The sequence below is a fragment of the Tetrao urogallus genome (genome assembly GCF_951394365.1).
Source record: "Tetrao urogallus genome assembly, chromosome: 4".
Classification (NCBI taxonomy): Eukaryota; Metazoa; Chordata; class Aves; order Galliformes; family Phasianidae; genus Tetrao; species Tetrao urogallus.
Genome location: NC_136817.1, coordinates 56010671 through 56154849, shown reverse-complemented (window position 1 = coordinate 56154849; position 144179 = coordinate 56010671). Strand labels below are relative to the sequence as shown.

Sequence of the window (144179 nt, the reverse complement as noted above, 5' to 3'; positions counted from 1 at the left end):
TGAACAGGTTATTCTTTCAGCTCATCTAAATAAAATCTTTTCCCTTTCACAAAACAATGAATCTGCCAACCTCCGCAAATGCACCACTTGCGCTGGTTGAATTGCTTGTCACACCTGAAAACCCTCCCTAAAACTGTTCATATTTTTAACACCATAGCACAATCACAAAACACTGAACGTACAGATCAAATGTGCACATCCATGGAACTAATAAGATCCAAAAAATATTTCAAGGCTATTACCTGCATGCAGTTGCAAAATGTTTTTGTCTCTTAAGGCACTGAAGAAGTAAAATCAGACTGTTTCTGAATGCCAGATGACTTCACGCATAACAGCACTGTCTAGAAAACTCTCTAGAGAATTGGATTTCTGATAGTTTCGTCACTGTGCAATCATCATTATACGAGATAATCCCCTTACACCAAAAAGCTGTGGTCAGAATAGACAAGACAAAAGGGAAAAAAGAGAAAGAAGAACAAAAAGAAAATGGAATGCCCAGAGTTAGACAGGACAGGGTATTTCAAATTCTATTCTATCCAATATCCAGATAACACAACACACATAAATAGCGTGTGAACACACATTGTTACTGATTCTTGTTTAAGGACCATCTTCCCCCTTTCAAGCAACAACACTTAGGAATATCTGATTTAAAAGTCCAAAAATACAGAAGACAATTTTCTCTGTAAATTCAGACCTTTTGTTCTAAAAAACCAAAACTGACAAGTGGGAAAAATATTAGGTTCCAAATTCTCTCTCAGATTCATACCCCGTCCAGACAGCAGTCCTCTAGTATGTGAGGCACTGCAGAAGGTATCTGCTGTGACCAAAATAACTAAAAAGCAACTACTGAAATCTATAGAGGAAAAGAAGACAGAATAACCTGAAACAGATTACAGATCTGTGATCCAATACCAATAAAAATGAAGGATGAAATCCTTACATGTACTTTGCAATATATTTCTGATGAAAAACTAGACGTCTTTTTTTTTCACAAGAAAATAGGTGTAGATTTGCTTGCATACTAGAAAAGTCTATAATCTTGTAAAATTATCTTCCTTCCATGTTGCATGGCACTAGGATAATGAAGAGCTCTTAATTTGCCTTTAGAGAGAGGGGAATTTCTGTTAAACCCCTCCCGCATCGGTAGCAACATCATGTCACTTCCCACCTTCTTTTTTTCCATTCTCCACTTGCCCCAGCCCAGCAATCACTGACAACCTGTCTTCAGCTGTCAACTCCTTTCTCCTCAGTGCCCTAGAGCCTCATAGAAAATAGGCCTAGAAACACCTGGCAATGTGGTAAACAAGTTAGCAAGTCCAAACACATGGATATGGTTGCTTTGATATTTTCTGAGGAAAGATTTTTCACCAAGATTTTTCTGAAAGCAACAGCAACACAGCTGACAGCAGTGTCTTCTTGCTCATACAGCTCCTGAAATATTTCTTTTGAGCAGTAAATCATAAATGAAATGGATGATTCATTACTGCTTTTTTAATTATTATTATTTAATGCTCTCATCTCCACCAGAATTTGTGCATGGGATCACTATGTAGCTTTGGAGACTGCTATGCAGTTAAGAAAAAAAGAAATGCAATATTTGACAATTAACTGCTGCACTCAGTGAGAGATCATTTTTACTACAGTCCTCTGCCCCATCAAATCCACAGTTCTCTTCCTTCAGGTGCTGACCATCCTGCAGATATTCAACGCTTGGCAACAAATCTCATTCCCAGAGTTTGCTTTTATGCTCAGAATCACTAGAACATCCACTTTAAAATAAACGTCGTCCTTGTTTATGATGGAATAGAGTTAATTTTCTTCCTAGTAGCTGGCATGGTGCTGTATTTTGGAATTTAAAATAAATTTAAAATAAATAGTGGTGGCAACGTGCTGACGCTTTGTTTGGTGCAAAGCAGCGCTTACACAGAGCCAGAGATGTTTCACATCCTCATGCTGCCCTGCCAGCGAGGAGTTGGTTGCACAAAGAGCTGGGAGGGGACAGAGCCAGGACAGCCGACCTTAAGTGGCCAAAGGGATGTCCCATAGCATAACGTGTCGTAAACCTGGGGGAGGGGGCTCAGGGTGCCACTTCTCAGCGACTGGATGGGTCAGCAGGTGGTGAGCAACTGCATCATGCATCACTTGTTTTGTGTATATTCTTTTATCATTTTTATTAATTTCCCTTCCTTTTCTGTTCCTATATCTATCTAGCCCTAAGGAAACAATGTCATTTTTGTGGAGAAAGAATGAAATACAGACAAAGATCAGAAGTATGTCTTATCCTCATCAGCTTTATACTTTTACTGTTTGAATTTTACCAGAAACGGATACTGATTTTTTTTTTTTTTTTTGGTTCTTGTTCCTGAAACCATAAGGTACACTTGAGGCAACCTTTCTGCTGCAGTAACGAGAAAGCAACAACAACAAGATCCATGATTCCAGGAATTTGAGATTCATGTGTGGAAGGTGCTATAACTGACAAAAATGGAAGACTAAACCTAACAATTTGGGGAGATGTCCACTCAAGAGCGAATATAATTTATGTGGGTTCAAAGTTCTAAGAAAACAAGCAACAATCAGTTTAGTTTTTTTTTTAAATAAATCAAAACAAGATGGTAAAGAGAAATTTTCTATTTCATCATGTTTATCCATAAATATTAGTAGCCTGATTGCAGGCTACAAATAAATAATGTATTTCTTTAGCAAGCCACTTAAAGGTAAGATTTAGTACCACCTCTCTTTCATACACTTATTTCATTCCTTCTTTCACTTTTAAATTGTTATTTTTGGGTAGAAGAGGTTTGTGTTGTGTTCAAAAAAAGAAAGCCTCAAAATATAAAAATTACTTTTACTAGAAAGCTAATGACTGCACTATAACTCAGATTTCCTTTGGCTGTCACATTAGGGAGAAAGAGTTATGAAACTTCATGCTTTTATACATTTTGTTGAGTTTGCAATCTTGGTTAAAGGACAGAGCAAATTCTCAGGTGCTAAACATCAGACTGCTTATTGGAACAGCTGCTGCACTGAGCTGAGTAAGCAGGACATGCAAGGAGGGACATTGGCTAGGCTGGTTTTTGACCAGCTTCAGTGCTAACACTTACAAATTAAAAAGAAATATCTTACCATTAGAATATTATTGCTGTTTTCCTTCTACTAAAAGCATAGACACAAGTGTTATTTTTGTATCTCTTACACTTGGTTACACTGTTTTTATCTCATGCCGGTTAGGCTCGGCTGTGTGTATTTTATGTCTTATTCTCCAAGCTGTAAACCCTACTTCAAGCTAGGGAGTGGAAATGCAAATCTTTTTTCTTTTGAGGACCAGGGAAATACACTGGGGTAAAGCTGTGTTCTCCTCTTCCAGAAGAAAAAAATATAACACCACTAGGTCAGGAAATCCTCCAAAGTACAGATTTTCATCTTTGAATACAAGATGGAAAAAAAGAAAAATCCCTCATTTTATGGGGAGTGGGCCGAGAACGTTAAGTACCGTGAACTAATGCTGATTAAAATTTAGATTACTCAAGATTCAGACTTTTTAACTTCCAAAAATGGATCTAGGTTTCTCTGGTTGACTTTGATGTTGAATTGAATAACTTTCTAGGGAATAGGCTAGGCTGATCAACAATTAGGTGCCCTGTGATGGAAACAAGATTAATATTATGGCAAACAATGGATTTTGGCTGCCAACGGAGAAGAAGGGCAGTGCATCTTTCACTGCAGACCCTCTCTATGCTGGCAAGCTCTGCAAGCAGGCAGGAATTCCTGAAGTAAGAAAGCATGATTCTGCAGAGAAGGCTCCATTAGATCCTTCATAAATACCCTTTCCCACTCCCTTTCTCACCTTCTCATTTTCAGGCTGTATTTCCTTAACCTTTGATTTCACTCTCACTTTTTGTACATTTTTCTTAACTTGTTTCTTTTTCTTTCTTTTTTTCTTTCTTTTTTCTTTTTCTTTTCTTTTTTTTCCCCTCTACTGAAGCAGGGGTTCAGTTCCTTAATAAAAGGTGCCACTCCCGAGATCCACTAATTTTGAACAATGATTTACTGAGAAAGTCAGCTTCTGTTTCCAGCAGGTTCCAATTCAAGTTAGAAGCCTGGAGGAAACAGGCACATTGCAGCATCTGATTAAAGTCTTTCATTACTTAGATTCATGCATGGTCAGCTGGTGAAAAACCTTTAATAGAAAGTAAGCTGAAACAAAACTAAGAAGTTTATTTACTAACAACTCAAGCACAAAAACAAACATTCAAATTCTGTAACAGGAATTCTAACAATCCTATGGATAAGTTGAAAACTCTCCTAACATGTATTTTTCTCCCCAACAGTAAAAAAGACACGTGGGTGTCTACGTTCTATACAAAAATCTTCGTGTTTCAATAATTAGTGCAAGATAATTATCTGGAGATCAGGAGATACCTCCCATACCTTTCCACCACAATTAACAATAAGCAAGTACAAAAACATTCAAAGCTTGATTTATGAAAGTCCAACAGTGTTCTAATAAACATCCAGGATGTGGTCAAACCATTCCCTATCCACCAGCTGAGGTAGAACTCCTGCATTTTGAGTTACCACTTCTTCTCACTTCTTCATTCAAGAAGGAAACTTGCTAATCAGTGTCTTGATTCATGATACTTCATATAATCTGAGTATATCAATATTCTCCTTCTGCCTCCTAAGCTCTCAGATTTCTTGCCCTTTTAACAACCCACTCAAAGATTTAATCTCCCAGGTGCTTCCTGTTTGCAGATTGTGGAGCAATAAACAGCAACATCAGCAAGTATGCAAGTTAGCATACTAGCAAGTTATGTCGTGCTAGTCAGGAATGTAGACAACAGGTCTGAGAGGAAAAAAAAAGAATGTTATTTATGTACATTGTTCTGAAAACTTTGTAAAGAGTTATGATTATATTTGGCAGTGGTGGAAAATATCTGAACCTAGAGCTAATTCACAAAAAAATACTCAGTAACTGTTCTGACTACTGTTAAGCCACCCTTGGGCCTTTTAGCTTCAGAATGAGTTATGCAGGAAACATAGGACAGTCATATTAAGTGTTTTCTGAGCAGTTTTTAAATAGGTCCATACCCAATATCCCTATGCTTACAAAGTAAGTCTCTTATCAAAGTACGCGTATGCTTACTTTCCCATATAATTAGTTTAGTAAAACACAATTTCAAGATCATACTTTGGTGCCTGCTTTGCAGCTGAAAGATACTTAATATCTAATGCTATTGGAAAGCTGACTGAAATGTTCAGGAACATAGAAACTTTTTGACGTTGATGCCAGGCACCTGGTTTCTCGTAACCTGTGAAAAGCTTAATGCAAGCATCTCCAAATTAACATATTTTCCTCCGTTTGATTTCTATGGCCCTCACTGTGTTTCCTAATGAGACAATCTTGCAAGTCTTGAAAACTCTGAGGGTCTCCAAAGATTCTTTTTTTTGCTATGTTTCATTTTAGAGGCAAGTGTTGGTGTGCAGGAACAGTGGCTCCCTCCAACTTCTTTTCCAGACTGCTTAAGAGCCCTTAGTTCTTATTTTTCTTGTTATTTACTTTCCAAGGTCAGACCACCCACCTCTGTCCTCAATGCTGACTTCTGTTTGAAGAGGTTCACGAACCTAAGTGAATAATGTTGAAATCTGTATGGAGCAAAATGGAACCCCACTGTAATTTCCTACACATTCTATTTTCTTTTTCAAAGCATACCATCCACCAAGACTGTTTAGATTTGTACAGATATAAGGGCCTAAAGCATACCCTTTCCTACAAATCTTTGTTTGGAAAGGTATATACTTTTTTCCTTTTCCTCCCAAGATACCGGAGAGAAATATATGCAAATATGTGAAAAGAAAATAGGGCTGTCTTCCTGAATCTGCCTGCAAGCTGTTGTGACAATGATATGCTGTTATTACTCAGCATATTCCTCCTGGAACGGATTGAATTTCTAAACTGATTAAAGTCTCTGCTATGAAAAGGGCACAGACCCCAGCTTAGAATCCAGCCAGGAATCTTCAGAAATTGTCCCTACAGCAGCTTCATGCAAAAAACAGCAGACTCATGTAGCATAGTTATTTCTAATGGAAAATGTCTCAAAAAGATAGAAATTGACATAACAGTCAAAGGGGTTGGGAGGAGCCTCTCCAGAAGTTCCTGGCAGAGCATAGAAAAGCAAATTTCTCTGCTCCTTCAAAGTGAACGTGGGAGGTGGGGGTGAGAGTCTGAAGCAGACGGTCCACAGGAAGAACTTAGCACAATATAATATATATTCATTCTTTTGGGAGTTTTTCTGAGTGTGACTTTGCACTGTAACAAGATGAACTACTATTGTGGTACAGTTCAAATTTACACAAATCAGTACAGGTGTCAGTAAAGAAATCATAATTCAGTACTTGCCTAGGCTAAAAGGTTGCCAATAGAGCTTGCCCAGATAGGAAATTAATGCTAGGTGAGCTAGGACACAAATTTATACCATACACTTTGTGAAGCTGAAAGGTGAAAGCAGCTTACCTTAAGTGGAAAAGACCTTATGCCCTACTAAAGGTAGAGAAGACTACACTGCACTTGCTCTTCTCAGTAAGTACCTAGATGATTTGGTAGTAAAGAATAGCTCGTATACTGGGAATCCCTAACTAACTTCAGTTATATTCTGTGTAACAGATACCCCGTCTAAACAGAAAATGGAAAAATGAGTAGTAACTTCAGAGTATTCAACCCGATCATACAAAAAAAGCATAAAGTTTAGATTTGTTCAGACTTTATCAGTCCACTTAAACTACTTACTTGCTACATGTCATTTCATTTTTCACTAACAAATCCTGGAGCATAAATTTCAAAGGTCTCCAAGATCTCTCCCCCTCAATTTGTTTGCTGCCGTAGCTTGGCATTATTTAGCACCAATGTGTGCTGGCCCTGTAGCTCTTTTCTTCACCTTTAACATAAATTATCAAAGAAGGTAACAAAATACAAGTTGATCAGTCTCTCTAGTTTAATTTAACAAGGCAGGTCATAAAGGCTTTGTTCCTTGACCAGCCATGCCAAAGTGCTGCTTTCACATATTAATGTGACATAACTTGTACAGTCATAATTACTTTGACAAGATAAAGGGAATTAGTTAAAACTTAATTAAAACTACATGCCTTACAACTTTGACACTGTACGTATTTAGTAACTTTACTTCTTTATTCCTGGTTTATCAAAAGGGGAAGGGGTCCACATGAATCTTCCTGGTATTACAAGTGCATCAATTAAGAAAGAAAATTAAACACTGATCATAAATAACCAGATAAGAAACAAAACTGAAAGGAGACAAGTACTACGATTCACGGCCAGTAATGAGTTTTCCCACTGATACCCACATACTTAAGAAGCAATAAAGCAACTCCTCTTCCAAGGGAAGAAATGATCAGTGCAGTGCCTGTGTTGCATTACTGGGAGACCTTTCAAAATAGGCATTACTAAATGGCACCATGAAAAATAGAAAAAGGGCTTGTATTTTCATGTTACAAATAAGGGGAACCAAAAGGAAACAACAGCATTGTATGGTTTATCATTACACTTGAAAGCTTAGTGGAAAACATAGAGTGATACAATTTGTAAATTTAATCCTATGCTGTATACTGTAACAAGCCAACAACATCTAGTTGCGACTTGCTTTAGCAATCACTCAACTTTTCTATAAAGAATTCAGCTATGCAGATGTTGTTTATTCCCGGCTTCTTTTTCCTGCTAGGCACTTCCCCAGGGGCAGGGCCATTTTCTTGTGCTGCAAGCACTCACCAGTATCAGAACAAAACATTACCCTTTCAGGTTTTGGCTGCAGTATAATCTCTTCTGCTACTGTAGAAGTCACATGCTATTTCTAGCGCAGAGATTCTCAATATGACATGGGCTCCACGTTCTCAGGTTCCCACCAATTGGGCATTATTATCTCAGCAACTTTATGGGATCCTCATTTCAAAATCTTAATAAAGATGTATGTCTCAAAGCATTTATTTACCCTTGTTCGCTAAAAGGAAATGATGACAACTGATGGGAAAGAGGAGAAAGCAAAAGCAGAAAGACTTACTGCCTCAGTGGCATAATGGGATGTTTCTTGATTGAAGTAAAGTTGTGGCTTATCTTTCACCTTGGCACCAGTGGCACCCCATGAGCTCTGTCTCTAAAGAGGTTTTGCAGCTGTTTAAAATCTGTCTCTAGCATGTTTCTGATGAGCAGTGAAACAGTGAACAGCATTGACATTTACAGTATCAGCATTAATACTGCTGAAATGAATGGGCCCATCACATGTATCAGAGCTATTGTTTCAGGTCCCCGCACCCAGTGCCTGTTCTCAAGCCAAACAACCAGAGCTTCATTTCAATACTAGGGCAGAAAACAGACCGGCATGGAGAGGAGGGTGACTGCTCCAAAGAAGCCTCTGTGTTCTGACGTAGATCAGATCAGCGCAATCAGACCTTCACTGCTGTATCCTGAGGCTGGAAGGTGTGTATCCTAGAACAGTGCCAAAACATCTAAAAATCCTGGAATTTAATGGCATTTAAAGGCAAAATTTGTACACCTTTCTGGTTTTCTTTGCAAGGGTGTGCTGCGGAAAGAGACAGTTCGCCCAACTCTCAGACTTACCCCGCAGCCTGACTCGAGCTCTGACTGCTTTGTAGTGACTGCAGCTCATACAAGCAGCCACGAGCAAGATTAAAACTACCTCGTTCAAGTGCCACTGGTTATGTAGATTCAGCAGCAGAACGTGGCATCACTGTCCTCCTCATTTAGCTAGTACTTCAAGGCTGAGCCTTAGTGTGAGCTGCCATGACCATCCAGGTACAGCACCCATACATTTCTACAGAAAGCTAATGCAGACGAGTAGCCCTTCGAAGCAGAGACATAATAATAGTGATCTGTTTCTTCTTCTCACATGACACAAAGTAGTTTCACAAGAATCAGAAAAGCGTGCAGCTTTTTTTTTTTTTTTTTTTTTTTTAATTATCTTTCTACCCAATATTTTGACATTTATTCCAAGATTTTTTGGTCTCCAAGCACACTGTATAAACATTTATTTAAGAGTGTTCCACCTTTTCTGGCTGCAGAAACAGGAGGAATTATGTGAAATAGAGCCCAGAGATTTTAAGACAGAATTAATATCTCACAACTCATAAGACTAAAAATAATTAAAGTGAGAAGTAATCCAATCAATAAAGCATAATCCCTTCTCTCACAACATGGGTGAGCCACAATGCAGCCATTCCAACTAGGTCACGTCTACACATCAGTAAGACTGTATCTATCTAGATACTGCATTCCTGTGATTAAAAAAGTTACGTGTCTGCATACTTTCCAAAGTATATGTTCTATATGAGTGTAATGCCATAGTAGATGTTGAAATATTGACAAGCTAAAGCTTTATACTAATTTAGAAAAGCTTTGTCCTTACAGTAGTTAAGCAAGTAGAAGCAATAAAAATAGTTTTCAGATATAGCAGACTGGCTCTCAGGCAAAGGAAACTGCTCAATGGTACAAGATATTACTGTCTGTACTTGTTTACGTTACCCACCTGCCAGAGGTAACTGTCTGGACAGCAGAGACAACAAAAACAAGCATCTCCAATCTGCAGCTGACTCTATTAACACAGGTCTGTCTTCACTAGCAGTTTAAGTAAATACACCAGAATGTAAACTGGAACACCCATAGCAAAAATGCATGTTACTTTCTGCTGCCTTTGCTCACCTATAGCAATTGGATAGCACAAAACATTAAAGGTAGAAGTACCTTGTCTCATTTCAGAAAAGTCCAGGCATGTGAGCCTGAGTAGAATCAGATAGCAGAACTCAACATACCTGGCTCAGAGCCGTGCCAGCACAAGTCCATCATGTATCATGCACTCAACAAATCTAGAACATTTCTTAGCTAGTTACAACTCAATTAGCACTGGAATTGTTATCCTGCAAGTTGCACATAAACAGATTTTTTTTTTTTTTACATGAAGCACAGTTTACGTTTAGCTCTCCAGGTAGGCATCCCTAGTGACTAACAAAATCATCAACATCTCAATTCAAATGAGAATATTTATATAGACTAAAATACACACTTTTAGGCAATCCTATGGCAACCACTGGGATCTGTACATTTATAAAATAGTGAAAATCTTTTGGCACCACATCATCTGCAAATCTGAAAGATGTGAAAATGTCTTTCATTCCCCAGCAGTAACACGTCAACTGCAACATTGACAAAAATGTTTCAGACAGCAAAATTCTTTGAAAGGTATAAATATCAAGAGCAGGAATAAAATGATAGAAAGGAATGTTTAGGGCTGTAGCAAGGCATGGATACATTGAAGACTGGGACACATAAAAAAAGTCCAAATTAAATTTCGTGTTTTTAATTTATGAAACATCTCCATTTTGAGCTGCTGCACATGGTGTTATTTACTCAATGAAAGCCATAGAAACAAAATAGGCATTCATAACAACACAACACAGAGTTGAAAAAATTCAGAAAATCAAGTATATCTACTAAGCAGTCAAAACCACAGAAGATACAAAATACTTTCTGAATAGAAACACGACATTGTCAGTGGATACATGAGGAATAGAAATATATACATAAGCCACGTAAACAAGGGAAACTTTTTGAGCTTCAATCTTCCAACCCACCAAGTTCAAAGCACTTATTGGAACTACTTCCCCGCCATTTTGTGAACCAAATCACCCTGATCCATGAATCACAACTCCTCTGACTGCTAAGAACCTACCCAAATACTCTGCAGCCTGTGAAGTTCTGCATCCTCCTATGCTTTCATCTAGAGATCTATAGCAAGGCTCTCACATGTTGTTTAGATTGTAACCAGAGTGAAACCTCCAAGAACTGTCAGAGGAATCCTCCCTTGCACCCCTCCAAATAAAGCCCAGTCCAGTTCTCCATCCCCAGCCGTAGTTCCTAGCACAGGAGAGCAGGTCAGCCTGGCCACCACCAGCAACTTTCCCCTCTCACTGGGGATCTCAGAAGTTCAGGTTGAGTATCTTAAAAGTACTTGCTTGCCCACTCTGTCTTTACCACTTGCTTCCGCCCTACTGGCCATGAAGTTCTGCAAGCCCTAAATCCTTACTGTTCCAGAAGATGTTCTTTTGGATTTTCCTTGGCTTTAAATATCTCTTTCTACAGTGTGATAATTTTCCTGGGCCCTCTCTCCACTTTTTCTCCTCTAAGCAGTTCCAGTGCTGCTATACATGCCTTATACCTATTCCTTCCTTTCTGATTGGAATGGTTTAATCTCACAGGCAGCTCAGCCCCACATAGCCTCTCACTCTCTCCTAAATGGGATGGGGAAGAGAATTGGGGAGGTAAAAGTGTGACAGCTCACGGATTGAGATAAAGGCAGTTTACCTAGTAAAGCAAAAGCTGCATATACAAGAAAAGCAAAACAAGAAATTGATTTGTTGCTTCCCATCATGGTTTCTTGGGAAGACAAACACCATCGCTCTGAACACTTCTCCCCTCATTTTTTCTGCAAAGCCGTTATTGCTCAGCATAACAACATAGGGTATGGGCCATCTCTTTGGTTCTGCTGGGGGCAGTTGTCTTGGCTGTGTCTCTTCCCTGCTCCTTGTTCAAGCCCAGCTCCTTATTGGCAGGGCAGCAGGAGGAGCTGACAAAGTCCTTGGCTCTGTGTGAGCACTGATCAGCAGCAAATGAAACATCAATGTGCTATCATCATTATTCTCATCAAAAATCCAAAATACAGCATTAGACAAGCCTATACGAATAAAATTAACTCTGTCCCATCCAAAACTAGGACACCATTTTAATAGTCTTTTTCCTCATTGCACTCTATCTTTTGCATTACTGAGTCCCGGCGGATTAGAGGAACTGCATTTCCTTGTTTAGGAGCTGTTTAATTTTCTCGAAGAAAAGCACTTGTTTAGTTTCTTGTAATCTTCTTCTGCATGTTTTCATTAAAAAAAAAAAAAAAAAGTTTATACTAACATTCTAAAGAGCATTTAATAGACAGAAGGGATAGGGGGTAATAATTTCATAAGCAACACAAATATCTAAGAAATTATCTGCCAATTTGTGACTTAGTTACACTTTCTTTACATAAATGATTTACAGATGAAGAACTAAACAGACCCCATTAAAGGGTTTTTTTCATCTAGCTAGCAACTTGCTGCTAGCTAATCTGGTACAGCAGGAACCATGTCAGAGGGGAATGATCAAAGTATTGAACTAAAAAATGAAGTAAAAAGGATTGGGTGACAACAGTTTGATGTCTCATTTCGAAGAGAGTAAGGCTTGGAAACAACTTGCGACATTTGGTTGTACATTCAAAATTGAATTCCTATGTAGCATACACCAATTAAGGAAGGAAGGGATATTTGCTAATACTATTTAAACTATTGGTTTTTTTCTGGTACTTATTAGCACCTACTTGTCTACACTAACAAGTGAATGTTTGGGATAAATGACATCTTTGTTAAATATTCAACACTTCATTTCTGGTTAGGTACCTCGTGATAAACATAGGCCAAGCATTTAAGACAGGTAAGGAACACAGCACTGCCCAGATTCAGTCTATCCAAGAGTGAAAGGGTATCTCCCTTTGGGCTATTATCCACAAATCGCCCTCTGTTGAATGATTCTGCTGGTAAGTCCGTTCTCATGTGCTGCTAGCTGCAGAATTTGGCACAGCTTGATCAATTTACCCTAAGGATTTCTATCAATGTGTTCTGTAAATCCAAGGTAGACCAAGCACTTCTAACATGAAGACAACCTTTTTTCTCCCTTAAACGACCAGAGGATGGTACCAGAGGCCTATTTTAAGAGGAAAAATAGAGAAAAAGAAAAAGAGAAAAATAGAGAAAGAAGAGGGAGGAAAGGAGAAAAAAGAAAAAGCATGAGAGTTCAGGATTTCCTTAACAGAGCTCAACCTACAAAATCTAGGAATAAATAGGTATAAAAGACAGAAGATTGGCACTTAGTTATCAGGCAATTAAATTTCTATTTAATTTCTACCAAGGTATACATCTGCATAACATATACTCTTTTTCTAGTGTAAACTTTCTAGAAAAGTTCTTCTTTTTTTTGTTTTCCCAGGAATTTCATTCTGTAAACTGCCTCCCAGTGTCAGGATTGCATCTCTGTTTATATTTCTTGTAATAAAATAAAATATTGATAGCAAGGCAGTTTATATTTTATTGCACTTCCACTACGTTTAGGCTAATGCAAGGCGGTAACCATAAGCATTAACCACCTCTCTGGTGTTTCATTAGGTGGGTTCTGTCTTCCAGTTACCGTGCCAACATGACAAGAATCAGAACAGGGCTAACTAACGCTGACAAATCAACACAAGCTAGTTACAGGTACACAACTAATGTTAAGGCTGCTCACTTTTATTTTTTATTTTCTCTCTTCTGCTTTTCCCTATCTTCAAGGAGGAAAAATACAATTCCTGCAAGACGTTTTGTTGTCAACTGCAATACAGCTGAAGTATTAAGTGGTTGGATCTTTGTTTATGTTTTTGAAAAGTGCAAACAGGTTTTGTTACATAGACCAAACTAAAAGAAAAAAAAAATCACCAGGCCAACCTGAAGCCAGAATTGCAGGGATTTTTTTTTTCTTTTTAATTAAGACAATCATTTCAGGTTAAATAAAAACCTTTTATTTTTATTTGATTTTGATCAAAGCTATGTTTGATCAAACACGCTTCTGGGTACACATTGAGAATGTGGAACAAGGAGATCCTATCTTGCTCATGCCTTGGAATCCAGTGTTGAGAGAAATTACTTCATGCTAAATCCTCCAGAAGAATTTGGCCTGGGCACTGCAAAATTTTGCCACCATCTAGAACCAAGTAAAGAAGATTCTGATCTTTAACTTCTTAGTCCCCTGGCAACAGGAACTATCAAGAATCACTTTAACCTTTTCTTAAAGATAAAACAGAAAAACAGTCAAAGCACTGAAACTGTAAAGTTTTAACTCACGCTTTCATATTAACTAACACTTGTTCCTTTGCCCTTTACTTGTAGAGACATTTTTAAAGTGAACCAGTCCTGTTAATCCTTCAGGTGATATCAAAGATGGTAAGAACCATCCTTTTAGCAGCAGTTGGCATGTGTGGGAATTGCTGTTAAAGTTCAGCACTGCTTCCTTAAAAACAAAACAAGACAAACGTACACCAAAAGGTAAGGCAAAAGAAAAGTAAAGAGCAGAGGCTGAAATGCAGTTTTTGTTGACAGCTTCCCTACTGCGAAAGTCAGACGCTGCACAAGGTTTTATCAGGGAGACTTGAGTGACCCGTGCCAACATCAACCTGCTTAAGACATTGCTTTTAGTTACCTTCTAAATTATGACTTCACAGCAGTGTCAGAAAAATTCCTTTTTAGCCACAAATGTCAAAACAGAGGGCAAAGAAAAGAAGAGAGTGGGGTTAAAGGTTAAGAAAAAAAAAAGAAAAAAAAAAAAAACAGCGATAATAGGAGAACTAAATACCATTGCAAAAGTGCTTCTTCTAGCTAAGATCTTTTGTATAGCCACAATGGCTGCTCTTTGGAGCAGTTAGTAATAAGCAAACTCAACAGTAAGGTGCAGTGGTGGTGAGTAAGCCCTCCCAGCTCAGTCTGGCAGTTCTAGCAGTCCTGGTGCTCTCTGCTTGTCTGCATACAGTCATAGGAAAAAAAGAATGTGCCAGGCAGAGCAGTGCTAAGAGAAGGCACAGTTCTGTTTACCAGAAATTTATGCAATGCCGTGTGTAGGCACTGCCAGTAGTACTTTTGGTTTGAGAAAACTCATGCTGTGGTTTCATGAGATAATAAACATAACCTAAGGATTTCTAAGTAACCAAATAAAAATGCTGTATCTACAGCACTTACATAAGAGTTTAAACTCAATCTGACAGGTCATATTTGTTCAAAAACATTCATACTGCCAGACTTGATTCTGGATCAAGTATCTCCTATCTTTCTACAACCAGCATAAAATTAGTGTAAAAGTAAAAATGTTGGTGCAAACTTCATACCATGTTCTGATTAAGTAGACAGAAATACAATTTTGTGCTTGTACCTGAACTGGATCTAATTTGTTTTGCTGCATGACTCCTCAGAACACAGATCTGTTATTAATGATCACACAGCCATAGTCACAAAACTCTTTTTGTTGCCGTGGGTAAAAGCTGAACTGGACTTTTGGTACCTCAGACAATCTCAAGTGTAGGCCTCTACCCAGGAATGACACAGATTCAAATTCTCTCTGATTTAGCATAAAGATTCCTAACAAAATCTCCATGCAGGCTTTACAAGAGAGTTTCTCCATTTCTGTCAGATTGTACCATCTCTGCAAAGGTCCATTTTATTGTGCATTAGAAAAGACCACTCATGTTTCCACGTCATGATCTATGTTGTTACTCATTCTTCTCCTAGAGACTGCATTACCTTTAATTTCTGTGCTTGGCAACAGAATGGAGGCTTGTTGATCTTGTTTCTGTTGTTTGCCCTAGACATTGCAACCATCCATATCATCTTTAGGTCTAAGATTCAGGATTCCATGGGGCCATCTGCCAAGTAGTGTATCCAGCAAGGGTAAAAGGACTCCAATCCTTAATCATTGCATGGTCTACATAGACTACTAAGGATACATTTCTAACATGGAAGTATGGTGAATGCTGGCTTTACTAAAGTCAGTTCACTGAGAAGGGAATTGCAACACCCACCAGCAGTGCTCTTGTGGCCCTGAGATTAGAGTAGCCATATCAATGATGCATCTCACTCATGCTGTGTGTCAGGCTAAATAGATATATGAGAACTTTGGTGTTTCAGCAGAGCCATGCTAGTAAGATCTACAGCATGGTAGGAGCCAATTATCTGGAAAGAACTTGGCTGTAAAGGACAAGGGAGTCCTGGTGACCACTAAGTTGAACATGAGCCAGCAGTGCCCCATACAGCAAAAAAGGCTAGTGGTATCCTCAAATGCATTAGGCAAAGTACTTCCAGCACATGCAGGGAGGTGATCATTCCTTTCTATTCAACACTCGTGAGGCCACACGTAGAGTAATAGGTCCACTTCTGGCTCCATACTGCTAGAGAAACATGGACATGCAATAGAGATTCCAGTGAAGGACCACAAAGGTATTTCAGTATTTGGAGCATTTCTCATAGGAGGAAAGTCTGAGAGAGCTTGCCTTTAAAATAGTCCACCTTTCAGTTGCAGACACCTCTTGGAACAGCCTTTGGCAGAATGTACACTGCAGCCGTTCTGTACTGCTATAACCTTTCCTCCCAGCAGACATCCTAGTGCCAGGCATTTGTGCCAGGATTTATGCCAAAGGAAGCTGGCTGAACGCCAAGTAGTACCTCACCTAATGTTTTAAAGAATCTCAGAGCCAGTTGAAAGAGTTTGTTTTCCACATGCCATCATTTGTTATGGCAGCACATTCCCAGACCCAGACAGGCTCAAAAGTTAATTTTGTGGAGGTAAAATACAGAACACAGTATAGAAGTACAGAATTCTCCCACATCTGAAAATGGCTTGTATTTCTATTGTTGAAAATGAGATATACTCTCTTCTTCACTCTGGCCTATTCTTTCAACTACTGCCTTTGTTATACATCCCATTCCATTAGTGAAAAACCTCACACCGTGCCTGTCCTTCACATTCCATGGATGCTCCTGTCGCCATTCTGCAAAACACAGTTACTACCTGGAGGAGGTTGTTTCTTCTCAGGAATGAAAAAAGCAAACCCTTAGTGACAGTAAAAAATCTGTGAAATCATGCCAGATTTTACCTGAATCAGAAGATCTAGAGTTTCCCAGAAGATAAAACCTTCCAACTTCTCAGATAGGAAAGGACAGAAAGTTAGCAATAGTGCTTACTATGGAATGAATTGCTTTCTCATTCTGCGGAGACAAACTTGATAAGAAGCCTTTTAGAGGCTGAAAGATGAACAGCTGCCTAGGGAAATACAGTGGCCAAAGTTTTGGAATAGATTGGCAGAAGCAGCCAGTATGGAACAGCATGAACTGAAGTCTTTCCTCCTATAGAGCTGCAAAGTCAGAGCTAAGTGCCTGAAGAAACATTTAATAATCCAAAGAACAAAGATGAATGCCTCCTGGTGCTGCCATCTGAAAAAACGTGAAAAAAATCAGGCTCAGAAAAATCTGAGATGAAAATACATATAGCTTATTAGAAATCTAGAACGTCTACATTGCTAAATCCAGGTCCCCAGTATGACAGTTAACCATGCAACAGATCTTTAGTTCAGAAAAATCCATGAATACGTGCATCTTGCCACTAACTGAACTCACAATACTCCCCACCTTCCTCTCTGAAAATTAACAAAAATAATGAAAGTCTCATACAACAATATAATGACGTAGGACATTCAATCTTACAGTCTGTTACAATTGCAAGGAATATCTTCAGTGAAAATGTACAGTATCCTACCTAATTTCCTTGGAGAACGAAGGCAAAACACCCTGCATAGTCCCAAGCCAACCTGCTGTGGGGAGAAGTTATTTAGTAACTGCAAACATGGGATGTTTTTAGTACTTTAAGCTACAACAGTACAACTCATCCAGAGCTATTTGTCTAGCTAATCTAACGTGCTTTTGAGAAAGAAGGTAAAAATTAATTTTATATCAAAAAAGGAAAGGAATAGAAGGGAGAATTCTATTTATTCCCTATGTTCAGCCAGGACTGAAAAATCTGATTTATGTACATACTCATTAAGGTGCAGTAGGGAGTGATGAAGTCTCCTTTTAACCCGCTTTGGGAACACAAGAAAATCAGAGACTCAAAAATCCTACTATGAATCCAAATTTTTAACATGTGGATACATGGTCCACAGAGTTTTGATCTCTCCCAAACCAGCTACTCCAATGTTGACATGTCGACCTGCTACCACTTCTCACAGATTCTAATGAGCAGTGATTTAGCATTCTGCTACAAAAGCTCTTACTAATTGACCCAAGTGAATCAGGCACTGAGAACACAAGAGGTGCTCTCACTTCTGAAGAGTATACAATCCAAAGTAAAGTGTTGGACACTGATGAGCTGATCAGATTGACATCTCAGAACTTTCAAATTAATGGGAAAAAAATAATAATCTGTACTAACATTCTTTCATGCTTTGCAGCATGAAAGTATTTCCGGGCATATAGGAGAAAACCAAGGTGCAGTCACGCACTTCCACAGTTCATCTTGACTATATTGCACCTCTTTTTGTACAGACAGCAATTACCTAGCCTACAGGAATAAACAGATATTATCTTGGTGCCTAGTGGTAGGAGTGCAGTGTGGAGTGAAAAATCTAGGCAAAGTAAAAAAATATAAAGCCATTTAAGCAACAGTTCCTTAAAAGGAGTCTTGCATTGCTTTGACAGCTCTGCCTTTCCCCTCTCTTAAAATCCATGTTTAATTATTTTCCCAGTAGTGTTATTTTTTTAATGAAAATATTTGAAATAATTAATTTAAAAATGCTGCAGTGAGCTTTTCAATTACTATTATCCACTTCCTCTTCTTTCATGCTCAGGGACTGATGACAATCAGAGAGCCCAGATGCCAGCCTGTATTTTACAGTCTCAGCCAGGATATTTGGCTTCTTGGCGAGATTCACAGACAGTTATTCTGGCAGCTCTCAAGTTGTTCCTGCCTAACAAACAATGAAGGCTGTTGACTGACTACTTAGACTATCCCAGTCTGGACATCTGGACTTTTTTCACCCTCCATCTACTTGTAGAGCAGATGTTTTGTACATGTACTGCATTTGTGCAAGTGTGCATTCATTCATTAACAAGGAACCAAGAAAATCATGTTTATTTAGGACCCTCTAAAGTTACAAAACACATGGCTATCCCCTGTGTTAATATGATTTTGCATAAACTAAAGAGAAAGCTTCCAAATAAGTAAACACATACATATGCAGAAAGACCAAATCTGGAAAAAGAGCTATATGCATGTAGGTCTGCAGCAGCAGACACACACTGCCTGTTGGCTTCCCCTTGGATCAGAGGAACACTTGTTTTAACGCGTGCCTAAGAAAGTTGCCAGAGACTCTGTGAGCCCCGAGTCCGACATTCACCACCCCTTTGACTTCCTGCACAGAATTTCCTCTGCTTCAAATAGGCCAGAAACACTCCACACGTGATCGATCTCTCAAAAGCATTGGTCTAAATTTTTTATTATTTCTTGAGTGTCATTAAGGTATCTGAGACTGCGCAATTCTTGAGAAGAGACAAGGTCCCTACCTCGTGAGGCTTACGTTAAAGTGAGACAGAATGCTTAGTGCAGGCATTCAAAGCAATACTACACAGCACAAACAGACAAAGGACCAGGCTCAAAATTTCATTACTCGACCCCACTATTATCTAACATTGTTACTGAACATGTGTGCTTTCAGTAAGGCCAGGTGTGAGCGTAAAGATATTCTTAGCTTACTTACAACAAGAAGGAAAGCGAGAAAAATCATTTGACATAATCATTCTGCCTAAGCTTTAGCACAGGGGAAACAAAATCAACAGCAAAAACATCTCTTTGTGATTTAGCTAATTTTATTTGATGAACAGGTATAGACTAATATAGACAAGGAACTGCTTTGTTTGCATAACCTGTCACTTTCCAAAGGTTTTGCTACCACAACAACGCAGCAAAAAATTCCTAATGTACGTAATACCTAAAACTGCTCTGAACATCATCTACAAATCTGGAAGTAGGGCATAAATATTTTGGAAAAAGCTTGGATGGAATATACATGGAAATTATCATAAGGTTACATATAATGTGATAACTACCCCTCAATAACTACTTCTATGTCTGGTCAGACTCAATAATTTACATGCTTACAAGGGTAAGAGTCTGGGGGGAAAATGACTTATAGCCAGATAAGCAAATGCAGTCAGATAGTTATGGGAGTAGTTGGCACACTTTAGGTTTCCAACTTCATCTATATCATAGCAATTTGTGTATTTACCTACATGCTTTAATAAGTAACTTTACCTCAGCAAATGAACAAGAAGATGATGTGAAAAGAAGTGTGCAGAATTCCAGGCACAGCTGGAATCACTCACAGTTATGACTGCAAGGAAACTGGAACTGAATGTGATATGGGAAAGTCGTTAAAAGTATTCAAAAGCAAAAATACCACAGTTAAAGGGGAAAATGGACTGGGTTAGTGGGACAGAATGAATTGAGAAAGATTAATATATCGATGAGTGAAGTATTCAAGCCAAAAACTATTTATCAGATGTCTTCTGATTGACTAGCTTACTGAGAGGATGCCCCCCCTCAATAGGGCAAATGCCAAGGTACCTGGTTTGGATGTAATCCTGAGGATAGTCTACATAGACATCTTGCTTTTTATGCTTCACGATATTTCAAATCCTGGACTAAATTCCCATAAATGAAGAACAAACATGACTACTGACTGCCTACACATGCCCATCTGTTCAGATGGCACAGCTCCCACTAACAATTTAGTTGGGCAGTTTCACTAAAGCCTAGGTGCCAAACCAGCATACGTTTCACAAAGATAGTCTCTATTACACTACAAGCACCATTTCCTTGATTTCTTGTCTGGGACAAGTTTGAAGACTAGCCTCCTAATATTTTCCCCATCTTCCTGGTTTCATAGGAAACAAGATTAGGCAATCACAGCATGACTCCTCATCTGTCAGTCTGCCCTTTTCTCTCCTACAGAAGTTTGGCAAACCTCAACCTGATCTGACAGAAAGGCAATGGTTTCAAAGTTATTGTTTTCCTATACATTTCATTAAAATAAATGGCAAGATAGAAGAGTGGTTTACTAAGGGAATTTCATCTGTGTGACCTAAACATTTATCAGACAACTGAAAATCTACACAGGTGAGCACTGTGTAGGAAAATTTACTGTCAGAACTTCACTGATAGTAGAAAGCAACTATCAAATCCATAACAAAGAGGATAGTTGCTCATAGAACAGCTTGATTTGCTTGCACTTCTTGTCAACAGATGTGACCAAACCAATTCATAGAATCCTTAGAGTTAGAAGGGACCTTTAAAGATCATCTAGTCCAACTCCCCTGCAATGAACAGGGGCTTGCACAGCTATGTCAGGTCGCCCAGTGCCTTATCCAGCCTCTCCTTGAAAATCTCCATGGACAGGGCATCAATCACATCTCCAGGCAACCTGTTCCAGTGCCTCACCACCTTCATGGTAAAATACTTCATCCTTATATCCTACCTAAATCTGCCATCTTTGAGCTTGAACACATTTCTATACCCGAAAACAAATACTGAAGAATCCCAAAAAGTTTACAAATGTTTCTGGCCACAGCTCAAATTCCCAGTGTGTGTAGCAGAATATATTGGTGGCACACTCTCAGCTGTGGCTCACAGCAAGCACAGTGCCATCCTCCTACACATAGCAAAAGTGCACTGGAATTATCTGTTGGATTTTTCAGATTACATGAGTTCCTCAGTAATTTCCTAATGAATGTTAAAAAAACTTGGAAAATCCATGTAAGTGCTCTCATACTTTCCTGAATGTTCAGTACTGTCCATCAAACACTGGGCTCTGGGAAAAAAAAAGTAATTCAATGAGCAAGTCACTCATGGACTTAGACAAAATGAACAAAAAGCTTGTATGATACAGTTTCTCCTGGCAGGTATGGTTCAGTCTAAATACCTCACGTCACTTCACCAATATGGCTGCTTATCAAATTACACCATTAAGAACATTCAGACAGAGACACATTGTACTATGAAGATCAGTGGTAGCAACATGAGCCGTTTTTCTGACTCAACAAATGCCAGTGCAGAATGGAATGACAAAATACAGGCTGGTTTCCAAACAGGGTGACAGTAAGTCAAAGTGACCATTGCATACTGGTCAGGAGAGAGGACAATGGCTTACCTTTTCAGCTTCACAACAAAACAAAGTCCACAAAACAACAAGCATACACAGACTCTACAAAAGCACTGAGCTGTAGGTAGGGACGGGAGATCTACCATGGTATTGCATAACCACACAACGCCAGGGCCAGCTGTTATGGCTAAGAACACGAAGAGAACTAGATTAGCAGTTTGAGGGAGGTGGCCAGCATTAGCAGCACACAATTAATGTCATCCAGACGGAAAGGAACATCATCCCATTTCATTTCAATTCACTTTTGGCTCACATCCTCCATCTCTACCAGTAAGTTTGTGGTGAAGAACAGAGCTGAATCCGGATACAGGAACCATACCAATATCATTAGTATCAGTATTACCACATTCTAACTTGCCCTAGTGGTGCTGCTGAAACCAAAATGAGGACATTTGTGTGGGAAAAGGCAGAGCATCCTCATAAATTAGAATTCATTAGAAGAAACAAACCTTACTTGAATTTGTTATTTTATGTAGGAAGTATCACATTATATTAGTGAGGGGTTTTTTTGTTTTGTTTTGTTTTTTAATTAGGAGAGGCAACCCTATTACTTTCACCAATATTCTATCTTTAAAAGAGCATTCCCATTTGCAGTTGTGAATTCTGCAGGTATATTAGCTGGCCCTCTTGTTACATTTTTCCATCAAATACGACACGGTTTGTATGTACAAGTGATTATGATCCTATAGAATAGCTAAATCTGTGTGCAGAGCTGACAATAAGAAAGAGGGAACTATAAGAGAGAACAACAAATTATCATTTCCATTTTTTCTTATTGTAGGTTAGACTAAACAAAAACATTATTTTTGTTCCCTGAGAATTTTTTATTATGTTAGGTAAAGTGGCTGAAGACTTCTGAAGGATCTAATTTTACTGGCAGTTCCTCCTCAAACTAAATCAATAATTCTAACAATTTTTAATAGCAGAGCTCTTCCATCTGAGTGGCTGCAGTTCATGTGCATAAACTGCAGGGATGTTTATTGTATACGAGGATGGAAAAGCTAGACTTTAAATTGTGTAACTTTCCATAACACAGTTTTCCTGAGGGCTGTTCAACTCAGCAAGCAAGCCAAAGAAAAGGGAGGATGAATGTAGCAGACCCATTCCTTTCCAGCTTCAGATGCAGATGAGGCCCCACCCAGCAAACCAAACTTGGCATTCATCCACACAATCCACTGGGCTATGGAAAGAGGAACCATGGAACAATATCACAGCACAACCCTCCTCACCCTTGTCATCCTGGTGCCTTATTTCTCACAGAAACAAACCATCCAACTGGTAAACAAGTCTGTCAGATTAATGGTTCTCCACAATTGTAAAGCAGCCATGTAAAGCTTGCTTCTAAAACCCTAGCAGTTACCCAGTTTCAGTGTGGTAAAAGCTACAGATTTTTTCTCCATTCCTCAGTGTGTTGTTTGTCCTGGACACTGGACACAAACAAGGTGGACTCTTCAGCATGGGTCAAAATGTGTTGTCTTTCCAAGCCTAATTATCAGTGAAGCAACAGAAAGACTCGTTCATCTGAAATTTAAGAAATAATCACAATTCCCTCCAAAACACAAGTTTTTTACTGCAAAATCAGTGTGCAAATAATTTGGTAGAACATCACCATCTGGTGGATATACCCACTGACAATTTGGTTTTAAATTTATCTTTAGTTACCACATAGTTTCTCAGCTCACTGAAGAATATTAGATCATAATGTCACAGAATAAACACATTCAAGCTGTTCAACAGTAATACAAATCTTCTTCTCAGGACAAGAGACAAACCTGAATAAATAGGGGGAAAATTCCTATTTTCATTCACCATCATAGGTGGCAAACCTGTTAAACACAGAATTTATTCATCATACTGGACAATATCAATAAGCATTCCAGGCTGCTGTGCAAGGATCCCATCCATTGTGGAATATAACAGATTGGCTCCCTCTGAACAAGGTCAGAGAGAAAATACCGCTCTGCTACCAGATGGTTGATCAGTGTGCCTCACACCAAAGCTGAAACCTCTTTTTCCTTTTACTCTCAGAACTCAGCTATTAGTCTCATTACTGATGGAAACCATTCACCTTGTGCAGTCCCTATTTCCTACCATGTCAGCAAAGTGCAAGATGCCACACTCTCCACAAGTTCTAACTGGACAGTGAAGAACAGGAGGAAAATAAACAGAAAATGTCTACACTTACCATGAAGACTATCTTAGGTCAGCCAGAAGTGAGATTGTCTAATAACACCATTCACTTTCCAACCTTGCATTTCATGCCCTTGAAACAAGGTGTTGAACATGGTATTTTCTGTGTGCTTTCTTTAATTTTTTAAAACCAAGAGCCACACAGAAGTCAGATACATTTCAAGTTTGACCATTTTCTCATAGCATGAAAAAAAAAAAAAAATTTTAACTGTTCCCTATCTGTAGAAACTCTTATTCTATGGTTTCACATAAGCCATGACAATTTACCTTACATGATCATACAAGTTTGTCTGAATGCTCGCTTGCTCCTTTCAACAAAAAAATTGAGGAAGGGTAATGGTCTCTAGGTGGTCCATCTGCAAGTTTCTTACAACCAGGCTAATATATAAAGAACAGAATGAAAATTGTACCATTGAGAAGACAATCTCACATACTGATATACTCACAGACTGCATCAGGTATGGAGCTCAGATGCCCAGAGCAGAAGTGCCCTGGACAGTAAGAACTCTGACAATTCTGGGTACAACTTGTGCTTCTTCAGAGTCACCCATAGCCTACCATTACAGCCTACCCCATCTCCCTTACAGTGTTTGTAACTTACTCCTTTACTCCACAAATCTGTTAGCCCTGCAAACCCAAATGCAATCTTATACTGACAGCTGTAGATATTCAGCAAGGAAAAAGTACAAAGTCAAGCAACTTTCATTGGAACTGGGTCTTGAGAGGTTTGTACCGTAATGCATTGGTGACATTAAAGCACAGTTAGTAGCTGAGAAAAGAGAAGAAAGTATTTTGGGTGAGATTTCAGGTGATAAAATAAAGCCCCATACAGCGCAGCTGCTTCCTACTTTGTTTGTCAGAAGTTTGTATCACAAAGCACCCACAAAAGCAGTGACATGGTGAAGTAAGCCTCTTCAGCTTCATGTTATCCAACATATTTTGAAACAATGACAAACACGTTTAAAAATAATAATTTTAGGCACCATATTAAAATTAAAAAAAAGAAGGATTTTAGCACATACATAAAAACCATTATAAAAAACTAAAAAAGAGATAGAAAGAGATATCTCTAGCAGAAAAATTCAGGAGCTAACAGCAAAACACTGACCCTTATTTGTTAGTGTGGGAGAGGTTCCAGGGCAATGCATGACATGACAGAACGCTGTTTCACCTTTGTGAAGTCTCTAGGACAATCAAAACATCGGAGTGCTGGCTGTATTACCTCAAGATTCTGTTATATATTTTAAACAAAAGATCTTCTAGAGACAAACAAAATAAATACTCAGAAGATAACAGGAAAACAGGATCAAAAGCAGATCAAAGATAAGACACTGTCAATAAAATAAGTGCAATTTGGATTCATTGTTGTGGCAAAAGCCACTCTGAAAAAAAAAAAATGTTTAAAAGCAATTAAGCAATTTTACAGAAATAGTCTGGGATTTTGTGCAAAGGGAGAGACTCCAGGCTTGCCTCATCTCCTAGAAGCATCCCATATTCTTAGATGTGACGTTGCCATGACAACCACAACTTGGTGACCTCGTTATTTCAACCTAATCCTGCTTTGAAATTATAGTTGCTCCACCCTTTTGCCTGGCTAGCCTGATAACATAATCATTGTAAATGAGGATGGAAAAACACAGCAGGATACCATTCCCCCAGTGACATGGGACTAGTCTCACCTTATCAGGGAAATAGACCAACAATTAAACTGCACAAATCTAAAAGACTGAAAGTAGATTTTTTTTTGTTTGTTATTCTGTTTTGCAGAAAATCCAATAGCTTGTCAGTGCAGGGATTCAGTCTGGAAGGGGGGCTTTTGGGGAAATTCCTTTTAATTTAATTTAATGTCTTTATCAGGAAATTAAACAGTAATAAGGGGATAGTTCTCCTTAATTATGTATTTGTTTTGACTAACAGCTAGAGAAAGATTTAGGATGTACACAAAGAGTCAGGACAGAACTTGTTTAGCAAATCTGATAGGGGGGTTTAGGTTTAGGCTCGCCTTGCTTTATTTAAACTGGTTAAAGCAGTGAGCATTCCAAAATCCCAGTTGTAGCCATTGTGAAAATACTTACTATATTTGCTCACATGGAACAGGAACATGACTGTAATTCTGCTCTTATTAAACACATGGACAACAGTACTATTGCTGCCACAGATTTAAAGAAAACATTTTCTTGGCTCCTTGGGGAGGGAATTCAGAGTTTTCTATGTGCATAGGACATGTGAAAGCTAGAGGAGGAAAAAGTGAAGCGAATACATGTAAGAGAACATAACTCTGGAACTATTGGCGTGTGATCTAACCGCAGCTCCACAGACTGCAATTCATAAAATCATTCTGTGACTGTTCTTACACACTTTTGTTTCCCTCCCTTTCTGGCAGATCAGACCAACTTCTTCCCTTCTCAGTACCTGCATGACACAAGGGCAGATGTTACCTTGAAGGTTGTGGCATTACCCGAGAATTCTTGTAGGACCACCACGCAGCGTGGCAGCCACATTTCTAAATACTGTTCATTACTGGGAGAAGGACACAGAGGAAGAAAGCACTGCTACTCTCATAGAGAAATTCAGAGGGCACTTGGTAAGGACACACAACTTCTGGTATGGTTACTTTCAGGAGCCTGACACAAAGATTTCCCTAATGCTCAGCAAAGGGTCTGAGCCATCCTCCTGGGGCACAGGCTCACGAATCTAGAAACTCTGCATTTTAACACTGGAAAAGATGTAGTGCTAAGTCATTCTTCCCAGCTTCCATGTCATAATAGGGAAGTTGGGTGATGTCCTCTATAATAAATCAGCAGAGTCCACACACAGCAAGCAAGCATACCTGTCTGGTGCTCATGGATTTCCTCAGACACAAGCCAGGCAACTTTTTACACAGAAATTGTTATATTAACAGTATAATCACAAGTCTGTTAAGCAGTCGTCAGATGGGTGACAAAGCAGCAGGGCAAACATGGCATTCCTCTTCTGGTAAGATTTTACACAAAACAATCTTGAATACTGCTTCAGAAGTATTTGGGGATAGTTTTCCTAAATAGCAAGGGCGTGGGGGGGAGGGAAAGAAAGAAAGAGAAGCATAATACCTATATACTGAAGGTACAGCACGGTAAGCAGAAAACTGAGCTCTTTCCCATGTTCCATAGAAATACCTTTGTATTCAAAAGCATCTGCAACAGGCAGAGCTAAACCATCACTTGTCTCTGTTTAAATACTTGCTGCTTCTAGGTAGAGAAAATGAAACCTCTGATAGCTCACCCAATCTCCTTGAACTCATCAGCACAAGGTGTCTTGGGCATGTAGATTTTAGCTTTGTTCAAAAAATAATGGGAGAATGACAAAACACATCATTCCCTCCATGAAAGGATCACTTAACATCCCCCCTTGTCTTTCCCTTCAAGTGGGGCATTTTGCTGTCAATTGCTGATCATTAAGTGATTAGAACAGAAAAATGTGAACATAATCATAAGTCATTTATTTCTTGAGGTGTTCAGCAGGTGTTAGAAATCAGTCTGCATTTAAATATTTTTCTTAAGCTCTGTTGAATCCCAAGAGCAGAGAACAGACATGAGTAGGAGATGTTTACACAGCACTGCAGCAAAGGAAGCAGGTTTTCCTTCACTAAAAGGCCAAAGTTCATTTTCTTAGAATAGCAGCATACATTCCAAAATGGTGCCTCACATTTGCTAAGATATCAGTGAACAAGAGATTAAGATTTATATCCAGATTCAAATTTAGTTCTCCAACATGCAATAGGAAAAGGGAATACCATTCAGTACTTGCTCAGATTTTGAGTATGATTTTCCAGCCTTGCTTGAGATCACAATTTATCAGGTGTAGGCTGATTAACCCTTCTAACTACAGACTCTAACACAAGCAGGAACCCAGGAATCCCAGAAGTTCCAAGCAGAATGTTTTCTTTGATGTTTTGTTGTTTGTTTGTTTGTTTTTTTTAACATAGTCTGACTTCTTAATCTGTTCTTGCAACCAAAGGTTTCTTTGCTTGCTCCCCACCCTCATCTCAAAACAATTAAAAAAAGAAACTGAAAAACTTTCTCTTTTGCAGCCACCTTCCTTAATGTGAACAACAGCTAAAATCATTCTGTGCTAGGGGCAGCTAACATACTGAAAATCATGACTAAGTCTCTTTTTTTTCAGTTGAAAGTGACTACTTAGCAGGCTTCTTGCTAAAACCAGAAAACATTGTGCCTCTCTACTGATGGTGATATAGGTTCCTTGACTATCAATTTTTACAGACAATACAAAAGTTCTTATATACAAATGATCTTTCTTTGTACAAATTTGAAACAAAAATGGAAACAAAGCTTTGCTGTTCTCCTAAATCAGTAGTGACACCTAGTGACCAGATATCAAACAACAGCGTTTGGAGAGCCAATTTTTACAATAACGTGCTGGATTTCATTACAAAAAATACTGCCGGCTGCCGGCAAAATCAACACCTCAATAACTCTAGAGTGTGGCACGAAGATATAAATACGAACCGACATTAGCTGTGGGATTGTTTAATCTTACATAGAAGTACTGCATTTGCTTTATAACAATATTACATCGCTGTTCAAAAGAAAGGAAGGGACACTTGCCACTAATAGGGAAGCAGCCATTTGGCCAAGCAGGATGTGTTCACCCAGTGAAATCGGTGAAGGTGCGGGGCAGAACATTCCTACTTGTGAAGAATATCCACAGGACAGGGAACACTCCCTAGCTGTAGTCACAGTTTTTCATCCAAAAAGAGTAACTACCAGAACAGAGTGCAGCCACTCCAGTGCTATGCTTATTCTGGCCCAAGTTCTTGCTGATGTAAGAAAGACTGACTGACATTAGCTATATTAGAATAAGTTATTCTACTTGATCTATGCCAGAGTCATTTTGCATCTGGACTTCAGAATAACCTACTACTTGAGAATAAAAATGACTTGGTTACTGATCAATATCTGAATCAGTGGCTTGCAAACGCAGGGGAATGCTGAAAAGACTGCAGTCTTCTCCTAAAGTTAGCCCAGTGTGCTATGTTTTCTATAGCAAGTGACTAGGAATAAGCTAGACAGGTGCACCAAATATGTAGCCAGCTCCAACCAGTAAACCACCTTCACTTCATAACACAGGAGAAGCCAGGTATGCTGTTGTTGTGCTGGTTATTTATGAAGGCAGGACTTCGGATGGGACTTTCCCTTTTGATAGAGAAAATGTGCTGCTTCCTGAAAATTACTTTTACTTTTCTGTTTTTCACTCAGTTTTAAGATGTGCAAAAATGCTCTGAGAGACAAAGTAAAGATGGAAATTCAAAGAGAAGTTCCAGCAGTATTAGAATTCACAGAGGAAGAGACTAGCTGAAATAGAAACAAGGAAGAAAAATCTGGACAAACTCCACAGATAAAAGAAATGAGGAGATGCACCCTCCAAATCAAAAGACAAATATACAATCCAAAAGCAGAGTCACCAATTCCATCGGTCACATACTTAAGATTTTACTTATAGAAGTGATTCTACATATTAGGGGAACCAGTGGACACTTCCTAGCTTCACTTTATATTCATTTCCCATCAGAGAAAGTGACTCTGGGTCTCTGTGCTATAGAGAACCCAACCTGAAGAAACTGTGCTGATTTTTGCAAGGATAATTGCACAAAATAGTTAAAAGTGCAGATGCATACAGCAGGTGAAAAGGAACACAGAACCTTGCCTGAGTAGAAGGGAAGACCTTCATCAGCAGCAGCAAGAGACCATTAGCCACAGAGTAAAAGAGCTACCTGTGATCCTGGAGGGGACTCAGGACAGGTGCATTAAAAACTTGTTCAGAAATAAGAAAATTTTGGCTCTTTGAATTTCTGTGTTAAGGGACATGAGGACTGATGTCAGAGAAGTACTTTGCCCTAATGAAAAATGCAGCTTTGAGGAAAAAAAAAAAAAAAAAAAAAACATCCAGCACAGTGACCATGTCAGAAATATGTGACTTGTTACACCCAGAAATCCAGCTGTGTTGCCTCTGCCTGCTATAAGCAATTTGTCTCATAACTATCCTGTCAGACTTCACTTGTGCTCCTGTTTGTACCACAACACAGCTGAGGCCCCCTCAAAGAAAAGAAAAGTTTGCAGACTTATTTGATCACCCCAGTGAAATAGCCCTGGAAAAGCCCTCAGTACAAGCTGTACTGCACCAAGATCTTAGAAAGGAAAAGGTCCCATACTGCACCCATTTTTTTCCTGAGTGCCAGGAAGATAACTACTGACAGTAGCCAGCTACCTTCACCTGGTTCGTGCAGGATGTAGGTAACTCTGAGGAGGAAGAAAAGTGTTTGTTGATTCAGTCTGCCAGCAAGATGGTGACTTCTGTCAAAGGGATCATGAGCACAGGCTCCTGAACTTGAGAAAACCAAAGTGCATGGTCTTCAATAAAGGCCAAGATTGAAAACTGCCGAGTCTGTGTAGTATTGCTAAGGAATCCATGGGAAGTGAACTACAGCTATTATTTGATATCTCCAAGAATCTGAATAATTTCAGCAGTCTACAGAAAGGAACAACAAAAACTACTGCCTTAAAATGGTAGGCTCTCAGTGTTGTCCCATCTCCAGTGCAGATTGACTGAGACCTTGGGGAGAGTTTCGACCTGTCTGACACTGACGTAATCAGCTGCAAAATTTTCTCTTGTTCATATCTTAATTTTAATCAAGATCTGTACTCCACCTTTAGTAGAGTAGCTTTCTTTATAAAAGAGTGAAAGAAATGTCAATACCTAGTAAATACATAAATTACGTTGTAAATAATTACTACAGATTACATCTGAAGTGAGGTGATCACACACTTGTTAGCTCTAATTACATCAGAAAAAAAATAATTATTGCTTTATGTTACAGCATAGTTGTAATACCAACTTGGCTGGTATTAAATAGGTGTTTGGCACAGCACTGTACTACTTCTACAGTATCAGTGGAAATATCCTAAATAATTCAAAGATTATGAAAAAAATTGTCTTTGATATTTTGCAGTTATCATCTGAAAAGCTAAACTGAAAAAACACACCAAATCAAGTGCACTTGCATTAGAGAGAGGAGTGAGGTCCTCTAAATATTTAATAAAAATATAGTAAAATAAAATATGCATAATTTAATGTGAAAACCCATCTTCACGTAAAAAATGTTTAACTTTTCCCAAAATTGAGTGGAATGCCTAGAAACATAACAGACCTTTTAAACAGATCAATCATTTATTTGCATTATCCCTTAGTTACCCAGATGGTTTAGCCTAATGGTTGTCTTGCTAACTTCAACAAAATTAAGCTTAATGTACTGAAAAATGCACTTAACTAATGCTGAACTTGTTAACGAGGAGTAAAGGCCTTAAACTAAAAAACTGGCTAAAATGATGAGATCCCTCAATAAAATAATAACTCCTTTAGTTCAACATGTGGCATTGCAAACGTAGAGCATTCATTTCTTTCTGGCTGAAAAGGATCATACTCAGGAATGCATTTCATTAATCATGGTTCAGTCTTTTTTGCCAGTTATCCTTTTTTGTGTCAATTCCTGTTTGTTAATAGTCCCTAGCTATAAAGGTAAACAAAACAAAAAACAACAACAAACAAAAAAAAAAAACATTTCATGGGCTTGTGGAGAATATTACTGGCCTGCTGGGGGCAGAACTCAATATCATTACATTCTTTTTAAAAACATTTTCTTGGAGATACAGTAATGCCAAGGACACCAGTAAAATAGAAGCCATGCTTTGTTTTTGGCAGTTAATCACTTATAGATCTTTTATTTGATGCACTAAAAGCTTAAGTTGCTGCCCAGGTTGGTGTGCAGAACAATGAACAAGGAGTCTTAAAAAAAAAAAAAAAAAAAAAAGATAAGTTGCTTAAAGTCAAAATTCCAAGACTATGCTTCTAAGCAGCAAAAAAAAAAACTAAGCAAATCTGCCTTAACCTTTTATCCCATAACTACCTCAATACTTTATGGGACTAGACTGAGAGCCACATCACAGATTTGGTGATCTGCTCCAATAAACCTGCAAATGGTCACATAAACACTACTGAGGGGACTAAATTTGAGCCAAAATGAGAGAATATTATAATACAGAACAGCTTAAATCAGTATCTAATAGTATTGACAATTATTTTTCATTCCCTAATATTGTCTATGTTTCAAGTGCCACATCAAGTTATATCCACATAGTTTGTGGCAGAGAAAACTCTAAAAACCAATTCAAAGCACTTTACACATTCAAAAAATGTTGAATATTGACAATTCAATAAAAAATTTTTAAGAAAAGTGTAGTGAAGCACTAGACCAGGTTGCCCAAAGAGATGATGGATGCTCCATTCCTGGAGACACAAAAGGTCAGGCTGAACTGGGCTCTGAATGACCTGCTCTAGATGTAGGCATTCCTGTTTATTGCAGGGATGTTGGTCTGGATGGCCTTTATATGGTTTCTTCCAATTCACATGGTTCAATCATTCCATTATTCTATACATTTGGATTATAGCAAAGACATTAATTCTATTTCCATACCCTTTTTCCACACCTGACCCTCATCAGCTCATTTCCAGTTAAACTGGAACCAGTACTGAACAGTTTCCCTCTCAGCCTAAATCATTACACTTGCACTGTCAAAGACTGGTTCTTCACTCAAACCCATCAGCAAAGGTTTGCATGAAAAACCTGCAGAGATAAGTTCTTCTGCACTGCAAACCTTTTGTTGGCAGCCCCTTTCCTTAGCAGCAGCCCTTTCCAGCTCCACTCTAAGCAGATCTCTACTTTTTATGGGTCAATTCTGCCCAGCTTCCATCAGGGACTTTCAAAATGGACATTTGGCTGTCATATCTAGCAAAACCTAAATACTTAGCATTTCCTTAGAGGAAAGCTGAGTACCAAGACCTCTTCATTCAAAGAACTTCAAATCTTCTCCTTGCACTGACACAGTCATTATTTTCAAATAGAGACAAGAGAAATTCTTGGAATTTTCCAGATCTTCAGAATACCTTACCATTTGCTTCAGACACTCCTGGCTAGATGTGAATGCATCAACACTTTTGACTAACCTATGTCAGCAAAACTACTGGAAAGGGTAATGAGGTTTCAAAGTGAACTGCTATCAATATACCAGCAAATGTGTTTTGCACAGATTAAAAGTAAAGCACCTGTGTGGAAGTGGACAGTCACAATGAAATGAAAGATAGCCTTCCAACAAGGGCTAACTTCCTGCTTCTAAAATAATATAATTTGTAAGTAATTCAGGAAATTTCAGGAAGAAACCACAAAGTTGCCCCGTATTTCTAATTATGAAATGCTTCTGTATTTAATATGAATAGATTAACTTGATCAAGGTCTAGTAAGACATTTATCTGTCTACAGATACCTTAAGATGAGTGAGCTTTTTTCCTCCAATGATTGCTTTGAGGGGTCAAGACTTCTCTTTTAAGTTGCAGTTCTGACTTCAGGAATCTGTTCCTTCCTTACAGGAATTACAGATTACAACATGTTGCTCTCATCCACCTGAAGCACCAGCTTCTGCAGATGCTCTCATCATCTTATTCTCACATAAAAGGCATTTGTGCTTTTCACATCTGCTGTAGCCTTGGATTTGTTTGGAAGAATTCTGTGCCAGTAGTTAACAGCTAGCTATACCACTGTAATCCATTCAAATATCTGAGACAAAAGAGTCCTCAGGATTGCAACCCTTAGATTCAAACAGTTTTAGACTGAGGATAAATTTGGATCCCGATTCTGATCTTTGTTCTCCTTTCAAGAGGAAGAAAGTCTCGTGATGTTTAAAATGCATAACTGCATGACTTCTGCATAACTGCTTCTAGCACAGCTCCCAGATGATGTCCAAGTTACTTTGGACAAATCCTAGCTCCTGTAACTTTTGTAATATATAACCATCTGTGAGAGATTATTCTTTTACATAACTGCCTAAAAGCTTGCTGGGGACACAGATGAACACGTCCAAGCAAGTCTGGGCAAGGGTTGAGAAATCCTCTGTCTGAGGGACAAAGATGGACAAGACCAGGGGCAATGAGAGAGAGATAAGCTGTAGCTTAATGGCCACGAAGCAGTCTTTTGTGTGGGCTTATTTCGAGGAAGATGGCCATCTCAGGAGGTGCTGCACATGACTCTTACCCAAGAGCCCAGGAATGCCACACTGGCAGAAGAATAAAAAGGGGACCTACAACCACAGAGTTGAAGTTTTCTGGCAACAGATTCCTCACGAAGAGGAAGAGGTTTCTGCCACGAGAAGCCTCCCAACCTCCCTCTCTCTCTCCTGGACTTGCTCTACGCTCTACCACGACACAAAGGTGTCTGCAGTCAGATTCCTCACTATGGAATTCCTGTGTGCTGATGGACTCTCCTGGGCCTGCTACCTGAGTCCTGCTTCTTCCTCCCAGGTTGGCTCTGCTTCCTCCCACGTTGACTTTTTCCTGCTACCTGCTTGCTGCCCAAGGCCGGCCATGCTGCCGCTCTCCTCCCCCATTGCTTTTGCCTCAGACCTTCAAAACACCGTGCAATGGGACCGCTGCTGGATCCTGGTGCTGTCTATTCCTGCTTCACGCGATTATTGCTTCTTTCCTATCTTTTCTATCGCCCTCCTTCCCTTCCCCATCTCCCTGATTAGGATTTATAATAAACTGCTTGGACTAACCCTTGAACCATTGTTTCTTGATCTCACACCGTGTATACATACATTAAAAGAACCTCATCTCCCTCCTATAAATTGGAGTGAGACACCATCCTAAATACAATTGAGCACAATGAAAAAATTGTGTGATAAAATAAATACAAAAGAGTGAAATAGAAATTGTTACCAAAAGCAAACCTATTCAAAAATTGAAATTAACCCCATACTTATCCATATTTATTCAAAATAATACTATCTTCCATTTATTTATTTTTCTTTTGTATTGCTATTTTTCATTCCAATTTCAAGTAAAAGTATGATGAATATTGATTTGTCCCACAGAGCTGAACCTATAAGAATGTTACTTTATTATTATTATTTTTCTTCTTGCATTCTTTACTCTTATTTTTGATAGCTGGGAAGGGGTGTCAAATGAAACAGGAACCCTTTGTGTTATTTTTACTTTATGGAACTTACGTGCTTCCTAGCACTGCAGCTGTGTGGCCTACAAGCAATGCAATTAGGCAAAGCTCAAAGTGAGTTCAAGGCAAATAGAAGAGGACTAAAGCATTGAAATTTCAGCAACAGAAATTTGATGCTCTGGGATTATGAATACATCTAAGGTTGTTTAACAGCTCTTAGTTCTTTATTATCCAATGCTGAAAGTCAAGACTGATTTATTACAGTGTTAACACCACTGTAGTAAACTGAAGATCTACAATAGGACAAAGAAAAGTTAAACAGCAACAAAAAGCATGACTAAAAAGAACCCTATTTGCAGAGAAAACTCTTGAGATCTTTACATTTCATTCTGATTCTCCAAGTTACAAAAATCTTAATATCTTACTCCACTGATCCATTACCATTGGAAAAACTCCACCGGACTCAGCTGACATTAAAAGCAGGAACAGGTCTGCAATGAAAGCAACTTCTAAATTCAGTCTCAGTACAAAACTTGGCCTCAAAAAGAAATAAACAAGTTATGCTTCCATTTAAATTCAGCTCAGAATACACATATATTTAATCATTAAACAAGCACGTAAAACTTTCTCGTGCTGGGGGCCCCATTTAAATATAACCATGCTTAAAAAACTGGTCACTGAGCTCAGAAATTGAGCACATTCCTAGCTCCATCGGTATCACTTGGGATTTCGCTGTTAATTTCAGTAGAATAGAAAGAAAGAAGAAGAAATTTTAGCTGCCCTACCTATTATAACATGGTTTTACCTTAAAAGTCCAAAAAGCAAGATTACAAAACTTACAGTATTTTCTCTGCTAGCCCTTTTGATTAATGTGTTTATCTACTGTTAAATCAAACAACAGAGAGGAGAGACTTGAAGGCTTGCAGATTGTCCTCTAGTATTTCTGTGATAACAGAATAGAAGCTCAAGTTACATTCACAATAAAAGATGGAAAAAGAAAAAACAAAGAACTTCAGTTCTTGCCAGCATGCTTAGAACAAGGAAATAACTTCCACTACAAGCAGTAGCATGGAGCTGTGTCATGGAAGTGTCAAGGTTGGGTATCAGGAAATGATTCTTTAGAGGCATTTCAGAATAGGCTCCCCAGGGCAGAGGGCACAAGACCAAGCTGACAGCTAAAGAATTATTTGGGCACTGCTCTCAGAAGCACAATTTGACTTTTGGGTTGTCCTGTCCTTACAGACAGGAGTTGAACTAAATTAACTTTATGAGCCTCGTTCCAACTTAGGATATTCTCTGATTCTATTATTAATATTTGCCTATGTTACTTAGTGTTAAATAGAAGTTACCTCCATGTTTATTGCAGTAGCAGTAGAAATTCTGTAGAAAACTGAATAACTGAAATAACTGTATGCTGCATATACTGTTCCCTAAATAAGAGAGGAGAGAATCAAAGTAGAGCTGAAAAGTCCAATTTCAGTAGAGAAAGCATAGCTCAAATATTGAACAAAACAAATTCTCGGTCAGTCACAACTACACAAATATCATAGAATGCAACTATTAGCACAACTGTTACTCATGCAAGATAGAGGCAAGGACAACAAATCATCAACAGGTAACAGTGCCCTTGAATTTTCTTTGCCTTAGCTTACAGGAATGCTTATCATAAAAGGATTAGACGAGAAACTCTGTGAGAACAGAGATGTTTACAGCTAGATTTTGTAAGATATAGGGCCAATTATGTTACTGATGTCACAGAAAGAGCCAGCCATTTCTTCTTAAGTTAGTTGTCAGCAACTTTCTACTTGATTTATGTGTTAAATCAAAAATTTCCTAGTCTTCTTCCAGAAACAGTTTGTTGATTAGTATTGATGACTGGATCTCACTTTACACTGGTACAAAATAACATAAGAACACTTTACAGTTCACATACAGATGTTTACTTTGCTGAGCCATCTGTTCCATCCAAAGCACAAAAGAATCACAGAAAATGAACTCTTACTCTCTGAATAGACAGACAAACAACCGAGTTCCCAACAAAACAAGTCTGTTAGTTTTCAGTGTGCAGAAAAAAGACTGCAATTTACAGAAAAGTCAAAAAGTAAGGTCTGTGATCTGAAGGTCTGGAATCTTAGTAAGATAATAATGAACAAATGACAATTCCTGATGCAATCAGCAGGAAGCATATAGGCTGCTCTGGAAGGATTTTTGTTTTTAAGGTTCTGTTACGTCTTCAGTTTTTTTTTTTCTCTTTTTGAGTTGTAGGTACTTGTCTGTTTCCTGATGCTCACACACCACTAAGAACTGGACAGCACTAGGGCACAGACAGAGAAGGGAGGTAAGGTAATAGAAATGCCCTGAATGACAGATTTGAAGATAAAGGTGAACAGTGCCAAAGTGAAACAACTATTTTCAACAGTAGGCCTGTATGAATCAAGTTACAAAGGAGTGGTCAGGTAAGAGGCACACGCAAAGAAATGCATAAAATAAGGAACGATACAGGCTGGAAGAGATGGACAGAGTATGCAAGACAGAAACAAGAAAAAAACAACTTACTTTCAGAAGGCAATTAAGAATTATTTAGTTGTGATTCAGTGACAGGAAAGGAAGAGAAGTGGGAAACCTGTTAAGTGAATAGAAAGTTCAGCTACTTGGTGCAAGTGGAAGACAGCAGAAAAAGGGAATAGAGAGGTACAGCTGCAGTACTGTCAGATAACTGGTTGCCTAGAAAAACACTTACCTGTCCCTGCCTCCTGATCATATATCTGCATTAAAGTGTCTCCTTATTTACTTACTGTTACTTGCATTAATCTGAGACAGTTTCAAACTTTGGTCTTCAATACTAAATATTCAAGAACACAAACAACTTTAAAAAAAAAAAAAAATCAGCAGATATAAATAGTTGAGTCAAGGGTTGCTCTGATCCTCAAATAAACAAGCATCAGTAAATTCAGAACTCATTTGAGAAAAAAAAAAAATGTAACAGCTTAAGAGAAGAGGGTCCACTATAACTACTCACATTAACTACTTATATTCACACATAAACAGTTAACTTTCCGCACATCAGGACAATTCTCACTATATATCTCAGTTGGCCCTCATTACAATAGGCCACATACTCCCACACTGAAATGGATATAGATACAATACTGAATTCAGGCTGAAAACTTTTTAGTTTACGCAAATCATGAAGTTCCATGTGATTAAACCCATCAAACTCTCAGTCTGATTCCTGTTGGACTAAAACTGTACTTGTGCACTAAAAGCCAGGCATCCGTGAGTCAAAGTAACACAACCTCACCTCTCATTTTTCACTTATTTATATATGTGTAAAACAGTGTAGTTATGTGCAAATAACTGCAGTCTTTAAGCCTGTAGTTTGCACGGATATCTATGGATATGCCAGATACCTGTGGGCATCTAGACAGTACTGAATGTATACAAAGTGGGAAGTAAGCACTCAGGATAGGTTTGTTTTTTTTTTTAAAAGGAAAGCTGCCTGATGTTAGCAGTAATCTTTTACTAAAAATGGGAAACTAAGATTCTGATGAAATAGATGCATTAGACACTTGCATTAAAAATAATAACATTCTGATAGCACTTTATAATATAAAAGTATTTGTTCACTTACAAAGGGAATCCCTGAGTATTACATTTCAAAAACATTTTGGAATATTTGATGGACATGTGAATTTGGTAAATAAAACTAAGAATAAAAGTTAACAAGTCACCATCTGCGAATCTTTAATACTTGCTACACACGTAACTGTCTAGAATTAGAAAAAATAGAATTACACTGAGAGATATCAAAACTGGCAATAGACAAAAAAGCTCGGACACTGAAAGAAACTGCGTGATGTTATTATACTTCAAATCTGCTAAAGCTGATTTATCTTGTACTAAGCAGAGCAACTGTATCATAGGAGGAAAACTATGTTAGAGGTTCTTTACCACCTACAGCATTACTTGCAGTAATACCAACATTTGCAACAGTTCATTTAGATCTAGCTCATAAGTCTGGACACTGTCCCACACGATACAGTTCAGAAATAGCTGAGACAAAGCAACGAGCTTTGAGCATCTTGAGATTTATGTTCAGCCCAGTCGCTTTTGGGCAAGTTTCCTATCTGACCTTCTGCACTATAAAAAAGGTTATCTGGTGCACACGAAACTTCCAGCTTCTCTGTCAGAATGGCTGTATATTACCACAATAAACAGGGCTTTACTGAGCATGGCTGTTGAGGTAGGACACCAAGCCAAACCAAGTTAAATTGAGGGGTAATGGCAACACCTCTACTTTTATTGGTAATCCTTTTGTTAGGTGATATTACTGATCCTGCATTTTGTGTCACGATGCCTCATAAAACAATACTACTACACTACTCGTCTAAACTGAAAAGCCCAGACACTCTTTAATACAAGAAAAGATGCTCCCACAGCTCTTCTTTCTGAGCACTTGTCTTGGTATAAACCACAAGAGCTGACCTCATCATATAATAGATACTGCCTCAAACACCCATCTTTTCTAGTTCTCTTACTCCTTTATCTATTCCTCAACACATACACACGCTCCTTATACGTCAGTCAGTGGGAGTTTACACAGACTAGTAAAAAAAAACTCTTACTGTAGAGGTGCTGCCATTTTGCTTTCAGTTAACCCCATTCAAAATAATTTCTCTCTCCCTGCTAGCTTTGATCTGCTATATAACCCTTTCAGACTCATTTCTGTTGCTCTTTTTTTTCTAAACAGAATGTGTTCCATTCTCTACCTGGATATAACCACATGGATTAATGTTTGATGCTATACTCAATACAGTGACAGCATTATTAGAGCACTATCTTGTTGCCCACAATAAGCTCCCCCTTGTGCCTCCAGTGTTCTGTAATGAGGCCCCTTCAGACACACAGTTTGGTTATTACGGTTTATCAACTTATAATGTGTTTGCATTTTCACTCTTTTTTTCCTCCTATGAAATGAAAAAAAATATCCAGATAATGGAGCTAAAGAGAATTACTCACCCTTCTTCTCGATCTAACATAATGGCAGCAGGGATAGCAGGAAGATGTTCTGACGAAGAGAGGAACTTGAACAGCTTTATAGGACAACAACCTAGGAAGAAATGACAAGCCAATACCCACGTTTACTGTTTGTAAATCTGAGCATTGATTCTGCTTTCACAAGTGGCTTTCATCAAATGCTAATCAGAAGCCTGGCATCTGCTTGAGTAACCAGGCAGCCCTGTCTCCCTTTCAGGAGAACAAAAGCCATACAATCAAAGGGTTCTAAAAGGATGGCAAACTTATTGTAAGCTAAAAAAGGTTAAAAGTCTGCCGAGGCTTAAATATACCTCTCAGAACTCAGAGTATGAAAGCATTTGTGACCTTTATGGTGGTTTTTTTTTTGCCGTTAAATGTTTCCTTATATTTGAAATGTTATAAAAAGTGACCGAGAGAGATACAAATTCCTTATGTGTTTTATTTCCCAAATGATTTCAAAAGTTCCAGAAAGCAAACTTATATTAAGACCACTTTATTTATTTTCAGATGTCAAAAATCCTGCTCCAACCAGCAGCACCATGGCTATCACAACAGGGCCTACCTGTACTCTGCCTGCATCAGTGGCCGATCTCTTTCTACAGAGATGGGAAGCAAATGGCATTCACTCCAAACGTGGCATTTCCTCACTGCAGAACACTGCATTGAGACTGACACACCCTGGAAAACCATCTGAATCCTGTTTGGGTTGAAGAAAACACATTTTATAAATATGCTGACAATTCACAGCTTTGCTTACTTCAGTTACAAGCATGCATTCCTGCTACCAGAGAAAAGTCAGATGACTATTTAGCCTGAAATCTTACAGGAAAAGGCCTATTGCTAATTTTGCATGTAGATTTATTGTGGAAATAAAGTCTTTTGCTGCCTGGAAACAGCAGAAAAATAGCAACTTAATTAGAAATGAGTTAAAAATGCTTAACAGGCTCATCATAATGCATCTCTGTAATAGCTTTATTTCTCATTCATTTGGGAATAATTACAAAGCTTATCCCAATGACCATGAAAACAGAAATCAAACTTCAAAGATCTGAAATGAGCCTAAAGTGTCAGTGATCAAATTTTCAAGTTTTTTTTTTTGTTTGTTTGTTTTTTAAATGACTGATTTTGGACTCCACAGTACAGAAAGGAACTCTTCACATACAGGTTTTAACTTCATAAGAGTATAATTCATCAGTTCAGTCACTAACTAGCTGAAAATGTCTGAGGGGTCCTGCTGCTGTAAGGACACCGCTCTCTGTAAAGAATTTCATTCAAAACAAGTCTTGGTTCTAACGATTTTGAACACAGTCATTGTTTGACAGAGCAACCTATGATTTCTTCTGAAGGAGTTACAGCCATCTCTCATGTTTAGAAACGACTAAAAAACAAAAGTCGACTATTCCTTAAGGTATGAGGGCTGCTCTGAAAGTGATGCCTCCTGCTTCATTTTGTTGCCCCACTACCTCAGTGGAAGAAACTGGTGATACAGCAACACAGGCTGAACCTTCCCTCCAATATTTCACTGCATTTTGTTGCCACACAACAGATGGCAGCAGAGGGGCATTCTCACAGAATGGCATCTGACATGGAAGCGTTTTCAAAGTGAAGGTGTGTCACTGAATCCCTCCATGCAGAAAAAATGGCACTCGTTGACATTCCTCAATGCTTGCTGAGTGTTTATGGAGACCAAACAGTGAATGCGAGCACAGTGAGGCAGTGGCAACAGCAGGTCACATCCAGTAGTACATATTTTTATGAGCATGGTATGTTCACCACTATCAGAGTCACCACCATTAGCTATGCATATTTGAAAAATAGTGTTTTGTAGCTGAGAATTTGTTCTATCAAGTAGTGTCATTATGCTCTTTGCATCTGTTGTAACTTCTATGGAAATAAATAGGAGGCATTACTTTTGGAGCAACCTACATAGAACCAGAACAAAAGATTCAAAGCGATAAGAAGAGTTAAGTGGGGGTTTTTTGGGTGGTTTGTTTTTTTTTTTTGTTTTTTTTTTTTTGTTTTTTTTTTTTTATATAATATGATTAAGATGAATTATATTGTGAAAGTCAGTGTCACAAGATGTCATGGAGCCCAAAATAGGTCAAAAATCACACAAAATAAGAAAGTAATCTATTGACAGCCATTAAATATCATGGTACAGATGTAACCTTCAGCTCAGAAGGACTGATTAAAATATATCAGGCTTGCTCTACATTTTCTATTCTTTTAACTATGTTCTCTGCATCCTTTGTTGGCAGGTATCCTCATTGCACTACTCTAGGAATAAGCCAGTTTGAAACAAACATCTTCCTCTCTAAAGCACAAAATCTGGAGTTCAATAATGCAGGTGCAACTGGCAAAAAGCATCCCCACCAAGACAGGTGCAATTTAAAATTAAGGATGCAAAAACAAAGTATCAAACAGTATACAGATTGTTATTCAAGACATAGGAGATAAAAGTCTACTTCAAGGAGGAATCATCACATAACTGCAAAATGTGAATGCTGACTGTATTCCCAGAGTTCAACAAGCGAAATGCAGGAGGAGGTCAAAGAATCAAAACTGGCAAAGCCAGGGAATGGTGCAGGGATGTGAAGCAGCACTCACAGCCCGTACTGCCCTGTAATACTACCCAGCAGAACTGACATAGCAAAGCTCTCCCCCGAAAAGACCTTCATTTTAAGTAACACTGAGACCCCCTTTTCTTCCTAAAAATGAAGTCTGGATGTACTGTACCTAATCAAGTATGTATTTCAGACTAGAAGAAAGTAAGAAATCCTCTTCCGAGTCATTCTCAGAGTCATTACCTCTCCCATGAGCCTTGTCAGCACCAGACATTAGAGACAGTTATCCAAGAAGGACATCAAAGAAACCACTTCCTAATTAGTCCTGTAAAGAAATACCTTTCCTCATGTCAGCCTTGCACAGCCTAACAGTCATCTGCATAACTACCAGCCTTCCCAGACCCATCACCAAAGGCACAAAGAGGGTAAGAATAAGCATTAGGACTGGAGCAGCAGCCTTCCTGCCACTCAGTTCAGGCTGTGAGGACTCCCAGCAAAGACTCAGGTGACCCACATGCCTGGCTGCTGAGGCTCTGCACTGCTCTTTTCTACACAGCAATTAGGAACAAGGTTTAGCTGAAGGAACCCAGAAGAAAATTCTGTATTTCAGGACAAAACTGCATATCTGATGAAACTCCCAGCGTGATGCAACTTATCTTGGCAGTTCTGAAGGATGACATTGTTAGAAACTAGAGTGGTATGCTATGCTTGCTTAAGATAACTATTCAAATGTATCTGCAACTACACACCTTGCACAATAAAGATACATTTCACTAATACTATCCAAAATGCTGACAGCATAACATTAAGGACAGTACCCTTGTTTATTGTGTTTATACAAGATAGCCCTGTGTAATATAAGCATGACTGGTGGTAAGAAAATGGAATATTAATACAGACATTAAAGTAAGATGGTATTGCTTTTCACATAATCCTCTAGTTTCAGCTAGATCTCACTTAAGGCTTTGAAATTACCAGATAATATGATAATACATGCTGATAATCCTTTTCTGCATAGGCCAGAATGTTTGTTGCGTTTTTTGTTTGCTTGTTTTTGAACTGTCCTAACTGTAAGTTTTCTTTTTAATACTTGGAAAATCAACCATCAAATATTTAAATTATTTTAACTTCTCGCCTTTCCTTCCATGCACACTTCACTTCTTTCACCCCCCATACTCACAAATACATGCAAATACACCCACATACACAAAACAAGCACTGAAGATTACAGTCTCTGCATTTTTTAAAATGTGTAAGCACGCAACTACAATCTTATGAACATGAAGCCACTATGGTTTAAAGTCTGTGCATTCAACAAATAATTTGTAGCTTTAATCAACACATCTCATTTTGCTAATGCACACTGACTGGATGCCTGAGTGCTAATGAGCGTCCCTGAATGCTAATGGCTCGGTGAGGCCGGATGGCCTTCCAGCATCACAGGGATTATCTGCAACTGATTTGCATCTCAGATTCCCAGCACCATTCAGCTTCACCTCTCTTTGACCTTGACATCTTACAACCAGGGAGAACAGTTGGGTTATGAAAGAGAAGCCAAAACTAAACTAAAAAGGCAGGCAAGGACGCTTTCACCTAAAACACAACTGAAACAATTTTAGTTTTCTTACACTGGAATTTGATCTTTGATCACTGTAAAATATTGCCCATTTTAACTCCTCTTTTTTTGAGCTCTAATACCTACAGAATGCATGCTTAGGAGCAGTGTGACTGTGAGAAGACATAGTACCTTTTAGAACTGATCAATTTCCTATTTAAAATATTATATATGTAATACATTATATTACAACTAGTATTACTTTATGCAACCATATACTATACATTACTATAGGGCAATACATTATAAATCCAGTGCTGCTGGAAAATAAGAAGGTTTCAGGCAAACAAGCATTTATTTAGGTCTTACCATGCGTATCAAAAGATTTCCACTTTCCCCATCATACAACACACATATGAAAATCACCAAATATTATAACTTCACAGGAGCCTCACTTTCCTTCCTGAAACTGTTCCAGCATGTAGACACGGCACCAATGCTCCACTTTAAAGGGAAGGCTGCACTCAAGTCATATTTCAACACCCTGCACATCAGTGTTTGATAGCTCTCTCTAGGAAGTAGGAAATACCTCCTACGAAAACCTTTTTTCCTCCTGTGAATAACTACATACGTATTTAGATATTTTCAAAAAAAAAAAAAATATTTTTGCCTGCCAATAAATATCTGGAAAAAATATCATAGAAGAGTATGATGTAACTTACTTTAAAATAAACTCTTTGTTACCTTCACAATAAGCAGACACAATGTTTACCCAAGTCTATTTCCCAGCTTGAAATACTGTGGAGAGGCTTGATTTATGGTTAAAGTCAAAACTCAGGAGGGGCATGATGTCATCTGTTTTGATCCAGGCAAAGAACACTGCATTCTACCTATCAGCTTTCATGTGAAACCTAGAATGTGTGCCTGACTCAAGCACACATCCCACGGAACTGCACGATTCCAATCTGCATGATTTTGTCTTTGCATCACAGAACGTGGACTCTGTTTTGGTATGATAGAATACCTTCATGTATACAAAATTATTTCTAATATTATTTATCCAATTTCCACTTCCAGTTACAGTTTCCCATTTCTCTACCTGATGATGTAGAGAAAAATAAATATTTGTCTACTTCTGTACATGCTTCTCCATCATCCACCTAAACACATCACCACTGGTAACTCATCCAGTTTGTCCCTTTTTCTTCTTAATATTTACATGTTCACTGTTGTGCTCTTCTCAATTTTACCTTTTACCAAGATTTATTAAAAGTTACAGCCATGTCAGATGTTTTTATAGGCCTTTAAAGCTATTTGGTACAAATTATCTGCAACTCTGAAAGTGCTTATCCATTAGTGATTATCTACACTCAGGAAAATACTTTCTTATCCCCATGGAATGCAAACACACGGCTCTCCAATTACACATCAGAAACTCTTATTGCATATTTCTATTTTTTCTACAGCATTATTAATAATTTCATAGAATCACAGCATATCCTGAGTTGGAAGGGACCCACAAGGATCACTGAGTCCAAGTTCTGGCTGCACACAGGACCACCCAGAACTCAAACCATGTGTATGAGAGCACTGCCTAAAGGCTTCCTGAGCTCTGGAAGACTTGGATGTTTAACTATCTCAAGCTAGTAAAGACTATGTCATAACTAGGTTTTCTTTGACACTTCATTATTATTAGATTTGTGGCTCTTCTGCTTTCTAGATTTCTCATCTTCAAAACAAAATAAACTAATTTTTATTCATCAGAATGAATTTTACAACTTTCAAATTTTTTGTTGTTACAAAAACAATTGAAAACAACATTGTCAGATATTTAAAGAACTTTCTGAAGTTCGAGTTCGCTTGAAAAATTTATAGACACTTCCCATCAAATACTACAGCATACACCTTTCCCTATGAAACCTACATGGAAAAGTCAGGAAATAGTTTCATTGGAAAAAGTGAGAAATAAAACTCCATCTGAATTTCACCTACATCAGAGAAGCCTAGGCTGCTGTCTGTCTTTTGCAACCTTATAAACTGCTGTTGTGGAGTAGGCAATCTGGACAAAAGCAGCGTGCCAGCGACCTTAATGCTCAGCCATTTCTGAGGACACACCCAAGACCAGCAGAAATGAGTTCCTCAGTGCCGCAACCTGTGCTGTATTTTCCCCAAAGTACTGCCAGCAGATCTGAGTACTTCCTACAGGCAGAGCCGACTGGGACACGGAGCAATTCACATGCAGGCCTGCTATTCCAGGCTTCCTTCTGACATCTCCATTTTGCATCAGCTCAACTCATGTCAAAATTTGAGATTTTTTTCCTCCAACAGTTATGGTAGCTAAGAATGTTAGATGTTAAAAGAAGAGATGAAGAATTAGAATGTTTGGCAGTCATAGGATTATTCATCTGCTATGGGAATGTGGGAGAAGTGACTGCTTGTTTCTGAGCAAAGCTCAGTTTATTTGCTGCCTTGATCAACTTCTGTGTTTGCCATTAGCATTTCTGTTGCCCTCTGCTTCAAACAGCAAGCCTCAAACACTAGATCTTGATGGCATTTGAGACAACCTAGCATAAGACTATTCCAGTCTGAATCTGAACTGAAATGAAATCTTCAATTTCAGCAAGAGGCATCTGTGTTTAGTATGATGGCCTTTGACTACTGACAGAGCAGACAAAAAAAAAACCTACCAGGTATTGTTGGCAGCTTAAAGTTACTCTATGGAGCTCGGTGAGAATTCACGGGGTTGTCCTGGTCTGGTGTGTCATAGAAAACAGTTCTTCTGGCAACTGTTATAACTCTTGCTCTAACATTTCCTCAAAGCAGAGCTGCAAAAATGATTTTAAATCCTCTTGTCCTGCACTGTGGGTATCTCAATTCTGACAGCACCAGCTTCTTCAGGGCCCTGTGTGGAACCACATCAGGAAGCTGATCCAGCCTGAAGGAAATGGAAGGAGACAACACTAGACCAGGCCCACAAAATCTTGGTATGCCATGTCTATAGCAAAGGCATGTGTTGCATAGGAGCAAGCCACAAGAATGGGAATATCTCAGGTTGGTACTTGTGCCAAATTTTTCTATTATGAAATGGAGGTCTCTGATACAAACAATCCAGATGACTCCAGACATTACTGAGGTGTCATTGTGCAGAACACAACCTAAACATAAGCTTGTATTCCTTCAAATTCAATAAGATAGTTTTTCAGTAGTTTAAGCATCTGCTTGAATTTGTACTTTAACTGAAATCCTGACAAAACAGCTATTTATATCATGTGAAAATGCCTGCAAGAAAAACTTCATGACATCAGAGTTAACTACGAACTCTTCAAAAAAGCATCCTACTCTCAGTTTTCCTATATTCAAGAAATATAAGAATACAGTATGTATTTCATATCCAAGAAAGTTATTTTGCAATTTGGATGTTCTTAAGACATTTTTCCTTCTCTTCTGAGAACATCTTCCCAATGCAGACTGCCCACACAGACAAGCAAGCTCACAGAGCTGCTGAAATAACTTCTGCCCAGGTGAGATTGCTCCAGCGCTTTGCTACCACTGCTCATTACAGCAGCCACCCCAATGTTGCTTTATCACCCCTTGTTCTTATGAAAGCACACAAGACTAAGCTTCAACTTGTGTGGCTGACAAAAATGAAGCTTATCCTTTTATTATTAATCTTATTATGTTTAATAACAGCCTCGGAAGCTACTGCACAAATATCTTAAAATACCTCCATATAGCATATTTTAATCCTGGTTTAACACAGCATTTTACCAAAGAAAAGAAATCCTATTAATGATTCTGATGACTTCCCAATATACAGAAATAGGTGTCTTCAGTCAAAGCCTTTTCCACTTCTATGGAGGCCTGAAAGAGAACGAAGAACCTCTGGTGCAGTAACCTACACCAAACACCTCTGTGAACCACAGCAGATTTATACAACCTATGTTAAGCTGCCATCACTTTAGGGACCTACTGACACTGTGTTTGTGTCCTAAATGTGAGTGATTACAGAAATACCATAAATAGAACAAATTATATGGCTAATTAGTCTGTAAGCATAAAGCTTTATTTCTACTACCTGCATAATTCTGTGCACATTTATCCCATAGAATGATAACGTGGTACTTTAAATAAGCCTTTGGGTTACTTTGCCTGATTTTGATCCAGTCAGGTCTTACTAAAACACAAAAAATAAGAGCAAATGTCAATATTTCAGCCCTTAATTATTAAATTAAAAATCTTACGGAGAATTTTTTTTTTTTTTTTTTTGTAAATTTTGGAGGAAACTTAAAAGATATTTCCATTTCTCAGAAGACGTTCATTATACTCCTACTTTGAATCAGAAGTTCCCCAATAGTGAAAACCAATTTTGTCTTAGGAGGAACTAAAGAGGTCAGCTCAATCTCTTTTACATACAAACAAGAAAAAATTAAGCCTGAATCAGTGCAAAAAAAATCTCTTAGCTATGGTTCCTATAGACGAGCAGTAGTCTTCTTGTAGTTTAGCATGAGATATTTTCTCTCCTCCCTCCCCATGAAACACAGATCACAAGTTCTGCTACCATCAGCCAGTCTGACCTCAGCACTGCTGAGCATATCCCCTCCTGTGAGCCAACTCTACACTGCAAGAGATGAGTCTCCTTTCCTTTCTTACAAGTTGACAACACTCACACCAGAATTTTATAATATTATCTCTGAGACAAACATACATTATTACTTAAAAAAATACACTTCTGTATTTTGATCCAAAGTTCATGGCACTATGAGGAAGAAAAGACAAAACACAAACATGATACTGAAAGCTGTGCACTACTTTAAGCTCTATGATTTCACACATACAAATCACAGTGCCACAGATTTAGTCAGTCATTTCGCACAGCACCACAGAATTACAAAACAAGACCAATCCTGCTATGGCTTAATTTAAAAGAAACACGGAATAGATGTTCAGGAAATGCATGTTCTCCTGATCGAGACCAGGACTACAAACCAGCACAAACCCTGGGCTTCCCAGCACACAGCTCAGAGTGCTGCTGCCAGGACAGCCACTCTCACTGCAGCATTTGGGATCATTCCGAGCCGGCGGTGTCAGGAGGGGATAATGAGCAAGAAAGAGAAGAAAGCCTCTAATAAGTGATTGTCAGGACAGATTGACCGTACAGCACCTTGCCTTCAACAATCCATCTATCATATCCTCTGCAGCTTTCTGTAAAGCTGAGCTATTGCATCTTTTGACTTCCTGTTTATTTAAGTGAGCTTCTGTGGATCCAAGCTCAGCACTGATTTCTCAGCTTTCTATGTGATACAGAGAGACACTTCAGCTACAGCACCGTCAAATGATTTTTGTCACATGGTATTGTACAGAAGTCTCAAGCAGGAATGTGTGAGAGCTCTTTAAAATGCAAGATTCACCAAAGAGAAAAAAGAGGCTAGTTCTACAAAGGCAAAATAATGTTATGTGGCCAAATATGTCCTCTCATAATTTCCAGAAGCTAAAGAAGTGGCTGGAGGCAGAAAACTGACAATAATTATATTGCCTGGAAACTGACAGCACACATAAATGTAGTGTGTTAAGCCTTTATTCATTGATTTACTTTCCAAAGTAAATGCTCAGGGTGCTTCTGGTTCCTGGACTGAGGGAAGGAGCACATTGGCCCAAGTGGTAGCCAAAAAAAAAACAATAAACAAGATTGACACTTCCTACAGCTACTAAACCAGCTATGCTTCTTCACTGCCCTGTGTTTGCTCACAGGTGCTCAGCATTCAGTCACTTTATTCCCTTGGTATAAACAGACTACAAATGCAATTAAGAGTTTGGAAAGGCATCCTATTGAATTAACAAATTGCTTCTGACATTTCTTTATTTCTCAGATTTTTTTTAGCAGGTTGATATACATTTGCTTTGAGGCATATTATTAATCATCTGGTACAGCATCATTTGATGGCATTTCAAAGCCAGAAAGCATATTAAGAATCATAACACTTCTACAGTTACATCCACAGAATGTTTATGTAGACAAGTAAAATGCATCATCTTTTGTGGTGACAAGATTGATGCTTATTAATTGGGTTGGGTTTTTTTTTTTTTTCTATAAATTTCAAAGTGCACAATCTCAAATTCAGTTGAGCTTAAGTGACATCAGCAGGTTTGCGTATTGCTTATTGCATGCTAAGCAGACAGAACCAACAGCAACAAAAAAGGCACAATTACCTGAGAGCACAATCGTGAGGGCTGCTAACCCAGATTAATATTTATGTTCCACAATTTATTAATTGCTACAGACACATTTAAGCTTCCTTTCTCACTATAAGCTCCACAGACCTTTTAATTCAGGTTACAGACCTCCTGTATACACTCATTTCTACTCAGGGAAGCAATTTCCAATAGTTTGCTTTCAGGAACATTGCCTAAGTGTGTGCACAGTAAACTACAAAGCAGACCTTTTTCCTTTTTAGGGGCAGAACAGATATAAATTCCACATTTACTCAACAAACGCGCAGTAAATCTGGAATGCTGAAGGACAAATGAAGGGAAGAAGGTTTGAGGCATTCATAAAGGTAGCAGCCAAGCAGAGGTACTGCTGATGCTCTCTCTGGGTCTGTCCCTCCCTCCTGCACACTTCAGTGCAATTGTCCCCAGTAAGAGTGCCAGAAGGCACAGCACATGCTGGATAACCTGCCCCAGAGGCTACTGTAGAAGACAAAGAAGCTCGATAGTAATGCCTCTGGTAGCAACTCCTGCAGCAGGCACTGCTGCCACCTCCAAGTTCAGTGCCAACAAGAGATGCAGAGCTATTTTGTCAGCATTGCTACACCCACACAGAGAGCTGTGGTCCTTTTGCATTATGAGTGCAATAGTTCTGCTGCTGAAACCTGAGAAACTCCGTGTATCTTGAATTTATATAGAGGAGTTTTTCTACAGAAATCCAAGGAATCCTTAGCAGGTACATGGTGACTGAGCTTCTTCCATTTCTGCATACTTCCAGTTTCTTAAGAGCAAGTTAAACTTTGCACTCGGTGCAGTGCAAAAATTAACATAGAATCATAGAATCGCAAGGTTGGAAAGGATCTACAAGATCACCCAGTCCAACTGTCCTCCCATTACCATTGCCACCACAAGCACTAAACCACGTCTCATAGCTCCTCATCCAGACTCTTGAACACTGCCAGGGATGGGGACTCCATCACCTCCCTGGGCAGCCATTCCAGTGCCTGACTACCCTCTGAGAGAAAAGGTTTTTCTTCACATCCAACCTAAACCTCCTCTGGCACAACTTGCAGCCATTTCCTCAGGTCCTGTTTGTTGCCTGGGAGAAGAGCAACATCTGCCCACGTTGCAGCCTAGCTTCACAAAAAAAAGTTGCTTAATAGTTATTTGGGAACTATATCATATCTACTGCTTTCATTTCTTTCATATTTTTAGGGAAAGCTCTGAAAGAAAAAAAATGTTTTCAGCATTTAGGACTTATTGTCTTCATCTCCATCTCCCTACACTTACAGTCTTCACAAAGCAAGAGCAAACTTTCTATGAAGAAAGAATTTTTTCATTTTCCACGAAGGAAAAGAACCAAATGGGCAACAGAAAAACAAATGAACAAACTGAGAAATAACAGAACAAACCAGCTCCAGAATCCCCTACTCTCTACTTGTGAATATTGACTTACTTCCAATTTCAGAGAGTTTTGCTTATCAAAATTCAGATAGAGTGTATTTCTGAAGAAATTATAGACTAGACAAGAACTTAGATCCTATGTCAGTATATAAATCACTATCATTGTTTTCCTCCTGTGCCATGAAGGGAGGGGAATCTCACCCTAATGATCATTAATCTTTTAAAACAAAGAAATAAATATATATGTGTGTGTATGTGTGTGTGTATGTGCACGTGTATAACAAGGCTATCTCAGAATCAATAACTAGCTCAACAGATAAGTTTCAGCACTTCTTGGCAAAAAAGTGGGAGTATTTCCATATATGTTTCTTATAGAAAAACAATATTATTTCAGTCACAAAAAAAAAAAGACAAGTGTGTGCAGCTATCATTCCTGAGTTACTTTCTTACTGTTTTCTGTTCCCTTCCTTTGTTTTATCCTATTGAAATTATTTAGAGAATGCCTGCTTATATGGCAAACAGTGATCTTACTTCTATAGCTACAGTAGAACTTCCTTGCTCAAGCATTTATTTTATCATGTCACTGCCCAAGACTTCTGTCTCAGACTTGAACTTCTATGAGACCTTAAAGAAAACTTCTTGCTTTGGTTTGCAGCCATCAACTGTTGCTTTGAAATACAGTACATACACCTTAGGTTACATAAATTAAGTTTCCACTTAACATTTTCTGAGTACTCTGATCTTGATTTGTTTGCCTCTCTACATACTATTAGTGCCACACAATACATAAATCTATGCCTCTTTTTTGCATTAACAAGGCATACCTATAGGATAACAGTTAGGTTGGTCTGATTGTTGGCAACTAGACTGCACAGTAGCATAACAGAAGCCCCAGCATTCAGCAGCCCCAGCATATTCCTGCCAAAACCAAATAAGGAGCACAACAGCTTATTTAAGTATAAAGATAACAAGGCAATGAAAAAATTGAGTTTCCCTAAAAGCAGTAGCATCCAAGTAGGATTTGACTTCTCTGAATCATTTTGAGAAGGTCTAGAACCAAAACTGTGTTCATGCAAATACTGCAAAGCACAAGAAGAAGAAACTGAAGTACAACTAGAAAAAAAATAATGAGGTGAATGAAATCACAAAGACTGTTAGGACTCTAAGAAACAAATAAAAAAAAAAAATCTAGCCACTCCCAGATAAGCAGCCCCATCCTTTCCCACCAAGCAGTTTTATAAAAGATCAGTCTGGATCAAGGCAGTGAGTTACTGCTGCGTGCAATGGGAAGAACCAGAGGCTAGAACCAAACAGAAGGGCTGCTGGTGCTGTCATCTGCATTTCTTTAATTCATTGCATCCTCCAACTGCTTCCTCCTGTCTCCTCACTACCACCAGTTCCATTCACCTGCAGAAGTGATGAGCAAGGTTTGCAGACTGTTACATTAGAAGGCTGTTTGTAACGGTGGCTTTGTCACTGCAGCAATTTCATGTCCATTCACATGCTTTAGGGATCCTGGTTTGAGAGGGAAAACTAAGCCTCAGAGGCTGGGCTAGAGGGCATTTTCACCTCCATAAAACAGGCTCTAATTTACATTTCTCCAAGTGTAACGAGGCCATGCATGGCAGGGCAAGGAGATGCTGCTGCTCACCTCCTGAGCTATAGATAATAGGAGCAGCGATTAAAGAATTACTGACAAAGTAACAGAGAAGCTTGTAATCTGAAGGCCTAGAGGTGGAGATCTTTGATGTTCTTCACCTGTTATCTAATCATCTGAAGTGAAATTGTTTTTTACATGATTGTAAGCCATCATTCTTAACTCCAGCAAAAGATTTGCTAAATATCAGGTTTTTCTAACAGCAGCTTTTCTCCTCTTCTTTCCTCTGCATCTCATCCCTACCCTCAGAAACCCATCCAGTTAACCACACAGGGCATCAGACACGCCACCTGAACTCAGCTCTGCTGCTTACTCCACAGGCACATTGTTCCTCTTATTCATCATATATTTTGAACCTGAGTTTCATATCCACACCTCCTGAAGAGGTGAAAAAATGCCCATTCTTAACAAACAGTTGGAGAAGCAGACGGTAGTAGTGAGAATTTGCCATTTTCAGCTTACGATCTGAATAAAGACTTCTGCGCTGCTGAATTTTCTGTTCTTTTCCCCTACATTGAAGTGTCTGAATTTCTGCGTAGGGATGGAAACAGCGGCATTTAGCCCCTGCTTCATACAGCTGCAGATCGTGTGGCTGACAGCTAAATGGCCAAGCTGAAGATCCTGCCTGACGTGGCTGTGGCTTTGGCGTGCCCCAGGATGTAGGTCACTGTCAGCACGCAGCCTTTCCCATCTCACTGACTCCCACGATGCATTTAGATGATGGTAGATTCACGTGACACACTTTCAGAATAGAAGTTGTAAGATGCAAAACCTCTTTCCTACATAAATGATTTTTAATTTGTAATTTCATGACTCTTGACATCTGCTATCAGACACATATATCGTCCTGGTTTATCCTCAACAGGGGGGCAGGTTGTAGCCATCTCCACTGCCAGAACTTATCGTCTATAAACAGCCTTAATCCTTATTGACAGAGATGAAAAGAGACTCTTAAGGAGCAAATGTTGCTTTGTTTTGTTTTGATGTAAGCAGAAAGCTCCTAGGATTAGGAAGCCTTGCACCTTGTGTCACACATGACTGCAACATGCAATACTCCTCAGAAATTTAACATGCACCATCTTGAAGCTAGGGTTATGTTTTGCCCTTCTCTAGTCCCACTGAGATGGCCATTCCAAAAACCTTGTTGTTCTAATGAGTGAAGCCTTATTCTAATTTCTAGGCAGCTCAGTAGTGTGAGAATCAAGTGTTGTTTCTGCATTAGAATTGTATAATATTATTTTTATTTTATGATCTCCGCTATCATAGTTCTTTCTGGGAGTCCCTCTACTTAACTTGGGGAAGATCTCTGATAAGTTTACATCACTTATTTTATAGACGAACCTTCCCAGGAACGCATACTCTGTATATAGGTGTATATATGTATATTTTGTCACACACACTGCAAGAATATCCTGCACGAGAGCAAACCGGAGAACAAGTCATGGCATGCCCGAGGAAGCGCCTGAAGAGACATTGGGAAGGCCTGACATCATCCCCCAGTGCTCTTTGTTTAACGATGATGACTTTAAAGAAAATCACCATATCAGTAGGACAAGGAGAGCACCGAGACATCTTGGAAACAACAGGATGACTACTGACTGGCACCAGATAACAAATAAATTAACAAGTAAATAGCAAATGTAAACCTTCTGATAAGATTGTGAACCTGGAGTACCCAGCCAGTGGGGAAACAGGGGAGGGGGGAGGCAAGGGGGAGAAAACAGGGCATAAAGGCTGTCATGTTGTGTCCATAGGCGCGCTCCTGCTTGTGGGACGCCCGCCATTGCAATCGCGAATAAAATCTGCTTTTATCAGAGATACCGTCCTGACAAAATTACTTGGATTATTTCCAACAGTAGTTAGTTGTAAGTATACATAATAAACCAAAAATCAAGTCTGTATGTTTCGGCTCACTGTATCCAAGAGCAGGCAGTATAGGAGAAAAAAAAAATTTTAGGGGAAAAAATTAAGCATGAAATACTAAAAGACCAAGAGATACAAAACAAAAATAGGCATGCTAACTTGAAATGCTCTTTGAAACTGTAACTGAAAGAAAAATGAAGTGAACAAAAGCAGAATTTCTTTGGTCCTACTCCTTGCTGACCAGTTTAAGCATCTGAGAAACATTGTAGGGAAGAAGATTATAGGTGCATTATTACTTAGAAAAGGTTAAAACAAACTAATGAAGTAAATAGCCCAGTCTGAACCTTGACCTCTGACTCCTGTATCATCATATCTGGGTTACTTTAAAACTAGTCTGTGTTCCAGTCTGAAACATGGACTGGGAGACAGTAGAGGCCGCAAAGCTGTACTCAGTTTTGTCAGGACCTGTAGGGTCTTCAGATATAAACAGATACACTTTGAAAAAATGTTTTAGGTTGACTTCCTCAACTTCGTGTTGTTTAGATGTGACACTACCAGTATTAGAATCTGTTTCAAAACCCATGAGATCTACTTTATCATACGTCATCTGACTTAACAAGAAATGCCTGATTAGCCAAAAATTAGTTTCAAGTTCAGTTTCTCCAAAACTGATTTTTCAATGAATGGGAGCATTTGAATAAAAATTCCAAATAACAACAGATCTGAATCTGATAAGATCAGCTTGCAGCAACAAATTGGACATTTTCATTTTCACTGCACTTGCTGCAAAGCTTTTCACAATATCATGTTGTTATCAAGCTAGGAGCAATGGAGAACATTCTTCTTAGGACACGAACAAAATGACAGTTTCATCACCACTGCAAGCACTGATAGCTGCATTCAGAACCATTCTCTGTGTGATATTTCATTCTGGTTCTGTTATCTGCGTGCCTTCAGAACAGTGGGAAGAACAAAATGCAGGCTGAACTTCATCTCTTACATCCTTAAAATAAAAGAGAGGCAGAGGGAACTGAGAAGCTGTAAGAGATGTAAAAGGGGGGTGTTGTCATTAAAACAGGTCTGGAAGTAACAAAGAATACAGGAAGAAGAGGGCTATGGTGGAAAACTGTAGAGGAGAATTTATCTTACGGCTGCAGATTGATTGTGGACTTTATCTTCCATTTTCAATGCCTCTTCCCATTAGCCAAATAATTCTTCAGATACCAGCATCTCAGTCACGGTCATTCCCTCCCTTTCTCTCCCCATTCCTTTCTCTAACTCTTCCTTGCACCTCTAATATCTTCACAGCAATAATAACTGTTTGGGAAAGCAGGGAAGATGCCAATAGTCAAAAGAACCCCATTTCAATCTCTGTAGTGATGTTATAGGTATTCCAACTCCCAACGTGAGCAAAAGGATGTGGAATTCAAAGGCATTTGTTTGCCCTGGTTTCAGTTGGATGAGAAACAGCCGGGGTCATCTCACTCAACTACATCATCACAAGAGACATGCTCACCACACATTTCTTTGCAGCCTAATACATAGATACTTTAAACTTAATTAGAAAGACTATTTTTTTACCTTACCTTGATTGCTATGAGCTGAGATGGGCAGAGCCTTCTTTCGGAAAGGAAACTTGAACGTTTTCCTAGCAAAAACTGAATGTGCTCAGGCTGGGCAGAATATGTGAACACCAGAAAAATGATAGAAAGGGAGAAAACCCGCTGGGGATTTAGCAAACCTGTACTCTCACCACCCAGGCAGAGAACAAAAGCAAAGACCACCCTCAATCTGCAACTTATTATCTGTAACTTATCTTCAAAGCCTTTTGTTTCACCATATTTCTCACATTCTCTTCGCCTTAAAAGAAAAAAGCTTTAGTGTGTGATTTAGCCAAATGTTACATAAGGGAGCAGCAGTCTCCTACAGTGCAGCTTTCAACACTGAAGTCTATTTTCACAAAAGCATGGCTGCCTCGGAGCTTTTGCACAGAAGATGGGTAGTGAAAAAGTAAGAAACAGAGTTTTAAAAAAAAACCACATACTTTGGAAAAGATCAAGACATGCTGGAGAGAAAATGAGTATGAAAATCTACAGTGAGCACAAGACTCATACTCATTTTTTGTACAGGGGAGAACATTCCCATCAAACCGTGTACAGTGTAAAGACAGTGTACTGTCTTGCTCCCACACAAACTACAGGTAGCTTTGTGTTACTACAAGAGGCAAGTTAACAACATACAATAGCCTAGTTTATTCAGGAAATAAAAATCCAGGGTTATTATGTTCTTTTTTTAATTGTCACAAGTACACTACTTCTATCTTCTGTCTGATAATAACTTACTCTGCGAGAGCGATCAACTGTAACACAATGAAAAGCGCAGCGATGAAAGCAGAGTAGCAAGGTCCTACAGCAAGTAAGGACATACTCAAACGCAACAGCTGTGGGCACAGACACAAAGGAAAGAGACTGCTCACCTTTGGAAAGCTTCAGGTACACAGGGGTCAGCAGCAAGATACCTTTGTCTCTACTTCCAACCTTTAAATGAGGTCAGGCAAGGGGTGCATCCTGGCTCCAACCCTTTCAATCATTTAGGTGCACTGCATGCACCTGAGCTCCCGAAGGTTGGCCCAGCCTTCCCACCTGGTGCTCAGTCATTCAGGCCACCCTACACCAAGCTATGTGATATTTTCATATTTGTATTAAGAACACCTGGAGTCTTGGTTCCTTAACCCAGAAAGAATAAAGACAATAAAACACCTCGTTAAAATTCATGCCTGTTTCATCTGACTCCTAACTCAAAAATTACCTCTTCCAAGCTTTCTTCCCCCTCTTGATCTTGAGTTCAGATTTTTTAGATCTTTATATAGAACCCTCTGTATGACGACTATTAACTTTCTCACAAAAACGTGCCATTTACTGCAAGTGCAACTTTAAGAACTCTGTTTTTCAATAGGAGAACAGAGGTGTTACACAGCTCAGCTTCTTGTATTACACTGGTGTTTGTGTAATACTTCTAACTTGTGTTACACTTCTAACTTTGATTTGAAGATTAGCCCCCTTCTTCCTCATATCTGTTTGATTTTCTCAGTTCTGTTATCTGCTTTACCCTCGTATGCAGTATCATCACCACCTCCTTGTACTACTCACATTTGTTCTGCATTAGAATAAGCTGTGCTTTAATGTACTCATGTTAGGCCACCCACACCAGGGACCTTCTGTTGTAAGCAGTTTCACTTTGCTCAGCAACCCAAAGCAACCTACAATCACAGCAGTTGGAATCACGTCTCACATAAAATGTTTTTGAATGAGATTTAAAAATAAAAATAAAAAAAGTTAACGTAACAAAGAATAATAGGTTTAACAATAAGCAAGTGGAACAAAACTACTTAAGATCACACCCTTTTTTACCTGCTGAACTTAAAAATTACCCTGTGAATGCCACCCTCAGTGAAAATCATTAAGCAGAAAAAAAATACACCTCTAAACACTAAGAATTCTCCTAATCACAGCACGTTTAGTTAGATTCAGTCCCTGCATGAAACTCAGAATGCAGCACTGCGCAAAGCAACTGCTCTGTTGTAGTCTGTTCCCCATGGAACAGATGAAATTAATGATTTTAACTATGGAACATAACTCACATCTGCTGCAGTGTTCAGAAGTTTGTCTTCCAGAAGGTGCCCACCCAAGTCACTGTATTGTAGCTGCTGCAACTGATATCTCTGCAAATGGGAAGTATCAACTGGAACCACTTAACTCCTGATCCAGAAGAACATGAGGTGCCCTCCCTCCCCCATTGGAAGTCCAGTGTTTTTGGTCATTTGCTAACTGGAAGGAAGTAATTTGCCAAAGTGCAGTGGTTCTGGCAAGTTAGAAACTTGGAATTTGACGGCTGGACTTGACCATGGAGGCTTTCCCAGCCCAAATGAGTCTATGATTTTAAGTATGAGGAATAACAAAAAAAATACTCACTTGAAAATTCAGCCCACACTGAAACTGAAGCGTGAGCATTTCAAGGGTGACAATTTCTGCTTTTTTTGTTTTGTTTTGTTTTTGAGTTTTTGAGTTTTTCAAATTGAAACAGCATTTCAAAACGCATGAGATATCAAGATATCAGACGTTCACAAGGAAATTAATTGTTGCCATGCCTGAGAACTCCACTCCTCCTCTCTCAAAAAACCCTCTCACCACCCTGGTGGCATTGGCCTACGGTCAGAGCTCGCAGCCATCTGAGTGCCTCCACACACGGTTTGCATCACCTGGTGGCTACTGGAGCCCACACAGTATTCCACTTACTGATAAACATAAGAAAAAGCATTGTGAGAGAATACATAACTGCATGCCTACTTTCCTCTCTGCATGTCTTCCACATGACTTTCAGATCCTTTATCCAGCATTCAGAATATTTCTGTGATGTGTGACTCACACCCTCCCCTGCACCAGCACAGCAATGTCCTACACCAGTAATGTGGTGCATACACTGTAAGCCCCATTTCATCTTTAACTCATCCTGTGACCAGAAGAAAAAAATCAATAAAAACTCACCTTGCTGGTTTCTCACGAGGCTCCCAAAGCAGTCCTTTTTTAACCATTTCCTGTGGTATTCTTCCCTGCCTCTGCAGCATGGAAAGGTATAGAGCAGTAGGGCATGGCAGCCACGTTAGGGAGCTGGCTGGGGCAGGCTGCAACCCCTTCCAGCCAACTCAAGCACTGCTGGAAACAAACCTCCAGGCCCAAACCTTGTTAAGAAAGATCCTGGTAGCAACCTCCCCCAGAAGGGATATCAAAATCCAACGCAGGTTTTCACGAGGAGAACAGCTGCCTCAGCACCTGAGGGGCTGCTACTGCCCTGTGTAGGGAAGGGGCAGCTGTGAGGGGAGTGCAGCTGTGGCCCTGATGGTGCACTCAACCAATCTGGGCTGAGATAGTGTAGCAGCAAAAACAGGAAGGCTGAGACTGGGGAGAACACACATCTTTATGCTTTTATGTAGCATCATATTGCTAATAGCATGATCTCCACACTCACAAACTCCACAGATTGTGTTAAGGTTAGTGGGATAACGCTTTGGTTGAAGATGGGCCTGCAAACAGGAAGTTTGGGGGTTTTGGGGATACTAAACAAGAATAATAACAAAAAGTTGTTATTCATAAAAATTAAAGCCATTTTTTTTCAGGTAATGTGCATGAAGTAGTTCTTCTGTGCCGGCTGGATGATCTACTTTGTTAGTGCAGTGTACACATAAGGCTACTATTGCAGCCTTTCAGTATCTAAAGAAGTGCTGCAAGAAAGGAGGTGGGCTCTTTAGTAAGATCTGTTGTGATAGGACAGGGGGAGAGTGTTTCAAACTCAAAGAGATTTTGATTGGCTACAAGGAAAATGGTTTTTATGATAAAGGAAGATGGGGAAAGACCGGCATGGGCTGCCTAGAGAGGTGGTGGGTGCCCTGTTTTTGAGGGCACACGGGGTCAGGCTGAGCAGGGCTCTGAGCAACTTATCTGTTTGTAGGTGTCCCTGTTTATTGCAGGGGAGTTGGACGAGGTGGTAATTAAGGGTCCCTTCCAACACATACAAATCCGTGATAAGAGCATATGCTCTCCTTGGCATTTATTTTAGGTGTATGTGGCTGTTCCCTGATGTCTGGGATAACACAGATGTAGGTGACTAACAGCTGGCATTTTTAAGAGTCTGGTCACTCTTCACATGAAAAGTGCAGGAAAAAAAACTGGGAGTCTGAGCATGCAAGAATGAGCTGGAAAATTTACTTACTTGGAGGTCAAAGAGGTCCCTTTCTTCCATGTGCTGTTTTTGTACAGTCTTACATGAAAAACCTAACTTTCATGTTACGTTGTGTGGATCAAGCATCTAGCGTGGGCTGCATTTCTGTTATTTACTCAGCCACATCTTGCTGAGAATTTCAACTTCTGGTATTGCAATTGTGAAGAAAGAATTGTATTTCATTCATACGTCCAAGTTTTCATCTGTGGATCTCAAAGCACTTTAAAATCATCTTTTATATGTCTGGGAGATAAAGCAACAGGTACAGATTTAAAGATGTGTTTGAAATCTTCCTGCAGACCAGTAGCCAGAGCAGGAACAGAATTGAGGGACCCCAGTCTCTGGGTATCCTTCTCATTTGTAAGAATTCTGAAGTACCTATTTAGTAACTGTATTTAAGAGGAAATTCATAGATGAAAAGTACTATGATTAGCAGTGTAGTTCATTTATCTACATGAGACACTGAATAATGAATATTCAACTATAGAAATGACAGTCATATGGCTTGCTACTTTTTTTTTAATCCTATCTATTCTTTCATTCTGCAGGTAGAGGAGTTAAAACTTTTACATTTAAAACCGTATACTAATTAACTTTTTGTTTGCAAGTTCCACCTGTTTAATACTGGTCTTGTGTGAAAAGAAGTCAGATTTAGGGAATAGGAGATAAATAGAAAATTTCATGGCTTCTTATAATCCTTAAGCCCAGCACAGGATTTTATCACTTTCTCTTCCTCTGTTCAAGCCCTTGAAGCTACGTATCAGATTATTGACTGACAATGCACTTGCTGATAACACATCAACAGTAATGCTCCACTCTGATGTGGGACCCCTTTCACCGCCTGGGCCTCTTGTCTGTCTTCTTGGGACGGAAGAACAGCAATCACTGAGGGTTTTTCTGTTTGCTTGTTTGTTTTTAAACAGAAGGAATGCTTTTCAGAATTTCTGGATGCAGGACATGTAACATTCCTACTTGTACTGAAGTGTACAGAAGGCCATGATGTTTGGGCAATAAAGCAAGAAAGGAAGATGAGCCCCTCAATAGAGATTGTAGCACAATTAATATCCTGACAAAAAGAACGTGTTGCATGTTCAGTAAAGAAATATCCCCGATGTATTGGAAGTTTCTGCCCTCTACTGGCATTCTTGAAGATCAGTCTCAACCCAGCTGTGGTAGTCTGCGATCGTAACCCAGAAGAGTCATCACAGACTGTGATGGAGACCGGCTGTATTTATGAAGCAAATCCTTTAAAGCATGGTGCTTCAGGAACTGTAGGAATGACAGTGTCTGACAGGGATCTAAATCTCAGCTGACACCTGTACTCACTTCTGCAATGCTTTTCAGATGTCTGTCTACTTTTCTCACATTGTTCAGCACCACGAAGGTTAGACTGATGCATCTTTGCATACCATTATAGTCTCCATCTGTTTTTTTCCACGCAGCCATTGAAGGGAAGAACAAATACAAAAATAAGTGCTACTTTTTATTAAGGTGGGGGTTTCCATTTTTCCATTTCACTACTGGAAGGAAAAGAAAAAGTGCTGGTTTAGTATAATGTATTATTTAAACAAATGATTTCACTGTGCAATTTTAGGTTAATTTAGAACTGCACCTGCTAACTCACTCAGATACCATCATATTCAAAACCATTTCATGATGTTGAGGGGGGATCATTTATTTGTGTGCAAAGCATAATTTTAAATCTTCACTTTGTGGCAATTGTTGTTAGCCAATTTGCAGAAAGCTGATTTTGTCATAAAAATACACCTTGGAAAACTAGTTAAACCTGTTGATAAGTGAATTCTGAATGGTCTTTATCACTGACTGACTTCATAGTGAAACATGAAAGCATTGCAGATGCAGCCCTGCAGTGATCCAAAGCTTCTGTAAAGCAACTGGTCTGTACGTGGATCATGGTTCACAAGATGGAGGGCTCAGCCTGAACAGCAGCTCAAGTTCTCACCCTCTCATCTAGAAATGTTTAAAACAGCTTATTATTCAGTATTCTCAGATACTTTGATTTTCAGTGATGCTCTTCCATACAATCTTATTTTGCACTTGTTCTTTATTAAAGTTGATATTTTCTAAACCTGTAGGAGAAAAAGATTTACGTAGATTGGACCTGTCCCTGCTGTCAAGGAATTCAGGAGAAGTTACACTTTTAGAGGTATATCTACACCCAGTGCTACTGTGTCAAAGCTTGCTACAATTCAGAGTAACCCACCTGTGCATACCTGAAGGCACCATGTAATTGCCTCACCTTTTTAAAGGCACCTTGGCTCAGGTCTGTAAACATTCTTTTTCTGAGAACAAGGGGTAGATTGCTACATCTGTAGGACAAGAATGAAGAGGCTTAGAGCATAAGAGCAGGACTGATCTGCATGGTATTATTTGGGTTTTACTTTTCTCCAGACTTCACTTCTTCAATAAGTATTACTATGCATCATCATAAGATTGTATAAAAATGTGCCTTACTAAACCAGCTCTACACACGTGAATTTTTGAACATGACACCAGCTGTATTATGCTAAATATAAAACTGGTATATTAATCTGCTTAATACAAGCATTTCAGTTAGCATATTTCACCACTCTCCCATTGCTACAGCCAACATACTGTATTTTCCTATTAGATGTATCACCACTTCTTACTCAGCACAAGCTGAGTGAGGACACCGAGGTGGACGCCTTTTGTACAACAGGCATCTTCTACCATTCTTCCTCCTTAAAGCAAGAGTGAAAGAAGGGAAGCTCTGTTGCAGATGTACCTGTTGTTACATTCACGTTCAAAAAGGATTTATTGCATCTCATGAGCTTACACAGATAATCTTACAGTAACTGGGACCTCTCATTTAATTAGCTAGGAAAGAAAGCAGTACACGTAGCTGGTTCAGTGCCTGATGGATTCAGGGCTCTGCACTGGAAGCTCCAGGGGCTAGTGACACTTCATTTTGAATGCTATCCTGACACAGCTGTTCATCTTCTAGACCCACGCTTGTCCATTCATACACCTTGGTGTGGGGGAGAGGCAGCTGATGGGTTTCCTTCCCACAGGCTTAGCAACCCTCTCCCTAGCATAGTGTACACACCACTCATTTTCCAAGCTCTGACACTGGCACCTGAAGCAGCTAAGGATAAACAACAGATTTGCTCCAGGTTTTCCTATCAAGACTACCAGATCTTTCCAATGGAGAAAATAATCTGTGCAATGGATCCCATATCATTTTCTTTTTTTGATATTTTGATCTCTTCAGCAAAACAAGACAATTTCCATCTCTCCCCCTGTATAATCTCAGGGTCGGTTATTTAAGACCTTCAAATTCTATTGCCACATGACAAAAATCCATTGCCTTTTTTCACCAGGTTAATAACAACATTAAGGTAAAGGTATGTGTTTGTAATTCAAAGATGCTTGAAGAGCCCTTGTAGCCTCTAGCAAATAAAAGGTTCTCTGTTCATGTCTTAAGTCCCATTCACCGCATTACTGTCTCCTCTCACAGCATGTTCTACAAAAACACCTGAACCCAGCTGTGTTTCCAATTCAAAGTTTGATCTGTTCTTTGAGGGAACTTCTGAGACCCAATTCAGTAAATTTGCAAGAAGGCAACACAAGCAAACTGAAAGCAACTTGGAAATTTAGCTAGCAAAGAGAAGCCTTCAAATGACGTAAGTGTGTAGTATGATAACTCTTCAGTTCCCCAGAATAGTATCTAACACCTTATGTTTCATTCCTCATCAGTGCCTTGCCATTTTTATCTGCACTCTGAGCCTGAAGAAATTGCAAGTCAAACAGAATGGTTGCTAGAAATCCAGTTAAGAACAAAAGCAGCTTCATCATTTGACAGTTCTTTACTGATTTGACAGGACATCAGATTTCCCCTCCATGCTCTCCAGAAAAACAAAAGGAGTAAAGGGACTGTCATACAATAAGAGGCAATCACACAGCCGTCCGATCTGCTGAAACTGGCATGGACACATGTAAGTTTTTTTCTGTTGGGAAGTGGGGAAATGTTTCCTGATAGATGGCAGTAGATCTATGCTCAACACAACCCAGAATGCAATAAATAAACTTTTTTTTTTTTTAAGCACATAGATAGAGTTTGATACAACTTCATGTGTTCATTTTTCAAGATGTTCCCAAAAAAAACTTCATGTTGGTTCCATGAAAGCCTGTGCTCAGAAGCAGCAGCAATACTTTCATTCTGCAATCAAACTTCCCACATAATGTAGCTGGATTAAGAAACACATTTTCTCCATCTGAAGGCCTGCCCCTGTGCATGATTAGCAGACCTTCTGCATCCCTACTACATCACACACAAGCCTACTTTACGCAGCATGATTGGAAGGAAGCAAGACAAATATGAATTCCTTTGCCATTTCTGAACTGTAAATTCAGCTAACAAAATATTACAAATGTTTGGATTACAGTTCAATATGTAAAACAATATATATTTATTTAGCACAAAATATTCATGTTCAAATAGAAGTGTACACTTTTTCCTAGTATTTATGTACTAACACAAAGGCATTTGGGAAAACTGCTGTTTCATCCTACAACTGTAGGCCTGACAGCAGTTTATAAACTGTAAGGCAAATTAGGAACTCCTCAAGTTAGTAATCCCTACACAGTTCCACTAACTCCAGCAGAACATACAGAAGAAAAGTGTTAGAAGACTAGGACATACGATCACAGTGTTTCCTATAACTACAGCCAACATAATAGCAGGGGTAGAGCTATATTCCCAGACAGAGAAAGAAAAGACAACTGACAGATTCACAGTAAATTGCTAGAAACACTGACTGAGAAAAGTAACCAACATTACATATGAGATCACACAACATTAATGCAATTCCCATTTCAGAGAAATGACCATATAATGCTCAGGATTTAGGACATCTACAGACTCCAAAGCCTGCAGCTTCAATTTAGAGACAAATGCTTGATACTTTCTGGTAAATAAGCACAGAGAGCTCACAATGGACAGCACAGAAATATTACTTGAAATTTGATTCCAATAATGACATCGTTACAATCACTGGATACACATGAGCACTCAAATTATGCTGGCAGACAGACTTTCCATAGCTTCTCCTTTGCTGAAGTTCCAGTCTTAAGCATCCGACATCAAAGATGTGCTGGAACGAGTTCAGTCTTCCCTTTGGCAGTTATCACCTGGATTAGACTCCCTGAGTTTGGTCGATTCTTTCCTGTTATCCAGTCATAAAAGGTTCTATTTTTAAATAAACAGATAAAATAGGATGGGGAGGATAAAAATAAAAAGAAAAAACACTATCAGACACATCGACAGGAAGTATAAAATAAAGGCCCAATTATTTTCCTTTTTTTTTTTTTTTTCCCCTGTAGCAATTTCTACATTACATCAAACGCTGCCAATGTGATCATCAGATTCAGAACTTCAGTCAGATGGGGATCTGGAGAAATCAGAAGCCCTACAGAGCACACACAGGATTTTCAGAACATCTCAAAGGAAAAGGCCAGGTGTTTAAAATATCAAAGGTTTGCCCAAGTTGAAAAAGTAAATACACTGAAAGGGGGAGGCAGGAGCTACAGAAGTTGCCTTTATAGCATACATCATGAACACAGACTTATGGCTAAAATAGGGTTGGTAAACCTTGGAGCTGTTAAAAGTTGCAGATTAAATGATTGGTTTTTCGTCCCCATATCTCTGTATTCTATTCCTATTCTCTCCTCACGCATCCCTTACTTTTCAGCCTATGCAAGTACCCTTTCTTCTCAAGTTCTTCTTTCTTAACCCATTATTCTGCCAACAAGGCGTCTTAAGTGTGAAAAGAAGTCTTGGCAGAAGCACAGAAAGTTTAAGATACCCAAAATACGCCAAGTGAGATGGGCTCATTCTGGACAGCACACCAGAGCACTTCTTAGCAAAATTAATTAAAAAAATATTTTTCAGGTCCATCAACCTTTCCGTCATTGCAGACTTAGTAGCTACCATTTTGGAACATCCTGCCATCTGACAGAGTAGTTTCCAGGATACAGCAGACCTCAAAATGCAAACACGATACGAGAAACATCCTTCCTGAGATGAAAATGGTACCAGTGTTTAACACCACTGGAATTATTGTCTCCAACACCAGTGAAACTGTCAGTTTTCAAAGCTAGATTTAAAATTAAGAGAATTAGAAGCTAAAAAAAGCAGAAAATTCAACCTAATTGTCCCACAAGCAAAATGATCTTTAGAAGTCAAAAGTTAATTTGTACATAGACAGATGTTAGGGCTTTTAGAATACAGAACTTTTTGGAACATTTTTAAACTAATTGAAATCAACTGATTGGACCCTTGTAGACAGCCACATTGAACAGCTGCACGGGCTTCTTGCACCAAAAACTATTTTCCACTCTGACATGCAACTGAAAAAAAAAACCTCACATCACAAAGAAATCAAATGCCAACACTAAACTACTCTCTGAGCAATCAGCATAAGGTGATAAGGTGAATGTTATTTCAGTGCCAGTTTTAAAAGCTTTTAAATTTATAAGAGTAAAGACACATTGTCCTCTACAGTATGTGAAGGCAGATACATCTGTCCTCAAAAAGGCAAGACAACTGCGTCCGTGCTTTTCTGCTTTTATGTGACCAACCTCAGCAGAATGTTTGCTACCCCCCATCACCTCACAGAAGGCAGTACTTCTCTGAGAGCAATTAGACACAGTAAGTCTTTTAGTCTCAGCCTGTTGTCCAATAAGCTACAGCTGAAATTTCTGCATTTTGCAACATTATGCAGGACCAGCCTTTGTGGATAACAGAAGAAACAAACAAACAAACAAAAAAAACAGAAAAAACCTCTGACTGAATCATGCTGAACAAAATTAGGAATTTTTCCAGCTTTAAGAAGTGGATTAGCACACCAGAAAGTGGGCAATAAAAAATATCAAAACAAATAAACAACATTGAAGTTTACATGCTTATTTGCAGTTTACCTTTAAGCTAAACTACTGACTCCTGCATCTGCAATTTAATTTGTCTAGAGCCTTTACTTTGGATTTCAACTGCTTAAGGCTCTCTTATCATAGTAACTGACGTAGAGACGCTGAAGTTGATGGAGCTGGGCTAATTTTTTCCATTTAAGGAAGCTTGCAGGCCCAACGTCATCTGGAGACCTACAGAATCAGGGAAATTATGGGAAAAAATGCCCAAACCCATGACAGCCATTTAGAAAGAGCAGGCAGGAAGATGCAACAGCAAAAGTGACAGTAAGAATTGCTTAGTTATCACAAGCATACTCACTCAGCGATGAAGTCTAAGGATGTCCAAGAGCTGAAATCTGCATCAGGCATTGATTTCCTGTTCGCTGGTGTATCCAAGGTAACTCTGTGATTAAAACAAGATAAACCTTTATTTATTCATCATGTTTCTGATAAGAGCCACCTGCTTCTTTTCAATGTTGTAACATATGCTTGAATTTTATACTACGCAGTACAGATCTCCCTTGTTTTCTCTACATGTTAACAGCATATAACTATCAGTTTCAGTGTAGATCAAAGGCTAGAGCCTACAACCCTTAGCTCCCTGCCTTGCTGATGACATCCAGCCCACCAGGCCTATAACCTTGCACACAGCTCCCTCCCAGCCTCTCTCATGCAGTCCGTAGCAGTAATATTCTTGCCCATGTGTATCACACGGCACGCGCCCTACTGCTATTGCCCTCAATCTCTGCACTTGCAGCTCGCTCAAGTGAATGCACAGGACCAGTAACTTTTGACTTTCATGACATTAAAGGCTGAAGTCTTCAGAACTGTCTTACTGCTATGCTGGGGACAACACAGGGTATAATTACTCTCAAGAACTCACTCAAGCGTAGGGTTTCACACGAGACCTATGCAAATCCAGAATGGCCAAAAGTGCAGTGTTCTTGGTGTCTGCCTGTCTGCAAAGCTCTGCAGAACACTGCGTTAGTGATCCCAGCACTCTCAGAACTGTTGCTTTCTGACCTGAAGGAGTGTGCATAACAGTAAGCGTATGAAGAAAACATGCTGCTAGATTTTGGGCAACATTCCAAATGCCCATACGGAACTGTTTAGTCTTAAGTTTTGGCTCCAGGTATGAACCTGGCAAGATAAATAATTCTTGCAGCAATACCAATGGACTTTGATATGGTGAAGACCTACCGGTCCACTCATTTTTTACTAACTTTTCTCAAAGCATCAAAAAGATAGCTATGACAGGCAAATACAAGCTAGATTTCTTTTTCTTGCAGAACCTCAATACTGATCAATCCCAGGTGCTTCTGCAGAAAATGTTCATATCTTCATCCAAGCAAAAACTTGTCCAGTAATCCTTTCTTTGCTATAATCACACAATTCAGTCTAAAATTGTGCTGAACAGTCCTTTTCATCTTCTGACTGTACTGAAAAAGTTACACGTTAATAGCTGGCTACCCTTAGAATGTTTAAAGCTGAATCAAATTTTAACCCCAACACCCACTACTGTTTTGCACAGCAACAGAAAAAAAGTTATTCACTGTTAGGACAACTTGCGGACTGCTACTTTCGTATGTTCAAGACACTTCTCAGTCTAAGCTATTGGAGTAGCGGGGACAGGACATCACAACCACACCAGTGGAACACCAGGTTACAGCAGTAATCAAACCATGCAGGCAGAGGTAACTATTCAAGCACTTACGGTAAAATAGCAACAGCAGCAGAGCCAGATGGCAAACCGCTATTGGCACCAGCCAAACTCTGACACAGCTGGTGCACTGCTCCTTTAGCCATGCCATAGCCAACCATCCCTAGCAACAAAAAACAGGAAAACTAAAGCACAGTTCTCAATGCCATCAGTAGTATGACACAAACTCACATCATTTAATTAATAATAAGTTTTAAATCACTTACCATAGCCAGAACAGAATCAGATTTAAAACATAAAGAAATATAATTAAAGAAAAACAAACCCAACCCAAATCCTAATAGACATCCAGGAACAACAAAGAAGCTTTGAGCATTACAGAACTGACAACCTCATTGCTTTCAACATATTTAATTAACACTTCAGAACATACCCTGAAGGACCAACAGAGTTAACCTTACTAGTTTAGTTTTGCTGTTTTCTAAGTGTGAAGAGACTCAATGACTTTAATCAAGCAATCACCTGTTAGCTTTGAGCACAAGATTGAAGCATTTACAGGTTTGGACCTGAGCAGATACAGCACACTTCTCTCCAGAACAGTAATTCACTGCAGCAGCATCTTAATTCTGACGGGCCCTCTGGACAAAGCTACAAAAAACTAACAAGCAGAAAACCCAGTCCTGAAAGAATGCAACTAAACAACCTGCATGTAAATCCAGCTTCTTCGGGAGCACTGCTGCTTTTTAGACAGCCAGTACTCAGCAGTGTAAGATGTATGGGAATGAGAGCATGCTGCAGCGTACTGCTCAAGTACAAGAGCTGGACAATAAGGAGCTACTCAGCTCCTTATCTCAGATCTCAGCTGTCTCATGGTACACACCTGCCAAGCAGCCTAGACATGACATGATTAAGCACACAGGAAAAAGATAAATGTATTCTGTCTACTGCAACTGGATGACTTTCTACATCTTTGTACAACTCCTTTCCAAAGTACCTGAGGAAGCATTCTGCAATGAAGGTACAAAGATAATTTTGCATTACATAAATGTTTCCGTTATATTCAATTAGATACACTGTATAATATCCACATTTATTAGGAGGAATCACACTCAGCAGTAGCTGAGCTGAGTAGCTATCTCATTTTATTTTATTGTAAAATATTTACACTTCTATCATATTCCCCTCTTCTGTAAACCAAATACCAAGTCTTCTTAAACCTTTTCTATGTTTCTTAACCATCACTGTTGAACTACTTACTGTAGCTATTGTATTATTTTCAGTTTTCTTCAATTTGCATTGAATAAGTCAACATTCTCACACAGAAAAAGAAAAATCACAGGAAGAGCAAACAAGAAAAAGAGGATTCTTTTCTTAATGGCTGGAAACAACAAGCCAGCAAGTCATATTTGCAAAAGTTGAGTAACAATTCTTTCCCAATTCTTCCTGAAGTTAATAAGCTGCATGTGTTTGCCCAAAGCACTGCTGTGTTTTTCGTTTTTTGTGGTTTTGTTTTGTTTTGTTTTTAATCCAGACTCATTGAAAACTGCTAGTTGAAAACATGAAAGCAAATCACTGATTCTTCTGTTGTGGTCCCTACCTCCCAAAAAGACCCAAAAGACATGAAAGTTTGCCAAAGTTCACAAGATTTCATTTGTAGATGGTCAGTCAGTAGTAGACAGTAAATAATGCATCTGTTTATTCACATAAAATAAGCCTTTTGTCTTCAGACCATACCAGATGCAGCTGTAAACTTAGAAGGTAAATCATTAACTAGAAAACACAGCGTATTTCTCCTGAACCACTTTAGACGTGGCTTTCAGGAATATTCATTAATTTTATGATGTGCTTTACAGCATTAGCAGCCATGTCTCATCAAAGTATTGTTAGGTCTCACTAGTAAATTGGGAAATAGAAGCATTTGTCTCAAAAAACTTTCCTTGCCTGTGGACTTGTGTGCCTTTTTCTTTTAAAATGTTCCCAGATTTCTTTCCCCACGCAGATGGGAGTGAGATTTAAAAAAAAAAAAACTTAGAAAAGTTTGTTCTAAATAGGTTGGAGGGCAAAGCTAAAGGTCAACAAGCTTATCTGTGCCTGAAGAGAAGGTGGACTGGAATCAGAACATGAACAGGACAAACACATCTAATAGAATCAGCTGAGTCATCACTAGTAGAAAAAGTGGGCAGCGAGGGACTTTACTTTTTAGAAAGCAAATAAGAGATTTAACTTTTCTTTAAGCACTATACTTACAGCTTGCTGCGTACTTTTATTCTTCACTATTTTCCAAATTATTTTTTACCGTATCCTATATTAGCCAAGTTCATTTCACCAATGCATATCAACTATTAATTAAATACTGATTCTGTTTGTGCTCCAGCTTCAAGAAATTCAGTGTTGCCACCTGTAAAATTATACCTACATTAAGCATTTCAGCAGCAAATTTCCATTTGTAATGGATGTCAAGAAACTGGCGAGTGAAACTACTCTTCATGAGCAACATTGCTGAGATTAGCACAGAGGTAGAACTACTCATGTCTCAGCAGTTACCACACACGACGGCATTTTACCTGGAGTTCCAGATAAAGCAGCTTGAGCTCCTGTCAAAGTCAAGAGACCTCCTTCTTTCAGATGTTTTGTGGCTAGGTGACTGGAAATAGTGGAGGTCCAAACACTTTGTTTCCACATCAGATCACAGTTTTTGTACAAAGCTGATTAGAAAGATAATTAGTTACAGTAACCATAAGAAAAAGGATCCTCAATTCTGTTTCCTTCCTATCACACATAGTGTAACAGTATTACACAAAGTACTATAATGATATCTGAAAGGATATTTTTCACTTACACATTGAGTAAAATATCAATTTATATCTTTTACATCTCTGGGTGTCAAACCCCAGCTCTACAGCATGTATTCTAGGCAATTACCTGCTTTCTATAAAAAGTAAAAAATACTATATATAACCATTGGATAGTTCCACCATTAATGCTTATACTCAGTTCAAAGACTTCCAAATTTTTCAAATTTTTGTAAGGACTGCTTTAATCTATGCCAAGGATCTGAAAATTCACACATTAATTCCTTCTCACTCTGTAGCAGCATGATTTCTCTTTCCATAACTTCCCCACTGGCTGCATACAGTTACTTCCACTAGAATGCAGAAAGAAGACTCCAAGAGACAAAAGAGTTAAACAAAAATATTTCTTATCACCAGGTTATATCACAAATCAAGAACAACACACGTGAAAGTAATCTGTTGGCATAAATGTACTAATCTATTAATCTATACTATACCAAGCGTGCATCCTAGTGCCTCTATATACCACAGAGCAAATTCTACTTCAGCAGCCCATTAGGACCAGGGAGAACTTCACAAGCAAACAAAATTCAAGCACTCATCATTGTTTTTTCTCCTTTCCATGCAGGTACTGCAAAAGTGCCTAGCCACCGTTCAGAAAGAATCCTTTTCAGAACACAGCACAAACAAGTATGAGCAACGCAGTGAGGTAAGCTGACCACTTGATTCCAAGATACCCTGCTATCCCACCAGAAGAACTACTATAAATCAGGGTTATGACCAACCACCTTATTTCCAATACTGTGCATATTTATTACAACCCAATATAATGTAATTGTGGAAATGCATTCACTTTGATTAAACTGTGTATGCCGTCTCACATTCTCTTCATAGGTGAAAATTTTGCCTATAATGTCTGAGCTGAGAAATGGGAGGAAAATACATTTTCTACTATTATTATTTTCTGTACTAGTAGGAAAAGCAAAAAATTACTCTCTGAATATTACATGTTTAAAAGTTTTGTAAATCTGTGGACTTTTTTTTGTCCTCTAGAGTGGTGTTGAGTTGTTATCAGCTCTGGATTATATAGTAACAGCTCAGAGAGCTGCAGCAAGCAACTGCAGCTTTATCAGTAGCTATCTTACGGAAGCTGCCTGCCTTGTCAAAAGTTAGTTCACAGATAATAACACTGCACTCCTTTATATGGTGCATCAAGATTCACCAGTAGAAAACGGTGCATTAAAAAAACCTCTTCTGAGAACAGTGAAAATGTAACAGGCCCCAATAATTCAGAAACGAGCTAAGATGCATTGTGATTGAGCTCTTTTGTACTGTTAGGCTAGCATCCTCTTCCAGACTCTAGAAGAAAGACGATCTCAGACTTTTATAACCACGATTTTTAACAACTCCTCTGAGATTTCATTCCCATATCAACTGACATGCACAGGCTTACATTTAGCTTTGGCACTGCCTCCAGCCCATCCTCCTGCTACACATAAGATCGCATCCACCTTCTCTTCACCAAGCAGCTTTCCAACCTCTGCTGTCACCTTTAAAACACAGAATAAAAACACTCTGAAGCCACTGTGAAGATAAAGGAGTAAATGCCAATGTAAAGAAGTAAATATCAAGATTGCTTTAAAGTTACTCAACTATGTAACCAGAGGAAAAAAATACAGCACAAAACAATTTAAACAACTGCAGAAAACTAAGAGGATCCATTAACTCGGAATAACCACATAACCAAAGATGACAGTCACATCATACAGTGTGTGATGTCACTGGAAATAACTGATTTGAGCAGGATCAAGAGATCCAACCTTACCTACATCGTAAACCATCTTTTTAAATTATTATTAGACATTTCTTTTCGAAGGTACCTCTCTGCACACTGTCCCGTTTAAGCACATGGGACAAAAAGCTCCAGATCTGCAGAGCCGCTTCCACAACAATTCTGATGACGGCACAAGGAAAGAACAACTGAATATTTGCCTTCCCGCCGCTTCTGCCTTAACCACACGAGCCGTGCATCGCACCACCGCACCCGAGGCGGAGGCTGATGGATGCACAGCACCTTTTCCTCCACAGCCGGTAACGCGATTGGTTGTAATTCCTGCGCCGCGGGGAAACGGGACCCCACTGCAGCCCGCAACCGCGGCACCGTCCCCGCGCGCTCCCACCTGCTCGGCCTGCTCGGTGAAGGACTCTGCGGCTCTCACCACCACGCTGGCGCTGGCCTCCTCGTTCTCGGACAGGTCGATGCTGGCGACCCACTGCGCGGCAAGAGAGCCGTTAGCGCCGGTCCCGGGGCACGCAGCGCCCCGCCGCCCAGCCGCCGCCTCCCCGCACCCCGTCCCGCTCCCGCCCGGCGCGCACCCAGTTCCTGGACTTGAAGTACTGCACGCACTGGGACCCCAGGGCCCCTCTACCGCCGTACACCAGCACCCTGCCCGCCACAGCCATGCTCGCCGCCAGCAACCTGCCGCCGCCCGGCAACGCAGCACAGCACAGCCCGGCCCTCCCCGCCGCCCGGCGCCGCCTGCGCATGCGGAGCGGAGCCAGGTCCTGTCGTGGAAGAGCTCCGCCCGCCTCCGACAGCTCGGAGGAAGGACCCGCGTGTGCACATCCCAGCGGCGGGTTGTGTTACTGCCCTCGGGGACGTTGGGAGGTTTCATTCATTAATTAATCGACCAGTGGATCTATGGGGCTTGTGTAGCAGTAATCGTAGAAGCCGGCCCCGCCGTGGCTGTGTGCGGGTGGGGCACGCACAATCACAGAACCATTGCGGCTGGAAAAGACCTGTAAGATCACTTAGTCCAACGCCAGCCTATCAGCACCGTGCCTGCCGACCAGGTCCCTCAGTGCCACACCTCCACGTTTCTCGAACACCTCCAGGGTCGGTGACCCCCCCACCTCCCTTGCAGCCTGTGCCAATGCATCACCACCCTTCCTGAGGACAATTATTTTTTTCTTTGTTATTTTCCAACCTGAACCTCCCCTGGCACAAATTAAGGCCATTCCCTCTCATCCTGCCGCCGTTACCTGGGAGAAGAGGCCTACCCCCACCTGCCCACAACCTCCTTTCAGGGAGATGTAGGGCAATAAGGTCTCCTGTGAGCCTCCCCTTCTCCAGGCGGAACAATCCCAGCTCCCTCAGCTGCTCCTCATCAGACCTGTGCTCTGCCACATTAGCAGTCCCGTGAGCTCTGGCAGCAGTGACATTTAGGCTGGCACAGAGTAAGCACCAGGAGGAGCACGCAGCAGAGACGTTAGCAAAACTCTGCTGTCGATTTCCATGCTTGTAGTGCTTTGTAGCTAATTATGCTTTTAATAATCTTAAATAAATACAATTCTAGTCCTCATTTTCTTCCCATGTGGTTATGGTATAGATCTCAATGTCATTTGAGCAAGACAATTAAACCTCTGGTGAAACATTAGCTTTGCAATAGATATAAGATTACTTTCGGCAGAAAGAAGCACCGCGGCGCTGCAGGGTAATGAAGCCGATGTTTGCAACCATCTCAGGATGCTGTCGTAGCAAGATGTATTTTTTTACTTGATTTTTAACCGTGCAGTTTAATTTCTGGAGCTTCAAAATATAATGAAATGTATTTCAAAATACCTGCTGTTCAGTTGTGGGTTTTGGAGCATCAGAAAAAATTGGGAATGTGTTTAATTGCTGCAGAGAGGCCTTGGCGATGACTCCCTGAGACCACTAGGATGCCTGGCTGTTTTAAAAAGACTTTATTTGCCTTGGCTTCTGCAATAAGTTTTGCATCTTTTATCTTGATTGTTGTTGCAATGGGGACCCCGAAGTGGATGACCGGGAAGATCCTGTGCAAAACAGGAGCTGAATTAGTCAATGCCACAGATCCAGAGCTGGTCAAGTTCATTGGAGAAATTTACTATGGACTCTTTCGAGGCGGCAAAGTACGTCAGTGTGGGCTGGGCGGGCGACGCTCCAAATTCTCAGGTAAGTGCAATTGTAGATGAATCCCTAACTTGGATGTCTGTAGTTCAACTCTAAAGGCACTCAGTTTTGTTTGCAGAGCTTGCAGCATGCAATTCATTATTATTAAACTGGCTTTCTTGTGTTCTGTATGGTTTGGGATTTGGGTGGGTATGTAAACCCTCTACCATTTCATGCTAGTTTTTTTTCTCTGGTTATGTTCCATAATCCTGGAATCAAGAAACAAAACCCCTAGGGCTCGATTGAGGGTTTCCCATTTAGTCTTGAAAAGTGAGTGAAAGTTACTGCTTGTGTTCCAGGCTGAGCTATAGAAGGAAGTACATTCAAGGTGACCCTGTAAGTCACACTATCCCCTTAACTGAAGCTTTCCTCTGATGAGTGTTGCTCTTCAGTATTTCTGTGCCTTCTCTAATGTTGCCTTCTTTGTTGAGCTCCTCACTTTCTTTGTGTGCTTGTGGTTTTTTTTTTCCTTTTAAGAAGTGGAGATGTATTTAACTGTCCACACTAATGCATTTCTCCATCTGTCCCAATGCAGACATTTTCCATTGCAGATCCTCCTAACTTTGTTAACATGTTTTAGAAGTTTGTAACTTCTTTTCTGGTAACTCTGAAGACAAAAAATCATTGCTGAATGTGGATTAGTCACATTTCAGTAACCAAAGTGACTGGCAAATAGGAAAGCAGGGCAAAGTTGTTCTTGCTGTGCTTAGCTGCTGTTTCTTTGCAAGACATACAGAAATACAGTCCCATTTCTGTCACTCTATCTGCAGCAATGACACAAAATGATAAAACAAGGTAGCCAATACCCTTTTCAATCTTTCTCCAACTTTCTGGACTCATTAGTATACTTCCTGATTAATTACAGTGTAAGCTGAGAGGAAGGCCTAGCATTCCACCATCACTATGGAGTGTATTGATACATATCTGGAGGATGTGATCCTATCCTTCTCGGACAAACAAAGCTCTCACTTATGCTAATAAGAATTTTCCCAGTTAGAACTATAAAATTGGGTCATTAACTGCAATGGACACAGCTATGTGGTTAGGAAAACAAATGTGCAAGAGATTTTCCCTTTTAAATACTTTAATCGCTCTATAAAGGTTGAAAACTTTGCAGCACTGGCATCAAAATCGTGGTAGTCCTACAGAGCTGTTAGACTCACCTCCTCCCGGGGGTGTTTCCATTCGCACTGCGTCATCTATATGAGACCCATGTGGTTTTTCTGGAAGTCCTAAGGCACATAAATTTGTGTGAGATGCTTATGTTTTGACATCTGAATTGAGCCCTGGGAACGAGCTGGGGAAGCAGACATTTGTCTGTGTGCATGGCAGACACAGCTGGAATGTGCCAGCAGCCCTCACGGCAATGTTCTTCCTGAAGATTCTTTCTTCTTTTTTAAACCAGGCTTACTGCTCATGGATTTGGAAGAGAAGCAACAGAATCCTTACAACTACCCTGATGCTGGTTTATAATAAAGCTAAATACTTTGCTTTTTTACTGCCAGTTTTTTTTTTTTTCCTGTGAGAAAGTAAGCCAGTTTTTGGCTTCTTATTTCACAGAATCACAGAATTATGTTGTGAAACCAAGAAGGGAATTTGGAATGTAAAACCCGTGGAATTAGGAAATACGAATTCAGAGTAGATTTCACTGGAGCCCATAGGAAGAGAGAGAAAGAATCACATGAAAAAATAAATTAGACAGGAGCAACACTTTTTCAGGCAGCAAAGAACTGGATAAGGAAACTGGGACTTCTGTACTTCTAAGGGATGAAATTAAAAGCATGGGACAGAAATGGGAGACTGGAAAAGAGGAGTTTGGAGCAAAAAAATGAAGGTGATTTAAACATTAACTAAACAAGTTAAATAAAACAATACTTAACCCTGAATCCTTACTCACAGGTCCTTTGTGAAGGATTTTTCCTGTGGCAGAATATATCCTGTTTGTCTGAACAGTGAGAAATAAAGCATAATGAACTATGATTAGGGTAACCAACCGATTGCTTCTTTAAAAACAGCCTTGCTTAGGTATAATTTGAGTTTGTTGTATGAGCATAGTGTGCTGTTTTTATTGTTGTCAAGAAAAATTACACACTGAATAGATTATTTTTTTCTTGCCAGTTTTCCCACATATGGTGAAGAAACTGAATACAGGCCTGCATGTGATGATAATAATGTTCCTTTGTGTGGCCATTTCCTTTTGTCTGGTCAGTTTTGGATTCTGCATCCTTAACGCAATAAAAGTTCCTTACCGTGCTATTAAGGGTCCGGCAGGAATATGCCTTTGGAATTTCCTTGCAGGTAAAATGATTTACCAGTATTTTTCATCAGGTCACATTTGTTAAAAAAAAAATAAAAATGTTAACAGCAAAACTCCACTTGCTTTACTAAATATCTCCTTGATATATATTATATATTATATATATTGATATATATATTAAATATTTGTGAATAAAATGAAGTTGCAGTTAACTCTCATCTACCGAAACAGATGTGTCAGACAGCATTTCAGCTTATTGTACCTAGTCAGCTTATTATAGGAGCTGCAAATGTTGGTCTTTGCAATCACTGATAAAGGGACTTTGTTGCAAACACTGGTATAATGCTTGGCCAAACAATAAAGGCTAAGCATTTTGAAGATGTTTAAGCCATGCCCAAGTCTACCTCATTTTGCTCACTTTTGTATTTAGTAAGTCTCTCTGAAGCACAACCAAAATGTTTTGACAGCAATGGTGAATGCTTCTTTTGTTTCGTTGCAGGTGGATTCGTAGCTCTTGCAGTCACTGGCTTTATGGCAGCTGTAAAACTTCACCGCCTCACAGAAAGGATTGCCAATTTTCGGGAAAATGTCTTTCAATTTGTTATCTTAGAAGAACAGTTTGAAGATTGTTTTTGGATTTGTGTGGCGAGCGCCTCAGCACATGCAGTGAATTTGCTGCTAATACCCATTAGTTGTATCAATTTCCCTAAAATTAAGACTAAAACAGAAGAGGCAAATGTTACAGCTGAAGATATCATGTACTAATAAATCTACATAAGATTTCTTTGGTGAAGAGAACTGTCATTCAGAAATGGCTTCTTGGCTTTTCTGCTTCTGGCTTGGATGGAGAGTTTTGGTTTAGACATGAGTAAAGATGCCTGGTGTGCAATTCTGCAGTATTTTTTAAGGTCAGTCTACAGTACCAGCAATTAGCACACATGGGAAAGTAGGATGAACAAATGCTACAAACATTATTGTCAAAAATGAGCTGTATGTGCAATATATGCTGCTGACAGTTTTGATAAAACTTACATTTTAAATACTTTAGAAAAATAAGGTGAAGAGTAATTTCACCTAAACCAAATGTCTTCTTTTATTTAGAAAGAAAATACGTTCAAGCATAAACCTTTGAAAACATAGGATAATTACAGAATAAAAAGACTGGATGTTTGCCAATTACCTTCTCAGAACTATCTGGAAATGTTTAAGAGAGCCATCAAGGACATATTTGATGATGGTAAACTGATTTGAAGGAGACCTCACTATCTGTGGGGCTAAACTTAGGGGGGAGCACAGAGACTTAGAGCACTAAGACTGTGTGATAGTGTTTAAAAATAGAAATTTCATCAAACTCCACAATGTAAAGAAGTGAGAAGAGTAAAGTTTATGGGATGCTGGTAGGCTACGAATAAACAACTAGCTGCATGATGGAGGTTTCAATGCAAGTTCTGGAAGTAAAGTAAATAGAATCTAAGTAACAGTGCTTTTAGATACTCTGAAAAGTGTAACGTTAGTGGTCTTCAACCTGCTTCTGTCTGAAATCAAGCAAAATAAATATATGATGAAAGAGGACAAAAATGAATAAAAATGGATGGAAGGCACCAGGAAGTACCCTAGTTCTGACAAGCGTATAAGCAGCTCTTGCACCACAAATAATTAATATTTCTCTGAAAAGAACATACCATTAAACATGTCCTTTTTTCCCCCTTTAATTACTGTAGTGAACATATACTACCTTTTTAGCAATAGGAACTACAGATAACTTATGAATTTCTTTGAATGAATGAAAGAAGATATTATCTAAGTTGATGTCAATGAATTATTTTGTAGTCAGTTGTGTGACTCCACTCTTGTGACAAGTTCTTTGTAAAAAATAGTAACGTTTGTAGGATTCAAAGTGTTTTTAAAACATCTCAAGATATTAAAAAAAACAAATTATTTTTTCAGTTGAAAACAACTCTTCACAAAAATAGTATTGTAAGGGTCATTTTCAGTAGTGCCTAACACTGTGTTTTATGTACCCAAATAACTAGTTTCATCACTGAACTGTGTAGAACCCTCAGTAAAGCAAGTTACCAGAATAAGCTGATATTGAACATTTTTGCTGACTAAACTGCTTATGTAGATATTTAAATGAGGATAACTCAGCTTAAGTCAATGAGTTTAACATCTCTGACCCAGATACTTACTGTCCTCCCTCTTTTTACTATGTTTACATCTAAAGACCAATGAAAAAGCTGTCTTATGAAGAAAATTCTACTTTTAGTTGGTATTTTTATAAAATACATTTTGCTACTGTACACAGCAGACTCAAGCCACTGAATGCTGCAGCAGTTTATGTGCATGCTCTGTGTGAGGTAAGAAATTAAAATGATTCAATTAATCTTCAGCACATACTCAGTATGACCAGCAGGCATTTGGAAAGGCAATATCACAGCTTCAAAGAAAATGTCATAAGCCAAAGTCAATCTATAGCCGTACTAAGCAGTCTCTCTGTTACTGTGTGCTATACCATCTCTGGTTTTGGCCCTACAAGGTCAGCAGGATTATGAGAGGAGAACTTTGTGAACCTGCTGTTGCAACAGGTATTTATAATCTCTTCACTGCAGTGTTAGCCATCCTTTTTTTTTAGGAGCACAATAAATAAATAATAAATAAATAGGCAGTTTCAAAGTTTTGGTAAGTCTGAAGCACTTCCTATAATTCTAGCATAAAGAGGACTCGATAAAATAGAAAAAAAAAAAAAGATTCTTAATTTATACCACATACTTCAGTGTTCTCATTTCAGTGGTGTTTTCATCCAGCTCTACAGTAAGTCACAACTGCAGGAGGATGGTGCCATACCCTGTTCATGGGGAGGCAGCAGGTTAACCCCTTCTGTGATGGTGCCTTTGGTGCTAACTGCACAGTGCTTCTGTGGTACCACCACCTTCCCCCCCCAAGAAAATTCAGATTGGCTCTGAAATGCAAGACCTTGAACTGACAGATAACTGAGCAAACAGAAAATGAAATACTTGTTATTTGTAAACGTTCTATGTACATATAATTCAGAAGTAGTTGTTATACAAAAATAATTATATTGTGACCTGTAACTTAGCCTCTACTAAATGTAATTCTCTCTAGGAAGTGAAAAGGAAGCAGATTAAGAGGTGCACTGTGCTGAAAGATAACTTTGGCAATGCTTTTCAGTAGTAGGAGTGTGTATATACTCCCAGACATTTTTCTTATTGCCAGTGGAATATCTAATGCCCCAAGGGTCCTCAACAGTTATCATTTAAACTGTTACTGAATAAGAGCTGTGGGACTACTTACTTGGATAATGGCAAGATTGCTAGACTGTTGAACTGGATTCCTTAGCAGGTTGCAGTAGCTGTGAAAGAACCAAGAGAGAGCGCTGCATAAGAAAAGAAGGACAGCTATGTTGACCAGCTTTTGAATCTTGTTTTGAATCTACTCAACAGTGGAGCATGCTGTGCAGTACTAGTCCAAAAGATGTCTGACACCACATCTATGAAATAATTCTGAATCTTACTGTGGGATGTTACAGCTGCCTGAGCTGAATGATGAAATAGCATTACCATCCAATTACTGCTGGTAAGAAAACAGTATTTTCAGTTCTCTTAGAGTGAACAGAAGTATTACTTTGCATGAATCAAACTGAATTGAACATAAACAAGGCTAAATTAACATTTCAGCTGCACAGGTTGTCACAGTTAAGCACAGCTGAGACATATTGATGGGAAAATACATAGAATGTTTGCCCTTTTGTTCCCTGTTGAGGAAAAAAAAATGGTTAAATGCAATCACACATAGTTAAGCTGTATAATTACAAAGCACTCCTTAAGATAAGCAACAGCCAGTGTTACCACTGCTTTCCCTTTTACATCCTAAAACACTTTCAGAAAAGCTGGAACTTGATATATAAAGAATGATTTACATCAGCAACACCTATTAGCTACACTTCAAATAGAGATGTCCCTAATCACATGCATACTCAACGTGTGGAAATGAAGGCTTCTTTGGGGGGACTTTTTACTCTGGAAGATTTGAAACCCCAAGTGGGTAAATTTATGAGGTTATCTGCCATTTGTGAAGTATTCGTCCAGAACTTTAAAGAGGTAACACATCAAATCCTGTTCTTCCATACAATTAAAGACTACTTCAAATGCTCTGAAAACATTCATATCCCTGCAGAGTATGGAGATACTCCATGAAGGAGGTAGGGAAGCTAAGGGGCCATTCCTCAAAGAACAAAGAAACTATTGTTTGTTTATAAGAACCTCTCCAAAATAAACAAAGATAAGAACTAACTCCTGCTTTGATTCTTTATTACTGTTCTGATTTAACATTAAAAATGGATGCAATTTCCATCAGTCATTTTCTGAGTGACATTGCCTTACTAAGGCTCTCATACCAATGATACTGCATATCAGCAAACCCCAACACTTTCCATGTGGTGATTTTGCTAGATAAACATACATCTACTTCTAGCTGAATTTTTCTGACATAACCACTTTTTTTTTTTTTTTTTTTGGGGGGGGGGGGGAGGTAGGATTGGGGTTGCATTTTGTTGTTGTTTAATTCAGGGATTATAACTGCTTTCTCTCAGAACCTAATGAACTCATGCTGAGATGTTATCACAGAATCATTTGAATTGGAAGGGAACCTTACAGGCCATCTAATCCAAGTGTCCTGCACTGAACAGGGACACCTGCAGCTGCATCAGGTTGCTCAGAGCCCTGTCCATCCCGACCTGGTGTATGTGTAGGGATGGGGCAGGACCAGCTCTCTGGGTGACCTGTGCCAGTGCCTCACCACCCTCATCATAACAAACTTCTTCCTTATATCCAACCTAAATCTCGCCTCTTTTAGTTTGAAACCATTTGCTCTATCACAACAGACCGTGCTAAAGAATCTGTCCTTTCTTACAGAACCCCTTCAGATACTGAAAGGTTGCATTCAGGTCTCCCTGGAGCCTCCTGTTCTCCAGGCTGAACAGCCCCAGCTCTCAGCCTGTCCTCATAGGAGAGGTGTTCCAGCCCTTGGACCATTTCTGTGGCCCTCTGGATGCACACCAACAACTCCACGTCTCTCTTGTACTGAGAACTCCAACCTAGATGCAGCACTGCAGGTGATGTCTCAGCAGCACAGAGTATTGGGACAGTATCGCCTTCCTCGCCTCGCTGGCCACAATTCTCTTTATGCAGCCCAGGATACGGTTGGCTTTCTGGGCTACAAGGGCACATCGCCGGTTTACGCCCAGCCTGTGCACGTAGCCTCCTGATACAAGCAACCCTGCTCGTCGTGGCCTAACGTCCCCGCGCGGTCCCGGCCTCGCAGCAAAGCTCGCTCTCAGAGCCCCGCCTCCCGCTCCCCGCTCCCCGCCCTCCGGCCCGGCCCCGCTCGGCGCGGGCTGATGAGGCGCGCGGTGCGCCGGGATCAGCCGTCGGCCCGCCGCGCGGAGCTGCGTGCCATGCTGCTGCCGTGGGTGCGGCGGGCGGACGCGCGCCGCCTGGCCCCGGTTCTGCCCTTAGCGTGCAGCTGCTCGCAGCGGAGTGCCCTGCCGCGGGGCTACAGCCAGGGGGCGGGCGGGAAGGTGAGGGGTGAGAGAGAGCCGCGCTGCTCGGGGATCCTGGCTGAGATCTGAGGGCCCCCGAGAAGGAAAAGCTCTGTGTGCTTGTAAATTACAAATCGGAAGTATTTTCGTTAGTAGGGACGCAAAGCGGTCGTTCCTTTATTACGCTGTATCTGTGGCGGTTCATCCTGCTCGACCGGCGTCGCTCTGCGCTACAGCGTCCGTCCCAATCTCTTGCCAGCACTAACGCGTGCTCTTCCGCAGGCCCTGCTGCTGGGAGCCTACGCGAGCGAGCGGGAGGGCGGCGGCGCCCAGCTCAGCGCGGCGGGGGACGCGTTCGACGGCCGCGTGTCCGGGAGGCTGCGCGAGCTGCTGGCCGCGTGAGTGCTGCGTGCCGCGCTGGGGGAGATGGAAGCGCCTGTAAACGCCCGCAAGAGCGGGGCGGTGTGCTTGGTCCTTGTTAGCGTTTAAGCACGTAACCCTTCGCAGGCCGCGCGGCTTGGAGGGAAGCTCCTGGGGAAGAGATGCGAAGTATCTGTGGGGGCTGCTCTTTATCGGGATGAGCCGGCGCAGTGTGCGGAGCTGTGTGGCTGTGGGTTGAACGCAGCAGCTTAACTTTGTTACCGTACGGACCTGTTCACTGGAAGAAGCTTCTTGTGTTCTAGATGCGGGGCCCCTCTGAAGAAAGGCAAAGCACGCATATTCCATGGTTTGCATCAGGTACGGGCAGTGCGTTTTCATATGTGTATTTCTGATGTGTGAGATTTGCCCTTATGGCTTACTTTAAGCTTGGTTCATTGGTGTGCATCACAGATATGACATATCACCCGCTTCAACGTGTGCTTTTGGTGCCATTTGAGAGGTCCCAGCACATCTAATGCCTCTGCACGGAGCTAACGAACACGATTTGTGCCTTGCCGGAGTGCTGCTAGGCAGCCTCTAGGTGTCCCCGTGTGAGTAATTGCATCGTATGTTAGGGCTATGTACAGATTTTAAACAAATCAGGTTGTAGGAATTATTGCCTGTCACCTGTAAGTTCCCATGTGCACAGCAGACGAGTGATGTACCCAGATAAAAGGCTGTCATGGATTCGTGGAAGACCCCTGGAAGGTCCCATTGCCCCAGCTGTACATACAGGATGACCCCTGAAGTAAGCAGTAAATCTCTGCAGGTGAATGCAGTCGAAGGTGACTTTATGCACTTTTCTAAGTGTATAAAGTACATGCGTGTAAGATAATAACAGCTAAAAAAGGATAACCTGAATCATTGATCTTCTGGGAAATTCGCACTAGTTCCACATTTTGAGAATTAAGACACTTTGTGGTGTCGTAGTTTGAAAGCCAACAGAATGTGACAGAGCTACTATTTGCAATGGAACGAAAAGGAAAGTCTAAGATTAAATTACTGGAAAACCTATTCACATACATAACCTTGAGTATGGTTTTATACAGATTTGAATTCATCCGTAAAGGTCTCCCTTCATCTTTGTTATCTTTGCCTTTTTGCCTCCTACTTCTGGTTTGTCAGGCACATGGCTTGCCTGAATTCTGTGCAGCTTTGGTTTGGCACCTGGCTAATTGTGCCAGCTCCACTCCTGAGCTGAACTGCTAGGCTTAGGCTTTGAAGAGACTTTTTTAGATTGAATGTACTACTGAGCTAAAATGGTTGCACTTAGGCAGCTCTTAGGGCCTCTGTTCTGCAGCAAAAGCTGGATTTGTTTTTAAGGTTTTTAGACTTTCCCGTAGAAGTATCTTTTGCTGAATGGTGAGCATAAAGCCATATCTGCTACAACAATTAAGTGTAAACAGTGCCCAACTGTTTGGATCCCTGTGGCAAATGACTGAGAGTGGAAGACGGTGTGACCACACTTTTTAAGAAGAAAATCTGTAACAAAGAGAATGTATTTTAATGCTGTTTGGCTTGATTTGGGAAGTATAGTCTTTGTAACAACCCTGTGCTGTGGCTGTAACAATGAGGAATCCATTCGTGTGTTGACTTTGTGTAGGACTTTCCAAGCGTGGTTGTAGTTGGTTTGGGTAAGAAGAATGCTGGAATAAATGACCAAGAAAACTGGAATGAAGACAAAGAAAATATCCGTGCAGCTGTTGCAGGTTAACTTTTCTAATTTTCTTAAGCCTTTCATCTAGAGAAGTCTTTTAATGGTGCCGCATGTTCCATCATAACCACGTAAGTTATGAGCTGAGACAAGAGGTCAGTCGCACGCATATGACGGCTCTCTGTCCCGAGAGCTAGACCAGACTGTCTCACTAGCTGCCAAAACACGTAAATTCTTTGTGTGCAAAAAAAGAACATGGAATATGTTTTGGTTATGATTTTGTTTGTTTGTTTTATACTGTTCATAAAAGCGTGGATAAACTATTTTGTGAGAAAAGAACAGTTACAGAGCCTTAGCAAAAACTAAATCACAGCAAATATCTGATACCTATACTCATAGTCCATAACACTCCAGAATAATGGAGACTTTCTTTGATATGGGCCAAGCTTAAAGGAATCAGAAGTTTAGGGCCTAATTGTTGGAATTTATCAAGTTACATTTTTCATCGTGATTTGTCAGTATGTGGTAATCAGCTTTTAAAATTATTTTACCACGTGTTCATTTCAGTTAATTTATTTATGAACTTAGGTATCATAAGTAAACTTTTTTCCTTGAGGTGTTACATAGATCATATTAGACACCTGTTTTGCTTTTCTGTGCAATATGACCTACTCATCCTGTACTGTATTTTTCAGTTGGTTGTAGACAGATCCAAGACCTGGAAATCCCCTGTGTTGAAGTGGACCCTTGTGGAGATGCTCAAGCAGCAGCAGAAGGTGCTGTCCTTGGATTGCATGAATACAATGAGCTGAAGCAAAAAAAGAAACCTGTAGTTACTCCTCAGCTTCATGGAAGGTGATGGCAAAAGGAAAAGTTGCTTGTATATTTATCCATTTGTCTATTTCTTAAATTATGCATGCTTGTTCATGAGAAAAATGAAACTGAAAGAACAGGCCCAGCAGCAATCTCTCTCTTATCTCCTCCTAATCCTTTGAATTTCCTTAATTATTTTACACTCCAGGTATATTAATGGTGTTTGTTTCATACATTTTGTTAGTATGCCATGTTCTGAGGCTAAGGGTAAATAAATTCTGCTCCATATAAAAGAAGGGCAAGGATAAAAATAAAATCAAAAATTACTTAAAACATGGTTCTGATGTAAAAGGATTTGCACTGGTATTGCATGCCAAAATTGTGGAGCAGAGTTATCCCAAACTCTGTAAATGAATAAATCCTTTTAATAATCAGGAAATGCTGTCTGAGACCAGACCACAGATACGTTTTACATAGTTCACTTGTTATATTTGCATTCACAGAATAAAATGCAAGGAGAAAAGCTTGGCTTCTAAGTAGATCTCACTGTTGCTTGAGAGGACAAAGCAGACATTCCCATTTCCTATGCAGTCAGCTCTGTCTTTTGCTAGTGAAATTCTTGAGTGCAATGTGAGATGAGATCCAAATTCTACTCTTATCATGTAACCGTACTTCAGCAATGTGAAAAACAGAATTGAAGGCTTTATGTGGTAAATGAAAACTTTCATAACATGATTACAAATTTTGGAAGGCATATAAACCTTATGTTTAAGGATTTAATTTCAGAATGGTAAGGATTAGGAAAAGACCAAATGTATTAGGCAGTTTCACCCCTGCCTGCTCTAGGATTCTTCTAGCTTTCTCTGGAGCACTTGAAGCAAAGATGAGAACTAGACTAGATGCACCATGGATCTCGCCCAGAATTCCTCATAGTCATGGTAATGGAACATTCTTAATTGCCTTAAATTAATGCTGATGTACTTTCGAGAAGGAGAGAACAAATGAACACTGACATCTTTTTTTAAAGGTTGATGATCATGATTGTTACACATTGTTTTGTCTCTTTAGTGCTGGAAGTGAAGCCTGGCAGAAAGGTGTTATCTATGCGGAGGGTCAGAACCTTGCTCGGTACCTTATGGAGGCTCCAGCTAATTATATAACTCCAATCAAATTTGCTGAATATATTGAACAGAAGCTTGGAAATTTTGCTAGCAATGTGAAGGTCCATATAAGGTAAAATCCCTTGACACTGCTTTTCTATTGAGTAAAAAAACCCTTCCATGTTACTGAAATTAGTAGCATGCTCTCATTTTCATTCTGCTATCTCAAATAACAAAAGCAAGTGAAGTCTTTGTTGAAAAGGCCTAAAGGTGCCCAGACTGCAGGCTGCTCTCAGAATTAGGTGAGCAGAGTAAGCAGATACTGTGACACAGCAAAATGATTAACTGCCAATTAGTCATGCTGTCAGTTATCTGCTTAATTGACACAAGGGCTGTGAAGGAGGAAGCCTGGTGAAGAATCAGTGAATAAATTACAGATACCAGATCCTTTTTACACCTCTTTTGTTCCCAATCGTTATATATACCTTTCTTTTTCTTGTTTATTTGGATGTGGTAATTAAATATCCTTTATTGCTTTTTTTCTTTGTTTGCTTTTTGGTTTTTAAAATGTTGAGATAGGGCCCTAAAAGCCTTTGCAATTGAATTTGCACAGCTAATGCTTCTTGTCCCTGAATTTCTAGTTACTGGCCTTCAGCAGAAATGGCTGGTTGCATTAATAAGTGCTGCAGGGTGTTCTAGTGAAAGGGAAAAGACTGAGGGAAATCAACTGTACACATAGTATCTGTTCTGATGGGAGAAAGCAAAAAAGGAAGGGGATGCAACACTGTTACTTCGTGTGCCTTCAAAGACACAGCCTGATAGGCAAGTTGAAGTTTAACGCTTCTCATGCAGAAAGTACAGATCTGGTCTTCTTTGAAAATAAAAAACCAAACAGTAACTTTGAGGCAGGACTTTTCTGTTTCACAAAAGAAATAACAGTGGGATTTGAATGATGGTTTCCGGTGTAACTAAAATTGAATTAATTGTGCACAAGCCTTTGAGAATCATAGTCTGTCAAAAAGAAACAAAAGCTCCTTGGTCAGCATCCCATTAAAAATATATATATATATATTTCTGTTCCAGGCCAGAGTCTTGGATAGCAACACAGCAGATGGGAGCATTCCTGAGTGTAGCCAAGGGTTCAGCTGAACCTCCCATCTTTCTGGAGATTCACTATTTAGGAGGTGCTAATGCAAATGACTCTCCCTTGGTATTTGTAGGAAAAGGAGTTACGTTTGACAGGTACGTATGGTGATATTCTACTGGTTTGGGGACAAGGGGAAACTATGCTTTAGTTATTAAAGGGTGGAGCTCAGATGGACTGTGCGTAACTCAGACAAGAGATGTGCACTTCAAACTGTAATCCTGTAAAACACAGAGGTGAAGCCTTGCTTGTACCTTCCTACTAGTTCTGTTGAATGCAAAGATGCTTTTTCTTTTCCCAGCACATCTTTCAATGCTGTTCCAGTGAACCCTCTCTATGTAGCAGATTGTGCTGCATTTCCCAGGAATAAAACAATCTTCAGTGACTGAACAGTGTAAAACTGATGTGCTTTTGGCTTGTGAGGGAAAATGAAATCCAGGGGAAAGAAACAAAACTTTTTGTCTTTTTTTTTTTTTTTTTAAATCTGAGTAAACCGTGGGATGAAGAATTCACATACTTCAAATTGCAGTCTGCCCCTGGACACATAGATCACATTTAAGCCAAGTAGAAACAGTTGGTTCTTCGCAGCAGGTTCTCATGTGGGACAGAAAAAGCAGTTACACATACTGAAGAATTTATCAGTCTGTTCTCCTTCCATATGCTTGACTTTACCAAATCTACTATTCTTCTTTTGTACTCTATTATGAAGACTGCAGAGTACATGAGAACTGGTTTGTTAGTCCACTGCAGATTACCTGAATTCTTATGGTGCAGAGGAAGTAATTTAGGTGTATTTTAGCTGAAAACCAGTCTACTTGGGTGTTGTAAGAAGAAACCATAGTCTAGTATTTACTGATTTTTTATTTATTTATTTATTTTTTTAATTTTATTTTTTCCATGCTAAAACATAGTGATGGACAGAGTGCTTGTGTTTACTAACGTATGTAACGTCTAACATCTCCAAGCTGGATAACATTTATTCTGTTATTTCAGTGGTGGCATTTCACTGAAGCCATCATCGGGTATGGATGCGATGAGAGCAGATATGGGAGGGGCTGCAACGGTGTGTTCAGCCATTGTGACAGCAGCAGCTTTAAATCTGCCTCTTAACATAATTGGTAAGTGCTTGGTAAGTGTGAGAATCTGAAAGCTTTCGTTCTACAAGATTCTCTGTAGACAAAGTCATTTTCTATATCAGCAGTGATAACTTTTAAGACACTGTCTTACAGAATTGTCACAGGCTCTTACAGACCTGCTTCTCTCATTCCCTACCTCAGCCTCTCTTCTGTTTTCACTTGCTTATCAAAAATCCTTACCTTTGCACGAATATAATAATGCAAGGCAGAATTAAAAAAAAAAAAATAAAAAATTAAGGCATGATTTTTAGAATTTAGAAGAGGGACCGGGGCACCTCTCCTGTGAAGAAAGGTTGAGGGAACTGAGCTTGTTTAGCTTGGAGAAGGGAAGGCTCTGGGGAGATGTCACTGCAGCCTTCCAGTACTCAAAGGGAGCATGTAAACAGGAGGGGGAATGGCTGTTTATGAGGGTGGATAGTGATAGGACAAGGAGGAATGGTTTTAAACTGAGACAGGGGAGGTTTAGGTTAGACATTAGGAGGAAGTTTTTCACACACAGGGTGGTGACGCACTGGAACAGGTTGCCCAAGGAGGCTGTGGATGCCCCATCCCTGGAGGCATTCAAGGCCAGGCTGGATGTGGCTCTGGGCTGCCTGGTCTGGTGGTTGGTGACCCTGCACGTAGCAGGGAGGTTGAAACTAGGTGATCACTGTGGTCCTTTACAACCCAGGCCATTCTATGATTCTGTGACTTGATTGTTAATAAACCTGTTTTTAATGGGTTTTGTCCTGATGCTTTGTTACAAGAAGGAATTTGGATACCTATAAAAGCCATTAGAAATGAAAAGGAGTTAGCTGAGCTACCTCTGTTTGCCAAAGCTGAGGAGGATGGTGCATCAGCTTTTTCCTTCGGAGCGTGTCTCAGCAGAAATTTTAAAACAACAGAATAAGCTTTCTGATACTAGTTTGTAGTTATGAACAGTGGTTATTGCTTCTGCAGAAATGCTGTACAGTTAGAATTAAATCAGTTGATTCAGGAATTGTTAAAAAACCATTCCCTGATGAGATGTAGTCCGTTCTAGGTTAAGTTTTATGTTTGAAAACTGTAGCTTCCAGGTAAGTAATATTTTAGTTGCTGACGTGCTTCAACCAGTAGAGGGCAGCGAAGCACACATCCTCACAAGATTCATGCTTACAAGTATCCCAAGGGAAGTAGTAAGCAAAAATCTGCAGAGCAGAAATCTGTGTACTTAACTCCAGTGAATAGCAGCAGTTTGCAGTTCTCTCAATGCTTCATGCTTTGGGCAGGACACAGGAGGAGGTTCTCCCTGGGAATGGGGGCTGTCTTTCATCCCACTGTCCCATTCACTGTTTTCACATTGACTGAGAGCTCGTGTTTGCTCTTATGGTTGGCATTCTATGGCGATTCCTTGGACCCCTCTTGACATTACACAACGAGGAGAGCTTGAACAGCTCAGAGTTCAGAAGTCTGATTTTCAGAAAGAAATAACTCCCTTTATACATTACTAGTTCTTCATATATGGAAGAGATAAGGTAGTACCTCTTGACAGAAGCTTCGGTGAATTTTAAAGCTCCTCTGCTTTTGCTTGCCTGAGTATATGAAGGAGAAGTAAATCCTAGTGGTAAAATGGTGTAGGTGCTCTGGTGCAACATGCAGAGAAATCCCACTGATTGAAAATCAGACCATGTGACTTTCAGTGACCAGGAAAATTCAGATATTGAGCAATTCAAGGTGAAAATCCTACTGCTTTCTTAAGTTTGTTGTTTGTTTCCTAACTATTTTTTTTAATCTCTTTTGAGAAAGATTCTAGTAATGCACTTTTTTTCTCTCTGAGGTTTGGCACCCCTCTGTGAAAACATGCCCAGTGGTAAGGCAAACAAGCCTGGGGATGTCGTTAGAGCCAAGAATGGAAAAACAATCCAGGTATGCCTATGAAACTTGGATTTTTGAGTACTCTGAGTGAATTGGTTCAATCGGTTGCATGACTGTAGTCAGAGGATATGCAATGCAAATGTAAGTTATTTACAAATGTATGTTATTAATTAGGAATTGCAATCACAGGCTTTTTTCAAACATATTTAAACATATTTGAAGAGGTTAGACATATTCTACAAATCCCTAATAAAAACTGGAAAGTATGGTAACAATGAACATGCTAGAAAATATTGTCAGCTCAAGAGGCTGCAACAATGCTTATAAACATGGGCTCTCAGAATGAGTAACACAACTTGCTTCTGGCACACCTTTGAGGACAGTCACCTGCTGTCTGGAGGTAAGATGTAAGTGTATTAGTTCCCTGTTGATATAATTAAGGTCTTTACCATGCCAGCTGCTCTGTACAAGCAGAAGATCATAAGATCTGTCAATTGAAAGCACACTGCCATACTATTATTTCATATTTAATCCAAGCTATACTAATTCAATATATTAAATGGTGCAGAAAGTTACTGTGCAGTAGACTGCTGACTTTGTGCAGAAGAAGATGGCTTACTCAATATTTCTGTCTGGATTTCTGTGATTCAAGCTTTGACCTTGAGGTTCTCTCTGCAGTACTGAGTTTGGTGGCATTCAGCTTGGAGGGAGAAGACTGCATGCATATTCCTCCTGCAAGGAGAACTCTAGAAGAAATAGCTAGTGGGTCAGAGCGCATGCAATTGATCTTGCAGATTTCATTATAAGCTTTCTCTGAAATGAGAAAGATGCATGGGCTACTGATTTTATTTTCTTCTTTAGAGGAAAAAAGTTTCAAGATTCAAAGACAAAGCAGTTTCACAAGGAAGCACTTCCTGGCACACATTGTGCATTCTTGTGGATCCCTCTCCTTCACAGTTTCTATGAGCCATATTTCTCTGAGTAAATTTTGATTAATTTCCTTGGGCTTGTGACAGTGTAGTCACAATCTGACAGCTGTTTAAGAGAATGTGTGAAAAATAAGTCGGTTAATGGGGTGTTTTCAGTAGTTAATCTCTTTTTATTGATTTTTTTCCACCTGGAGGTTGATAACACAGATGCAGAAGGAAGACTGCTATTAGCTGATGCTCTCTGTTACGCCCACAATTTTAATGCAAGGGCTATTGTGAATGCTGCAACATTAACAGGTAAGCAATCGCCCTTCCCTGCTTCATTTTGGAAGCCAACTTCTTGTTATTCTCATATTAAATATTCTCATATTAAATGGTCTGTGAATTTGTTGTACTATGCATACAAAGACAGCCTGAAGCTGAAAGCAGGTGAGATGACTTGGCATGCTGCAGGACAAGAGCTTGCACAAATTCTGTTCTAACAACTTATACAGCTGCAGCATGTCTCCAAGACTGGGGGTATTGGCATGCATGGAGCATAGTAAGCAATGTAGATGGAGTGGAGCCTGGCCCAGCTGAGCTGGAAAGGGTAAAGTCCAGGAGGACTTATGCAGACTTGAATGTTTCTGCACAAAGTTTTCCCATGCTTCTGTTTCTGGCTGAGCTTAATAGTAGATTCCAGGCAATTATGTCACTCAACATCTTGCCTAAGCACATTCAACCCCCAGAGATGGCTATGTGGTGCAGAGATACTGGTGAAGCTGTGGAAAACTTTGCTAGTTCTGGCACTAGCCATGCTGAAGCCAAAACAGCTTCTTTGTGAACAGCCTCCTGGTTGCCTGAGTTCTGACCTACCCAGCACCACTTCTTCCATTACCTGAGCTATCTCAATCTCCATGATCCTACTTAATAGGAGAATCAATACCATCTTCTCAGGAAGTCACTTCAGTGAAACATCACAGATTGGCCAGGGTTGGAAGAGACCTCAAGGATCATGAATCTCCAACCCCCCTGCCACATGCAGGGCTACCAGCCTCCCCATTTTATACTAGACCAGGCTGCCCAGGGCCCATCCAACCTGGCCTTGAACACCTCCAGGGGCGAGGCATCCACAGCCTCTCTGGGCAGCCTGTTCCAGCACCTCACCACTCTCATAGTAAAGAACTTCTCCCTGAAACATCTCTTATTTCATGTGCATTTTGCATATTCGCAAACATAAAACATTCTGTTTCTTCTCAATAGTTACATGCGAATGGAGTTATAATTTTAAACATGTAAAAATTAGCACTGTGTATGCATCTCATGAACTGCAGCAACAATCTGTCATAGCTACAATCACTTCAGGTATGACAGATTGTTGCTGAAATGTGAGCAAATATGGAAGAACAGATCAAATAAGAGTCCACTGTTTTGCTTAATAAACAAGCTGAGAAAAATAATCACCTCTCTCTGCTTTAAATCATGTTCCTCAAGCTTAACACATTCAAATGTTTGGAAAATGTTTATAGAGAGAAGCAATGTTGATTTTACGATGGTTGACTTGTGTAAAAGTATTTCCATGATAGGAGAAATGGGCTACTCCCACTGCAGGCTATTGTTTGGGATCCTTTGGCACCAGGCAGGAAGGAGGACAGCTCCTGCAGAAATTTCTGACACTGAGTATTTTGCTTTTTAAATCTCCCTGGGATTGAGTGCCTGAAATAGCATCAGCGTTAGAGAAGCAGACCTGTGACAACCAAAAAGTAACTGTGTATGCCATCTCTGCTTTAGGCGTGGTTTATTATTTTGATGGTGATTACTGTCATTTAAATTAAATTTGTGTATGCTGTGCAACAACCTCTGTGGGTGAAGTTCACAGAAGGAAAAGTACCAGATAGAAAATTGGATGAGTTCATAAACTTGAAAAAAGTCTGATTTTCTACGTAGAAACTGTAAACATTTAGTGGTTTTTTTTTTTTTTTTAATTTTATTTTGAGAAAAGACTTACTGCTGAATACATTAGATTAGGTATATTACTATTAAGCTGAAAACAGTCAAATTTTATGAGATCTGGAATGTAATTTTCATGAATTCTTGTCCTGTTAGTTTAGCCTTTAAGCAACTTTAATTTTTTTTTTTTTTAAATAAGGGAAAGTTCACTAAAATCTGTAGGTCTTGTGGACTTCAGAAATCATCGGTAGTGAGAATTAGAAAAGGAAGTACTGTGAGGAGTCTGTATGCAGGGTAATAACTCCAAAGTCTAACTAACATAACTGCAAAGTCCACCTTTGCACTCATTGTATAAATTTCAAGCTGTCTTTCTATAGGTGCCATGGATGTTGCACTGGGGTCTGCTGCAACTGGAGTGTTCACAAATTCATCTTGGCTTTGGAATCACCTTTATGAGGTAGGCCATCAGCATTATTATCAAATGATAATTTTGTTAATAGCTGCTGTTACTAAAAAATTAGTGACTTTCTTTAAAGAAAGTCTTACCTGATACAAATCTAATTGTTACTGTATTTTGAAATCTCGTAGGAATGTGTTAGTATTGTATTTAATTGAAAAATACATAATTAAGACCCTTAATTGCTGCCTCCTGGATTTATATCACACAGCACAAAGCATGCATTGTAATTTTGAGTGGTGTTGGCACCCTTTGACAACATACTGCACTTGTAGAAGCTCTGGATTATTGACAGTGATTAGATTTTGTTAAAAAGGTAATTGGTATTGTTAAAAGCCAGACCAAAAGAGACATTCACACCTTGCAAGTGCCTGAGGTGTGATGGACATGGGGAGTCTTTGAAGGGAAGGGTCTGTGAAAATGTATATTACCAGGAAAATATGTTAATAGGGAAGAGAAGTATTCTTTATATTTTGCTTTTTGATTACCACCACCAAAATAGGATTCAGTTTTGTTTGCACTGTATTTCCAAATAGCTGACATTATTTTGGACCATAGAAAATTTTACAGAGTGGTCAAAGTTAGAAAAGGATAAAAATGCACAATGCTGGTGCTTATAAATGCAGTTTAAAAACGGGAGGGAGAGGAAAAAACAGCAACCCACTCACACAAAAATGAGCAGTGAACTTTGCCCAGTGCCACCTTTTCTTTTTCAGGCCAGCATCGTGACAGGAGACCGAGTGTGGAGAATGCCTCTTTTTGAACATTACGCAAAACAAGTAACAGACTGCCCTCTCGCAGACCTGAGTAACATTGGGAAGTACAGCAGGTAATGCTGCACCATCTCTCGCACCCTGTCCTCACAGCCTGCAGCCCAGCGCTTGGGCTGCCGGTGTTGCTTTAGAAACGATCCCTCTTTCTGCTTCCTGCAGAGCTGGAGGAGCGTGCACGGCTGCTGCCTTCCTGAAGGAGTTTGTGACGGCCCCTCACTGGGCTCACCTGGACATTGCTGGTGTGATGGCCAACAAGGACGAGGTGCCATACCTGCGGAAGGGCATGGCTGGGCGCCCCACCAGGATGCTTGTGGAGTTTGCGGCTCGGTTAAGCCAAGACAGTCACAGTCCCAAATAAAATGCTTATACGTTCATTCTAAAATCATCCGCTCTGCCTTAAGGAAAAAAAATGCAGTCTGGATAAGTGAGTGCCCCAGACATGCTTTCACAGAAGTGATGAACTGCACATTTTATAAATCAAGAACATCTCATTTGTGAGACTTTTCTTCCTCTGTTATACAGCTTTAAAGTAAAAATACGCTGCTGGACCTACCTGAGGTATTTAATACCAGACTGTGACCATGGGAAATGCTGTATGTATGAAGTAAGCACAGTTCTTGTAAACAATAAATCTTGCAGAGTGTGTTTTGATTAAGAGAGAACTGATGGGGGGGGGGGAAGCGGAGCTGTGCGTGTTGGGGGTGCCCTCACCTGTGGTTGTGCTCCTGTGAGCTGTGGCAATGCTTGCAGAACCAGCGGTGCGTCACGCAGACTGGGCGTGATGTAGGATAGCGGTTTTGGTTTCGAGAAAGGGGGAGGTGCCGTCAGGGAGGAAACCAAAACTCAAACGCGAAAAGTGGCGAAAAAGCCGCCACTTACCTGTGGACCTGGGGAAGGCAGGGCCGGGGGCGCGAACTCCCGCCGTGCAGGCCCGCCTTCGCTTCCTCCTGTCTCCGCCTGGGTCCGAGGAACGCCCCTGAGGCGCCGCCCGCCTCCGCCGTCGGCCTCGGCGCGCACGCGCGGTCCTCAGCCAGCAGCCGTGCGCCATGGCGGGCGCGCTGGGCGGGATGTTCGCCAACCAGCCGCCGGGACCCCCGCCGCCCGGACCTCCCGGCGGGGTCGGGCCGGCCGGCCTCATCCCGCCTCCGACGGGGCCCCGCAATCCCAACAACACGCTGGTGGACGAGCTGGAAGCGTCTTTCGAGGTGCCGGGGGGGGTGGGGGGGGGAGGGGAAGGAGGGGGAAAAGGAGGGGGGCGGGGGTCCGTCCAGCGCCGCGCCCTCACCTCTGCGCTTCCCTCCCCGCAGGCCTGCTTCGCCTCGCTGGTCAGCCAGGACTACGTGAACGGCACCGACCAGGAGGAGATCCGCACCGGTGAGGCCCGGCGCGTGGCCGAGCTCCGCTTTGTGGCTGCGCGCTCGGGTTACGTGTGCGGGTGGGAGAGCGTTGGTAGCGGCGTGGTGCGAAAGGGGAGCATCCTGTCAGTACGCTGTATTGTGAGCCTTACACTGAGCCGGCCGCTTGGGCTTGCTGCGAACGTTTCTTGTTCAGCCACAGTGCACGGATTATTGTACCGCTCTTTATCATTATAGAAAACATGATAAAACTACTGGGGAAAAAAAATGTTTTCTTGCACCTTTAAGGTAAGTGCTGAGAATTTGCGAAGCAGTGTTTGATGCAGAGAGTTAATACACACCTTGTGCTATTGCCGTGTGCCAGAAATCCCATCCAGAAGAGCGTAAGATTTATTCCAGATGGTGTAGCAAAAGGTGTACTTAGCAGCATGCACTCAAATGCCACTATGGGCCTGTGGTGGCTTTCTGAGAATCTTTTCTGTCTTTCCCTGTTGCTGTTCTACCTGTAGGTGTGGATCAGTGCATCCAGAAATTTCTGGATGTTGCAAGGCAAACGGAATGCTTTTTTCTACAAAAAAGACTGCAGCTTTCTGTCCAGAAACCAGAACAAGTAATTAAAGAGGTATGCTAAATTATAATTGAAGAGGTATGCTAAATTGGTTTACCTTTGTTGCGCTGGACCAGACATGGTGCGCAGCAGTGCAGGTAAATTGCCTCATTTGCACTAATTTCGGGTTTCTCACTGTGCCTGAAGTTGGTAAAACCTGGCTGTCAGTGTAGCTCTCAGCACAAATCTAAGCAAGTGGGATAGGATGCCTGGTGGTCTGGGGAGAACAGAGCGCAAATAATGTTGATTCATCTGAAGAAACAAATGAGTTTGGTTTTGCTAGAGTAATGATCATAGAACTGTTGGTTGGTTGGAAGGGACATCAGGAGACTTTCAGGTCCAACCCCCGTTCAAGCAGAGTCCCCTGGTGCACACAGCCCACAATTGGCCTTTTGAGTAAATCTACAGAAGGAAACTATGCAGCCTTTATCACCCACACAGCACAGAAGTGCTTCCTGGTTACTTCCCAAGCTCTGACATAGGTAACCTAGTGCATGTGCAGGAACTTGTCACTTAAGGACTTTTAAGCATCCCTTTAAGATTAGCTTGAAAAGCTAGGCTTAAAAATTTGATGTATGTTAAGCAAGGTTCTTTATTACTCCTAGCATTGCTGCCTGTTTACTAATACCTATTTTTTTCACCCACAGGATGTTTCAGAGTTAAGAAATGAATTACAAAGAAAAGAAGCATTAATTCAGAAGCATTTGAGTAAACTGCGGCACTGGCAACAAGTCCTGGAAGATATCAGCGTACAGCACAAAAAACCTGCAGAAATGCCCCAAGGTCCCTTAGCATACCTGGAACAGGCATCTGCTAATATTCCTGCTCCAATGAAGCAAACATGAAAACCTGATAGTCTTTTTACTTCATCTGTTTTTTGTATAATGTAATTTGTACTACAAATATAAACAGATAAGATAGAATTAAGTTAAATAAATACTCTTTTTTTGGAGGAAAAAAAACACTTTGGTTTTATATTTAAATTGAAAGCATACGGAGTTCCTGTTCAGAATGCTTTCTGGTAGAAGTGTACTTTCCACAATACATCCTGTTCTTTCTGGAAAGGATGGTCCTAGCTTTCCCCTGATTGTATCTTGCTAGTATGATGCAAATATGCACAAAGGTTCTTGTTAGGATGGATGGATGTCTCTCTACAAGTGCTTAATTTCTTCATGTAGCTGAGGAGTAAAATGGGATTCAAATCCCCCAGCAGTTGGAGATGAGCTATCCAATGTATAACACTAGAGTGCTAGTTGGACAATTCCCTCTCCCTGTGTTTGTTGAAGAATTACCTGAATGTTATTTTATTTACAGGTGCCTTTTTGTGAATAGCACCATTCCTTCCAGCAATAAGGTGGTTGGTGTGGCTTGATAAATTCAGTCGTTCACCCACGAGGCATTTTGCTGGGTGTCAGAGCAATATGGGGACAATGTATGCAGTTCCCATAAATCTGGAAGTCTGTGCCTCAGTCCGACTCACACTTCAGCATAACAGCACTATTTTGCAAGCCGTGAAAGTTGGTCACTTACAAGCAAGTTTTAATGTTCGTACTTACACACTATCCTGATTCATCAGGCTGACTGTTACACAAGTTGAAGTGCACCAGGAACATTACATGACAACGCTATACAAAACAGTCCATTAAGCTAAGCAGAAAACATTTTTAAAACAGCTTGCTGTAAACTTGCTATTCTTAGATGTGTATCACATGCTGCTCAGCATAAAACAACTTTACAAGAAACCAATTTAAAACAAAATTACATTACTATGCAAAAACAGCTGATGAAGCAAGCATATAAACCTAGAGAAATCACTTAGAAGTAATATCTTGATCTGGAGTCTGTAGCAGGACATTAGAGGACAAAATGAATATTTAATGTAATTGTGGAATGATACATTTGAGTAAAAAGTAATTTTACATAGCAGTATTAAGAATTTTTTTTTTTTTTTTTTTTTTTTTTTTAAAACAGAGGTTATTAAAAAAATGCATTTTGCTGAAATCTATGCCTGTAATTCCATTATAATTAGATGTAAGAGAGTGCTGTTGTTCCTAACAATATCCTTGGAAATTATTTCGACACCTTTTGTTGCAGAACTTATTAGATTAACATTCCCTAGCAGAAAACGAACAGCTTTTCTGGTAAATCTGAGGAGTATGTAAATTATCTGCTTTAAAAAGAAAAGTATTTAGTAAACCACTCTTGATGCTCAGGGTCTTGTATTTGGTCATCTTTGGTTTGTGGTGATTCACTGCCATGCATCCTGTGCAAACAAATAAACGTTAGCGTTGCTTACAATCTTAACAATATTTAGTATGTAGTTTTTTTTTTTTTTTTTTTTTTTTTTTTTCAGAAAAACATTAAAATCCAATGAACAGATCTGTGTTCACATAACTGTGGGATCCGTGCCAGCTAGACAAAAACTGGGCTAAGAGCACTGGAAGTAAGACAAGGAGAGTGTGAAAAGGAGCTAAGCAGCAACAGAGGAATGTTTGAAAGTAACTCTTGACATCTCAGAAGTATAATAATAGGAAGTTTTGAAAAACAAAATGGCAGCTGCAATTCACTTAAAATATACAGTTGGTGCATGAAAATTGGACAGAAGTTTTATTTAGAACTGAACATTTTATTTTAACGTTAATTGGTCTCTAACTGATCCTATTACATGATCCCCAAATTTTCAGGATTCAAGATGCTTTTAATACACTTGTGTTAATTTCACTTAGTTTACGGTAGCACATATGAGTTCATATCATAGTTCATGTTATCTAATCCCAACCACCCTGCTATAGGCAGGGACACCTCCTACTGACCAGGTTGCTCAAAGCCCCACCCAGCCTGTCCTTGAATGCCTCCAGTGAAGGGGCATCCACAACCATGCTGGGCAACCTGCTCCAGTGTCTCACCACCCTCACAGTAAAGAATTTCTTCCTAATATCTAATCTAAATCTACTCTCTTGCACTATGAAGCCATTTCCCTTCATCCTGTTGCTCCATGCCCTCCTAAAAAGCCCCTCTCCAGCTTTCTTGTAGGCCCTCTTCAGGTACCAGCAGCTCACTGTAAGGTATCACAGGAGCCTTTTACTTCTACAATCTGAAAAGCCCCAGCTCTATCCTTGCAGGGGAGGTGTTCCAGCCCTCTGATGATCTTAGTGGCCCTCCTCTGAATCCACTCCAACAACTCCATGTCCTTCTGTTTGAGGCCCCAGAACTGGATGCAGTACTCCAGGTGGAGACTCATAAGAGCAGAGCAGAGGAGCAATCATCTCCATCGACCTGCTGGTGACAATTCTCTTGATGTAACCCAGGATACGGTTGGTCTTCTGGGCTGCAACTGCACATTGCTAGTTCATCTTCAATCTTTCATCAGTTGACACTCCCAAAGTCATATTGGTTACCACTAATCACATCATCTTTATTTTCCATATACCCTAGTAAGGCCTGGAAAATCTGCTCCATGATCTTGCCAGGCACAGAGGTAAGACTGACTGGCCTGTAGTTCCCTGGATCTTCTTTTTTTTCCCCTTCTTGAAAATTGGGGTTATTTTTCCTTTTCTCCAGCTAGTGGGAACTTCAGAGTGCCATGACCTTTCAAATAAGATGGACAGCAGTTAGGCAGCTTCATCTGCCAGTTTCCCTTAGAACCTGTGGATGAATCTCATCAGGTCCCATGGACTTGTGCACTTTAGGTGGTCAATCTTCTTTTACAGTGGGCAGATCCTTCCCAGTTTTTACGTTTGCTTTCTGCAACCTGGGCAGTGTGGATAGAGCCTTTGCTGGTGAAGACTGAGGCAAAGAAGTCATTGAGTACATCAGCTTTCTCCATATCTCTCGTGATCACGTCTCCAGTTTCCTTCCAGAAAGGGTCCACATCTTCCCTGGCCTTCCTTTTATCACTGGTAAACCTGTAGAATTTCTTCTTTTTCCCCTTTATGTCTCTGGCTAGATCTAATTCTACCTGGGTTTTAGCTTTCCTCACCTGATCCCTGGCTGCTCAGACTTCTTGGTAGTTATCCTAGATAACCTGTTCCTGCTTTCACTGCCTATACACTTCCTTTTTATGACAAAGTCAGTCCAGGAGTCCCTTGTTGATCCATGGAGGCCTCCTGGTATTCTTGCCTACCTTCCTCTTTCTTGAGATGTGCTGCTCCTGGGCTTATAGGACATGATCCTTGAAAATACTGACCAGCTTTCTAGGGCCCCTCTTCCCTCTAATGTTTTATCCCATGTCATCCTGCCAAGCCATTTTATGACTGATGGATTTAAAAGAATAAGCAGCAGTCAAGCTACTCTTAATGTCCCTATGTATTACTCTATAAAATACAAATCTGATTTGCCATGGCAGTCATCTGGCATGACACAATGCTTTCAACTCTAAGATGTAGGAATTGCCAAGCTGGATTCAAGCCAGCACTCTGTGTTACTGTCTTTGGCAGGAGTCAGCACCATCTGCCTTCCAGGAAATAACTCCACGGTATTCAATGTACAGGGTAATTACTGTCCACTAGGATGTAGTTGGGAAGGCTGGCTTTTGTCCTGAAGTATACTGGTAATTTTTTACATGTAAGTATAATTGTACCTATATATAGTACTACCTACATATATTTTTAACTCTTTCCTAGAGTTAATTTACATTTGGAAAATCTTAAACCTTTAAATAATAGCTCATAAATTTGAAGAAAAAACAAGCTTTTCAGCACAAACCCACTAAACTAAGTTGTTTGAAATCAAGAACAGCAAAAGATCTTGATGTGACACTGAGAGACCACTAAGTATCTGCTAATCAGTTTTTAAGTCTCCAAACCCTTTGCCAAATGATTAGCCTAGGGTCATTCAAATGTCTCCTAATATAAAAGTTCATGTACATCAACTGGGTGCAAAACAAGGAGACAAAAGTAAGAAATACATCTTCAACAGAATTACTGATAGGGACTCAAAGCTTTAAACAGCCACATTCATTATTAACCACTCCAATATTTCCAGTGCTTCTCCCTTTGTATCTGGCACGCTTGTAATGATAAGCTCTGCTGGCAGTTATTAGTCTACACTTGCAGTTAAATTCTGGGTCTATCTAGAGAAAATTGATCACATGGAATTCACTAAGAGACAGGAATCTTGCATCGCTGTTTATTTCCAGACCTGTAATGTGCTTGGATGTCTACAAGATTCAGAATACAAATTCACTGAAATTCCTTGAAACCACATCAAAATAAACAAATACCTTATGGAAGTGCTGCTGTCTGAAGTCTGTGCTGTTGGAGAGCCCACTCTGAGGCATCCAGGACTCTGGTCTAAGCTTGTTGATTTTGTTATTTGAGGAACATTTCTTTTTGATCTCAAGTCACCACTCAAAAAGCTCTTTGCGTAGGAAGCTAAATTTGGTACACTGACAACACGACTGGGCACCTCAACTGGTCTCTTCTGCTGCTTTAAAAAAAAGAGAACTATCACACACACGTTTTTCACACTTATACTATAAAAACAACACTTCATTCCTAGGCAATGTGGGAGGAGCATGCAAAAATGAAGTTTCCCATCTTTTTCTAATTTAGAATACATTCTTTCCAGGGTATGCTGTAAGCACCTATGGGGTTTGGTAGTCTGATTAAAACAACTTGTATATTTGACTCTGAGGTTTTAGATATACACAGAACTCAGTTAGGTGCTGATCAGGGACAAACTGCAAGTAGCACAAATCAAAATTCAAAGTCCTTCTTGATACATACAACATCAAAGTAGCTTCCAGTTACTTGCAATCGATAGCAGTGCTTAATCCAGTGGAAGACTGAGCTGCTTGGGAATCCACTGCTTTGTATTTGCTTAAAAACTTGTACCAATGCACTTCTGCTGAGTTTATGTTTTACTCAGAACCTGCTCACAGGTGAGCCTATTGGAAAGAATTCTACTGAATAACATTACTATAGGAAATTAACAGGACTTTTTCTTTTCTGGTTATTTGTATGACTCAAATAGGGGCAAAACATCATGATCTGTAATTTTAATTGAATTACCTATCTTACCTTCATAGGAGTCAAACACCCAGGATTAGGGGTGAAAGAAAAAGATCGATTTCTGTAAGATTCAGTACTGGCTAAAAGTGAATGCTGAAATTTTCTTCCTTCCTGAGGGAAAAGAAATTTATATGTTCTTTGGTATGTAAACATATTTATGTTAAATACTTACAGAGCAGAGAGAAAGTATCAATCTGAAGCAATGTGCAAAACACTGAACAGCGCCTTCAAACAGATGCCAAAATATGTACCACCATGTAAAAGTATATCTTACCACCAGCTGCTTAATAATTTCTTCTCTCTCACTTAGTTTATCTTGCAGGCAGCTTATAAGGTGTATATCTTCTGGTCTGGATTCTGGTTTTCTTGTGTTTTCTTCTAATTTTTTAAGTCTGTGCCAAAGAAAGGATGCAGACCAACAAAAATTTTCCTTAGGCCAGGTTCAAGAGATATTTGAGCTGTAGTTTAAATTCCAAAACTAAAACATGGGGACATAATTAGGAGTCTTCAGTAGAACAGTACTTTTAAAAACGGGCACATAGACTATATATAAACACAGAACACTGTGGAGTTCCAAACCAAACTGCCTACCCACTGTAAAAGCCAGCCCCAGTAAAATACTAATTAAGCTTGCACATCATATTACCTATCTAGTTTACTAATGACAAAAATCTGTACTGCTCTGTCTATTCACATCTGCATCTATTTACTTGTTCTCTTTCTGACCCAATAATTTTGGAGTCTACAGGCCAATTCCAAACATATTTGACTGAGGTCTCAGAAATACAAGCTTCCTATAACTTTTATTTAAAAAAGAGGCTCGGATGGTTTGCTGCTTTAGTGAATCCTCTAAGGCAATGCCTGTAGTATGATTTCTGCTCTTTAAACGCCTCAATCAAGGAAAAAGATTCAAACTAGAATTTACACCTTCTTAAAGATGGTGTGGAAACATATGTTTGATTAAAACATGGAAAAAGCAACTGATTATTTCATCAGCCAATTTTATGAATTTTGCTGCTCAGGAAACTGAGAGCCATGAAGTTCATTTCCTTTCACTGTATAGTGAAGTTCATTACAGAATACCTTTTTTTTTTATTATTTTTGGTGAGAGGAAAAATTTGAATGAGAAAAACCCAATATTACACTTTTGATTTAGTGTATCTCACAGTTTAGATATGAACATATAAATGTTCAAAGACCTGCCTACTTGCAGGAAGGTCTCTGCTGGAGCTAAACTATGCTGCACAGCTGAGATTTGAGTAAATGACAACATCAAAAACAAAGGCTATTTGTGGGAGGCCTCTAATGTACAGCCTGAAGAACCACAGAACTACTTACATCCAAAGAAGGCTGCAAAATGCATCTACTTCCATGATAAAGTGGGGGTTGCAGTTCAAGAATATCCTGAGAAATTTGAAGGGAGTGAGAATGAGCAAGAGCAGCTTAACTTTAATTTTGTTCAGCTGCTGTGCTGAACAAAATTGAGTGCAAGATCAATCAAGGTCTCTGGAAGCATTTGTGACAAAGATGATTTTATACATCATAACAGTGTAAGACGCCAAGCACAGTGTTTAATTTATTATTCTAAAACTGTATAATGGTTTCCTTTAAACAGTAATCAGTTTATTACAATGCATCTTTATTTTTGCTTGCAAAGGAAAAACCTATACACTTCTATTTCAGTGCTCATCATATTCTATCCATAAGTAATTTAAATATATATATACACAGGAGGAATAATAATAATTTAAAACAGAACTCACTGCCAGTATGAGTCACAGCTTATTTAAATGACATACCCAGCTTCTAAGGAGAAGCTCTTTGCTTAGAGATGTGCCTGAGTGCTGTTGAAATCAGATAACAGTTTTGTTTTCCTTCTGGTGATCTTGTTTTAGTACATCTAGTTCTTTTTTTATGTTTCATTTTAAGGCCTGCTACCAGTAACCTTTCATTAGTATTAAAATAATTCTGAATTCTCATGTTTTAATACTAGTTTATCATCACTGATGAAAGCATGCAGTTTTCAGGTCTTTTAGTGGCTAGAAAGGCAGCTAACAGCACAGCTCTGGGGCTTCTGCTGAATGATCTGACTTCATCACATCACTTGCAGTCCAAGGCTGAACTATACTAACAGTAAGAAAGCCAAGTTCTTTGGAGAAGAAGCGCTCGTTGTTCAACCTTCAGGAAGTGGAGGGTTTTTTATGTGATAGTAGTGGTATTCTGTCTATGGTTAGTTTATACATCAATCCTAATGCTCAAGTGTGACAAAATGTAGATTCATATATTTAATATAATATGAAGTAAAATTAGATTGGAATCTCTGAGATTTTAAGATGAGACTTTGATGCTATACTTTGATCCCATCATAGCAAGCAATTAGAAATAGTTAATAATGCCTACCACCATTCTAAAGATAGCAAGAAACATTACAGAAATGCCTTCACAGTGTTTGTCTTTAACAGACAATGCATTCTGAAAAATACTATTATTTCATTAGCACCATCAATCAAAAACTAAACAATGCCCAATACTTTTTTGAGTCCATCCATAACATTGCTTTTTGATGCCAACCCCCAAGACAAAATACATTTATTGAAGAATCATATTATCTTACTGCCTTTTGTTTGCTACTGCTTCATCGTACCCTAGAGAAACTTTTTCATTTGGGGATTTGCTTTCCCATTAAAAACAAACAAACATAAAAAACCTTACACTGTTCTGATCCTAACCCTTATAGAATGTTTCTGTCCTGAGGTGGAATTCTCACAACTGAGGAGAACAGAAAAGATTACTTCAAGCAGATTACTGGCTATACTTACTTGGCAACAGTAGCAGTGTTAATTTTAAATAATCAGTTACGAAGATTTGACAAGTTTTGCAGATAAAAAGCCAAAATGAGTAGAAACAACTGTACAATTTAACAGCAGAAACAAATATATTAATGAAGACAAGGTGACTGATGTTAAGGTTACAGTAAAAAGCTGTTATTTTTATACACTCACCAATTTAACTATTGCCTTACCTGAATTATTGGCCTTGCAAAAGCAAAATAAGACCTGCAGGCTGATGTTCCACATTTTCTATCAGTTAACCTCAGAGCAGCTGTATCAGATGCCTACAACCATTTGAGCTCTTTGATTTTCTCCTCCTATTTGAAAGATTTCTCCTTACATAATTTCCATTAATGCTGCTTCTGTTTACTACAGTAGAGCTAGACCATCTATCCCCTGTAAAGATTATCCTCCAGCCAGCAGCATTACCATTTTGAGGCCTTTCAGACCTCGCTGCTGACATGTGACTAATTCTTCTCTTCATGAACAGAAGTTCTCAACTCCTCCAAGGCAGCTGGAGGGCACTGATGAAACTCTGCTTGCAATTCTTTCTGTTGATCTTGTTTCAAAAGCTTAAAATGAAAGACGCTTTCAGTATTTCTCCAAAGAATGCAGAGGAAAAAACTCTCTCTCTCATTCTTTAAATATCCACCAACTGGTAGACAGCAATAGCATTACTCTGGCCACTCTGACAGCCTGCAGAGAGACATCCCTTGAGTGCATTTCTCTAGACTATGAAACACATAATTTAAAAGCTCCTCTTATACATATAGATGGAGTAGTGGGGAACATACATTCCACTCAGCTGCAGAAATGAACTAAAAGGCATTCCTGTGCCAGATCCCTCAACCCCTTTGCAAACAGAACATGTTAAATATTATGACCCAGAAACTTCAAAGGATTCAGTGGCCATAGAAATGCACCGGCCAACTGCAATCTTGTTTCCCACGTAAAAAGTAAATACTCCAGTTTCCTGTGAGGACATGGGGACACTGCTACTACTGCAACACAATGCATGCTCTGAGCCTGTGGCTCAGGATACTAACAGGATGCAGTCCACCTTCTGAAAGACAGGCAGGACTATGAGCTTGCCCTTCTGTGCCCGGACAGCATGTTACAGGTCCAGACTTTTGTGAGCACAGAGGCTCTGTCAGTTTCTGCTCTGACTGCCTCACCCTGCAGGGCAAAACTGGCTGCTACAGCCAGAGTAGAATCACAGAGAGTACATACAGCGTTCCCAGGTGTTGCTTTTACCATTGTTTTCAGCTACAGAGAATGGGTTTAAAAAGCTAACGTTTATTCTCAGAGACTTCTACATTTTTTTAATATGTCTTGAATGACTTTGGGATTTACTGTTTCCAATCCTTTTCAAACTCAGTCAGCGTTATGCAGCTTTTTTCTGGTCACCCCTGTGAGGCCACACTGGACAAATTTCTCCGTGATGTAGAACTGAACAATTATTTCAAGTGCTTTTCAGAATGGTTGGAAAAAAGAATATGATACTATTGGTTTTGCAGAACTCCCAGCATCTATAAGTAAAATTAGTACTTAAAAAAAGAAATTCTAATATTACAGTTAGAACATCTCTAATACTAGCTTCAATAAAACACTCCCTAGAAAGCACTGTGAAGTGAAATTAAGGCAAACCTTTTGTGTTGTCTCTCCTTATCCTGAAGCTGTGCAGGTTCTTGCTTCTGTGTCTCCAACTCAGCACTGAGTAATTCCATTGTGTCCTTCAAAAGTGAGTTCTCTTTTTTGAGCTCAGAAATTTCACTCTGACATTTTTCCAGTTCATCATGAAGAGATCTGATCTGGTTCTGGCTGCTTCCTTCCTAAGAAAATACAAAAAAATATTTACTCATAGCCTCTCATGATTTAACCTGAAGACCTCATTGGACTTGCATGCATTGAATTTGAGTGAACTGATTTATCAAATTCACGTGAAATTCTATGTGTGTGACAAAATCTGTGATCACATTTTCCCAAACATGCATTATATTCTCCATAAAACACACATTTTTGTAATGCTCATTCATTTACTTGTGTTGAAGACTCAATCTTTAAATCAAAAAAAGTCTGCCTGTAGGGAAAAGCTGATAAGCAAGGTTAACATTTTTAAGTACGACATGAAGAAAGGAAACCGACTGTATTTCTGCAAGAGAATATTATGCTTGGAGAGAAAAGCGATATTACTGCTTTCAGAAAACATAATAAGATAATGAAGTAGGAACTGGATTCTTGCCTGTTGCTTCTTCAAGGTCCTCACGCTCCTCAACTCCATTTGGAGCTCTTCTATTTGTTTTTTGAGATTAGTGCATGATGTCTGTTGCTCAGAAATTTCTACCCTTAGAGATCCTAATAACACCAGAGGGATAATAATTAGGGCAGTTGGAGGCCAGGTGGGCAGGGGAGGTAGATATAGACAATGTTGATGCAAACATTAATACATTACATTTTGCTTTCTCCCTTGGTGCCTTTGCCATTAGTAAACAGTAATAGAAAAAAAAAAAAAAAAAAGGAACACATCCTCACTGGTAAAAGCCAAACCTATTAATAGACAATTCAACTAAGCAATAGCACAAAGATGCAGAGCTACAACTGCAACAACTCAGTGTCAGAATCAGAGAAGTAAGGTCTGTGTCACTGCAATTGCTTCTTCTAACTTTGGACTTAACTGCAGCACTCTTGAGCTTCATTGCAAAGTCCACTGCTGTTTTATAAGAAGCCATAATGAAGGCTGAGAGCTCTGTTTGTGTTATCGAAATGCAACGCTTAAATAAGCAGACCTGTCGTGTACTGCTATTTTGTAGACTGTGTAAAAGTTCCAGGATGGATCAAGTACAAGGAAAAAGCTGTTTGCTTCTCTCATTCTTACAATTTTCCTTGAAGAAGCAGAACATAAATTATCTATTGAATGTATTGAATGACTTTAGAGAGCAAGAAATCTTTCTAATAAATTTGAATGATTGAAAAAAAGCAAGAACAGATCCTCTTTATTCTTGCGGTATTTCTAAATTATTATTTCTTTAGTTAAAAAGCATTTTATAAGTGAGCTTTAATAACCTGAATGTAGGCCTGGAGATATTACACGTTCTCATACCGCAGTGTTCTGTTTAGATCTGAACTATTCAGGGAGCTTTGTAAACTGAATAAAGAATACGTATGTAGCCACAGATCTTACTGCTGAACTCAGCAGAAAGACTTGAATCACATATAATAATTCTCCACATAGAAAAAAAGAGGGAATATATATACTAACTACAATTTTCCTATTCAATACATCCATTTATATATACTTGTATGCTGTATACAAGCTGCTGACAGCACAGTGAGGTCAACAAACAAAGGCTAAGTATGTATTGCTGGAAGTGTAGGGTATGGGAAAGGAGATGATCCAGAAAATGGGAAGGAAAATGAATGGGTCGGAAAATGAATGGGTCGAATACAACCACTTCAAAGCATATCATCAAGCAGTAGGAGCTGTGTATGCATAAGGCATTATACCTAGCAACAGAGTTTGCTGCTTCTGTATCTGCTCGAGTTCATCCTGTAATTCTTTCTTTGCTCTCTCTTCCAAGGTTTGCATTTCCAGCCTATGAGACTGATGTTGGATTTTGAAAGTCTCATTAAACTCCTTTTTCAAACGCTCTTCTGCCTCCTGTAAGCAAACACCCCCCCCCCAAAAAAAGAAAGTAGTCAGAGCCTATGTATCACCTTATTGGTTTACTTGTAAACCTGGATGAATCTGGTCTTCCATTGCAGAACTTTTATTATTTTCATCATCATTTTGTGTGACACTTCATCAACATAAGAATAAAAATGACCAGAAGATGAAAATGAAAACTTAATATGGACAAGATAAACTATCACAATATCTTCTATTAGATTTGTTGTGTAAAATGAAGCAACAACAGTGACATATTTGGCACTAAAAAAAATGTTTTTACCATTCACCAGAGACCCAGATTTGACCTGAATACCTTTTCTTATCACACTGTGTCAGACAAAGGCTTCTATCTTTCATTCAGTCTTTCTTGGACAGAACTTCTTGTCGTCACTGGAAGTGCTACTGATACCTTGCTGGAGTAGTTGCTCTGTAGTGGCTCTGAGAACAAGCTCCTATTACCAGTTTCATTTTTATCAGCTACTGCCTCCAGCTTGGTTTGATAAAGCTGGGATTTGATTCTCAATATGTAAACAAAACATTAAATCATTTTTATAGGGGCTTTACCAAATGCATTTAAAAAGGTTTTCCCTAACGTATGTAATACAGAAAAGAGACATACTAAATCCATGCTACAAGTGCATGTAGACTTTTAAGCTTTTTTTTTTTCCCCACTTGAACAGCTATTTCCTTCAGTACCTCATTATACTGCATTAACATTTTGTCACTGAAAAAAATCCCCTTGAACCTTTAGAAGCTTTCATTATCTACCTATAGAATTCATTTCTTGAAAGCATCTGACTCCTGTTAATAAAACAGGAGCTTATATATAGTATAAAAATAAATTTGCATTCATCTTAGCCTAACTACAGACTAGGACACAGTATTTTATAGAAATAATTTCATTCATACTGTGATCTCAGTAAAAGAAGTTAAAATGAAAACACCACCACCACAAACCAACAAAAAACCCAACCCTTAAGATAACAAGGTTTCAAAATCACAGAATAGCTCCTTATGAGCCACAGTGGCAGCATACAGTTAAGGTAACAGGTAATAAACTGACCTTGAGTTCCTGTTTTTTGTTTTTCTCCAACATTTTTAAAACTTTTTGATGTGATGCTTCCAGCTGCAGTTTAACGTTCTGGTTTTCTTTAATGGTGTTTTGAAGATCCTGCAAAAGCTTCTCCTTTTCTTTGCTGGACTGCAGATTGTGTTTCTTCAGTGACTCCTTGAAATTATCTGCTTGTTGGTCTAATATTTGCCTCAGCTGAGCCACCTTCCAGAAAAGCAGGAAAGGATTAATGGCTGTACTAACAATGGAGAAGAATTACGTAAATCTGAGCAAATTCTATGATCTTGTGATGCTCCGTGAAAAATAGCAAGATGCTTGTTTCATGCAATGAGCCCTTGCTTCACTGAAGAAGGGAGCTAAGTGATTTTTTCCAGATAGCCAATATAGCAATCCAGAATGGTTACCCAACTGAAAATATTCAAAGGCAAATTTTAAAAGCTTTTTTTTCATAGCGATGGTATTAAGCAGGAAAATTTGAATTCATCATTTGAAACATTTTCATTTAGAAACTTAATTTCTTTATTTAAAATGACAGACAAAATAAGGTACTCAAATGCTACTCAGTTTTACTCTTACTATGGTGCTACTACATCAAAGCAGTAACACAGTAGAAGTAGTAACAACATAATAACAGAATGCTATTTTATTGCTGTCTTAAAGCTTACTTCAGTTACCTCAGTTAACTTCACAGTTAACAGCTTTCCAAGATGGCAAGTCCTGCTTGCAGGGACAGGAGCAAGCACAACAGGCACACCTCTACAGCTGCTATAATTGTTTGATGATACTCACAAGCCTGCCACCAAGGTTCTGATGAATCCTGCCCTTCTATTTTATGTACCTTGTAATTCCAGAATAGTCTCTTTACAGTTGTTGAACAGATCTTGCAGTGCAAAAGTAAGGGATTGGAGGACTCCAATAAATTAGCATTCAGTCCACACGAGACTTTATATCTTTCCTTCCAAGGCACCAAATAGGTGCAAATCTGGCTTATTTATCAAGAAAAAAATAAAAAAGTCAGTGATATAGAAATATTGCAGTTTTGAAGTGAGTCTCCAGAGAAGACTAATTATCATGATTCTGTCTACTCTGCACAGTACTCTAGCTATGTCAGCCCAACCAAAAATATGCCTTATACTGCTAAGAAAGCTATTTTTAGATGTGAAATATCATCCAGGTTAGAACTGGATTAGTAACAGCACATTGCCTAGTCTCTGAGGCGGAAGCTCTGGGCTGAGCCACTGCAAAGTTCCCAGCTGGGAATCTGCCCTGTGTGAAACATAATGTGATACAGTGAATGGTTGTTTGTTGGCTGTGAACAGCCAAATATCTATAAAAGGAAAGTACTGTCAGTTGAAACTACTTCATTTCTCTGGTGAAGTAATTTCAATTGCTTAGAGGCAATACCTCCAAGTAACTGGTTCAGAAAGTAAAAAAAAATACCAACAATGCAAATTTTTGCTTCAGAGGAACCATTTCCATTTTCACACCACTGTTAGACTGCAGGATGCACTGGATTGTTTTTTAGCGCATCTGTTCATACTCACATGATGTTGTGAATATAACATACAATATGATGCACACTATATTACTTGCTTTATGTAGTTAGCAACAATATTTTCTCAGCATTCCTTGCATCTACTATGAACTCACAGTATCATAGGACTAGCAGATAGGAAACAGGCTTCCTCTCCTGTTGCTCTGGCCTGAATTCATGACTTCAAGAAAAGTAATTTCATGGCTCACTGCTTTACTTTTTGCATCTGCAAAACCTGAACAATAATTATTTCATGAAATAAGCCTTTTGATTTCTTTGAGGCCTTCCAATGGAACATATATGCATAAATGTATGCAATATTATCAGGTTGGACAGTGCCCATCTCTTTCCCTTATACCTCAAATCAGTACAACTTTCAGGTACTACATATGCCAGCATACCATAATAAGTTTTCAGCTTTGAATAGACAAGGATATTTTTTTCCCTTAAGGGAAGATTAGAAAAGAATAAAGATGACTGATTTCTAAGAACCTGCACATTGCATTAGATGCAAAGAAGTCACTTGGGTAGCCAACACAAGTTGGATTGATCTGAAATTCTCCCAATGAAGAACACTGTAGAAAACAGTGACATGCAGATGTGTAATAAAACCTAAAACCAGGACTTAGCCAGAAATTTAGAACATTAAGAACTACATTTATATTCTGCATTTGTAATAGTGAGTAATGGATAGACAGTCAGAATGCAACTGTTTGGTACTGGAACAGGCAGAGGACTACATTTCATTCAGAACTATCACAGCTGACTGGGGAGAAAAGCAGATTTTATATAGTAAATGACCACAACAAATGCCGTGATTGCTGAAATATACCACACGCCAAGCAGTATAAGAGGAAGGGGAAAGTGAAAGCAGGTGGGACAACATCTTGCTTAGGCCCCCGATGGGTCTACCTGTTCTTTCTCTGTCTTTGAACACCAAAAGAGGTCTTATGATAGCCACTCAGAAATTACAAAAGCCAGCTGAGAAAAAAATCTCGGGTTTCATCTCTTGCTATGCAAGATCCTACTGAACTTCCTGGAAGTGAAACTGCTTAGAAGCAGTGAAAATACAAAGTGATGGAAATTACAGTCAGTCAGTCACAACAACAGCGGTTACCTCTAATTCACTTGTTCAGCAGTGTTAGCTACCTAATTCCTGTTGCTGTCCATTACTTTAAACTAAACAGGATTTTGTGTATTTGGGAATATTCTAGTTTTCTTTGGTAATATTTTGGCTTCTTAAAACCCAGATTGGCAGAAAAAAGTAGAAAACACTTCTCATGATAAAAGCACTCTTTACCTCGTTAAGCAATTGCTTTACAGGGGTTCTGTTTTGTTTACAGAAAATTATCCAACCTGCAGGCATTGGCTTTTCAAATCATGACATTTTATTGTACAAATATTTTGGCAGATAAAGTAGTCTGGAAAATTTGCATTGCTTGGCTTGCACCTAACTATACCCACAGGTGGATAGTCTAATAGCAGAACATCTCAGGTACTCATTTCCAGATTAATACATGTTAGCAAATTTCTATTGCAACTTAGCTATAACTGGAACAGGGAATAGTACATAAGGTACATAATCTTAAAAGTTACTTCGGAGTCATGATGCTTTCTCTACTTCATTTTTGATCTTGAGAACATAGACACGTAAATAATTGCTAATATATGAACTACCGCATGCTCTAACCTGCTTCAGTCACCCCATCAGCTACTTCATCAGGCAGGCAGAGCAAAAATAATGAGCCACTCAATCTTTCTTACCATTCAATTTTCTTGCTTAAGGGAGCAAGCAAACAAGAAAGCCCTTTTACACATCTACACACACAAACAAAAACAAACAGAAGATTTCAAATCCACATAGCCCCATAGGTGAACAGTCAGAGTCACCATACAACACAGATAGAGCCAAATTCCTTAGCATAAAGCCATAATATAACACCAGAGACTGGTATATTATGAAATTTATCAAAATAAATAAGCATGTCAAAAATCTTCATAGACATTAAGGAACAGTGTTTTTTGTTATTTCTACCTTGCATATTTTCTTGAATGACAATGACAGCAAATATGATTACACAGAATTATAGAATTGTTTGAGTTGGAAGGGACCCACAAAGGCCATCTAGTCCAGCTTCCCTGCTGTGAACAGAGACATTTATATTTACAGAGCATGGTCCAGCCTGATCTTGAATACCTTCAAGGATGGTATCAAGGTATCAAGGATCCATTACATCTGTGGGCAACCTGTTACACATGTAATCAAGAGTCGTCCAGAAGAAAAAATGAAAAGCCCTTTTATTACTAACTTACATTTATGACTAAGCTTACCTCAAGTGAAGAGTTTTGAAGTTTCCCATTTAGGACTTCTTTTTCTTTCTCTAGTTGCTTTATTTCACACTCAGATTTTCTTTTAAATTCCTCTAGCTGCGTCTGGAGTTCCTAAGTCCAGAAACAAAAGAGTACACAATTTACTTAAGATTTCCTTAGTAACTTTCTGCAATGCTCTAAGAAGAGATGATTATAAGCAATAATATTTGTAGCCTAGAAGTAATAAACATCTACTTAAAAAAAAAAAAAAAAACTATATTATGAAATGATCAGCATTTAAGTTTGATCTGACTTGCGTGAAGAGCTTGTCACATCATTTTAAGTATAACTTGTACAAAACCATCCTCATAAAACAATACTGCATGTAACAGACAAAGTCCTTTTAGTAAGGCTTACACTTCATAGTGCAACTACGTTTCTTGAAACACTGTATCTTCACACACAGATCTCTCACAACCAGATAAAATAATTTACTCTCATAGATTACTTTATGAGAAGTGGTAGTGCACAAATGCACAAACTTCAGCAGTTTCATAAACAGAAACGAATTCTTCTGAAGAGCACTAAACACAATTCCTAGCCTCCAGAATCTGGAAAGGACTACAAAACATAGCATTAAGTGACAGAACTCCTTCCATGACTTCAGAACTCATCTGCAAGAGTTTTGATTATTCTCAAAGAGATGTTGAACTTGGAAAGGTACAGCAGCATTAAAACCGAGAAAAACAAAAAGCAACAATAGAGGTCTATAGAACACTTGGCCAGCCTGATTGTTCAGTTCTACAGTCTGCTCTAATACATGTGTTTATTTCTTTTGTCTAATAATATCCTGAGAAACACATCACACAAAATACAGTAGGAGATGAAGAATAGATCTGGCCTTAATTTACACTCTAGTTTGGCAAACTGCTTAAACACACACTGAGCGTGAGCATCACTGCACATTAAAACACATGCTTAAAATTAAACACATTGCCCTACATTTCAATGCATTTCTGCCCCCACTGGTGTTCCTACTGCAGTCTGTAATGTTTCTGTGCAAATCTACAAAGGACTGCTAGGTAAGATAACAGAATTTATCACAGAACTTCTCACAAAGGTGGAATTCTCTAAAGAATGTCTTAAGTCAATTGTTGATAATGTGTACCAATAAGAAAATTAAAGCTCAGCCATTTGCAACACAGTGAGAGAGGGCACTGCTCAGGATACTTGTCTGAATCCACAAAGACAATCATTCTTTGTGACTTAACTTAAATAAGGTCATGCATACACACTCATGTTTTCATTTGTAACTAGTGGTCGTGTCACTAAGAACACCTGCCTTCCAAACCCATTTACTAACACTTTGTAGAACTAGTTCCTCAGCCTAAACAATGCCAAATTTTGATTAAATCAAAGTATTTGAGTATTTCATAGCAGAGATCCATGGAAATTGAAGTCAGAAATTGGAATACACCCACAATACATATTTCTTCAGGAGTGAACTCACATTAATCACTCCAGCTGCCACATGAAAAGCATGTAATACTAAGTGTTGCTAAGAAGGCAGTTCGTCACATCAAGGATAAAGTCACCTTCCTGCCTCTGGAGCTTTATGCAAAAATACATCAGCTTGACATTTTTTCCTCTCCGTTTTTTTCTTTTCCTCTTAGTAAAACCATAGCAAGAAAATCCTCCATTTTATGATTCAAAATGCCTCCAGTAAGGATAAATCAAATGATGTCACTGTGACCAATAAGATTAAAAACAGATGAATTAGAACTTCTATAAATAGAACACTTCTACCTCCTGCTTTTTGCAGCTTGCTTGAAGTTTTAGATTAACTTGATTACCTTCATATGCTTCATTATGAACCTTCCAACCCATTTAACAGCATTCCTTCAGACAAGTCTTCTCCTTATGGAACTGATAGTTGCCTTTACAATGCAAGTTCTTTGTGTCTTTTAATTCATACCTTTTTTAATTAGCTATACCTTTCATAATTTATAAATCACATTCGTTATATAACTTGACAAAACCAAGGTAGAATTCTGGGGACCGTTACCCATCTTGTAGGGAATACTCTACTTCAGTGGGTATTCTCTGTTGAAAAGTGCTGTATTTCAGTAAACAATATTGAACTATAACCATGCAGGGTTGTATGACTCATCTTCAGTCTAGGTCTGGTTGGGGTTTTGTTGTTGTTGCTGTTTTTTGTTTGTTTCCTATTTTGCTTCAGCTTTGGGTGCGTGTCTCATTTTTAAGTATGGAGGCTTCCTCAAGGACAACTTCAGTTCTTTGGAAAAGTACAGGAGGTGATTTGTTTGTTTGTTTTTTGTTACATTTCCAATAGCAATTCTAATTTTACACAACGCTAGCATTAACAGAATTCTAGGAATTAAATATATATTTCTGTATCTATCTATACATCCTCACACAGAAAAGATTTGTGTCTGGACAGTCAACAGGGGAAGACGTTGTACAGAGGGAGCTCTCAGGATACAACCAGTCATCGTACTGACTATTTCTGGTATTACTTCTTTTTAGCTTTTCAGAAGAACACACTTTGTTCTTTACTAAAAAATAATTTTAAAAGTTTGTGTTTCAATTGAACCTCAACAGAGAAAGTCTGATTTGTATAACTAAGAAGTGGAAGGAAACAAGTTGAATGCTACCCTGGTGTAGATCAATTTCACTTTAAGGATATCAACAGTTCCTTTGCTATCACTGAGCAACTCTTGAAGTTATGAACATGAGTCAGTGTTCCATTGAATGAGGTTGGAAGTCTAAGAATCCTACAAGACTGATTTCTATAGAATAACCCCAAAACAAGAAGGAACATTGCAAGAAAAATGCCATTGATTTCAGTATATTTTTGCATGCTGTGGCTTTGAGTGTTTAAGAGCAAACCATCTGATTAAGCTCTCACATGTGTTCAGAGCCTCTTGTTTTGGCTTTGTTTGGTAGAAGTCATTTGCTGCAGTTGAATTATTTGATGCTTTAGTTCATCTACTTCATTTGCAGCTTTGCTCTGGGAATTCAATAAAGCTTCCCAACCTTCTACAGAAGCAACATTTGCATTTCAAATAGCATAACTAACTTGTGGAATTTCCAATGAGAATGAGTAACAAGGGAAATAATTCAGAATGACATTAACGAGCATTTCACCTGCTTTTTGCAGGATTTCCTTCTGCTGAAGCATATTCCTCTCTTTTACTACACTTAGATCTTCCTCCACATTTTTTTGATCCCAGAATTTCCTGCTGTATTCCCTTAAGCTACACTTCAAAATCCTAAAGCATGTATTGTGCTTCATTATATACATTCATTTTTTGTCATCTGAAATAATTGTTTTTTTTTTTTTCCCTCTTTTGGTGCAGTTCCTTTATAATGATCTTTCACCAAAAGAGCTTGTTCAAAATAACCTTCTTCTCTTCCATACACTTAAATTAACTCTGCTGCCAGAACACTTGTAACATGGAGCCATTCCCTCAGCAGGCGTCATTGTAAGGTGAACACCCAAAGAGTTACCGTCTAAAATATGCCTATAATTATCCTAAACTTGTAACAGGCCATAACTCCTTTAATGTCCTGACAATCTGTACTAAAAGTTAACAAATGAGATTTTGGATGAAATTTTATTTTTCCTTCATCCTTGAACACAGTTGCTCACAAATATACACACTGCCCAACAGTGATTATGTGAATAAAATGTGACAATTAAGTGAAGAATATTTATAAGCTCTTTTTTAACAGAAAGAGAAGTCCAGTAGAGAGACACGTTCAGATTTTTTGAATTGAATGTCTATACATTCCATTTGAAAATCTGCAGGTGGAGTATTTATGCTGGCTGAAAATGGAATCACAAATATACTAAGAAAAATGATAACTTTTTTGCAATCTTGAAACTTGTTCTCAAATTCCATTATCACAACGGAAAGCACAGCTGCATATTTTCTGCTGCTCAAAGAACTGTGGTTAGCCAATGTATCTAGATTCCTACCATTATTTGCCACCACTTGAGTTAACTCTGCACTGTTCTCACTCCATGTCCTGGTTTCAGACCAGATAGGGTTAACAGCACGTTGATGTTTGGTCATTGCTGAGAGATGGGTTTTGTCAGCCACTGGCCACCGCTATGATGGCAAGGGGCAAGTGGCACGGGATGGACACCCCTGCTTTAAAGATTCAAGGCAATTTCTAAGTTGGTCATAATTCAGCCTCATTTCACAGTCTTAGAGGATCTGAAGTGTACATAGGTTGAGTATATGTCTATCAGAAAAGATTTCAGTTTTATCTAGCTGATATTGAATGTAAAAAATCAAATCACCAAAGACATCATCCGCTTATTTCCAGTTTCTACTGCATTCTGACTTTTTTTATACCTGAAACACTGTTTCTCTTACATTGTTAAGCAAAAGAGTAAATCACATGCCTAAATTCTCATGAATGCTATGTACTAATTAATCGTTTACAGTCATTCCTTAAAACTCTCCGCACTATAACCTTCCATTTCTGCCCCAAGTCTAAAGCACTGCTCTAATGCTTACAAAGCATTTAAATCAAAATGAAACTTAGATTTCTCCTTCCCCAAATTTTAAAGAATTATAATTTGCACTTTAATAGGCAGAGATAAGGAGCACAGTCTTATACTTTACCTGTATTCTTTCTTTGAGCTTCTGGGAATGTTTCTTCCTCTCATTTATCTTCTGACTTTTCTCCTCTAGGTCTGCCTCCAGTTTCTTTACCTGCTGCATCCAAAAACCTTTCTCAGCCTCTGAGCAATTTCTTTGCTCCATTTCTCTTTGCTGATGATGATTCTTTGTTTCTGTCATTGATTGCTGTATAGACTTTTTCAAAGACTCTCTTCCCCTCTCACTGGAGGCTCGCAGTTGGTTTGTTTTCTGCGTATATTCTTTCATTGCTCCTTGGTTCTCACTCCTCAGGTTTTCCATTTCATTTGTTAGAACTTGTCCCTCCATGCTGAATTTTTCAGCAAAAATATCTTCATCTAAATTTTCTCTCCTAGATAGTTTGCATTCATTTAGTTGTCCATTGGTCAGTTTGTTTTCAAAGTCTGCATTAGTATCTATTGTGTCTGTGGAAAGGGCCACATGTGTGACTTTTACTTCTGCTCTTGGTTCCCTCTCTTCCACCTGCTTCTTGCACAACGTTAACTCTGCCAAGGCTTCTTCCTTTAGTTTCCTGTGTTGTTCTACTGCAGTTTCAAGGGCTTGAATATGTTTTCTCAGCAACTGTTCTTCTTCAACTTTACTTTTGTACTGGAGAATGGTTTCCTTCATCTCAGCAAGAATGTGCTGAACTTCTTCTTCATGAGCTTCTCTCAGAGCCTGTATACTATCTTCATGTTCATCATTCTTAGTGTTCAGGGCATATATCACCTACAACATGAAGAAGAGCAACAGAAGATAATAGAATCTAGTAAACAACAGTGTTATGAATCCAGTTGCTATATTTATAAAAAGAATTACACTACTATTAAATATTTTTTGCCTTTTTTCCTCACTAGCAACAGAAGGGATAATTACAAACTGCAAATCCTTGCAAGGAAGGAAGACAATACAGTGAGAACTTTTTTTTTTTTTTAAAACACTTTTTTTTTTTTTTAGACAATGCTTTTTTTTTTTTTCCCCCTTGAAAAGTTATTACCTCATACATCAGGTTTAATCTTTCATACACAGCCCCTCCTCAAGCTGACTGACTCCACATTAGTAGTTCAATTCATCTCACCTTCATTCCAGCAGCACCTTCTGCCACACTGCCTTTAGCATTATCTAGTGCTGAGAACCTACAGAGGCAAAAGTCTGCAGTCTGTGTTGTATAAAGCCTGAATGTTTTTCCTGGATTATTGAATTTGCTTGGATGCATTTAACCATTTTTGCGCTGTTCATACACTGAATAACTTGCTCCATTTCAGTTATCCATAAATGAAAGCAAACAAACACATCTTGTGCAAATTTACTTCCTCCTTTGCAATAATGAAATAAATCATAGAATCACAGGGGTTGGAAAGGACCTCAAGAGATCAAGTCCAAATCCACTGCTAAAGCAGGCACCCTGCAATAGGTTGCACAGGTCTTGAATATCTCCATAGAAGACTTCATAACCTCTCTTGGCAACCTGTTCCAGTGCTGTCACCCTTACCACAAAGAAGTACTTCTGCATGTTTGTACAGAACATCCTATGTCAGGTTTCAGGCCATTACTCCTTGTCCTATTACTACGCACCACCTAGAAGAACCTGGCCCATCCATTTGCTTCCCATCTCCCTTCAGATATTTACATAAATCAGATCCTCCACAATCTTCTTTTCCTGAGATTACTCAGTCTTTCCTCATGTGGGAGGTGCTCCAGACCCTTCAACATCTTTGTGACCCTCCAGTGGACTCCTAGGAGATCCCTGTCTTCTCTGAACTGCGGAGCCCAGAACTGGACACAAATATAGAAGCTGTGAAGAATCACAGATGCAAAACATGGTCTGGATATATTTCTGGATAAATGTGGCAAAAGACAGTAATGACATCATATTCCAGAATACAAGCAGACAAGAAGTCATAGTCTACACTTAAACACATGTATTGTTTGACCTTAGATTACATGTTATAAATACTTCTGTTATTTTTGATAATTTTTTCTATGAAACAGAAATAGTTACAGGATACTAAGCAGAATCCTTCACACCACAAATGGTAACTGAAATTCCACTACAAAAATTTTTTTTTTTTTTTTTTTAATTAAACTTCCTCAGGAAACAGACTTAAACAACAAGGAAAATGTGAATTTTGCCTGTGGCTTTAGAATGACCAGTAATTATCTCAGGCAATTCTTCAACTAACTAGGTTAAATTAGTGATCGCATCTCTGTATTTGATTTCAACAGCAAAACAAAAGATAAGCACTAGAATACCCAGCCTTTGTGATTTAAAAACTTCTAGCCTTAGCAATGAATTTATCTACTAAATCCGCCTGCCTCATATTATGTCATATTTGGTCTGACAGTAGAATTTGGATTCCTCCAAAGTCTGACTTAATTGTCAAAGTTCCTCAAATTCCACTGAGCATTAGAACAAATTGGAGACATTCTACAATAATGGTTATCACCAACACCTTAAATTAGTCATCTAAAAGCTCTGGAAGAAACCCATCTCCCTGCTCTATCGGTTATTCCTATCCATCTGTTCAATAGTGGCTAGAATCACAAGGAAGAATTTTCACTTGAAAATGCATGGCTTTCAATGTAATATTCAGGCTTGACTGTTGAAACCAATTCTTCAGTATCTTAACCTTCTTAAAAGATTTAACTTCCAGAGGGCTGCTGGCACGTACTTTCTGAAATTTAAGCCCCTCACAAATGCCTTTCACTCCCTACTGAATATAGCAACTGCATTCCTATTCCAGACACCTCATTTTAAGAGACTAGAGTTATGTGTAGATGAATCTGAGAGTTTATGTGCATTCTGCTGTAAGGAAAAATACTGAAAAATTATTTCAACACCTGCACATTGCAGTGCACACACTGCTTACTAACGTGGTACAAGACTTCTGCTTTTCTTTATGCTGCAATAAAATAGCAAAAGATAAAAATCAGCTCTACCTCATTAGCAAAGGTAAAGTATTCAAACTCAGAAAGACTTCTGTATTCCTACAATAGCATTAACAAATACTATTACTACAGTAGCTTAACTACCACAATTAAAAAAAAACGGTTCTAGCAGGTTGCCTTATTAGCTGAATAAGAATCAAGGCAGTTTGGTATGGAAGATAAGGACGATAAGAAGAAGCAAATAAAGGATTGCAGAAGGTTGTCCTTTGGACCCAAGCTAGTATAATACCTTTGCTTTCTAAAAGTGGACTTGCAGGTAGAAATACCAAAATCTCTACAGTAAATTTTCAGATTACATAGCTTACTATCATCACGTTCAAGAGAAAAAAAATGCTATAAAATACAATTATTTTCATAAGAAATTCATGACTGTTTTATCTACTCAGTGTGATAGTACATTAAAATTTACTTGAATCAACACAGACCATATTGAGGTTGATTTTCACTTGTAAAATCCAATAAAAATACCTTATTTCAAGCTTTTAATTGGCAGCAAGTTAAAAATATTTTTCCAAAATTTCCCACCACTCAAACTTCCGTCCATCCTTGTGTAATAGGCACAGCTAACAAATTAACAAAGGCAGAGATGCAAAGAGCCACAGCCAGGGCCACCAACCTCCACATTTAATACTAGACCTGGTTGCCCAGGGTCCCATCCAACCTGTCCTTGGAAACCTCCAGGAACAGGACATCCATTTATTACTGTTCCTTCCATTCTGACATGGAAACCCTAAGAAACAGACGACTACCTTAAAGCACAGCTACCACAGAAGGTCCACGGCAGCCACCAGTAATTACTGCAAGAAAATAATAAGAAGGAAGTTTCCTATACAAGAGATGGGATTAATCTCCCCTAACACCACTCCTTCCATCATTACACATCTGATCCAGGTTAATCAAAGGAGAAAGACAGGTGCCCCCAAAAGGCAACATTCCTGTTTCCAGTGCAGTTGGCTAGAACAGGTAATGTAAGTGAAATGAATTCTTCCTAGTGTTTGACTGGTTTTGATGTTTTTTTTTTTGTTTTGTTTTTGTTTTTTTTTTTTTTTTTAATTCTGCAGTCCCAGATTCCCAACTTTTTCTCTCTGTAGACAAAAATCATACGTAGAGGGAAGAGACAAGTTTGAATTCTTAAAAGCTGAAACTACTTCATTTTCCTCTGCCCCTTTCTTCTATGATGTTTCTGTAGGCTGTAGAGAATGTCACTTCACACTATTTTTATGTCTGCACATCCACTTCATGTTGCCCTACAAACTAAAACATTTAACATTTAGATACTGTACAAATCTACTTTGATGCAGGATCTTGGAAAAGTCAGCCTTTTGCAGCTTCCCTTTGCTTTCCATCTCTGTTCTTTTTTTTTCTTTCAATCTTGTTTTGGTGTTTATGACTCTCCTTGAATTAGTATCACCTGAGACATTTAGTGTGCTATTTGTTTTTACTTCCAGATAATTCATTTGTGAAATAAGGTGAGCTCACACGCAGATGATTTTAGCTTCTGCCTCCCACAATCTGTTATCATAAACTTTTTTTTTTTTTTACAGTTCCTGATTCATGTTGCATCTTCTCTCTCAAAATCCTTTCATACGTAACTCTGAAATCACTTTACAAAACTTAAACAACAAAAGCACCTTAATTTTAGATTCTGAGTGCAATTAAAAAGCCGGAAAGAAAAATCAGTTCACGTGACATTTACATGAAACTTATTTCTATTTCTTTGCTCCCCTCATGATGAATCATATTAAACTGGACTATTTATCAAGTTGAGCAGTATTCAAATGCTTCCATGGAGAATAATTATCTTTCAGTAAAAGTAGGCAAAATTTGTGTCAATTAAAATCCACAGGTTAGATGAAAACTCTTAAAATAATGCTTTTTGAAAAAAGCTTTAAAATGCTTTTTCATCGATAAATCCACTGATGTGTTTGATATACAGATACACATAAAAGCAGTGGTTAGGAGCAAATAGATTTCAGAGTATTTTCCATTCACCTACTGCAATCTCCATCTTGGGAAAATTCTTGCATAACTCCTGAAGACCTCAATTACCCCACAAATCTTTTGCTTTTACAGTTCTGGGTAAGTTCATCTTGCAAAACTGTTTCATACAGTTAATATGCAGGAAACAGATGCCTTCAAAAAAAATCACTTTTATATCTGTCCCATCTGTCTGCTTTAAGATCACTGTAGTGCAGGTGAATTTTCAGTACAAATGTTAAAGGGTCTATGCTAAGAAAAGGAATTAAAAGGCCTTATCTCCGTGTATCTCACTGAGAATGTTTTTTGTTGGGTTCTTTATGCTACAAATCTTCAAGGTGTCTAAAATTGTAGATACATGTTTAGTTGTTTTAAAGACTTGTTAGCTTTTGTTCTGTTTTGCTGATCATTCTAGGCACCTAACTGAAATTTCAGCTTTTCAAAAGAGCTTTAACAATGTTGGTACAGATCAATGCAACGTCGCCCAGTTTTACAACAAAAGAAGTAAATCAAAGACGAACTTCATGGATTTGATTTCTGCTTTTCCAAAACATTTCCTTACTTTAAATGCATCATTTTCAAAACTTGTAGATACAAGCAGCAGAAACTTACTGTGTCGTATTTATGTTGGAAACAGTGACTGTACTACAGGCCCAGGAAGCACTGCCCTAACTCTGACCAGACTGCACTGCCTGGCTGCACGACTGGGCAAAGAGCTGCACTGTGCTTCATTCCTCATCCAGAAAATCGTGGATAAGAACAGCAAGGAGCACTGCCAAGAGCACCTGCCCTGTAGTTTTGAGACATTTCATTATTTTTATGAAATTTTTCAATATACTAGCTAAATAGTAAGAATAAAATTAAGCAATAGCATTTACAGGTACCAGCTATTGCTTTAAACAGCTCCAATATCAAATTCCAGTAGTGAAAAGTGAAAGATACTCAACTGTAATCTCATAATTACATTTAAAGGTAACACTCCATCAGTATATAGTCACAACCAAACACTGTAACTTCCAAATTCAATTATAATAGAAGACTCCTCTGGTAGCAATCTGTTTTAAGTTAGAACTGTCTTTAAGTATTTAAAGACTAAGTCATACAAAGTTCTGAGCAATTATATTAAAAGGGTGCAATGAGTTCATTATCTTAAGAAAAAGTCCTATTTGAAAACAATTTTATAGTTTCCTTACAAAATAAAAGAAGTGCTTCTTCAGTAATAGGGTTACATGATGCTCTGCTTTCCATGAGCACCAGAAGACAAGTGAATATACAGAACCAGCACAACCAGGCCTGCCTGAGCTAATGTGCTCCACTTGGAGACAAGATGAATTGACCCAATCTTGGCATTAGACTAATTAAATTCACACACTTTGTGATGGTTTTAAATACCTGTGAGGAAAAACTCGAGTGTCTACTTGTTTCTAATGAAAGCACAGGTTAAGTGGTCTTCAGCAGCAAATAGAGACTGCCTGGTTGTGTACACTCAGGAAAAAGCAAGTAAACTGCTATGGTGAGATAGCCAATGTCATTAAGATCTGACTGTAGATGCATGCATGCATCTTTAAATGTTGAGGAGCCTAAAACGTATAACATTAGAACATTTAAATGAGAATGTCTTAAACTGACCTTTAACTCAGGTGAAATCTTCATTGTAGAGTGTTGACCTCCACATACTGCTTACAGAAATTGTTAGTAGAAAGGTACAGATACAATGTCACTGAGAACTGTACTTAATGTACCCATCCATGAAGAGAAGATAAAATGTGAAAAACTATAACTTCGTAATTCTTCCCTTAGCAATCAGTAGGTCACTAGATATTTTATTACCCATTGCCTGTAATACATTTATTAATAAAACACATTTTGTTTATAAACAAGTAGCTTATATAAGGTTGCTTCAAATACTAACTTGAATTTAATATCCAGTTTCTATTATAAAGTAGCTTTTCCTTATTGATTACTAAGGTTGTTCATTTTCTGCAAAATGACCAGTTACAAATTTGTACGTTACGAAGATATAACACTATAATGTGATGGAAAGTACAGCAATAATAGCAAGGTGGTAAAGTCTCTGGCCGCAGTAAATGAGAACAAGCCCTAATACAGCAGCTGTAGATGTAGAAACAACAAAAAAACAATTGCTCACCTTTAGAAGGCCTCAGGTAGGGAGAAACCTCCAGCAAGACCTCTTCACCTCTCAAGCCAACCCTTGAATGAGGTCTGGGAACGGGTGGATCCTGGCTCCACCATTTCTGGTTACTCAGGTTCATTGCATGCACCTGAGCTCCCCTGGGTTGGCCCTGCCTTCCCAGCAGGTGCTCAATCACTGCTTCAGGCTGTGACTTTGCATTTCTGCTACAGAAGGTAATCCCGATACCAAGATATTCTTATACCTTTTATTAATTTCAGCAGTAATGTCTATCCATCTAAATAATAAGGTTTGGAGTAATTTCCCAATGGAAACGGTGGTTTTAGTACTGCTTTTAACACAATTAACACAATTACATGATATTGTACATAGACTGAATGAGCTAGGAGTTCCCATCAAGTTCTGTAAGGAAATAATAGTGCTGACAGGTAAAGAAATTGTAGTCTATACATTTTCATCAGCTGATAGTCAAAAATAATGATATCTTTGAAATTCTCATAGAAAATTGTACATAAAAATCATTAAAATGAATAAATCATCAAGTAAAGTACATGGGGATATTGATAGCTAAGGATCTTTTTAGAACCCATTGTAAGCAGCTTTGTAAAATGATTCTCTCCTTCTTTCTTTCTTTCCCTATGTGGAAGGCAGTTTGTTTATATTCTTTGCCCCAAAAGTACTGTTGCTCCAAAAGCCTGATCCTAATTTTTACGCTGTTCCATTTTGCTTCATTTCTGTAGAGTACTGAATACCACTCCAGAGTACTGGCATCAAAAAGCCTCAAGCACACAGCAGAGCTCTGGTAGCACACCAACTACATGCACGACAGCTGAGTCACCCAAAGTGCTGGTTACTGAGTATCATCAATACATCATAAGAAATAAGGTCAACAAACCTAGCCAAAATTTCCAAAGAAAAGCAACATATTTCAACTGGAAACATGAGTAGATAAAAGGAATGCTCAGACAGCTACAAGTTGCTCAGCTGATAAATGCTTTCAGAGCAAACCATTGGGATTTGACCATGTTTCCAACCTAAATATATCAGTCACTTTTTATGATACATAAAACAGGAAAGATTAAATGATCTGATATGCTGCAAAACACTGAAGTGGTGTAAACAGCTGATGTGCTCACACACGCACCAGATGACTTGGTAATTCTCTCCAGAATCTTACACCTCTAGAAAAAAAACTGATTGTCATGGGTTACTGTTAATTTTCATTCAGAGATACCTGTATGGTGCCATGTTTGGGATTTTTGATGAAAACAGTTTTGATATGTCTTAGTTGATGGATAGCAGTACTCACACAGAGCCAAGAACTCTTCTACTTCTTGCACTGCCCTGCCAGTGAGGAGCTACGGGTACACAAGGAACAGGGAAGGGACACAGCCAGGATAACCGACTCCAAATGGCCAAGGGAATGTCCCATACCATATGGCCTTCCAGGCTCCAAGCGTACACTGCTGGCTTTTTGTCCATCAGTACCGCTGCAATCCTCCTCCACAGAGCTGAACAATAAAAGAGTGTAATTCATACACTTTTATGCTCAAGTTAGACATTCTCCTTTATATAACTAATGAAAATGGTTTTTACGTATCTGGTTGATTTCCCACTGAAGCTTATTAAATAATGTTCATATTTTCTACTCTCCTGACTGAGCAGAGGGGCAACAAACCCCCCGGCGACTGGTGGTGATAAGCAGCCAGAGTACATTGCATTTTCAACTGCTCCACATAGAGCCATTAAAGAACATCTGCCTATGCTGCTTCTTGTAGAAAAGGAATACGCTTTCTCCCACTTGACATTTCTTTCCCCTGCAGGTGAAAAAAAAAAAGAGTTCTTATTGTAATTTACCAGCAATTAACTTTTCCCTGCATTGGCACTCTGTTCCTCCATTTAGGCCCATAGCATTCAGCACACACAGAATTCTTGCCAGACCACTTGACTGGTTTAAAATAACAATCTGCTTAACCAGAAATACTGAAATTTAAAACATATTTCTTGTATCAAGGCTCCCAACTTCCCAATACAGTCAGTCACACGAATCCCTAGGGAAAGTGAGCAACTATCTCTTCTCATTAAAAATACTCCACCATTGTTGTCCAGGAAATTGTTTATAAAATGAAAATGACAGAGTAGCTCTGCTAACCAGGTAAGATCACCATCCCTACTTCTTTATGCTAGGCTTAGTGCCAGAAGCACAGTTCAGAACATTAAGTTTATTTGAACTCTTCTGGCAGAGGTTTGAAAAGAAGCCTGAATAACATGGATATCTGTTATCTGTTCATTATTCAGTTCTTGTGGCCCTGCCCACACTGCCTTTTCAGTGAAAGCTGATCTCTCCTCAGCACTCTTCTCCATGAATTCATTTGCATTTCTCATCCCATTTCAAGCAATTGGGACTGTCCTGAATCTGTAAGCATATGAAAGTCCTGGAACAGACAGTGGATGTTAGAAGAACTTGTGACAGCAGGGAACCCAATGCTTATAAAGTCACCACATATTTTAAACACTATTACTGCTAAACATACCAGAAATACAAAAAATTGGCATGCACAGAGGAGCATACCAAGGGTGCAGTGTCTGATGGAGGAGACTAAACTTAATTACTGGCATAAAGTTGTGCATTCGGCTACAACCATGAAAATGCACCACCTTCAAGTAATTCAAATGCACAAGTGCTGCAGAAGGTATCCACCAAATAAGTGTGTGATCTGTGTATAAGAATGACAACTACAGATGTGCGTTCCCATCTGGAAGCAAAACATTCCTTGTCTGAACTCTTTTAGTTCTTAAATCTCATGAGCTTTTTTCTCGAAACTCAAAGCACAGCTCACTGGGACACAGCTGCAATGCAACCCGGTTTTAATGTCAAAATCTAGAAGACATGGCCTCTTGTCATTCAAACTCACTAATTTTACCAGGTCTTTTAAATTTTTTTCTTGCATCCATGAGAATAATAATTAAAAAAAAAAAAATATCAGGTTTAATTCTTAATTTCTTCTTTTATATATATATATAGTATATTTGTTTTGGTCTTATTCCTTTAACATTGTGAGCTGATGCTTTAAAAGAAGAAACTCAACTGTACAATGAACTATAAAATATAGTAATGAGTACATGTCAGCAACTGCTGCTATCACCATCTGAGACCTGCACATTTCATTTCAGACTCCCAGGCCCTAAGTTTCTGTACCAGGAGAACCCTGTGCTGGCTTGGCAGAACAGAGTAAATGCAATGCAGTCAAAGTTGAACACTTGGGACATGCAACAGAATAAGTGTGCTTAGTGAAATATCAACAGTGGAAAAAGTCAAGCATCTAAAAACACTGCTAAATGGCCCCTAATGGGCTACAAAAAACAGTGGTTTGCCGTCTGAAGTAAAATTTGTGTTTGTATTTTTTTCTGCAGTACAGAAAAAACAGAACATGACTGAAAGTATAAAAACTACACTTCCAAAAATTATAAAAACTTACTCTCCTTAACTTCTCCAAAAGCAGAAATAGCAAGGCAGTACAATGAGAGCTGCTTTTAAGATCTGTGTTTGGATTACTTACAGAGGGTCCCAGCACCAACACAGGTCTTAAAACATGATCAGCACTTCATGCAGGGATAGAAACTATCATCTCAATCAGTTCAGTTCTGCTACTGATGACTGCACACTACTCCTCTGCCCCTGAGTAGGAGGCAGCCACTGCTGTTTGTACAACACAGAAATGGAACACAAGGCTGTCTCTGTATCATACACCTGATTAAAAACATCGTGTACTTATTTCTCCTCTTGGCACAATGCACAGTGGATGAGTAATCAGATTTTATTTCCCCATCAATGAAATCCTGTCATAATTGGAACAGAAAGTCGTAGCTGTGTATCAAAAGACAGCAGTATTTCACGCTACGTTAGAAAGAGGAGAGTACTACAAACAAACCAAAGTCAAAGGAGAATTCATGATGATGATACATCCTGACTGTAATATCGACAATAAATGAGAGTAATTCAAAAGGGAGCTCTCAAAGTTCCTTGGCCAAAAATGAGTATACCAAACGTGCCACAAAGCAATTTTTCAGCTAATGCAGTCTCAGATCCTTCTTCTTACACTATTACTATATGAACAGTAAACATCTAACTCAGAATATAGAAGGAAAAGCATATTATTAGAATTCCAGCTGTGTGCTAAGTTCTCTGTAAGCATGGCACTGGAGCAGAGAAAATTGGTACTTAAAAGCTATACTCCAAAACAGAATAGTCTGCTTTTCAGAAGAACTTCCTGAGCTTCAAGTATAAGGCATCTTTGTTTCAAATGACTTAGAAGTATTCAGATGGGGAGTTCAATTAAAAGAATAAATTGCCTCATTCACTTTTTAACAGTAAAAATTCAGCAGGAACATACAATTTGATGAAGGCTTTCCTAACATTATGCCAGAATGCTGTGCACTGAGGTGAATTTTTTGTCTTTTTGCTGCTAAAATAGCTTTCTAGTTTTTTTTTTTTTCCCCAAGCCAAAGACTATAAAGTAACATAACAGGTTTTAGAAAGGAATAATGTATTTTATTCCCCTCAAAAATACAGTTGAGCTTGCAGAAACTTCAAAAAGAATTTTTATATAAAAAGGAAGGCATAGAACTCTCTATGGAAAATGAGTGCAGCTTTGGAAAGTTGAACAAGGGTTTCATTTTTCAGATCTCATCATTATGTTCTCAGTCTGCTGCTGAGAAATGCAACACTCAGTAAGAGGAAACTGGTGACCGGTCAGCTCTTTTACTGTGAAGTACCATCACAGAATCACCAAGATTGGAAAAGACCTACAAGATCATCCAGTCCAACTGTGCACCCATCACCAGTAGTTCTCACTAAACCATGTCCCTCAACACAATGTCTAAATGTTCCCTGGACACCTCCAGGGTTGGTGACTCCACCACCTCTGAGCAGCCCACCACCAGCTACCATTTAATGGAAACACAGGTGCTGCTTATCAGTTGAAAAAAGGGATAATGTGATAATTCTTTTTTTTCTTTTTGAGTGATAGTTACAGACGTATTTTACCTAATGTGCAACTGAGTTCTGGACTGAAAACAAGGAAACTGAAGAAAACTTAATCCAATTTACAGTCGCCTTTCACACACTTGACTGTAGTTGAAAAATCAGTAACTGTTAATGAACAGAAAGTTCTTCTCTGTGAGAGTACTGAAGGAATGCTCACTTATTTGGAAAAACAGATTGCCATCACTGCAGAATCAAAGTGTACTTTAAAGTGTAATGTACATTCATGGGCAAAAAGTAGAGATAAAATTAAAACATACAATCAAAGCACCAGTAAGTAAGCATTGGCATATTACAGTAGACTGAAAATATACAGCTAAGCATACATGTAAGTACAGGCAGCTCCTGTGTATGCATTCATACACAATATATGTTATCAGATATAGTTATTGTTAGGAGAGAACAACGACATTATAACTAGCTAGCATTTCTAACTCCAACAATTCAGTGATTTCCTATCGTTTGACCTGCATTTGCAGCCAGTGTTCTTTCATTGCAAAAACGTCTCAATCAATTGCAGTGAGGTTAAAGAGTACGTAAAGCTGGGTTTTTCTGACCGACAACAGCGTAACACAAAAATAGCTTAAAAGGTTAAGGGCCACCTGCCACAGATTTCCTCTCGTTTCTTAACGTAGGGTGGGAAGCATTCAAAATATTTCGTAGCTCAACCTGGTATCGACTAGAAGTGGCAGTGCCGCACGGCACGGCAGTTAGACAGTGAGTTCTCCTCCCTCCCGTCCCAAGCTCATCAGAGCGGCTAGGTGTGAGCCGCGCACTGCCAGCCGCACAGCAGCAGCGGCCCGGGGCGAACCGCTCGGAACGAAGTCAGAGAGCAGCGGCACGGCGGGGCGGCGGCTCCCAGTCCCTCCCGGAGCCCCGGCTGCCGGCTGAGCCCCAGCGCGGGGCAGCCTCACCTCCCCCGGAAGCGACTTACCTTGGTGAGCTGGGCGATCTTCTTGCACATTTGCATGTGAATTTCCTTATTGTATCCTTCTGCCGAAATGCCGCGAGGGGCTTTAGATCCATTGCAAGTCCCGGGTTGCCGGCTCTTGTTTATGCCGGAGGCCATTAAGCTTTAAATATTCTAACCGAGTCTGTCCTTATACGCTCCGGGCTGCGCTTTCCCGTCCTGCTGCTCGCCTCCCTCTGCGCTCACTCCAAGCCCGAAGCGCTGCAGGAAGTTCAGCCCCGGCCCCGGGCTGGAGCAGCTGCTTCTCCCATGCGCGCAGATGTCCCGCTCCTTCAGCACAGCACTCGGCCGAGGCAGCGAGCAGCACGTGCGAGCCTCACGAGCGGGAGTTCTTTTTCTTCTCCTCTTCCAAGGGTGCTTCCGCCAGGAGATGCCAGCGGCTGGATGCTACGCTTTCCCCACAGGACGCGCCGAGCAGCGGCACAGACGTCGCTGGGGATCCGATAGAGAGGCTGTCTGCAGATTAAATCGCGTTGCCTTTTTGGGCTGCTGCAGGGATCATCTGAGAGGATAATTCGGGCACCTTTCATCAGCTCTGTTAGTTGGCAACCCTTTGGAAGTCCGGGTGGACCAATAAAGTGGCAAAGAAAATCTTGATCAATTTTTGCTGCTCTGCTGAAAGCAGAATGAAGCGGTGCTTCCACATCCACCCCGCAGCTGAGCCCTGGTGGGCCTGCCAGCTCCCCTGGGCTGCCAGCTCCCCTCGGCTGCCCTGTGCTCGCATAGGAAATGTAGGAAGAAAACTGACACTGCTCACTTGTCTTCATCTGCAGCCATTCCCTCTCTTCAAAAGGCCAAGCATTCCACACTTAAAAATAAGGAAAAAAAAAAAAAAAAAAAAAAAAAAAGCTGAAAAAAGCAGGCAAAAAGCAGAAATATGCAAGATACTAAAGTAACTTTTTTTTTTTTTTTTAAAGAAGAAAATGGTTAGTGAACACGTTTAAACAAGTCTAGGAAAGGAGAAGAAAGCAAAGTAGGGTGAAAATAAAGAGGTAAAGATGAAAAAGGAGAAAGAACAGGTAGTGGAAGCTGAGTGTTGCTCAGCATCCTGTGATTGTCACTGCAGCCAGTAGTAGAGAGCCCACAGAGCAAGGTAAGGGGCCCGCAGCCACTCGAGGGAACAGAGGCTACTCCTGCCCCCAGACTCACCTCCTGGCAGTGCCTTCCTTCCTCCTGGGCTAGAAGCTTGTGCTGGGCTTGAAAAAGAGCTTCAGAGCTTCCTCAGGGCACTCAGGATTGGAAAAGAGGATTATCCGAATTCAGCTAAGAGCACTGGGAAAAGAATCTGTGAAAAAGAGAAATCCTCAATGAGGGCAAAAAGAGATAAGGCACTGCTAAGCATAAGCACTCATAAGAGGAGACAGATTGGGCAGAAGAACGCCTGAAGGCAGCAGGGCAGGGAGGGAGGAGTGAGAAGATATAGGAAGAGAGGACTTCGGACACAGAAACCAAACCCTTTAATTGCTGGGAGAAAAAAGGGGGACCTTAAATGAAGGCTGACTGAGAAAGTCATAGGAGATAAGGGCCAAGGAGAATGGAGATTATCACAGTTTATTGGGAGATACTAAACTGGGAGGAGAATTTAGCCCAGACAGAACATTCATAAGGCAAGAAACATATAATCTTTGCACACAGTAATGACATTCATCAGTGACTAACATACTGCTGCTTGAGAATAGAACTTGTTCTATGCTTATGGCATAAGGACACTCCATCGTCAATTGTCTGCTATTTCATATGATGTGTACTCACGCTGAAGTTTAATTCAGTTAAACCTTCTCCACAAACTTTCTCATCAATTTGAAGGAAGAAAAAGGTAGAAATATGCACAAATTTGATAAAATTGACAAACTTATTAATTAGTTCTCTGGATTTTCCAATAACAGCATCTAGAACACTATTAAATAGAACACTATTTAAGAAGAATGCATTGTGTTTTAAAAGTACTTACAATAACTTACCTGTGTTATTGCTCTAACACAGAAATAGCAACCTCTGTTTTTGTTTGTTTTGTTTTGTTCTTTTTCATTCTCTCTTTTTTTTTTTGATAAACAGCAGAATTTATGGCTGGACCTGAATGCATGCCTGGATGGAGACTTGAGACAAAGCAAGGATGCCATAATGCGTTCATTCAAGTGTGTGCTATATAAAAGTGGACCTTATGTGAACACTGCAGAACACATAAGCGAACGTGAAAATTTTTGTTGAACTTAGAGCTGTATATGGCAAAGATACAGTTTAGAATAAAAACTAGAGCAGTTTAAACAGAAAACATACTTCTGCTTGAATTATTATTGTAGAACTAGTTTTACATTCATTATGAGAGAGAAGATAGTCATCACACTATCATCTCTAAGTCTGTGAGCAACTGTATATGCAACTGTTTACGAGGGTGGATAGTGATAGGACAAGGGGGAATGGTCTTAAACTGAGACAGGGGAGGTTTAGGTTAGATATTAGGAGGAAGTTTTTCCACACAGAAGATGGTGATGCACTGGAACAGGTTGCCCAAGGAGGCTGTGGATGCCCCATCCCTGGAGGCATTCAAAGCCAGGCTGGATGTGGCTCTGGGCAGCCTGGTCTGCTGGTTGGTGACCCTGCACATAGCAGGGGGGTTGAAACTGAATGATCATTGTGGTCCTTTTCAACCCAGACCATCCTATGAAACCTTGGTTTACAGCTTTGCTGTTCAAGTGCATGGACTGATTTACTTTTAGGAGTAAACAACTGTTTGTCTTCCACTTTTGGTACCTGCTGCTTGTTCTAAAGCAGACTGTACAGATTTTGAAATCTATATCCTCCTCTGTAGTTCTGTTCACTCAGCCAACTGTGGTTTGCATACTGTACAGACTTTTGTTCCACAAGCTTCAGTCTTCTCAATGTTAGAGTTTAGCAAAATACATTACATAGACTATCATTACATGAGAGGATGTTCTTTCCCATACTTTGATGGAAGACTGGGCTATTCTGCATTAAAAAAAAACCAAAAACATTCTGCTCATTGTACTCTCCCAAAGTTTGTTAGGTCTTTTTTTTTTTTTTTTTTTCCATAACGTAATATTGAGGTAGTATTTACCATCCTCATTCCGTATGGAAGTCAGTAGGACTTCTGATGAGCTCTGACTTAAAATCACATTCCTTGTTGTTTTAAAAAGCATGTGCAGGAAAACAAGCAAAAAACCAAACAAAGGTTCTCCTTCTATTATATTTTTATATCTTTCTTCTTCTGTCTGAAGAAAAAAAAAACAAAAACCGAAACGATTAAAAATTTAGAACAAAACCTGAATGCAATGTAAGTAACTTTTGAGTTCTCATCCTTTCACTGTGCTACCAAAGCAATTTGACATCGCTCAGTTAAGAATTCCACCTTGTCCTGTCACGTATTTAGATTATAACAGTGACTCAGATGTCAGAAACGTTCTCTGATAGTTGATCAGTCAATTTCAGTGAATATATCAATAAGCAAAAAGCCCTAAGTTGACATCATTGGGCTCTCATCCTGATTTCAGCCATCCAGATACCTGCTGGGAAAACAACGTGGTGAGCTGCAAGCGGTCCAGGAGACTCCAGGAACCTATAGATGCTAACTTTGTGGTTCAGGACAGATTGATTGGAGGTGGAGTGTTGCTGGTGCTCACCAGTGAAGGAGGTCATTATAGACATTTAGATTAGGCAGCCTGTGCTGCAGCAACCATGCCCTGGGTGAGTTTGTGATCTAGAGGAATGTGGACCTGGCAAAGAGTGAAATTAGCACCCTGAACTTCAGGAAAGGCTGTTTAAGGAATTGTTGGACAAGATCTTAGAAGCTGTCCTTAGAGACAAAGGAGTGGAACAAAGCTGGCTACTCTTCAAGGATGCCTTTCTGAGAAAGCAAGAACTCTCCATCCCTCAGAATAAGAAAGCATGCAGAGGAGGCAGGAAATAGGCATGGCTTGGAAAGGATCTGCTGGTCAAACTGAGGGAAAAGGGCCTGCACAGGCAGTGGAAACAAGGACCTGGGAAGAATACAGGGATTCTGTCCAGACATGCAGAGATGGGATTAGGAAATCCAAGGCACAGATGGAACTGAACTTGGTGAGGGATGTTAAAAACCACAAGAAGTGGTTCTATAGGTACACTGATAAGAAGAGATAGGGCAAAGAGAGCATACCTCCTTTGAAAAATGAGAAAGGAGAACTGTCTACAACAGATATGGAGAATGGTGAGATACTCAGTGAATTCTTTGCCTCTGTCTTCACTGGCAGCCAGGATTCTCCTATTTCGCACAGCCCTGAACTCTTGGTGGGAATGGAGGGAGCAAACCTGCCCCCACTATAAGGGCAGAGCAGGTCCAAGGTCACCTCATGAGACTGAATGTCTATGGTGCACCCCAGGGTCCTAAGAGACGTGGCTGATGTGGCTGCCAAGCCATTCTATCATATCTGAGACATGGCTGTCAGGCAAAGACGCCAATGATTGGAAAAAGGGAATCAACACTCGTATTTATAAGAAAGGGATAAAGGAAGACCTGGGGCACTACAGGCCAGCGAGCTTCCCCTCTATGCCTGGGATGACTATGGTACAGATCCTCCTGGAAGACATGTTAAAACACATGAGGGTCAAGCAGATGATCTGAAACAGCCAGCACAGCTTCATCAGGGGAAGGTTGTGCCTGATCAATTTAGTGGCCTTCTATGATGGAGTAATAGCACCGGTGGACAAAGAGAAGGAAACTGATTTTATCTGCTTGGACTTCTGCGAGGCCTTATACATGGTCCCCCACCACATCCTGATGTCTAAGTTGGAAAGATGTGGATTTGAAAGGTGGACCATTTGCTGGATACAAAATTGGTTGGAAACTTGCAGCCAGAGGGTTATAGTCAATGGCTCATGTCCAAGTAGAGGCTGGTGACAAGCAGCGTCCCCAGGGGTCTGTCTTGGGATTGATACTCTTTAACAACTTCATCAATGACTTAAATGATGGGACCAAGTGCACCCTCAGTGATATTGCTGATGACACCAAGCTGAGCAGTTGATATAGCAGAAAGAAGGAATGCCACCTGGAGGGGCTTTGACAAACTTGAAAGGTGGGCCCACGTGAACCTAATTAAGCTCAACAAAGCAAAGTGCAAGGTTTTATATTTTGGTCAGGACAATCCCAGATATGTATGGGAGAGCTCCTCGAGAGCAGCCCTGCTGAGAAGGACTTAGGGACACTGATAGATGAAAAACTTAACGTGAGCCAGTACTGTATGCTAGCAGCCCAGGAGGCCAATGCTATCCTGGGCTGCATAAGAAGATAGGATGTCACAGGACAAGGGAGGTGACTGTCCTTCTCTACTCTGCCCTTGTGAGGCCCAATCTGGAGCACTGTGTTTAGATGTGGGGACAACAACACAGGAAGGATGCTGAGCTTTTGGAGAGGGTCCAGAGAAGGGCCATGAAGAGGATCAGAGGGCTGGAGAACCTCTGCTATGAAGATAGGCTGAATGAACAGGGCTCATTCAGTCTGGAGAAGAGAGACTGCAGGAAGGCATCATTACAGCCTTCCAATATTTAAAGGGAAATCAACTTTTTACACTGGCAGATAGTGATAGGACAAGGGGGGAATGGTTTTAAACTAAAGGAGGGAAGAATTATATTAGATGTTGAGGAAAGTTTTTGACCAAGAGTGTGGTGAAGTTCTGGAACAGGCTGTCCAGAAAGGTTGTAGATACCTCATCCGTGGAGGTGTTCAAGGCCAGGTTGAATGGGGCCCTGGGCAATGTGATCTTCTACTTGATCTACAGGTTGGCAATCCTGCCTGTGGCAGGGGGGTTAGAACTTGATGATCCTCAAGGTCCCTTCCAACACAAGCCATTCTCTGATTCTCTGGTCAGAGTTAGCAAATGGGAGAAGGTGCAATTCTGCATATTTTTATAAAATCCTTCCCACCAAGCATATTAGCTTTTTGCTCACATAGCTGAATCACATGTCAGGAAGGCTTTTGTAATACACCTTTCTAATTCTTAACACCTTGTGTGATATAAACATCAGTATAATTAAAATAAGGTCATAAAACTCATCCACTTTACCTCACTATCTCAATTGAAACCAAAGTCAATCAATTCATCATTATTTACTGCCTACACAAATCTATGTGTCATATGCAAAATAAGATCCACAAATCCCAAATTCTAAGACATGAAGAAGATAGCTCTGCTGCACATGTTTAATGCATAAGCTTGGTCCTTTGTTTAGTGTATTACAAGTAGCTTTCACAAACCACCGTTAATACAGAGCCCTACTCTGCCACTATGCAAGTTTCACTGAAGTCAGCAGGATTTTTTATGTGATGGTAAAATTAAACTGATACCTCAGGTTAGACTGTATTTCTGTTTTCCAGCTCAATAAAATTTTCATTTGAAAATGGTACAATACAAGTAGTCATTAACTGTCATGATACATTTCAAATGACAGTATCAGTAAAACAGACTTACAACTTCTCAAGTCAGTGTCTCAGCAGAGGAAGATGCATCCCTAAGTGAGATTCCAATTTAATGCATAACTCACTATCCTCATTATTAGTCTCTATTTAAATTCATCTTGATCCTTAATAAAAAATTCGGGGATGTTTTTTTCCTTTTATCAAGGAAAAACAAACCAAACAAAACACTGTAAAGAGAGGTAAAAGTGTCCAGAAGACCCATAATAACAGCTATCCTTCCCCATTTAGTTCACTATCCTATTTCCTATAAAGCTTGTCTAGAGGTTGAATGACAGAAAAAGGACAAGTAGTTCAGCCACCGGTAATTTCAATGGTGGGATTATATAACTACTTTACAATTTTTCTTCCCCCCCCCCCCTCTCATAAAGCAAACAGCATTTGAGAGCCCAATTCAAAATACACCGGAAGTGGTGCTAATTTCCTCACTGACTAAAAATAGGAACTATTTGAAAATGTGTATACAGTTTTATAGCTGACAAACACAAGCTATGGAGGAACAGAATCTCTAATTACTACTGCATAATGATGGCTCTATTATGAATGAAATATTACTGTGTGTATTTTTTAATATGGAAATTGAAACAGGAATCAACCAGATGCATCAGTTATACGAGCCCTGGCAAACAGAGGAAATAGGATAGCATCAACTTTCCTTTTTTATGCTGTTCTTTACCCAGTGACCTACAACTGAAATTACTACAGAGTGAATGGCACGCAGCAAGTCTGGTTTACCCTGTGTCATTCTGTATTTGTTCACACATGACCGACAAAGGAAGATAAAGGATCTAAAACAGTGACACCAGAAGAGGGAGAGACAACCAGAAAGAGACAGCATAACAGATGAGGTGACTACGCAGAGGGACAAGGAGAAAATCTTCATCACTCTTCCCTCCAAAGCCTGGTGCAGCATCTGAGGTTCTGATTTTCATCTTCCCTCTTCGCTACCTCTTGGCCTGCTCTGCCCACCTCACTCAGGCTCTGCAGGACTATGGTCTGAGCTCAAGCTGCTGTGGTTGTTACTTCAATGCCTGTTTTGTCCCCCCACTCAGCTCCTCCTCCCTCAGGAAGCAGCTGGCTCTCGCTGAGGTCTGACATTTAGCTCAGATGGGAGTGAATCCCAAAGGGTGAGCTGAAGTGAGGAACATGGGCCTATGGGTAGGACATGGCTGGAGGCCCTGGGGATGCTAATCAGGGCCACATTAGTGCACCTGGGGCTCTAAACCATAACTTGCAAAAATTCTGAAACCAAATCTCTCCATAAGTTAAACAAGGAAGCTAGTATCACAAGGACACATTTACGCTTATGGGAATCTGGATGCCTGGGGCATATTTACCCTGAAAGACACTATGTCTAACCAGACTAGGCTTCAATTTGTCACAACAGAAGCCTGACTTCCATTTCAATCCCGAAATAAAAAGCCTTGCAGAAATATTTAAAGCAGACTGAAGAAATAAATCTCACGTCTTGGATGAAATCGATCATAAGGAACAACAAGGTATTCACAAGGGAAAATCTCTATTTGTCCATCTGAGATTCTGAGATGCAGGCAGACATCATGAATCTAAAGTAATTCAGTTTGCATTCTTCATTTAATTTAAAATAAAAATCCTGGGTTTTAAAGCCACCAGAATCACACAATTTTACCTGCTCTTTTCTTCCTATTTCAATCTTGCTCTCCATAACTAGACTTCTGTATTGGAAAAAAGCTGGATAAATTCAATTTTCTGGTATAAATATCTTAAATGGAAAGATGATTACATTAATATTGTCCTAAAAAAATGAACTTATAATCAAAACAAACACATGCAATCCAAAAAGGAACAAAAAACCCACAGTGAGGATTTGCTGTTGATTATCATATTTTTATAGTGTAACTGTTTCTCTGACATTAAAAAAAAAAAAAAGGAAAAAGTTTTCTTTAATGTACAGGATTCTGTGTTATCATTATTATACTTGAACATATAGAAACTTATTTCCTTCTCCCTAGGAGCAGAAGAGGATTAGTCCAGAATGGTAGAAGTGACAAGTTAATACAAACTACAAATTACTCATCTAATAAAGAAGATATCTACATTAACATATAGCAGTACATTTATATGTGCCACATGTATAAATCATTTAAAAATTATTTTTATCTATTTTTTTCCCTGTGCCATCCTCCATTCTCCACACATACTCATATAATCCTTGACACATTTGTAAAGGCAAAATCATTCCATTATTTCGTTGATAAAAATCTACTATTTAAAGAAACATTGTGACAATCCATATATGAAACAATACTGACCCCTAGTGCTTACCTGTTTTATTCGTTGGATTTTTTTCTTCTCAAACAAAAAGCAACTTTTCTTTAGGATGGGTTCTGCATATTTCATGCATTTTTATTCATGATGGTATATCATCCATCCCTACTAAATAACTGCTGTCACTAGAGGTTAATCAGACATGTTTCTCAAGCCCAAATGCAGATAGACATCAGCGACCCTAAGCTCCTACTGTCCACAGTTCAATACTGTGGTTCACATTTTTAAATGCTTTCTGTTTAAAATTAATAAGCACTGAGAACGTTTCCTCTCAACTGATCATCCACTATTTCGCTGCTTGTAAACTATCATCTCCTGTCTGATAGCATGTGCTGTGAACAGCAAGTCTGAAGTTTCAGCTTAGCTAACTCTCCGCTTCTTAACAAGACACAAAATTTATTCTCCTGTTAAATAACTTCTGTGAAAATATTAGGTTTCATAACAAATAGCTTGACAATTTAGTGGAGAAAAAAAAAATCTTTTACTCACATTAGTAAAAGATGCAATCTGGAGAGCAGAAATATTCTTTGCAACAAGGCAGGTAAGACCTTTTTTGCCCCATTACAGCTGAAACAAATTAGAAAGATGTTTCAGTAAGAAACGTAGAATCATTTAGGTTGGAAAAAAACACTAAGATCACCTAGTCCAACCATCAGTCCATCCTCACCATGCCCACCTTGGCCCCCTCAGTGCCATGTCTCCACATTCCTTGAAGGAATCTGAGGACACTGACTTCCCACTCCCCTGGGCAGCCTGTTCCAATGCCTCACTGCTCTTTTTGAGAAGAAAATTTTCCTACTATCCAACCAGAACCTTCCTTGGCACAGTGTAAGGCCATTACTTCTCACCCAATTACCTGGGAGAAGAGGCAGACACCCACCTCACCACAAGGTCTTTGCAGAGAGTTGTAGGAAGCAATGAGGTCTCCTAAGAGTCCTCCAGACTAAAGGAGAAACTGAGTAAGACACAGAATTTATTCTCATGTTTAATTAAAGGATTTCTTTGAAAAAACGATGCTTACAACAAATGCTTAAAAATCTGGGGGGAAACTCACACCAGTAAAAGATGCAATCTAGGAGGCAGTTGTACCCTTTCCACTGACACAGTTACAGTCCTTTTATGCCCCCTCAGAGCTGACAAAAGACAGAACGGTGTTTCAGTAGCCTGCAACTTCTTTTAAGCTTTGACAGTCTACCCAGACAACTACACAGACACCAACTGTACCAAGTGAACTTGATTCCCCTTGTTACTCAGCTCTTTACAAAAGGTGAAAATAAACTTTAAATATGGTAAAAACCACGTTGCTCCAGATAGATGAGCGCTTTTAGTTTGTCTCACTTAATGATCACTTCCCAAAGGATTTTCATTACGTCTGGACACAAGCCGGCCTGCCTTGCTTTGCCACCCCGCTTGCTCGGCCTGAGGCTCCCACTGCAAAGCCGCCGCTCTGCCCGTCCTTCCGCATCGCAGCTGGGAGGGCTTTGGGGCAGCTGCTGTGGGCAGCATGAAAGCTCAGCGCTTACTCAGCTACATGTGCCATTAAGCACTCTTCTCGGCGCTTAGCTTGTATTTAGACTATTAAGGCGTCCCGTATCGTTTTAATTCCAGCTTATTACTGACTATACAGAAAAATCCTCCAGCTCCGCACTCCTCACAGAAAGATGGCTACACCCCCCAATCTCTCATC

The 144179-nt window shown here is 39.5% G+C and overlaps 5 protein-coding genes across 5 annotated transcripts; 3 read left to right on the top strand and 2 right to left on the bottom strand.

The window, feature by feature from the left end:
* Window positions 1–66322: 66322 nt before the first annotated feature.
* QDPR (quinoid dihydropteridine reductase) lies at window positions 66323–75061 on the bottom strand (the record flags this gene model as incomplete). Its single annotated transcript, XM_079534430.1, has 7 exons — window positions 66323–66428; window positions 68466–68549; window positions 69861–69969; window positions 72371–72511; window positions 74052–74148; window positions 74779–74871; window positions 74975–75061. The coding sequence occupies 7 exons, from the start codon at window positions 75059–75061 to the stop codon at window positions 66323–66325; spliced, it is 717 nt and encodes a 238-aa protein (XP_079390556.1).
* Window positions 75062–76318: 1257 nt separating this feature from the next.
* Window positions 76319–79590, top strand: CLRN2 (clarin 2; the record flags this gene model as incomplete). Its single annotated transcript, XM_079534240.1, has 3 exons — window positions 76319–76571; window positions 78687–78866; window positions 79325–79590. The coding sequence occupies 3 exons, from the start codon at window positions 76319–76321 to the stop codon at window positions 79588–79590; spliced, it is 699 nt and encodes a 232-aa protein (XP_079390366.1).
* A 4708-nt stretch (window positions 79591–84298) lies between these two features.
* Window positions 84299–96928, top strand: LAP3 (leucine aminopeptidase 3; the record flags this gene model as incomplete). Its single annotated transcript, XM_079535145.1, has 13 exons — window positions 84299–84421; window positions 84665–84780; window positions 85066–85120; window positions 86406–86511; window positions 87152–87311; window positions 88338–88502; window positions 89453–89611; window positions 90507–90631; window positions 92445–92533; window positions 93606–93708; window positions 95718–95797; window positions 96514–96626; window positions 96730–96928. 13 exons carry the CDS (start codon window positions 84299–84301, stop codon window positions 96926–96928), a joined length of 1593 nt encoding a protein of 530 aa, XP_079391271.1.
* Window positions 96929–97616: 688 nt separating this feature from the next.
* Window positions 97617–99458, top strand: MED28 (mediator complex subunit 28; the record flags this gene model as incomplete). Its single annotated transcript, XM_079534516.1, has 4 exons — window positions 97617–97775; window positions 97878–97944; window positions 98435–98547; window positions 99180–99458. The coding sequence occupies 4 exons, from the start codon at window positions 97617–97619 to the stop codon at window positions 99375–99377; spliced, it is 537 nt and encodes a 178-aa protein (XP_079390642.1). The 3' UTR covers window positions 99378–99458.
* Window positions 99459–100704: 1246 nt separating this feature from the next.
* Window positions 100705–133821, bottom strand: FAM184B (family with sequence similarity 184 member B; the record flags this gene model as incomplete). The annotated part of the gene is made up of 11 exons (XM_079534938.1): window positions 100705–100795; window positions 103754–103959; window positions 104553–104654; window positions 104818–104935; window positions 109022–109206; window positions 109617–109729; window positions 110879–111032; window positions 112105–112317; window positions 115979–116089; window positions 120616–121359; window positions 133687–133821. The coding sequence occupies 11 exons, from the start codon at window positions 133819–133821 to the stop codon at window positions 100705–100707; spliced, it is 2172 nt and encodes a 723-aa protein (XP_079391064.1).
* Window positions 133822–144179: the final 10358 nt, after the last annotated feature.